Source organism: Diceros bicornis, chromosome 29, assembly GCF_020826845.1.
Source record: "Diceros bicornis minor isolate mBicDic1 chromosome 29, mDicBic1.mat.cur, whole genome shotgun sequence".
In the NCBI taxonomy this organism is placed as follows: Eukaryota; Metazoa; Chordata; class Mammalia; order Perissodactyla; family Rhinocerotidae; genus Diceros; species Diceros bicornis.
Window position 1 is genome coordinate 187605 of NC_080768.1, and position 143760 is coordinate 331364.

Sequence of the window (143760 nt, forward strand, 5' to 3'; positions counted from 1 at the left end):
CACTTACATGTGGCATCTAAAATAGTCAAATTCATAGAATCAAAGAGTGGAACGGTGGTTGTCAGGGGCTGGGGGAGGGGAAATGATGAGTCACATTAATTAAAGGGCATGAAGTTTCAGTTACACAAAATGAATAAGCTCTAGAGATTTGCTGTACGGTATCATGCCTACAGTCAACAATACTGTATCGTGCACTTAAAAATTTAACCCCAGCATTGACACTTGCCAGTTAAGGCTGGTCTTTCCCATCCAAGACCAGCTGCACTTAGTGGCCAGGCAAAGCAGTCTGTTTTGATTCTATTAAGAGATACAGTGGTTTCCTTACGTGGTATTAGCTGTGGAAGTCCATTTTTACCTTCCTCGTTCTGTTCGCACGGCTCTTGGGGTGCTTACTGCCATTACCTCCCTTTCTAGTTTGCAGTCTTCATTCTGTTATGCATGTAGATGTTCAGCAATGCAGCTGGCTTCCCCTTAAAAGACCTCATTAAATGGATGCACCCATCTCCCTTCACAGCCCTGCCCTCAGAGATTTTGTTTGTCAGGATGTTCAACTAATTGGCATGTTCTGTTTCCTCTGGGGGAGATGCACCATTTAGAAGGATTAAACAGCGTTTGTTTTAGGTCTCTTTTATAGACTGCTCAAATGCGCCTCTGTACTTGCTTTGGATCTCACAAGATCCTCTTGCTGTTTATACAGACAATAGTCTAATAGGCAGTTTCAGCTGCCAGCTGCTTCCTGCTTTTAAATCCCAGCCTCACAGAGTTTATTTATATAAGACATTTTCTCAACCTATGAAGCACAGTTCTGGATGCACAAAAGAAAAGTAACGTTCGCTCTCCACCTCCGGTTGTGTACAGCCAATTTATTCTCCACGAGCTGTGCTGCAGGAGGACATTTCCTACAGAGACCACTGCCGCTAGATCCATGGGGATTAATGTTGTCAATGGAAAAAATACTAGAAGCTTGAGAGAGAAAAAAGTGAGCTTTACTGTAACATTGTATGAAAGAGAAAGAAATGCCATAAATGAGAAAATACAAACCAATCTTGTCACCAATGGAGATATTGTGACCTTGGGACATAGGAGGTCGCAGAAGAGCCTCCTTGGGGATGTGCTGAGAGTACTATGACCTGGGACATTGTAACAGAGGCAGGAGAGGAATATAACATATTTTTAAAACATATTTTAAAAAACAATTATACGGAGAAAAACACAAATATCAGATATTTGATCTTTTCAACAAAGAATAGTGGAGAGAATCCAATAAAAGCTAGAATTGAGTTCTGGCTCTTTCTGATCAGCTGTGAATTGTTGGAAACATCAATTAAGCTACCTGGTCCAGTCTTGTCAGTAAATGAAAGATTAGGTCGAACCTCCTCTAGAGGTCCTTCCAGAGCTTTCAAACCGACTATGATCCAACGGAACCGGTGCAGACCCACAAGTCAGCTATTCGGGAAGCAAATTCTGCCTGACCCACTAAGTCAGCCACACTGAGTTGGTTCTCGTTTCCCCGCTGAGGAACCATGAGCAGCCTGCTCTCTTGTATGAGACCCCCAGCAGGCTGCGAGAGGCTCCTGCCCTCCAGGGCCTCCCCCAGGGCCCTCCCCAGAAGACGTTCTTGCCACCCTCCCCACCTCTGCGGCCCCTCACTTCAGACCTGGTCTTGAATCTCTACCAGATCTAAGTGCTTCAGAACATCCCTCCATTCTCAAGCCCAAAGCTCAGACCCTGCTTCTGTTTCCCATTTTCCTGGATCTGGTCCCCAACTCAGAGCTGCTGGATTGAGAGTGGTTTGTAGGTGTAGAGCCTGGTCTACGTGGAGACCAGGAAGAGTGAATCAAACACACATTTCTGCTCTAAGTCAGAAGGAGGAGGAGGAGGAGGAGGAGGAGGAAGGGTAAGGAGAAGAAAGACTATGATCAGCCATGATCCCTGGTGAAAAATATATTTGGGTTTATTGTGCCACTTCTCAAATAAAGGTAAATTGAAAAAAGAAAAAGTTACTCAAAGTAAAATAGATGTACACTAAGAACAAAAGAATGACTCAGGGAGGCTGTCTGAGAGAAAAATAAACTTTGTGTGAAAGACAGAAAATCATAAGCTTTTCTGCCATGGGTTGTACTCTGAACGAGGTGAGTACAGCAAGCACACGCTGCAGGCTGTTCTGGGCCGTGTCGTTTGGAGAGAGTGGAAGAGCCAGAAGGAGAGAACACACCTAAGCAGAAGCACAGACTCTGGACTAAAGTGAAATACTATTTTATGAAAATAAAGTTTAGCAGAGATCAATCTGTCATAAGTGTCCTTTGAGAAAGAAAAAGTATAGCGCGCACAGGAGGGAGATTAGGCTGGCCTCGGACCTCACCTCGAAACTCAGAGCTGGAAGACTGTAGAAAATGTCTGGACGTTTTGAGGAGAAGGAAGTGGGATCCCCTCTTAACTAGCCAAGTTCTCCTTCAAGTATAAGAGCAACAGGGCCGGCTCCGTGGCTTAGTGGTTAAGCGCTGGCGCTCCGCTTCTGGCGACCCGGGTTCAGATCCCAGGTGCATGCCGACGCACTGCTTCTCCAGCCATGCTGAGGCCGCATCCAACGTACAGCAACTAGGAGGATGTGCAACTATGACATACAACTATCTACTGGGGCTTTGAAGAAAAAAAAAAGGAGGAGGATTGGGAATTGCTGTTAGCTCAGAGCTGGTCTTCCTCAGCAAAAAGAGGAGGATTAGCATGGATGTTAGCTCAGGGCTGATCATCCTCACACAAAAAAAAGTATAAGAGCAACAGACAAACTTTCTCAAGCAATCAAAAACCCTGGGAAAATCCACCCAAACCAAAAAATATCAGTCAAAATAAAGGTACGAGGGATGAAAAGGCCAAGGTGGAACAATGGTGGTAAGACTAAAATTCACTTAAATGGAGCGAACTAAGGCCAAACCAATGTGGGCATCGCAGGAAAGAGAACGCACGGGATGTGAAGGTTGAAAGTCAGCCGTTGGAGGGTGACGGCAGAGAAAGCCCTGGGGGCCACACCTCCTCCTGCTCTTACGGATCTTTCTCTTTCTAGACGCCAGGCGTCTTTCTCTGTTCTTGAAGTTGAGTTACTTAATCAAGATATTTTGTGATGTTGATCTTTCTGTATCACCTTTTTTCCTGGAACAGAAGATCAACAGATAAAAATTTTTCATTTTTGAAAGATACTTTTATGCTCTCATATCTTTGATTTTTTTCCTTTTATTTCTCAGCTTTTCTTCTTCAAGAGCACCGGTTACACACACGTTATGTTCCATTGTCTCCACAGCTGTCGCCGGCACCCTGGTCACTGTTACTTGCCATTTTGCGTGTTAGCCTGTGGATTTCTACAGACGGCAGGTCTGCATCCCCATCACTCACGTCCTGCTCCTTAGGGCTTCTCGAGCGGTTTTCGTCTCCCCGACTCCTTCTCTCCCGGTGACTCCTCAGCCACAGGAGCCGGTTCTTCACCTCCTGGTTCTGATCTTGCCTGGGAACCTTGCATCTCTTCCTTCAGCTTTTTTTCCTGAGAGCTTATCTTGACTCTAATTTTGTTTAGTGATGTTGTTGTTTCTTCTGATGATTTCTTATTTACCTTTTTGCAATTTTGAAAAAATTTTAAAGACACAGGAAAATCACAAAGAATTTTTACGATACACAGTCATGTTCCCACAACCCAGATTTAGCTAAATATTTTGTCATATTGTTTCTAGTCCTTTTAAACGATTTCTTTTAAAATTTCTATATAGCATAGAAATCCTTTAAAAACAACACGTAGACTTTCCTCCCTCCCCCAGTGGTGCCCAGGTGGTGTGTTTGGTTTGTGTGTTTATATTCCTTTTTTTAAGAATTCCACATGCCTACATGTTTACGTGTCCATTATACAGGCCTGTCTTTGAGAATTACTCTACACAAATGGTACCACGCTGCTTTCCGATTCTGCTGCTTCCTCTTTTCACACCGTGATGTGTGATCATGGTGATCACAAAATCCTATATTGCCTATATTGTATTCTACAAGTTTTTATTGGTAGCATTTAGGCTTTTATTCATCTTATTCATAAAGCAGGAATCCTGATTCATGGGTTTTCTATATGGAAGTCCAGTACCCCCATGTTACACAGTGAATGTCCGTGTTTCCCCACTGACGTATGATGCCACCATCGTCGTGTCACCAAGTCCCATGTGTGGACAAGTCTGTTTCTGTTCTTTTCTGTTGGTCTATTTTTGTACTGCTGTGCTAACGTCACACTCTTCTTATTACTGTACTTTTGGAATATATTCGCTTTCTCGTAAGTTCTCCCAGTTCGGCTTTTTCTCAAAAAAAGTTTTAGCTATTTTTCCTTCTCAAACTTTTTTTAAACCTTATATTATAGAAAATTTTAAACCTACAAAAGTAGACCCAACAGGATGATGAGCTCCTGTGTGCCCATCCCCAGGGTCAGTGATTATCAATTCATGCCCAGTCTGGTTTCATCTATGCCCCCCTTAGTCCCCACCCCTGCCCCAGATTCTTTTGAAGCAAATTTCAGGGACTATATAATTCCAAGCATTTCTTAAGCTATTTCTTTACACATAGTCTTCCATATATTCTTTAGAATTGTTTTGTTAAGTTTCCCATATATTTCGATGGAATTTTGATTGAATTTAAAGATTTTGGAGAATTCATTTGTAGTGGTGAATCTTCCTATCCATGAAATTGGCATTTCTCCCCAGTTGTTCAATTCTTCCTTATTATCTTTCAATAGTATGTTTATAGTTTTCTCCATAAAGGTCTTGTACATTTTTGTTAGATTTTGCTGCAACTATGAATGTTATAGATTTTGCTGTAACTATTAATGACACAGTTTTAAATTATATTTCCCATTTGGTTATTGCTGTTGTAAAGAAATGCTATGAATTTTGCGCATGGCTCCTGTTCTCCACAAATCTGTCTGAACTTTTGTTCATCTCAGGAGTTTATTCGTAGATTCTCTTGGATTTTATATGTAGACAATCATATCATCTGCAAGAAAATGATAGTTTTGCTCTACTTTGTCATTCCCTGTAACTTATTCATATTTTTATGATTTATAATGGCTTGGAACACCAGTGCATTGTTAGGTAAGAGTAGCAAGAACTGGCAGCATGTTTTATTCCTAATTTTCATGGGTCGTGCGGGTTCTCCATCTGCCTGATGTCTATTTCCTGCCTAGCTGTGTGACATTTGTCCAGGGTCTCTACACAGCCCCATGCTGATGCCCACCTGATGATTACTCATCTCTGAAGGAGGCAGTTCCCCTGAGCCGGCCTCGTCCTGAGACCAGTGAGAGGAGGAATGGGGGAGCAAGCTGCAGAAAGACAACGACCTCCACCTGGGTTGGTGGTCATCCCTCAGGGCTCCGTGTCCTGAGCTCCCCTACATCAGACACATGGTGATGGCGGCCTCTTCCTCCCCCATACACCTCCCCTCAGGCAGACTCTCTTAGCTGAAAAACTGGATCACAGACAATAAAAATAGCATGGAGATTTGCCTTCAGTTTTACCTCCCACGTTTGAGATGGGTCCGTGTCTCAGCTCCTCCCTTCTCAATGGCCCAGCAGTCCGGGTGCCCACCTGCACCCCGACCACTGGTGTTACCGCACTAGGTCCATATTTGCCCACCGCCCAGAAAGCCAATCACTGAGACAATGAGATTGCAGAGAGAGGGTTTATTAATTACAAGGCAGCCAGGTGAGGAAATGGGAGAATGAATCTAAAATCTGCTTCTCCGAAAACAGGGACTCGGGGATATTTACAGGGTAGGGGGCAAGGTGGTCTGAAAAGATTGGAGGTGAGGAGATAAGGTAACTGAGGATCTGCACAAGCGTAGTCAGGCTTCTTTATAGGAGGGGTGTTCACAGAATGGCGCATCAGCATGCCCTGAGGGTGGAGTTCCAACCTCTTGAGTCAAAAGGTTGCTTATCAGACACATGTCTGCATGGGTCCCGTTGATGGGTTGGTGGTCTCAATCTGGCCTGAAGTGGACAAGGCTTCCAATTCTCGAAAAAAATAGCTCAAACACCCATTACCATGGTGACCCAGGCTCAGGGAGATGTCATCCATAGGAACCTAGTGGGAGTCAGCATATTGCCTAAACAGCACAGTTAACAATGGGCAAGTTTATCACGCAGATTTAAGGCCTCACCTCCCATTCTGATAAGTTTCCAGGTAAGGCCATCCCCCCTTCCTCCTGGAACAGGGAAGAAGATACCCTTACAAATGGAGATTTACTTTACGAATGTAAATGTCTCTTACAATGGGTAACCAGAACTAAGAATGAGCTTAGGAAGGACTCTCCCAGATACCTGGAGATGTCAGTGGTAATGGCCTGTTCCGGGGGCAGGCCTCCTATCCCAAACTCTTTTGGTGAGTTAGTGGGGGTGGGGGTCAAAGCGTCTTTCAGGCAGAGACATAATTCAGGGTAGCCAATTCTGATCCCCCATAGTTACTAGCTGCTTCATCATCAATGGCTGTTTGCTCGTTTCACTGGGGCAAGCCAGGCTCTGGACAAAGATAGCACTGCAGAGTGGTCGGTGGGTGAGGGGGCTTCCTAGCAGAGTGGCACATGGCTTTGCCCAACCGCCGTCTCCTCTCTGGTGCGTGAGGGGTCCCCAAGAACTGCAGCTCTTTCCCTCTCCTCCCCGCCCTTGCTCTTTGCCCTGGGTGTGCAGGGAAGCGAAGATGTAGCAGGGACAGAGGGCTCAGATGGGAGGGGCAGGCGACCCTGGGGCCTTGGAAACCCTGGACGATTCATGCTCTGTGAGCTCCTTCCGCTCCCCTGCACTGGCACGCAGCATTTCCTGGGACGAGGAGGCCACTCATTCCCAGGACTGCAAGATTCAGGCTCCACTCTCCAGCTGTCTATACAGTATGTTGAGAAGCCCCTCATCATCTGCTTCTCCATGTTGTCACCTCAGGACATTTAAACAATTAATTTAAACAATTAATAGCTTAGCAGCAGGGAAGTAAATCACCACATGAGCAGTAAGTTTCCCAGTTAGAAAACAATCAGAAAAAATCTATTTTTAAAAGAGAAGAAGAAATAGTGGGCGGGCTGAGTTTACATCCTTCACCTGGTAGATTAACGATGCTGTGTCGGCACAGCAGCAGGGTAACATTTTCAAATAGGGAGACATATGATTAAATCTCTGTTCCGATGTTATCTGCAAATTGTTTCTCTGAGCTCTGCTTCCAGAGGGCAGCTCTCCAATTAGAGTCGGAGCTCCTTGTTAGGGAGTTAGCAATCACCGTCTCTGCTCTGCCCTTGACGCACTCTTTAAAGCACTAATTAGCCCAATGTTCAGTGTCTGGTATCGTATGGGACCGTCAACGTTTTGTTCTTTTCTAATTAGAATCGTTCCTCCTCCTGCCTTTCCAATCAAATGGAGAAATTGTCTGGAGTTCTCGCCCCTCCTTCCAAGGCCCCTGTGATCTGCTCCAGGCACAGCCCCTCCTTCCAAGGCCCCTGTGATCTGCTCCAGGCACAGGAACCACAGCAGCTCCGCTCCCCGTCTCCACCAGCCCGTTCCTTCCCCGGGGCCGAAGTTCATTTCCCATCAGCAAATTTCCTACTGCTTCTCTTGAAGTAATAGATTGTTGGCTCTTGACAATTTGTTATTATCATTGAAATAGACCTCAGATCAGGATTAAGAATCCCCAAATTGATATCTCATGGTCACGAGTGAGCAAAACAAAGGTGTAAAAAGTGAGGACAGGACCTAGTGACCATTAGATATCAACGTAGGGATTCTTGACCCTAATTTTAGGTCTAGTTTTGAAGGTTTAATCAAATGACATTATTCAAAACACATTGACATACTGTTTCAAAAAACACAATTCCCCTGCCTCTCCTTTCCAAGTGGGTTCCAGTTCCGGGGCCAAGATCCTGGGGTGATATTTGTGCTGTGGCATAGGTGTGGATTTTCTGATAACTGTGGTGATAAGAATGTTTGACTTTCAGCCGAGGCTCCCCAGGCACCAGACCCGCCCTCAGTCGAAGGACAGCGATTATAGCTCCCTCAGTTGTCACGACATTGCTGTGGGGGAGTACTGCTCTTATCCCTGTTCTACAAAAGAGGAAACTGAGGCACGGGTGGCTAAGGAACTGGCCCGTGGGGGAGCTTCGACCTGATGTTAGGGCCTGCTCTCCTATCCACATGGTGAACAGTTTCCACTGATGAAAAGATAGACGCTGATTGATCCCGCATCCTGATGGCCAGTCGACTGTCCGTCATTCAGTTGGTGATGCTCTCACCCCACAGCTGCATCTCCTGCTGTACATCATCTTCTGTAAATCTCCACTGTGTCTGGCCTTCACTGAGTGGGTGGCTTGTTCATTCAGTTATTCATTCAATAAGTATTCATAGAACACCTTCTAAGTGCGGGTTTTTGGACTGTGTCGCACCTCCACAGGGGAACAAAACAGAGTTCCATTCCCCCATGGAGAGGACAGTCTAACAGGAGAGATGGACGCTAATCAAGTCACGTGGCTATTAAATAAAAGGTTATAACTGAGATAATTGCTAAAAGGGAACAGTACAGGAGCGAGAAGAGACGACGGTAAGCCTGCGCTGGAATGAGAGTTTCTATGACCTTCCTGTCTACCTCAAAACTTACATTTGTTTTGAAGGTTGAGAGGTACTAGCAGGAAACAGTTGCGCTTGCGGGAGTGGAGTAGACAGTAGAGAGGAGGCAGGGAACGCAGTGGTCTTTTTGGTAGAGCCGGACAGAACCAAGGGAACATGGATTCCCAGCAGCTGGTGAGAGTCGGCGGTCCTGCCTGCAGGCCAGAGGTGTTAGGTGGGTCATCAGCAATGCCTTCCGCCCTTCTCTGTGCTAGAAACAGGCACAGGATCCATTTGCCTGTGCAGAACTGTTGTTCTCATAGAGACCTGGACCCCATTTATGTTTGCAGAATAAGGGGCCAAAGAGATCAACCCCTAATCCCCAGACAGTGAACATGTTAGGTTAGTGGTAAAGGAAATTCAGGCTGTCCTGGTTGCTACTCAGCTGATGGTGAGGTGAGAGATTATCCGAGATTACCAGGGGGGGGCCTAGTGTAGCCACAGGGTCCTTATAAGTGGAAGGTACAGAGAAAAGCAGAGAGAGGGCAGGGAGGGAAAGACTTAACCAGCCACTGCTGGCTTTGAAGGGGGAAGGGTTCCAGGAGCCAAGGAATGAGTGCAGGCTCAGAAGCTAAAAAAGGCAAAAAAATGATTCTCCATAAAGGAACACAGCCTTGCCGACACCTTGATTTTAGCTCAGCGAGGCCCCTTTCAGTCTCTGAGCTCTGAACTATAAAATAATAAATTTGCACTGTTTTAAGCCATTACATTTGTGATAATTTGTTTCAGCAGCAATAGGAAACTGACACGTCATTCAATGGTATTTTCTTCCTGAATATTTCATTTGTCACCTTGATTTGTGTGTGAAACAAGAGATTTGACTATGAAAATGCGGCTAAGATTGACTTAATCCTCCAGCCAGTCAAGTCCAGGCACGTTTCTGAATGATGCCCAACTTGGTGTTTATACCCCTAAGTTTTAAAAAAGTGATTATTGTAGAAATATAAAAAAATGTATTGTTGCTTTTCTCTTGGGTTTTGGACAAAGACTTGCAGGATTTAGCTTCTCTTACTTTATGTTCCTCCTTTTTATCCAAGACGAAATATTCTCAAAACTGTCAAAACCACATAGACATGTTCGATGTTGCTGTTTTCAATTTATGAGGTGAGCAGAACTCCTGGCACCCGTGTTAATACAAAAACAGGAGAGACTTGGGACTAGCACCAGGGCCTCTAACTCCATCATTTGGGGGTCTGTACTGGTTTGGTCATTGTCAGATTTTATTATCTAAGAATGACAGTTTATAATCACTTCTTTACTATAGCTTTTTTTTTGCTATGATTTTTTTAAAAAATTATGCTATACAAATTATTTTTATAAACAGACAAACGTGCTTTCACCTAATTTCTGAAGAGTAACAAGATCAGCATTGTAGGGAATAGATCGTGGTTGTGTAAGAAAGGCTACGGACCACGCTTTATAGTCTAGCTCTCCAGCTTTTCAGGCCACGAGCTGCATTTTATCAACTCTAAGGTGCTCTTGATGGGAAGACACATCTTTATTTTTGTAAATCAAGAAAGAAAAACACTTCCGATTAAACTATTATCAACCATGTAACTGAAGATACATTCTGATTCCAGAAATAAAGTAGGAAAACCATGTGTGCCTCCGAATTCTTGAAATACGGCAGTCTTTTTTTTTTTTTTTGTGAGGAAGGTCAGCCCTGAGCTAACATCTGTGCTAATCCTCCTCTTTTTGCTGAGGAAGACCGGCTCTGAGCTAACATCTATTGCCAGTCCTCCTCCTTTTTTTTTTCCCCCAAAGCCCCAGTAGATAGTTGCATGTCATAGTTGCACATCCTTCTAGTTGCTGTATGTGGGACACGGCCTCAGCATGGCCGGAGAAGGGGTGCGTTGGTGCCGAACCAGGGTCGCCAGTATCGGAGCTCGAGCACTTAACCGCTAAGCCACGGGGCCGGCCCGAAATATGGCAGTCTTGAGCGGAGACACGTAGAGGAACCGAGAAGAGCGGGCTTGTGCCCTGGCACAATGGAAGGAGATGACCTGCTGGACAGGCTGGTGACACTTAGAGTACAGGCTTTCATGATGACAGGCCAGTCCCATGTCCGTCAAGTAAACAGAATTTTCTCAGCCAAATCTTAAGGCCCTATGGGAGAACACAGCTTACAGAAACCCTCCCGCACCCAGAAAAGGCCTATATCTCCTTCCCTGGGCTCAGTCTTCTCCCACTCCACCATTTGCTCTTTCTGGGAGATAGCTACCAAACCAGATTGGCCAACACTCCAGTTTGCCTGCCATCTCCCTGCTCAAAACCATCTGTGATGTGCCTTCCTATTGTTTTTGCTGTGGTTCCCAAATTTGATGGTATGAAAACCCATTTTACTCAAAATTTCTCATGAACACATACTTGATATTATTGCATTCATAATATTTATTGGAAAAGGGCATAATGACAAAAAGGTACTATTTGTTCAGTAACATTTAATAAATTTGTATTTTATCCATCACAAATACGTCTAAGTACAGTGGTAGACAAGAAGACGCACGTGAAAAACATTCAATTTTCAGACCATGCTTAGTAGAAGGGTCCCTATGATACAGGTTCCCAAGGTTCCCAGGACCACTGTCTGGGACCTTCTCCCTCCAAGATGAAGTTTATAGCCCTCTGCCTGATGTGCAAGGTCTTAACCTCTAGAGCATTCTCAAGAATGAGAACTTTAATTTAAAGTGAACTTTGAGCATTCCAACCTGAACGTCCCCCCAATCATTAGTCATTGTGCTGCTACATAAAATCACTTCTTGTTTTGTAAACTAGTGTTTGAATGCTTCACTGTCGTTTATTCTAGTCACGTATGTGTGCCTTTGCTTCCAATAATATTTAAAACTGTGCCTAATTATATTTAATTCCATTTTCGCTGAAGACTTAAGAATCCTTTGCAAGGTAAGTTATTACCCCAAATTCATGTTCTCTGTAAGCCTGGATTTGCCTTTATCAGCTTATTTTAAAGGGTGGAATGCCTACGTTGCATTTTTGCTTTTATTTCTCCCTCTTCCTGCTGTCAATTGGAAGGAAGATTAGTAGGAAAGAGTCTGTGGTAAAAGAAACGTTTTCCCTCCTCTCTATGCTGTCTTAACCTTATCTCATGGCCCCATGGTGAATTAATCAAAACAGGAAAAGCTGCCCCAGGAGTCAGGATTCTGATAATGCCCCTCAGGGTGATCCTCTTTCTTTTTAGAAAACCTGCTTTTGCTTTGTTTCCACTGGATTTGTTTTCTTCCCTAGGGGACATTGCGGTGATGACCCATAAGGGGATGAGTGGAGAGGCTGCCTTCACGAGGTGCTTGTAACACCTGCTACCTGGGATCCCCTGTGGGATGATCTGGAGGATGCGGAGGGCTGGAGCGGGGAAGGGTCTCTGCTGAGAGTCCCCTCCTCCAGAGAGAGGCCGACAGTACCACTGGAGCTCAGGAAGCCAGCGAGACCACGAGGGGCCACGAGTCTCGACGGCTTGCTCCTGAGCGGACAGAGCAGGTCAGAGCTGCCCGCTGGTGTCCCGCCCACAGCAGGAGCATTTGCCCTCCACCACACTGCCTCTCCCTCGATAATGCCCTGGCTCGCTTGCCTCTAACCCAGCAGCCTTCTCCTTTCCCACTGAGCCCTTGCAACTCACCACCCCGCAATCAACAACCCCCTCTCCACGCCTGACTTTACATATGAGAAAATGGAGACTCAGAGAAGTGAAGGGACCTGCCTAAAAGAGCTACTGACCAGATGGAGTCGTTATTTGCAGGTTTAGATCAGATTTCAGAATCCCAATCCAGAGCTTTTCTCAGCCAGGATGATGATTGGCACTTCCACTGTATTGGCATCAAGAGGAGAGTACTTTACTCCCCCAGCTTCTAAAGCAGAAACTTTGGGCTGACATTTAGATCGTATGTGTGTGTGCATATGTGTGTGGTACGTAAATGAGAGTGTGTGTATGTGCAATGTATGTGCATGTGTGTGTAAGTGTGTGTGTGGTGTGTGTGCCAGTGTATGTCTGTCTATTTAACCAAATTTGACATCAGAGTCAATTCTACGTGAAGCTTTAGTTAGCTGCAATGGATTTGCGAATTTCCGACAGAAAAAAATAGCAGCAGTGAAATTTGCATCATGTTTTGTCTCTGGGTAAATGGAATACCCAGGAGCTGCTGTTGTCCCATCCCACCGTCCTAGTTCTGCAGCGGCCCTGAAAAACTACCCTCGATCCAGCCCAGAGTTTGCCCCGTGATCTTCCCAGAACACAGCGTATCACCAGTGGGAGTGGAAGGAGCAGCCAGCTACACCTCCCCAGGGGGCCACCAAACTTCGTTCATTCAGTCAGTCAGCCACTGAGTCACTCAACACTTGTTGTTCAACACCTACTTTGGACCAGGCGTTGGGAATTCAGGGATGAACCAAACACAGCTCTACTAGCCCTTGGGGAGCTCATAGTAAGAACTGGAGGAACAGAGAATCACAACCCAATATGGTGAGGAAAATGGCAGAAAGGTGCCTAGGTTCAGGGGATACACGACCAGAGACCTCGATCCTAAAGGGTAAAAACCAGAAAGAAAATTATCAAGTATAGGGCGGGCATCCATCAAGGGTCAACATTGGCCCACAACCGGTTGTTGTTAGAATGTAAGATTTTCTCCTCCACAATGGCTTCTACCATGATTGAAAAGGGGAAAACCGACTCCCTCTGGTGATCCTGTTACCGCCCAGGAAGAATAATCCAAATCTGACATCAATGTGCTGCCCACACTGCCTTAGTTCACCTCTCATGCCATGCACAGAGTGTGCGCTGACGGACAGCTTTTCTTTCCAGCAGTGGCTTGCTATCAGGTGGGGTGGGTAGGAGGGAAATTTGCCTCTGCAAACATGTCTTCAGGGCCTAATTTCCTGGTGAGGGCCTCAGCTGGCCCGACCAGGTGCAGGGACAGGGTCAGGCCCCATGGCTGTGCAGGGTGACCGGAGGCCAGACTGAGGCCGAACTGTGCATTCTGGGACAAAAGCATGCAGCCCCCAGGCACTGAGATGCAGCTGAGCCCCCGGGCCTTCCCGCTTCCTGTCTGGCAGGTAAGGAGCGTGGATGTTGTCACTGCCTCCTTACAATAAGTAAAAAGCTGAGCAAATGGAAAACTAACAACTCTTCTTAGATCCACCAGAGAACTGAGACCAACTGGAGACACAGACAGGTAGGTAGAACCACAGTACGCGGAGCAGACGCTTCCGCGGGATTCAGCAGAGGGGTGGGGACACCCAAACCGTAACTGACAACTCCCTGGAGGCTCGAGGGACAAGTCTGAGAGTCAGAAACTCCAGGGGGCTGAGTCACCAGAGGGGCCCATAACTTTGTGAGTCTTACCTCTGGGAGCTCCGCCAGCTTCTCACAGTGAAGACTGGAAGGAAACCCCTCGTGCTTCTAGCAAGGGGCAGGGAAGATAGCAGAGCACTCTGCTCTTCCTGACAAGGCCTGCCCTCAGGGAAGCTAGTTGACTAGAGCCTGACCTGCTGGGTCAGCAGAGGCCAGCCCACCAGGGGGAGAAAAACACCAACTCCAGCCGCTCTGGCCACTCTTAGTCTAACCTAAGGCGGTGGAGAGAAAACAGAGCTGAGAGGCTCTGGTCAAGGTCACAGCCCTTGTCACAGGCTCACCAGACACCTGAGACCTGATGGTAGGACAACAGAACACTCCCCTCCTCCCACACCCATGACCACATCATTGGGCTCTGGTATGATCAGAGGGGATTACAATGCAAAACACGGCATGTCTCAGACCTTGTTTAAGGAGAACTGCCCTCCCCATGTCCAGGTTAGAGGTCTCACTTCTAAACACTAAATTACATTGTTTAGTTACACATTTAACAAACTACCCTTTGAGAGCCGTAAAAGGAACCAAAGTTTACAGACAAAGAAATGGTAAGCAAACTCATGGTGTCTGTCCTCATCGTCAGTAAGATGTTACTATTTTTCCGTAATATTCATAAGCCTGTTGTCCTCCCTCTCACAACTAATGACTGTGTAACTCAGACCGTCCCGTCTCCTGCTGATGTACCCCCGGCACTGATTCTGCCTTCCGAGTGCCAACACAGGACTCAGCTCTCGCTGCTGTCAGCCCCAGGGACCTCAGGGTCCCTCCTTGGCCTCCTGACCCTGCCCATACCGGTGTACACAGTCCCTTTATTAAACCCTCCTTAAATTACCCTGATTTGAATGTTCCATCGGTTTCCTATTGGGACTCTAATTGATATACCCGAAAAGGTAGAGAAAGACCAAATATGTGACATAGGCCTCTTTCCGTTCCCTTTGGCAAAATAAATGCATCATGTAGTTGCTCAGAGAAGCATGTGGTGTTCTATTTCTTAATCTGGATGGTGCAAATATGTGAAATTTCATTGTGCTTTCTCACCTCTTCTTGGGAGAAGACTGGAGGGCAGAAGGAATGTCAAAGCCACAGCTTATACCAGTTAGGACCCCAGAGGCTGGAAGACCACGGAAAACTCTGATTTGCCGCACTCTTGGCGTAGCTCTGCCATAGAATGCTCTTTTCTTTTTATTTTTGTGCTTTTCTTAACCAAAATGCTGTCTGAAACACTTTTATCATGTTCCTGTCGCCGCTGTGAAGGGTACTCTTTGGAAATTGACATTGGGTCAAGTGTACAGGGATGATTTTCTATTTAGTTCTGTCTCAGAAGTTGTGGTCATTGTGTTCTTGACACCATTTGCTGGGAAAGTCCTCGTTTGCTCTCGGAAACCAACCTTGTTAATAGGATGTCCAGCAAATGTTTTCCATGCACACAGAGTGTTCACAGAGCAGAGCCAATAGCACGTCAACCTTGTCCTTCTTGTGTACGTGTTTTGACACCCACACTGGGCCAAGCTCCAGACGTGGGGAACATCTGAGTGGACTGGGCTGTGCTCCTCTCGCACCTCATTTGCTCCGTGAATGTTTATGGCTTAATTACTATCTGCCGGGCTCTCTGCTCTGTCCCCTGTGGAGGTCAAGTAGATGAATAGGACCTGGTCCTGTCTTCAGAGAGGCTGTAGTTCAGACCGTCGAGGTGGATCAGGGCCTTGTCAGCCCCGGGAGTCCGTGTGACTTCACCCACCCAGGGCACCCTTTACACGGCAGTGACTTTAAGGCTGCACACTGGGAGACCCTCTGGGCAGAGAGGGAAGCACAAGCTTTGCCCAGATTTCTCTGATTCAAACAGAGCAACTGCTTTCATTTGTCTTGCATATTCACTGAAAGCTCAGTCATTGGGACAAAGAGTTTGAGGGCTTAAAAAATAGAAAACCACCGATCTGAAGCAGGGGTTTCCAAATCTGTCTGCACAGAATCAGTTGGACAGACTTCTGGTAACAGAAGTAAGCAGGTGTTCCCACACTCAAACTGAGCAGAATCTCGTGGGAGTGGCTGGGAGCTTTAACAAGGCTCTTTGCGTAATCATCATTTGTACCGCCTGGCAGGTGTGGGAACTGTTCATCTAGACTGGCGGTTGAAAAGGGTGTTGTGTGTTAGAATCCCCTGAGTAGCCTGTTTATAAGCAGGTGCCTAGACCTCACCTCTAGAAATTCTGGTCGAGTAGCCACCATGGTGCCTGGGAATCTGCATTTTTAATAAATGCTCCAGATGATTCTAACGCGAGTAGTGGGAGGGCCATATGTAAAGAAACACCGATGCAGGGGGTCCCCAAAATATGCCAACGCAGGTGCGGCGCCTGTGTGTGCCTAGTGCCTGGAGCTCCGCCGTTGATGGCTTCCCGCTTCCAAAGACGACTCTTTCCTTCCTAACTCTCTGAGGCTTAGACTACAGCTTCACTTAAAAACAACGGTGGTTGTTTCTGAGTGGCGGGATTATGGGTGGTTTGTAAATGTTCCTTCTTCATGCTGGTCTGCATTTTCTATTTTCATCCATTTATTGATTCAGCAAATATTTATTAAGCATATAGTATATCCCATCTACTATATTGTTTCAGTAGCAAAATGATAGTGACCATACTTTAAAAATATGATAATTAAATAGGAATACAACAGGAAAACCTGTCTCCTCTCTAAACAACAATTTTAGAATGGCATTCCTGCTCACTCTTTTACAGTTCAGTTCTTGCCCTCCTTCCTCACGGAACTCGTGTCACGTCTGTTGTATAGACTTCCCGACAGTCCGTCAAGGCCTGTGTCATCAACAGCAAGCTGACGTACATTTACGTGATCTTTTCCGATGAGCCGTTGGTTTTATAAACCCACCGGGTGTGGTTTCTGACACTTTGTCTCCTTCTTGTCTTTTTATTTTCTGCCACCTCTTTTTGTTCCTGCTCCTACCTGTCTTATTCCTCATCCTCTCCGCCTCCACACTGAATCCCTAGCTAATACAGGGAAAGCGTCACACAAAGTATAGACAATGGTAGCAAATTAATATCTTTTTTATATGATTAAAATGGTGTTTTATTTATTTAATTTTTAATTGAGGTACGATTGGCATATAACATTATATTGGTTTCAGGTGTACAACATAATGGTTCGATATTTGTATATATTGCAAAATGATCACCACAATAAGTCTAGTTAACATCCGTCACTATACACACACACGTTTTTTTCTTGTGATGAGAACTTTTAAGATCTACTCTCTCAGCAACCTTCAAATATACGATACAGTATTGTTAACTATAGTCACCATGCTGTACATTACATTCTCAGGACTTATTTATTTTATAACTGGAAGTTTGTACCTTTTGACCCCCTTCACCCATTTCCCCCACTGCGATCCCCCGCCTCTGGCAACTGCCAATCTGTTCTCTATTTCTGTGAGTTCATTTTGTTTCTTTGTTTGTTTTTGGTTTTGTTTTTTTTTAGATTCTGCTAATAAGTGAGGTCATACAGTATTGTCTTTCTCTGTCCAACTTATTTCACTTAGCATAATGCCCTCAAGGTCTGATGATTAGTGATGCTGAGCACCTTTTCCTGTACCTGTTGGCCATCTGAACGTCTTCTTTGGAAAAATGTCTATCTAGATCCTCTGCCCATTTTTCAATCAGATTGTTTGTTTTTTTGCTATTGAGTTGTATGAGTTCTTTATATATTTTGGATATTAACCCCTTATAAGATAGATGATTTGCAAATATTTGCTCTCATTTGGTAGGTTGCCTTTTCATTTTGTTGATGGTTTCCTTTGCTTTCCTTTCCAAAAAGTTGAAGCTTTTTAGTTTGGTGTAGTCTCACTTGTTTATTTTTACTTTTGATGCCTTCGCTTTCGGTGTCAAATCCAAAAAATCATTACCAAGACTGATGTCAAGGAGCTTACCACTTATGTTTTCTTCTGGCAGTTTTATGGTTTTAGGTCTTATGTTCAAGTCTTTAATCCATTTTGAGTTAATTTTTGTGTATGTGTAAGACAGTGGTTCAGTTTCATTCTTTTGCATGTGGCTGTCCAGTTTCCCCAACACCATTTATTGAAGACACCGTCCTTTCCCCTGAAATCACAGATAGTGCCGAACTCATATACTAGGTTTTTCCTATGCATACATACCTATGATAAAGTTTAATTTATAAATTAGGCATAGTAAGAGATTAGCCACAATGACTAATAATAAAATAGAACAATTATAACAATATACTGTAATTAAAGTTATGTGAATGTGGTCTCTCTCTCTCAAAATATCTTATTGTGCTGTATTCACCCTTCTTCTTGTGATGATGTGAGATGGTACCATGCCTATGAGATGAGATGAAGTGAGGTGAATGATGTAATGTTAGGCTATTATTGACTTTCTTTTTTTTTTTTTTGAGGAAGATTGGCCCTGCGCTAACATCTGTTGCTAATGTTCCTCTTTTTCTTTTTTTCTCCCCAAAGCCCCAGTACACAGCTGTGTATCATAGTTGTAGAGTTGTAGCTCTTCTATGTGGGACGCTGTCTCAGCATGGCTTGATAAACAGTGAGTAGGTCCGCGCTGGGATCCATACTGGGGAATCTCAGCCTGCCAAAGCAGAACACGCAAACTTAACCGCTACACCACCGGGCCAGCCCCTGCTATTGACCTTCTGATGATACGTCAGAAGGAGAATCATCTGCTTCCGGACCACAGTTGACCATGGGCACCTGAAACCGGGGAAAGCAAAACTGTGGGTAAGGGGGGGCTATTGTACACCTGGCTCCTTTGTCATAAACTACTTTGTCATATGTGTGTGGGTTTATTTCTGGGCTCTCTGCTCTGTTCCATTGATCTGTGTGTCTGTTTTTATGCCAGCACCACACTGTTTTGATGACTATAGCTTTGCAATACAGTTTGAAATCAGGAAGTGTGATGCCTCAGCTTCGTTCTTCCCTCTCAGGCCTGCTGTGGCAAATTAATATTTACTATTCTAAAGCTTATACAAGAAGGAAGGAAAACATGGTCTTAGTCCAATCAAGCTGCTTTAACAAAATGCCACAGGGTAGGTGGCTTACAAACAGCAGAAATTTATTTCCACAGTTCTAGAGGCTGGAAGTCCAAGACCAAAGTGCCAGCGTGGTCAGGTGAAGGTCCTCTCCCTAGTTCATAGCTGGTGCCTGCTCTCTGCCCAGGACACTTGCAGGTCCCCCCTCCAATAAGAGAGGGCAAGGCACTTGACACCCGGTGAATACAGAGATTTGGAAGGTAAGTGTCCCCACCAGGGCTTGGGTGGGGCTAGAAAATGGTGAAGCTCGCTGATGACACAGTAGAGAAGACCCATCTGGAGATCAAGTGAAGACAAACTCTGATTTTGGTTCAAAAATTTCTCTGCCTTTTAAAACCACCACAGGCAAGTTCATTGATGATTCTATGAGGTTCCTGTTGAGACATTCACACTTTAATTGTCCTTCATCCTCCTTTAAGGTGGTGTTTAGAAGGCCCTAAATTATGTTTTAAGTGCTCTGCTTGGTTCCCTCCCAGAATTTTAGAGAATCAACTTACGCACACTGGATGCAACATCAGCCCTCTGGGCAGAACCAACTTTGGTGCTTCCTTTCCTCAAACAGGTTTCCTAAATATGAATTAATATGATTTAAGAGGAGTAAAAGCAGGACTGAAACATCTCATAGCTACACTGCCAATAGCCAGGCAGGTGAACTCGCGTCCATGTGGCCGGGGGAATCCCTCCTCTCATTAACTGAGAATGGAGCACAGGTAATCACCCAAAAAACAGCAACTACCGTCATCACCATCATTGTTCTCCTGCCCTGGAGAAATGCATCTAACCGTGTGTTTGGCCAGGGTCCTTCTGATCATTTCACAACTGGAGAGAAAAGAGTTGTAACCAAAACATACTTTTGCACGGTCTTCCATACTTAGCTACATGGTTGCCTTTACTAGTTCCCTTTATTTCCTCACGTGCATTCCAGTTACTATCTCGTAGCTTTTCTCTGCAGCCTGAAGGACTCTCGTTCATGCTTTTTGTAGGGCAGATTTCCTTGTTATGAATTCTCTCAGTTTTTGTTTATTTGGGAATGTCTTAACTTCTCCTTCATTTTTGGAGAGTAATTTTACTGGAAATAGAATTCTTGGTGGACAGTCTTACTTTATGCACTTGAATCTGTCACCCGCTGCCTCTGGCCTCTGGTTTCTGATGAGAAATCAGCTCTGGGTCTTGCTGAGCAGCCCTTGAACAGCTTCTGTCTTGCTGCTTTCAAAGTTCTCTCCGTTTTCAGCTTTTGACAGTTCAATTATAATGTGTCTAGGTGTGGATATCTTTGAGTTTATCCCACTTGGGGATAAAACTTGGATATGTTGAGCTTCTTGGATGTGTAGATTAATGTTTTCCATCAAATTTGGGAAATTTATACTTCCCACATATTGTTGTTTCTTCAAATATTCTTTCTGCCCCGTTCTCTTTCTCCTCTCCTTCTAGGACTCTCATTATGCACATATTGGTACACTTCCTGCTATCCACAGGTCCCTGAGGCCTTATTGATTTTTCTTCTTATCCCTTTCCTCTTTGCAGCTACGAGTGGGCACATGATTGAGATGTAAGTGGAAGTGTTGTGTGGGAATTTCAGAAAATCTCTTTAAGAAGGAGGAAATATGCCCCCTTCTCCCCTTCTTTCTTCCTGCTGCCTGGAATGTGGATATAATGGCTGGAGCTCCAGCAACTATCTTGGGCAATGGGCTTACCTTATATACACACCAGAGATAGGGGACCCTGATGAGTTTATGGAGCTGCCTTGTTTTTGGACTGCTAATCTCCAAGCTTTCTGTTTCTGGACTTCTTTTATGTGAGAGAGAAATAAACTTGTATCTGGTTTAAGCTATGCTTATTCTGGGTTTAGAGAGACAGGCTCATGCCACTTACATTGCCTAGGTTTTATGTTGGAGCAAAAAGAAAGAGCATTTGTAGAAAGTTTGAGCAAAATTGTCGGTATTTTTGCTATTCTTGCTTCACCTATCCTTGGAGGTGGAGAAAGACCCCTGGAATGTGGCCTCTGTGGGTCAGCAGATAGAGAAAAGGTGAGGCTGTCACCAGGCCAGGAGGGGCCTCCCTGTTTAGTTAACCAGCGTGCACTGGACGTGGCCGTCCCTGTGAGCATGGGTCCCGGTGTATACAGAAGTAAGTTCTGGCTCTTATCCAAACCTCTTCTCCAGGCCATTGTTGGCTTTCAACAACTTGCTCCTAAAGATCCAGCCCCCCGATTGCCCGAATCCCTTCTCCTCTCTGTCTTGCCATCTTCAGCACTTTAGATGAAGCTGATGTTTTCATCTGAACATAAAAGCTAAATTTCTGTGTTCTGATTTTATCGTTTCCGTGTATGCATTAGACATTTTTCTTCAAAAGATAAGAACCACTTCTGATGACATTTCTGCCCACTCAATTCCACTTTCTTTTCTAGATTAGTTGGATTTGTTTTAACTTCATTTTCTCCCAGATGTTATTGGAAGAATGATTAATGCAGCCCATTAGCCATTTCATCATATTATTGCTCATCACCAAACCAGAAGTAATTTTCCAAAATTATGTGGCATATTACCATAGTGATTTACTAAAACCCAGATGCATTAAACATGCTGTCTTCTTATTGTTCCTGTTTTTTTCAGTTCAATCAGAAAAGCAGTAAACTTCTACTGACAAAATTGCTTTGAAAAACCCATGCTGTTTAACATGCAATTTTGCTATCTTCAATTTATTAGGTTTTTATTGTAGCCCTGGCGACTGGGCACCTGTGGCAGGTTGTCATCATTTGTACAACTAGTGACCTAACCAGAAGCTTGAAGAATTCTCATGACTGAGCAATCTGGCACTTATAAACACTCTTATCAAAATGTGTTAGGATGAGGTCTCATTAAGAAATGGGAATACCGATAGCTATCGCAGTTTTTCAAGGCGTAGACCAGTGGTGTGCTGGAGCTGCCTCACACTGGCTTGTGAGAGCTGATTAAGTGCGTCTCTTCCCAGCTCCTCATTCAGTGACATCATGTTGTTTCTTGAAATTGGCCGTGGTGGGAGTATTTACAGCACGGAAATTGGCAGACGCTACAAATCAGGGCTTCCCTCCCCACTCCTCTGAAGAGCTGATTTACCAGCACACCACTGGACATCTCCCAGTTGGCTACCTGGGCCATGATTTTTCAGAACTCCCTAATGCCTCACAACCTGTGCCTTCTCATAGGGACAACTTCTCCCACTTCATTTGTGATGGTCCTGAGAGCTCATCTCCACATAGGGCTAATGAGTTCACTGACGTTATCCCATGTAGTAGAGTTTTCTCTCCTAAGCCACACCACTTCCAGTGTCTAACCAGTAGCATAGTTTCCTCACCTACCTTCTGTTCAAATAGCCAGTAATCCTCAGCTCCTCTCTGTTGACAGTTGATCTCCCATTCCTCCTAGCTTCCCACTTGGCCTCCCAGAGCCCCTCTGCTCTCCTCATGCATCTCCCCCAAAGAATGTTCCCCTTCATAGACTTTGCTCATCCATCACCCAGAGGCTGTGCCTTTGTGTTCCCTCCCAGGAGGATATGGTCAGTTGTCCCCCCAAGAAACAGAGGGACAGAGTCATGATGGGCAAGAGACCAGGGTGACCTAAGGTGACTGGAAGTCTGGGGCAGTCAGAGGGCCAGCCGCGCGAGCACCCAGAGGTGCTATTGATAAAAGGCTGCAGACACCTTAGCCACTAGGCCCAACTCATGGTGGTCTAGCATTCGATGCACAGAGGGAGAGGGATCTAGGAATTCCAGGCTTAGATGACAACAGACACAGAAACTTATCTATTGTGTTAGGGAAAGAAAACCAAGTTTGCAGTAGGAGGCTTGGTTCCAGTACCAGTTCTGCTATCCTACAGTTGTGTGAGTTGTAAAGGTGGGGCCTTATCTGCAAGGAGGGATTAGCCTCCGAAGCAAAGGTCTCTCTCGCTTCTAACAATCTATTGCTAGTTCCTTTCATTGCTTGGATCTCACATAAAGCAATATAGAAACAAAACGAGCACATGTCACCATGGAAGTAGTCACACAGATGACGAGCTAACATCAACACCATATTGGAAGCAACTTTGAAGGCTGGACTTGCTCCCAGCATTTCAGCAATGGTTGTGTTGTCTAGGTCCAATAATTCCAGCTAGGATGGGCAGCCAGTCTGTTGCACCTCCCTCCCACCCTTCTCCACAGGGAGTTCAACTTGCAGGGCTGGCAAGTGTAAGACTTGAGTCCCTACCTTCAGAGAGGCTACCGTTCTTCACGTCAAGGGCCAGGCCGGGCTGGGATTTAAATAACAAAGAAGTTACAAGATGCTATGGTTTTCTAGTGAATGGTAAGGATAGCAAGTGTCCAGAGGGCTGGGAGATAGGGGACACTTAAACAGGCCTGCTCAGTGAGGCTTCCTAGGGACGCATAAGCAGTGATCAGGTCGATCCACTTCTGCCTACTCGTAGGGTCCTAGCAAGGTTACTTAGCTTTCTGGAAGCCCTAGGGGCCTCGTCTTCAAGACATGATAATAATAGGATCAACCTTTTAGGGTTCCCTTGAGCATAAGTCAAACAGAGCATTAGGCATAGAGCCTAGGTGTGTAGTGAGCACTAAGTAAATGCTAGCCACTGACATCATTGTTGTTCTTTTCCATGCTATTCTTATAATTACAAAAAGAGGTGGGAGCTGATCTGAGTCTTGAGGAGCAAGTAATGTGGACAGGCCAAGAGCAACTTGGGACCCTGTGGAGACGCTCCCTTGAAGTTGTGGATAGAATTTCAAGACACTAGAGCTGGGAGACCCTTGGAGATTTACCATTCTTATTTCTAGACCGGAGTGTCTGCCCCCTAGGACTAACCACTAGAGGAGAGTGAGTGTGGCTCCAGGAGATGCTACCAGAAACACCTGCCCTGTTAGAGTCCATACTAAGTTATGAAGCTATGCTTTTTTCTCTCACCTGCCAAAGTGAATTTTAGTATCTTCTTACGACTACCCCAGGCTAAAGTGATTTCTTTGCACCTATGACGCCCTGTAAAAATTATTAGCCATTTGTGCAACTGATTTGGCTCTTCCTTGGGTTCTTTTGAATTGTTGTCTAAATCTTTGATTGCTTGTTAACATTCTTATATAGATTTCCTGCCTCATTAATCACAGGGCACAAGCTCCTGGAGGTCATGGAAGGTTCTACATTTCTGTGCATTTCCCACAACTCTTCATAGGTCTGTGTGTGGGGTAAGCACTCAACGTATGCTGGTTGTTTGATTTTTTATTCAATATGTTGCATAAAATTTGACTAGGAATATGTCAGATAGAAAAATGTTCCTCCCAAAGGAAAAAATACATATTGGTTTATTGAGGTATAACATATTTGCAGTGAAATGTTATGTCAGATTTAACACATTCATACTCTCATCCCAAACAACACCAAATATTTCCATTATCCCAGAAAGTTGCCTCTGTCCCTTCCCCTTGCCCCTCAAAGCCACCATTGATGTGATTTCTACCACCACATGTTAGTTTTGCCTGTTCTAGATTTCATATGAATGGAATCACACACTATATGCTTTTTTGTGTCTGCATTCTTTCACTAAGATATTATTCTTGGGCCGGCCCCGTGGCTTAGCGGTTAAGTGCACACGCTCTGCTGCCGGTGGCCCGGGTTCGGATCCCGGGTGCGCACCGATGCACTGCTCCTCCGGCCATGCTGAGGCCGCGGCCCACATACAGCAACTAGAAGGATGTGCAGCTATGACAGACAACTATCTACTGGGGCTTTGGGGGAATAAATAAATAAATAAAATCTTTAAAAAAAAAAAAGATATTATTCTTTATTTTATTTTATTTTACTTTTGTGAGGGAGATCAGCCCTGAGCTAACATCCATGCCAATCCTCCTCTTTTTGCTGAGGAAGACCGGCCCTGAGCTAACATCTATTGCTGATCCTCCTCCTTTTTTTTTTCCCTTTTTCTCACCAAAGCCCCGGTAGACAATTGTATGTCATAGTTGCACATCCTTCTAGTTGCTGTATGTGGGATGCCGCCTCAGCATGGCTGGACAAGCAGTGCATCAGTGTGTGCCCGGGATCCGAACCCAGGGTGCCAGCAGCGGAGCGCACGCACTTAACCGCTACACCACGGGGCCGGCCCCTAAGATATTATTCTTGATAATCATCTGTATTGTTGTGTGTATCAGTAGTTCATTCCTTTATAGTGGGGAGTAGCATTCCATTGTTTGAACATACCGCAGGTTTTTTTTTTTTTTTTTTGGTGAGGAAGATTAGTCCTGAGCTAACATCTGTTGCCAATCCTCCTCTTTTTGCTGAGAAAGACTGGCCCTGGGCTAACATCCGTGCCCATCCGTGCCCATCTTCTTCCACTTTATCTGGGACACCACCACAGCATGGCTTGACAAGCAGTGCGTTGGTGCGTGCCTGGGATCCGAACCCTGCGGCACCACAGTGGAGCGCACGCACTTAACTGCTACGCCACTGGGCCGGCCCCCCCCAGTTTGTTAATCACTTTCTTTCTTTTTTTTTTTTTTTTTGTGAGGAGGACTAGCCCTGAGCTAACATCCGATGCCAATCCTCCCCTTTCTTCTTGAGGAAGATTGGCCCTGGGCTAACATCCGTGCCCATCTTCCTCTACTTTATATGGGACGCCGCCACAGCATGGCTGGATGAGTGGTGCATTGGTGTGCGCCAGGGATCCTAACCTGCGAACCCCGGGCCGCTGCAGCTGAGTGTGCACACTTAACTGCTTGCACCACCGGGCTGGCCCTGTTAATCACTTTCCTGTAGATAGATATCTAAGTTGTTCCAATGACTAAAACTGCTATGAGTATTATTGTGTGTGCTTTCTGTGGACACGTTTTAATTTATCTTTGATACACACCTAGAAGTGGAATGTGCTGGGTCATACGTATTAATGTAAATATATCTACAAGTAGGGTTACATAGAGGTAGACACCACTACCTTCACTTTGAGTTGAGAAACCAAGGCTCGGGAGGTTAAGTTACTTACCCAAAGCTGCTATCTAGACATTAGGCGATGGTCCCAAGTCTGTACTCTAGTTCTAGTACAATGAACCACCTCTTCATCAGGAGGGAGGGTCAGCCTGGCTGTGGCATGGTGCCAGGCTGAGCAGAGAGGGTTTCAGAGCTGGATAAAGAGTTGTGGGCTTGCAAACTGGCTACTATTAGGATGAATCCTGTTGAAGAAAAGTTCTGTTTGGCAAGTACAGAGTTTCAAATTTGGGGGTTGAGATGCCTGTAGGTGGCTGTGCCTTCACGTTAGCCTTCCCATTCTGACATCACACACTCACCATGTGCTCCTGGCCACCAACTTAGTTTACAACCCTAAAATTCTATTCTAATCCCTATTTGAAAGATTAAGAGACTCAAGACCAAGAGGAGATTTGAAACAAATAAGCAAACAACATGCTTGCCCAACCCGGTCTCCTGCCTCTGGCCTCACCACAGCTACCTGTTGGCTTCTGATGCTCACAGCTCACTCGACCTTCCAGTGCTCTCCTGGAGGCATCTCTGTTGCACTTGCCCCTGGGTTCCCTCCACATTGTGGACGTCCTTACAGCCCTCATCACCTCGTTTTATCACTGTGTTTGCCATCCTTTATCTGCATTGAATGAATCTCTCACAGTGCCCAGCGTGTAGTCTGCATGGTACATTCACTTTGGAGACACGAATTTACATATTACTCTGCCAGTTCTATACCAAGGTCATAAGGTTTTGTTTTGGTGGTTTGGTTTGGTTTTTATTTCTTATCTCAATATTATCACTATATGGAAAGCAGAATTATTCTTCATGTGTTGCATAAAGACTCCATTAGATATATTTTGATAAGTGTTCCAGAGGGGATGGAACAAGGAGAAAGAGACAACTTCCTGATCCTGGAGGGGACAAAGTTGAGATTATCCCAGGAGGATCAGGGACACACAGCCTGATCTATGCAGCATTTGGGAAGGTGAGGGAGATGGCTGTGTAGTGTACTTCAGGGAGCATGGGGGGCCCTATGCTGGCCATCACCCCAGGCCCCCAGTGAGGCCTGGAGGCACCCAGGGCTGCCTGTGACCACGGACTGCCCCAGCTTACTGCTGCGAGAGACCCCAAGTTTGGGGAGGGGCTGCAACAATGAGTTTAAATGTCCCCAAATCCTTGGATCTTATCAGAATTGGATTATTTTAAAGAAAATAAAGAAATCTGATATTTTCCTTAGAGTAGATAAACATGTTAGATGAATTGAATGCCTGTATGATCTTTGGTAAGAAGGTACCTCTTTTCAGTTCTTGTTTCCCCACACTGAGCCTTCCACCTGGGTGACTCCTCCACAGCCCCCAGCCACACCTCACCTCTACAGAGGCATTCCTCCTGCCCCTCTCCTGTTTTCTCCTCCTCCACTGGTGGAGATTCCAGAGGGCAGGGATCATGTTCGTCTTTACAAGCGTAGAGTACAATGACTAGAGCAAAGTACACTCTCAGAGATGCTTGTTGACCGGAATTGACCTGAACCCCTTTCTGGGCTCCTGCTTTTACTGTGGGGCCTCCCGCTGTTACTCTCTGGGCTCCTGCTGTTACTGTGTGGATATCTACTGTTACTGTGTGCTCCTGCTCTTATTCTGTATTCCTGTTACTTTGCCTCCTCTCAATCCAGCCAGTAGAATCCCTTCACAAGGAGCTATGTGGATGTCGGCAAATTAGGCTAAATTTAATAGTCTTCTTGCGGCACCATGGTGATAGTGGGGTCTTGGCTTGGCACCATCTACCAAAATTCCGTATGCAGTTATCCTTGACCCAACAATTCCAATTATAGCAATTTACTTGCAAATATACTGCCATAAATTAAAAACAAACAAACAAACAAAACCATACATACACAGTTATTCATGCGGCATTATTTTTAATGGCAAAATAATGGAAAGAATCTAATGCCCATCCATGGAGAATATCTAAATAAACTACGATATATCCACATAATGGAATAAAATGGAATAATCTGCAACTGTGAAAGAAATAAAGAAAGGAAGGAAGGGAGGGAGGGAGAAGGAAAGAAAAGAAGGGGGCAATTTTTAAATTGGGGATATGCAAGCAACATTACCAACTTCAGTCCAGAACCCCTTTTTACATTATTTTAAAAGCATGCGGTCAAAGAACACTATTGTAATAAGCACAGCATAATTTATAAAAATATTTTTCCAAAGTATGAATACCTGCTATATGCTTCCTGCAATGTGTTCCAAATATAAAAACATGCATTTTATAATGAAAAATATTAAGATCAAATACTTATATACTGTTCAGTATACACCAGGCACTGTTTTAAATATTTTTCCTATGTTAACTCATTTAATTCTTACAAACATCCTGCGAGGTAAGTACCACTCCTATCTCCATTGGACTCGTGGGGGAAAAGGCACAGAGAGGTTAAGGCTTTACTGAGTCCACACACTCGCCAGCAGCCCATCCCGGATCCCAACCCCAGCAGTCGGGTTTAGAGCTGGGGATCTTATCAGCGTGATCCGAACTCTGCCGCCTGATTCAGCGACCTTGCTCCTCATCCCTCCCACTGTCCCCCACATTCTTTTTCCTAATTGGGAAAAAAACCCACATGCTGAAGCAGGGCCTCCAGAACACTGCCAACCCTCTAGAAAGATCTAAACAGTATTCTAAATTGTTTATAAATAGAAAGCACTTGAGCCTTAAAGGTAAGTATACAAGATAATGAGGTGCACAGGAGGTTTGGGGGCAAATCTAAGCCGCATTCCCGAAACTCAGATTGCGTCTGGGGCCGTGGTTGGGTTGGACAATTGAGCAGGTTGGGATCCGAGAGTCTGCGCATCTGAGCAGCCCAGACGGCCAGCGGGGGCCAGGCCCTCGCCCGCTCCTCTGGTAGGAACACACGGTGCATGGGGCCGCTTCCGGCTTCTCCGCGCCCCGCTCACTGAGCACGCGCTGGCAGGGGCGGGGAGCGGGGGGCGGTGGCGCCCAATGTGCATGCGCGCGCCGCCGGCCTCGGGAAACACGGTAGCAACAAGGGCCCGAGGAGCCCCGCCGACCAATCAGCGCGGCCGGAGGCGGGACTTCGCCGCCGCGCTCCTGGGACCGGGGAGGGCGACTTCCGGCAATAAACCCTGCGGCGCCGGCGTCAGGTGGGGACCGAGGTGTCCGCGCTCCAGGTGGGGACCGAGGTTGTCCGCCCTCGAGGTGGGGCCGGGGGCGTCGGCGCTCCTGGTAGGGACGGGCTCGAGGTGGGCGTCCGCGCCCCAGGTGGGGACTGAGGTGGCAGCGCTCCAGGTGGGATGGGCACCATCGGCCCCAGGTGGGCGCGCGGGCTGTCGGCGCTCCAGGTGGGGACTGAGGTTGTCTGCGCTCAGGTGGGCGGGGGGGGGGGGGCGTCGGCGCCGCAGGTGGGGACCGAGGTTGTCCTCGCCCCAGGTGGGCAGGGGGGCCGTCGGCGCTCCAGGTGGGGACGGAGGCGGTCTGCCGGCAGCACGGCTCGGCCTCTGGTGGGGCGCCCCCGCGCGCCCTTCCCGCCCACCCCCGCAGTGTGGGCCTCGCTCTCGGCCTCCCTCTCGACCGTTCGGGGCTCCTCCCTTGCCTCGATCTGCCCCTCGGCCCCGGCCCCTTGTCCTCGCTCTGGGGGGACCCCTGGCTCGGTACGACCGCTCTTCTGCAGTCCACTTTGTGCCTCGTCTACGGCCTCCCCTCCCTTTCTCTGCTCCTCGTTGGCGGCTCCCGTCTCCTTTTCAATGCCTTCCTGACTTATTTCTCTTGCAGCTGACGCTCCTGAATTTTGCATTCTTCACTTCACAGTAAGCTTAGTTTTCGCCTGTTTTCCAACCGAATTTCATCTTTCTCTTAGGCCTATTCAAACTCATTTTGAAAACTCAGGAATTTAGAGAATCATCTCTTTCCCTGTGAAGCCCTTTTTTCTTGCCTCCTCCAAATCCTTACCATCCAGCCCGTATCAGAAAAGACACATTTTTTCTTATTCTTTCATATTACATTTCTCTCTCTCTTTTTTTTGCATGTTCTCTATTTCCATGAAGCATTTGTGATTATCTTGCACGCCTTCTTACGGTAAATCTCATTTCTCATTCTCAGCCCTCAATTTGCCATTTCTTGATGGTGGTCTCGGTCAGATTCTTCCACACTTGTAAGTGTATTCATCGTTTGTCTCTAAATTATTTGGAATTTTCTTGTAAGGGAAAGAAAGCAATAAAAAAGATCAAATGCCTATCAAATTGAGGACCATTCTTTGTTATCTCAGAACAATGAAAATTATTTTATCAAAATTTATGATGATGGGCCAGCCGGGTGGAGTAACAGTTAAGTTTTCGCCCTCTGCTTTGGCAGTCCCGGTTCGCCAGTTCAGATCCTGAGTGCAGACCTACTCACCGCTCACCAAGCCATGCTAAAGCAGTGTCCCCCATAGAAGAACTACAAGGACATACAAATAGGATATACAACTATGTATTGGGGCTTTGGGGAGAAAAAAAAGAAAAAGAGGAAAATTGGCAACAGATGTTAGCTCAGGGCCCATCTTCCTCAAAAAAATTTATGATGAAAAATAAGAAATAAAGGGAAAAGAAGCCCCTTTGCCAGTCTTTTTCTCTGAACGTGAAACTGCCTGACTTATTTTCGTTGTGATTTGTCTGTTTCTTGTGTACAGTATGTATAGCACCAGCTCTTGCTCTGCCCTTATAGTTTTTATTGAAGATCAACTTAATAACTGCTGTAAGTACTGGTTATTCCATCTCTTTTTCAACTAACTTAAACACAAAGAACAAAATTCATGTAGCCTCTTACAATTTATTAGTTACATTTCTTGTCCTGTTTTCCTTGTCTTAGCGTTTTTATGTTTAAGTCAGTCATTACTTTAAGTCGTGTCTGGTGATATACATAATATAAAGGAAAAAGTGTAAAAAAAAAACCTGGCAATGTTATGACATCTAGTTTCATAGTGTGTTCAGGAATTGCTACTATAAAAATAGAGTGATGGAGCGAGGACCCTGGAGTGAGATTCCGTGAGCATCAATCCAGGCTCCACCAAACTTTTGGCAGCTGTTTCTTCATCTATAAAATAGAGACAAACCTGTAACATGGGTTAACATTTCTACCTTGTAGGGTAGGTTAAGGACTAAATGAGGTAATACAGGTAAATTGTTTAAGGTAATGCTTAACCCATACCAAGATCTAATAAAAGTTTGCTGTTATTATTATCGTTAGTTAACGAAAGTATGCTTGTTGAAGGAAAGACATTTCTTGGTTAGTTCTGACTCGCTCATGTCAGGAGTTTCCACTGGCAAATGAACTTCATGAAGCCCTGTTCTGCAGTGCTCCACCCCCCTGTCTTCCCTGTGCTCCACCCCCCTGTCTTCCCTGTGCTCCACCCCCTTGTGCTCCCTGTGCTCCACCTTCTGTCCTCCCTGTGCTCCACCCCCTGTCCTCCCTGTGCTTCACTCCCATGTCCTGCCTGTGCTCCACACCATGTCCTGCCTGTGCTCCACCCCCATGTCCTCCCTGTGCTCCACCCCATGTCCTCCCTGTGCTCCACCCCCATGTCCTCCCTGTGCTCCAGCCCCATGTCCTCCCGTGCTCCACCCCATGTCCTCCCTGTGCTCCACCCCCATGTCCTCCCCGTGCTCCACCCCCATGTCCTCCCTGTGCTCCACCCTCATGTCCTGCTGTGCTCCACCACCATGTCCTGCTGAACTCCAAGGTCATGTCCTGCCGTGCTCCAGCCCCATCTCCTGCCGTGCTCCACCCCATATTCTACGAGTGCTCCACCCCCGTGTCCTGCTGTGCTCCAACCTCATGTCTTGCCATGCTCCACCCCCATGTCCTGCCCGTGCTCCACCCCCATGTCCTGCCGTGCTCCACCCCATGTCCTGCCGTGTTCCACCCCCACATTCTACAAGTGCTCCACCCCGTGTCCTGGCCGTGCTCCACCCCCGTGTCCTGCCGTGTTCCACCCCCGTGTCCTGTTCGTGCTCCACTCTCGTGTCCTGCTGTGCTCCACCCCCATGTCCTGTCCGTGCTCCATCTCCATGTCTTGCCAGAGCTACATCCCATGTGCTGCAGTCCTCCACCTTCATGTCCTAACAGTGTTCCACCCCGTGTCCTGTAGTGCTCCACCCCATGACCTGCGGTGTTCCACCCGTGTCCTGCCATGTTCCACCCCCATATTCCACAAGTGCTCCACCCCCGTGTCCTACCGTGCTCTGCCTCCATATTCTATGAGTGCTCCACTCCCGTGTCCTGCCATGCTCCACCTCCATATTCCACGAGTGCTCCACTCCCGTGTCCTACCGTGCTTCGCCCCCATATTCTACGAGTGCTCCACCCCCGTGTCCTACCGTGCTCTGCCCCCATATTCTACGAGTGCTCCACTCCCGTGTCCTCCCATGCTCCACCCCCATATTCCACGAGTGCTCCACCCCCGTGTCCTACCGTGCTTCGCCCTCATATTCTACGAGTGCTCCACTCCCGTGTCCTGCCGTGCTCCACCCCCATATTCTACGAGTGCTCCACCTCCATATTCTACGAGTGCTCCACCTCCATGTCCTGTTGTGCTCCAAGTTCATGTCTTGCCTTATAAAACAGAAATTAAGGGAAGATTTACAACAGTTTGGCCTCTGATGTTCTGTGATATCAGTTGGCATAAAATGTGTTCCAACTGTTTCCCTACTGAGTAGCCACACTTTGAGTAATTGTTCTTAGACATTTAATAATTTTCAACAGTAATTTCTATTTTTTGTTTTTTATTTGGAAATTGTCACAAGAAAGGTAATTTTAATTAAAATAAATTTATAAAACCCCAGCAGTTCAGGTCTCTTAGCAGAACAGATAAGTAAATTCTCATAGAAAGTGATGGGTCCTGATCATTCCAAAAGTTTAGTAGTACTGTTTTCCAGTTTGCAAACTTAGGTGCTTTAGATTGGGAATGTTTTTGAAAATTTGAGACTCAGGCCTTTCAAATTGCAACTTGTGTTTTTTTTTCACTTTTTGCTTTCCCCCACGACGTCTTTTTTGTTATTGTTTAATAACTCTACTACCAGAGTCTGTGCCTTAGTTCATGAACTGTATAAGATTATACTTTAAAATAAATGTGATTGTAATCCAAAGAGCATGACATGACAATCTATGGAATCAATCTACAGTGAAACAAATCTTTTCCTCTGTGTTGGAAAGAAAAACCTTGGAAATGTACTATTTTTTATTTCCATGATCCATTTAGTTGCATTTCACTCCTTCCAGCCCATGGAAATACGGACACTTAGCAGCTGAAAAATTCAGGCCAACTATATTCATTTCTCACAGAGTTGTTAAAGTCAAAATGAATTATCTGTAGAGTTTAGTGATTGCCGAAGAATTGATTATCTCCCTGGAAACACCAAGCCGAGTCCTAACTTTACGGTGGAAACTGAGTAAGTGTCACAGGGGTTGTTGGTGAGGCCTGACTATAAGTGTGTTATATAGTGTCTGAATAGATGGTACAATGTTTGTGTGTCATTAAGCTTTAAAATATTTTGTCAGCTGAGGTGTCAGTAAGAAGTTTCTGTTGCCTAATGAGTTGTACTTTCTGCCTCCGTTCTCCCATTCAGTCTGTCCTGCAGGCCCTGGCCAATTATGTTCAAAACTACACTGCTCATGTCGCTACATTGCTCGAAACCTTTTAATTATTTAGAGAATAAAGTTCAAACGCCTTTTATTTTCAACGTTCTCTGTGATCTGGCTTCTAATCACCTTTCTTGGCTTCTACCTACCAACCTTCCCGTCGATTTCTCTGTTTCAGCCAACCCATTCTGCTTATTATTCTCAAATGTGTCACCTGTGTTCCATCTTCTTGTTTTTTCCCCACCACTTCTGTGGTTGGTACTTTTTCATTTTCATTGTTTCTCCGTTCACTTAAGGTCTAACCATGCATTAAGGCCAAGCTCATGTCCTAGTTCTCTTCAGAGGTTTCCCAGATGGTTTACTTTTTGCTCTGAGTTTCTTTAAGTTATTCTCTCTTTATAGTCGTTCCATACTCACATTACAGAGTGCACATATGTATGTATTTACATATATTTACATACGTTATTGTGTGTGGGTTTTGCTGTTGTTTTTAGTCCCTCAGCTACAGGGCACACCCTAGGGCAGGGACACAGCACAGTAACACATTTAGTCTGTGCTTAAATCTTTGTCATAGAAGTGATCCTGTATTTGGTCTACTTAGCAATATTCTGCACAGTTGCCACTTTTTTTTTTTTAACACAGACCTCTGAATTTTTAATCAGTTTAATCAAATTAAGACAGTTTTAATCTGATATTGAGAGATACTTTGGCAGTTGTCAGAGATGGTTCTAACAGACATTTTTCCCTTGTATGTGTTTTACGAGACGGTATTTGCCACCTAAGCATCATCTGCCACATCACAGTGCTTGCCTTCCTTTGTAGGGGTTTCTCTGGCCTGTATGTGGAGCTTCATGAGTCAGAAAATCAGATGCATCTGTTAGAGGCCATCTTAGATAGTTCTGTGGGTTGACTGAATGTGATGGTGGCTTTTGCATTTCAAGGTGAGCAGCTGTTGTGAGATGAGTCTGTAAGACGAGGCTTATCAAAATAGTCCTGAGATTTAAGGAATGATTTTTATCTTCTGAAGCAAGAGTTTAAGTGAATTCAATATGTGACTGAAAAAGATGTTCTAATTATAAGTTAGTTTACAAGGTGTTGAGATCCTCGTGCGTACAAATGCAAATGACTTCACACGTTTCATAAACCAGTTCAGGAACTGAGCACTTGTGGTTGACTCAGGAATGTTGTTGGAGACTTATAGTTTCCTTCTGAACTTGTTTTTGTCTCTTCTAAGCCAATACAAATGCCTACTTAATAGCCTGTTCTTTGTTAGTTATAGTAAATGTCGTTGGGAGATGGTATTTGAACACTTTCATCTCTCATGTACTCTATGATGTAAATATTCCACATTAGTGAAGTACCCAAAGTCTGTTTTGGACATGAGATTAATATAACCCACTACTCTATTAAACTATCTTTGACTGAATTATCAGCTACTTTTTTTTGTAGCTAAATTCAATGTATACTTTTCAGTTCTTACCATACTGGCTTCTTTATAACGTTTTCCTTTCTGTTGATCATGTGTTTCTTAAAGTACATTCTTCTCTTGACTTCTACTTTCCTCCCTACCTCTCTGGCTCTCCCTTTTCTGTTTGCTTTCTTGGCTCATCTCCATGTGCCTGTCCCTTAAATGTCAGTGTCCCTCGGCTCTCGTCTTTTCTCATGCTGTATACGCTCTGTCTGTGATATCAATCTCATGGCTTTGATTACTCTCTAGTGCTGATGATTTTCCTGTCTCTGCAGCCTTACTCTCTCCTGAGCCGTGGATCTGTAGATGCATGCGTTCATTGTTTATTGAGCTTCTTTTGCCTGCCTGGTATTGTTCAAGGTAATTGGGATACAGAGTTGAACAAGATGTTGCATTTCTTGGAGGAAGACAGACAGTAAACATACAGTAATTTCAGACGGCACTTGTTGCTGTGAAGACACTAGGTAATGGCAGAGAGACTGACGGGAGTGGCTGGAGAGGGAGGGAGAGAGAGCTGTTTGGATCAAGTGGTCAGGGGAGCCTTTCTGGGCGGTGACATTTTGCATCAGCAGCGTGAGCATCCAAGCCAGTTCTTAGACCTCACTGTGCATGAGAATGACTGGTGGACCTTTGAAAAAATACTTAACTTAGCAGTCACCACAAACATTCATATTTAGTTGGTCTGGGATGGGGCTAAGCACTTGTGCTTTTTAAAAGCTTCCAGGACTGTAGCGTTAATGCACAGCAGGGGTCAAGAACCACTGATCAGGAGGAAGGCAGTTCCAGGCAATGGAGGAGCTAGTATTCAAGGTCTTGCTCTCACCAGATTGTAAGCTTTATGAAGGTAACAGTGTCTGTTTCATCATTTTTAAGTCATAATTTTTGTACCTGGAATCTAGTGTAGTGCCTGTCACACAGGCATAGCAAACCCAAGAGGCATGTCCGAGACTGAAATCGTCTCTTGTGTCTGTATTCCTTTTCTCAGAGCCAGGAGCCAGAAATCAAACTCTGGATGCCTTTGGCCCCACTTCCAGCCTGCCTGGCTTTGTTGCGTGCCCCTTGGCCTTCCCCTGGGATAGCTCAGAACATTGCAGCTGGCTCCCCCGGAGTCAGTGAAGGAGAGAGCAAGAGGGAGAACGCACCAGACGGAAGCCCCGGATTGCTGTTTCCCTCGACCTCCTAGGTATTTCTAGAGTCTCTTCTGCCTCTTCCTATGCAGCCACTCTCTCACCCTCTAGAGGCCGGTATTGAGTAGCCTCCAGTCCTAGCTCTGGTCTCCTCCAGGTGCCCTGGAAGAGTGGACAGTCCATTCTCCGCAGTGTAGCCCTCAGTTCTCTGTGAAGCTCAAATCTAATGGAATCACTTACCTGCTGAAGTCTGTCTCTTTCTTGGCTCCTCGTTGACCTGAGTAAAGTCCACTCCTTTGACTTGATCTCTCCGTTAGTCACTTCTCTGTTCTTTCTTTCTTTTTTTTTTTTTTTGTGAGGAAGATCAGCCCTGAGCTAACATCCATGCTAATCCTCCTCTTTTTGCTGAGGAAGACCGGCTCTGAGCTAACATCTATTGCCAGTCCTCCTCCTTTTCTTTCCCCAAAGCCCCAGTAGATAGTTGTATGTCATAGTTGCACATCCTTCTAGTTGCTGTATGTGGGACGCGGCCTCAACGTGGCCGGAGAAGCAGTGCGTCGGTGCGCGCCCAGGCTCCAAACCCGGGCCGCCAGTAGCGGAGTGCGTGCACTTAAGCGCTAAGCCACGGGGCCGGCCCCTCCATTCTTCTAGCTGCTCCCCACTCCCTCTCTTACATGGTCACGCCTAACGACGGGGACACATTCTGAGAAATGTGTCGTTAGGCGATGTCGTTGTGTGAGCTTCGTAGAGTATACTCGCACAACCCTAGATGGTACAGCCTCCTACACACCTAGGCTCTATGTACTAATCCTGTGGGACCACCATCATACGTGCGGTCCGTTGTTGACCAAAGCGTTTTTATGTGACATGTGACTGTAGTGTAAGCTGAACGTGAATATGTTTCACGTTAAGTTGCTTCTAATCTAGAGCGAAGGGAGTTTTCTCTGGTATAATACTCCCTATTCTTCCTCACTCCCTGACTCCTACTTGTTCCTCAGGTATGAGATGTCACCTCTGGTAACCCTTTTGTGACATATGCAGTATTGGGCTAGTAAATCTACCAGTACTTATCCTGTCTTATCATTTTAGTACAACTGAGGTACTATGTTTTCTTCACCATTTTATCTCCAATGTCTAGCCAGCATTTAAAGCATATGCAGACATTTAAATATTAGGTAAGAACTTTATTCATTAAAAGTAATGAATAAATGTTCTAAATGAAAAGAAACTTTGGTTAATTACACATACATTTTTAACATAAACTAACTTCTTTTATAGGATAACTATGCCATTTTTGGGTCAGGACTGGAGATCTCCTGGATGGAGTTGGATTAAAACAGAAGACGGCTGGAAAAGATATGAATCTTGGAGTCAGGAACTTGAGAGAGAGAATAACCAGTGTAACATCAATCACAGCATGTAAGTTGTAGTTAAGCAGAGCCATGTCGTTTGACTGCTTAACGTCTAGGGCTTTGTCTATTTTTCAGATCACTGCAAAGCTCTATCACTTGTAATATGGCTGAGAAATGCCGACACCCAAGACTGGCCTGAGAAAACAAGTTATGTAGCTGCAGACTGAGCCTAGTACTCACACAGATGCTGCTTTCTTCTTTTTATTTAAAACATTTAATCCTTACAGTATGAGAGATAGGTGTTGTTATTAACCCCACATTATAGCTAAGGAACTTGAGGAAAAAGAGATACAGTTTTGGCAGTGTTATGTCAGAGACCACGATAGTAGTTGGCTTACACAAGACAGAAATATAGTTTTCTCTGTCGAAAACCTGAGTTGGTGTAGTGACTTTGCTGAGGGATGGAATGACGTTCTGTTTTGTTGCTGTGCTCTCCCAAGAGTAGCCTTGTCTGCACGGCCCAAGGTGCAGTGTTGCCCACCACATCTGCATTCCAGTCGGTGGGGTAGAAGAGGAGGAGGGCGTACATGTCATGTCTGCTCACTCCTCATTGGCTAGAGCACTGGCCGAGGGGAGGCTGGTAGGGGGTTGTGGTCGTTCGCCTACATAGCCATGTGTCCAGATCAGAGTCAGAGGTGGCGTGAACACACAGCGGGGTAGAGGGCCATGGAGTGGTAGCCAGTCCTCTCCATCGGATCAGAGTCAGAGGTGGTGTGGACACACAGCGGGGTAGAGGCTGTGGACTGGTAGCCAGCCGTCTCCATCAGATCCGAGTCAGAGGTGGCGTGGACACACAGCGGGGTAGAGGCTGTGGACTGGTAGCCAGCAGTCTCCATCAGATCCGAGTCAGAGGTGGCGTGGACACACAGCAGGGTAGAGGCTGTGGACTGGTAGCCAGCAGTCTCCATCAGATCCGAGTCAGAGGTGGCGTGGACACGCAGCAGGGTAGAGGGTGTGGAGTGGTAGCCAGCAGTCTCCATCAGATCCGAGTCAGAGGTGGCGTGGACACACAGCAGGGTAGAGGCTGTGGACTGGTAGCCAGCAGTCTCCATCAGATCCGAGTCAGAGGTGGCGTGGACACGCAGCGGGGTAGAGGCTGTGGACTGGTAGCCAGCAGTCTCCATCAGATCCGAGTCAGAGGTGGCGTGGACACGCAGCAGGGTAGAGGGTGTGGAGTGGTAGCCAGCCGTCTCCGTCACCAGTGGTGTGTGAGCATTTGGGAGGATTAGGAAGGTCTCAGGGCTTCTTCCTCAAAGTGTCTTCCTCCTAGTCATTGATTTTTCTGTATATTTTTATTTGGTATTTGCATAATTATTAGTTGTGTATTTTAAACTGATGGGTCTGTTTTTCTGACAGAAATTTAGTAGCTTTAGACTAGAGACTGATTTTTGCAGTATTTGAAGCAGAAATTCATTTTACATTTCAGGTTATAGGAAAGAGCACACGTAATACTTGTTGAACTTATGTTGTGGCATTTTTGCCATTCTGAATTTTGTTTGCTGTTGATGGCTCTAAAATACATATAAGGTTGGTATTACATATGCTATTAGTATTAGATAATTAATGCTGCATAGTTATGAATTTTCAAGGTTGTTTTTTATCTTACACTTTTTATAGCTAATTATTTAAAGTTGGTTGAGGGCCGGCCCCGTGGCTTAGAGGTTAAGTGCGCGTGCTCCGCTGCTGGCAGCCCAGGATTGGATCCCGGGCGCGCACCGACGCACCGCTTCTCCAGCCATGCTGAGGCCGCGTCCCACATACAGCAACTAGAAGGATGTGCAGCTATGACATACAACTGTCTACTGGGGCTTTGCGGGAAAAAAAATAAAATAAAATTATAAAAAAATAAAAATAAAAAATAAAGTTGGTTGAATATATTTGGAAATATTAGGTGTTTACATTTACACCAAATGTCCTATTAAATGCAGCGAGTCCTAAAAGTCACCATTTTAGGATGGATAAATAAGTTACAGAATGTCAGTTTAAAAGAACTGTAATGCATGAAATGCCATCTTACTGCTACTTCTGCACTAAGCAATTTGCCTGGATTTCTGTTTTGCCTCATGTATTCTTTTTCCTCTCATCCCAAACACGTTTAAGTGCCAAAGAGTTCATGTCCCTGTGCCACACAGACCCAGGGAATGCAGCCAGGACATGCTCTCCCTGCAGGTGACCCCCACGGCCTCTATTTCCTTCCCCTCCCACAGATGCTCCCCCTCACCCCTCCTGTTCAAACTTCAGGAAAGTCCTTTGAAATAGTAAGAGTTGCTCACTGAAGCCTGTCTGCGTCAGGTGAAGAGGTCCAAAGTCCCTCCTAAGACGGATGGCTGTTAACAGCCACTGTGAGCCCTCCCCCACTGGTGACGCTGGAGAATTAGCCCTCCCTCCTGCATCCTACCCAGTGGCCTCTCGAATCCAGGCACCCTCTCTCTCCCACTGCCTCCTTCTTTGTTCCTCCTCTTGCCTGTTCCCACCAAAATGCACATCCAGGCCTGTGGGAGAGGCCGTGATGACCCGGAGCTGCAGCCAACCTCTGATATTTCCTTCTTTCCATGGAAGAAAAAGCAGTTTACCTGTCAACCTAAAATTTGATAAAGACGATAAAACCACATATAACCATCGTTTTAAATCACCGTATAAAATTGCCTTATCTTCCTCCAGATGTCTTTGAGAAAAGAGCACTCCTAATCTTTGATTTAGAATGGGCTTTCTAACATTAGAAAAATTATTGTATTAAAAGTCACTTAAGCAATCCATATTCTAACTAACTTGGTTAATTTTCTTTTTTGTAAATGGGCCTGAAAATAGAAGACCTTTAACTATCCCCTGCTTACTTTTCACTTCACTTCATTTTAGAATTAAATGTTTGGAGGAAATAGGAAGTTATGCAGTTCAACATGGTCATTTCAGGGGCAGACAACCAGCTCATACTCTGAATCCTGATTAAGCTGCTCTTTCAAGCAATTCGTGATATTGTGGAAGTTGATGATAGAGCAGGTATTAATCCCTATTTTGAATACTTACGTCTCCATTTAAAAGATGTCTGGAACTTATAAAGTATTTTACTACAGAGCACAGTTTGATATACAGAGGATTCATCTTTCACCTCTTCTAAGGAAGTTTATTTAATAAGCTGTAGGTGCAAAAAAGAAGGTAGATTGGCTGTACCACGGATTGGTGGGAGGACAACCAATTCAGGATTCTAGTAGACCAGTAGGCCAGGCGAGGAATGATGAGTACTTACCCACGGCACTGTCTGTGCAGTTGGATGGGCTTAGGGGCAGAATCAGCAAGAGAGCAGGTGACACACTGGACAAGGAGAAAGGGGAGCCCTCAATCTCTCCGTTACAGTGTTGTTGCCACAAATTGTATGATTTTTGTAAGGGAAGGGCATTGAAGAAGAATGTCTACACGCTATATATCTTTAAGAATTCGTAGCATTTCCCATCAGACTTCAATGTTACTAGTACCTGTAGGCTCTGTGGAGGATGTACAAAGTTGCTCTTTGTCTTTTGTGAAATTTAATGAAGGAGTGTATGGTCAAATATATCATGTTTAGCTCTGTCTTAACAGTGACATTTCTAGGGATTTCTCCCTTTGCATTTAATTTATTAAATCTTTTCATCACATTTTTATTTACATCTCATTAAACATTTTGTTTCCTATCCAGATTTTGAATATTTTAAGGTTTGTTTTGGTTGTTTGGATCTCAGTGGGCATGGCAATGGAGGTCATTGTAAATTTGGGGCTTCATGAAAGTTATCTTCAACTCTAGTAGTTCCTAAGATATTCCCAAATAGTGGAATTCTATAAAAAGCATTTTTAAATTGTGGGTTCCCCCAAAGAAAAAGAAAAGAAGCTGCATTTTTGATTCCCTTATGAGAATGCAAAAATGGTCTCTGATCTCCATGACAGAGAATTCAAGGATCCTCTGGCCCTTCAAGTAAGAACTGTGCTCGCTAATTAATAGTACCTAGATGAGGAGACTTGCTTGTACCCATTTATTTAGTTAAATAAATACCCCATTGTCATTTTGGTGTTTTTCCCTTCAGATATTTAGAGTATTGTTACAGGTTTCAGTAAAAACCCAGATGACCTTTCTTTTTTTTTTTTTTTTAATAATTTTATTTATTTATTTATTCCCCTCTCCCAAAGCCCCAGTAGATAGTTGTATGTCATAGCTGCACATCCTTATAGTTGCTGTGTGTGGGACGCGGCCTCAGCACAGCCGGAGAAGCGGTGCGTCAGTGCGTGCCCGGGATCCGAACCCGGGCCGCCAGTAGCAGAGCACAAGCACTTAACCACTAAGCCATGGGGCCGGCCCTTTATATTTTTTCTTTAGTGACTAGAAAGAAAAGTGACTTAGAAAGTTAGCTTCAAAGTAAGACTCAGCTCTGTTTCAGGCAGTATTTGTTCTTACTGCCTTTTTAATTAATGATTTTGCTTGATTTGCAAATGCTTGTCTCTTTGTTTTAATATTGCATTTTTTGTCAATGATAAGCCAACAAAAAATCATAGAGCCCTGAAGTGTATAATATGAAAAGCGAACGTTCTTTCCTAGCTCAGACTGTAGTCTGCACAGGTAACCCAATGTGTGGTCGCTCTGTCTTATCCAGCTCTCAGAGTCTGCAAAGCATCAGTCTTTTCTCCAGCCCAAGCCCTCTCAGTGCCCAGAATGATTCCAGTGTCCAGTGTCAGCGGTCACAACACCCTGGCCTCTCACTACTTGACCTCCTCATTCCTAGGATTTCCTTCTCTTTTCCAGCCCAGCCACCTTTTGGTGGTCCAGAACCGTGAATTGAGGCATCCTGATCTTTAAACATAATCTCTCTCCTTCCGCCACCTGTCTACTGACCTGTTGTTTTCCCATCATACCAGCCCTCTCTTTTTCACGTCCCTTTTTGTCCAGCTCATATTCCATGATCCATTGTTTCAGTAATACTCTTGCCAGTACCCTAAACTTCCATTCCAATGTTTTTTTTAAGTATACCCACAGCAAATCTCAACCTTAAATGAACCGACGCATGAGCAGCTAGGAAATGCAAGGAAGAAAAATCTCACCAGAGAGCACAATGGGACCATTATAAATTCTCTCGTTAACTCGTCCATTCATCTGCTCGCTCTCCCCTGGTATTCACGGGCTCTTTCCCGTGCTCACTCATTCTTCACTCATTCAGTGGACCAGCACTGATGGACTGTCTGCTCAGTGCCAGATGGACCCTCAGTGCCGTCCAGCAGCTCAACTCGATGTGTTTGGTCAGCTTGTGCTCCCCCTCTTCATAAGCACTCTTTCAAACCTCCTTCGTTCTCCTCTAACTTCAGAGTCCCTTTGCGCCTCCACCGTCTCTTAGAAGACAGCCTCAGCTCCTGCTGCACCAAAGAATCTGAAGACGTCAGGCTTGTCATCAGAACCTTGGATTTTTAGTTTTCATCTTCATCGACTGTATCCTGAATCTTTATGAATTTTATCCAGAACACATGAGATATATGGATCAGACTTTTTTATTAATTACCTCATGGTGCACAGAGAGTGTGTTGGTCCTCCTTGCCCCAGTGCTTACCCCTGGGGGATGAGAGCCTATGGCAGACACTTCACATTGAGGGGCCAGAAAAAGATGACTTTTCTCTGCTGGTAGACAGGAAGGACGCAGCTGTCCCTTCCCTTCCAGCAAGGGCTCCTTGGAAACGGAACGGCCTGAGTCCCACCTCTGCCCTGTTGGTGTGTAGATAAATCCCTCTGAGCCAGACCTGAGATGCTTCTGGCTTTATTATTCCCGTGATGTTGTACCCGCTGAGTCTACACTGTATGTTAAGCATTTACTGTGTGTGTTCAGTGCTGGGATACGGCAGTAAATGACAGCAGACAGAAACCCATGCCCTGATGGAGCTGGCATTCTAATGGGACAGACAGCGGACTGACTGAGGTCCATGTGTGGTTTGTTGCGTGTAGGAAGTGCTGTGAGGGAAAAAAGCTGGTGCGGGAGGTGAGAATGTTGAGGGGTGGGTGGTGGTGTATGGCAGTGGCCTCCCTGAGCAGGCTTCTGTTGAGTGACACATTGGACACTGAGAGGGCTGGCCCGATGGACATCTGAGGGAGGAAGAGCAGAGACGCTGAGGGAGGGTGTGTCGCGCTCTCGGGGAGCAGCAGGGACTCCAGGATGGGGGGAATGAGGAGGCAGCTGGAGAGCAGACGCCAGTGTGAGCCAGGGCCAGACATGAAGGGCCTTGTTGGGTGTAGTGAGGACTTGGGCTTTTCTCAGAGCGAGATGGGGAGTCAGAGGTTGTGAGCAGAGGGGGTTTGTTCAGGCTTGTGTTTTACCAGGCTCGTTCTGGCTGTTGTGTTAGAATAGACTGCAGAGGCAAGGGCAGAGCAGACTACTTCTGAAGAGACTGCTATAATGACCCAAGTGACAGATGGTTGTAGCTTGGAGAGGGTGGGGTGATGGGCTGATGAAATCAGATCCTGTGTATATTCTCCAAGTAGAGCTGACAAGGTTTGCTGAGAGAGTGCATGAGTGGCGTGTAGGGAAAGAGGAGTCTAGGAAGATGGCCGGAAGGATGGAGTTCCATTAACTCCAGTAACGTCTGAATGTACATCTTGTACATGTGTGCACCGGGTTTTCAGGGGTCTCTGCCTAGGAGTGGAATTGCCAGGTAACAGGGCAGGCATATCTTTCATTTTCCAGTGAGGTGGTATCGATTTATGCTCCTGTTACCAATGTATGTTCATCTGACTACACAGTTCTTCCTTTTCTCCCTGCTTTTTATTTCTTGGAAGTAGTTCCATGTGTGTACATGTTGATTTACCTTATTTTTTTATAATGCTGTATTTCATTATATGGATATATCGTAACTTACTTACCAGAACTCCCAATGATAGTATTTTCTTTATTTCTCATTTTTTTAGTTGAGGTATAATTGACATATAACATTATGTTAGTTTCAGGTGTACAACATAATGACTCGATATTCATATATATTGTGAAATGATCACTACAAGAAGTCTAGTTAATGTCCATCACCATACATAGTTACAAAATTTTTTTCTTGTGGTAAGAAGTTTTAAGATTTATTCTCTTAGCAACCTTCAAATATGCAATACAGTATTATTAACCATAGTCACCATGCTGTACATTACATCCCTATGACTGACTTATTCTATAATTGGAAGTTTGTACCTTTTGACCCCCTTCACCCATTTTGACCATCCTCCACCCACCATCTTTGACAGCCACCAATCTATAGTCTGTTCTCTGTATCTACGAGCTTGGTTTTTGTTTTCTAGATTCCACATATAAGTGAGGTCATAAGGTATTTGCCTTTCTCTGTCTGACTTATTTCACTTAGCATAATGCCCTCAAGGTCCCTCCATGTTGTTGCAAATGGCAACTTTTCCTCCTTTTTTGACTGAATAATATTACATTGTATCTATATACACCATATTTTCTTTATCCATTCATCCATTGGTGGACACTTAGGTTGTTTCCATATCTTGGCTATTGTAAATAATGCTGCAGTGAATGGAGGGGGGGGGGACATATATCTTTTCAAGTTAGTATTTTTGTATTTTTTGGATAAATACCCAGAAGTGGACTTGCTGGATTATACGGTAGTTCTGTTTTTAGTTTTTTGAGGAACCTCCATACTGTTTTCCATAGTGGCTGCACCAATTTACATTCCCACCAACATGCACGAGGGATCCCTTTATTTACTCCACATCCTCGCCAACACTTGTTATGGCTTGTCTTTTTGATGATAGCCATTCTAGCAGCTGTGAGGTCATAGCTCACTGTGGTTTAGATTGACATTTCCCTGGTGATTAGTGATGCTGAGCACCTTTTCCTGTGCCTGTCGGTCGTCTGCATGTCTTCTGTGGAGAAGTGTCTCTTCAGATCCTCTGCCCATTTTTTAATTGGATTGTTTTTTTGCTGTTGAATTGTATGAGTTCTTTTTATATCTTGGATAGTAACCCCTTATCAGATATATAATTTGCAGATAATTTCTCTCTTTCGGTAGGGTGCCTTTTCATTTTGTTAATGGTTTCCTTGCTGTGCAGAAGCTTTTTAGTTTGGTGTAGTCTCACTTGTCTGTTTTTGCTTTTGTTGCCAGATCCCAAAATTCATCACCACAACCAATGTCAAGGAGCTTACTGCTTGTGTTTTCTTCTAGGAGTTTTATGGTTTCTGGTCTTATAGTCAAGTCTTTAATCCATTTTGAGTTAATTTTTGTCAGTGGTGTAAGATAGTGGTTCAGTGTCATTCTTTTACCTGTGGCTGTTCAGTTTTCCCAGCACCATTTATTGAAAAGACTGTCCTTTCTTCGTGGCTCCTTTGTTGTAAATTAATTAACCACGTATGTGTGAGTTTATTTCTGGGCTTTCTATTCTGTTCCATTGATCTATGTGTATTTTTTTATGCCAATACCATGCAGTTTTGATAACTATATCTAAAAATGAGGAAGTGGTTTCATAGTTTGAAATCAGGGAGGATGATGCCTCCAGCCTTGTTGTTCTTTCTCAGAATTGCTTTGGCTCTTCAGGGTCTTTTGTGGTTCCATATAAATTTTAGGATTATTTCTTCTATTTCTGTGACAAATGCCATTGGAATTTTCATAGGAATGGCATTGAATCAGTAGATTGCTTTGGGAAGTATGGACATTTTAACAATGTTAATTCTTCCAATTCGTGAGCACAGAATAGCTTTCCATTTATCTGTGTCTTCAATTTCTTTCATCAATGTGTTATGGTTTTCAGTGTACAAGTCTTTCACCTCCTTGATTAAATTTATTCCTAGATATTTTATTCTTTTTGATGCACTTGTAAATGGGATTGTTTTCTTAATTTCCCTTTCTGATGGTTCATTATTACTGTATAGAAATGCAACAGATTTTTATATATTGATTTTGTATTCTGCAACTTTACTGAATTTATTAGTTCTAACAGTTATTTGATGGAGTCTTTAGAGTTTTCTGTATATAATATCATGTCATCTGTAAATAGAGACAGTTGTACTTCTTCCTTTCCAATTTGGATATTTTTTATTTCTTTTTCTTGCCTAATTGCTCTGGCTAGGACTTCCAGTACTAAGTTGAATAAAAGTGATGAGAGTGGGCGTCCTTGTCTTGTTCCTGATCTTAGAGGAAAAGCTTTCAGCTTTTCACCATTGAGTGTGATGATAGCTCTGAGCTTGTCATTTATGGCCTTTATTGTGTTGAGGTACATTCCCTCTATACTCAACTTTGTTGAGAGTTTTTATCATAAACAAATGTTGAATTTTGTCAAATGCTTTCTCTGTGTCTATTGAGATGATGATATCATTTTGTCCTTCATTTTGTTAACGTTGTGTATCACATTGATTGATTTGCAGGTGTTGAACCATCCTTGCATCCTTGCAATAAATCCCACTTGATTATGGTGTGTGATCCTTTTAATGTATTGTTGAATTTGGTTTGCTGATATTTTGTTGAGGATTTTTGTATCTATGTTCATCAGGAATATTGACCTGTAATTTTCTTTTAGTGGTGTCCTTGTCTGGTTTTGGCGTCAGGGTAATGCTGGCCTCATAAAATGAGTTTGGAAGTGTTCCCTCCTCTTCTATTTTTTGGAAGTTTGAGAAGAATTGGTATTAATTTTTCTTTGAATGTTTGGTAGGATTCACAAGTGAAGCCATCTGGTCCTGGGCTTTTGTTTGTTGAGAGATTTTTGGTACTGATTCAATCTCCTTACTAGGAATCGGTCTGTTCAGATTTTCTGTTTTTTCGTGATTCAGTCTTGGTAGGTTGTCTGTTTCTGGGAACTTACCCATTTCTTCTCGGTTGCCCAGTTTGCTGGTGTATAATTGTTCATAGTCATCTCTTGTATTCCTTTGCATTTCTGTGGTGTTCTAATGTTTCTCTTTCATTTCTGATTTTATTTACTTGAGTCCTCTCTTTTCTTCATAAATCTAGCTAAATGCTTGTCAATTTTGTTTATTTAAAAAACCAGCTCTTAGTTTTCTTTGATCTTTTCTGTGGTCTTTTTAGTCTTTATTTCATTTATTTCCACTCTGATCTTTATTATTTTCTTTCTTCTACTAACTTTGGGCTTCGTTTGTTCTTCTTTTTCTAGTTCCTTGAGGCATAACATTAGGTTTTTTATTTGAGATCTTTCTTGTTTCTTGATGTAGACATTTAGAGCTATAAACTTTCCTCTTAGAACTGCTTCTGATGCATTCCTTAAGTTTTGGTATGTTATAGTTCTATTTTCATTTGTCTCAATTTTTTGTTTCTCTTTTGATTTCTTCTTTGACTCATTGGTTGTTCAGTAGTATATTGTTTAATCCCCACATATTTGTGAATTTTCTAGTTTTCCTCTTGTAATTGATTTCTACTTTTATACCATTGTGGTCAGAAAAGATGCTTGATATATCAATCTTCTTTTATTTATTAAGACTTGTTTTGTGGCCTAACATATGATCTATCCTGGAGGATGTTCCATGTGCGCTTGAGAAGAATGTATATTTTCTCGCTTCTGGATGGAATGTTCTGTATGTGTCCATTAAGTCCATCTGATCTAACACATTGTGTAAGGCCACTGTTTCCTTATTGATTTTCTGTATGGATGACCTATTCATTGATGAAAGTAGGCTATTAAAGTCTCTACTATTATTGTATTGCTGTCTGTTTCTCCCTCTAGGTCTATTAATATTTGCTTTATTTGTTTAGGTGCTCCTGTGTTGGGTGCATAAATAGTTATAAATATTACATCCTCCTGTTGGATTGACCCCTTTATCATTATGTAATGACCTTCTTTGTCTCTTATTACAGTCCTTGTCTTAAAGTCTATTTCTAATGTAGGCACCTTAGCTTTCTTTTGATTTCTATTTGCTTGAAATATCTTTTCCCCTCCCTTCACTTTCAGCCTGTGTGTGTCCTTACCTGTGAAGTGAGTCTCTTGTAGGCAGCATATAGATTGGTCTTGGTTTCTTAACCACTCAGCCACTCTACGTTTTTCGATTGGAGAATTAAGTCCTACATTTAAAAGTAATTATTGATGTGTGTGTAATTATTGTCATTTTGTTAATTGATTTGTGGCTTTTTTGTAATTTTGTTGTTCCTTTCGTCTTCTCTTGCTCTCTTTGTGATTTGATGGTTTTCTGTAGTGGTGTGCTTAGATTCCTTTCTCTTTATTTTTTGAATTTCTACTATAGGTTTTTGGTTTGTGGTTTCTACCCAGCTTACATGTAACAATTTATATCTATAGCAGTCTGTTATAAATGGATAACAACTTAAGTTTGGACACATTCTAAAGCTCTACATTTTTACTCTCCCCTCCTCGTTTTAGGTTTTGATATCACAATTTACATCTTTTTATCTTGTGTATTCATTAACAAATTATTCTAATTATAGTTATTTTTTACTACTTTTGTCTTTTAACCTTCATACTGGCTTTATGAGTGATTAACCTACCACCGTTACAACATTAGATTATTCTGAATTTTACTGCTTATTTACCTTTACCAGTGAGATTTATAGTTGCAAATGTTTTCCTGTTAGTAATAAGTGCCCTTTTATTTATTTATTTATTTTTTTAATTTTTTGTTTATTGCAGTAACATTGGTTTATAACATTGTAAAAATTTCAGGTGTACATCATTGTACTTCTATTTCTTCATGGACTACATCATGTTCACCACCAAAATACAATTACAACCCATCACCACACACATGTGCCGAATTATCCCTTTCACCCTCCTCCCTCCCCCCTTCCCCTCTGGTAACCACCAATCCACTCTCTGTCCCTATGTGTTTGTTTATTGTTGTTATTATCTACTACTTAATGAAGGAAATCATACGGTATTTGACCTTCTCCCTCTGACTTATTTCACTTTGCATTATTCCCTCAATGTCCATCCATGTTGTCACAAATGGCTGGATTTCATCGTTTCTTATGGCTGAGTAGTATTCCATTGTGTATATATACCACAGCTTCTTTATCCATTCGTCCCTTGATGGGCACTTAGGTTGCTTCCAAGTCTTGGCTATTGTGAATAACGCTACAATGAACAGAGGGGTGCATGTACCTTTGCAAATTGGTGTTTTCAAGTTCTTTGGATAAATACCCAGCAGTGGAATAGCTGGATCATATGGTAGTTCTATCCTTGATTTTTTGAGGAATCTCCATACTGTTTTCCATAGTGGCTGCACCAGTTTGCACTCCCACCAGCAGTGTATGAGAGTTCCCTTTTCTCCACATCCTCTCCAACACATATTGTTTCCTGTCTTGTTAATTATAGCCATTCTGACGGGCGTGAGGTGATATCTCATTGTAGTTTTGATTTGCATTTCCCTGATAGTTAGTGATTTTGAACATCTTTTCATGTGTCTGTTGGCCATCTGTATATCTTCTTTGGAGAAATGTCTGTTCAGGTCTTTTGCCCATTTTTTAATTGGGTTGTTAGTTTTTTTGTTGTTGAGATGCATGAGTTCTTTATATATTTTGGAGATTAAGCCCTTATCAGATGTATGGTTTGCAAATATCTTCTCCCAATTGTTAGGTTGTCTTTTCGTTTTGTTGATGGTTTCCTTTGCTGTGCAGAAGCTTTTTAGTTTGATGTAGTCCCATTTGTTTATTTTTTCTATTGTTTCTCTTGCCCGGTCAGATGTGGTGTTTGAAAAGATGTTGCTAAGACCGATGTGGAAGAGCGAACTGCCTATGTTTTCTTCTAGAAGTTTCATAGTTTCAGGTCTTACATTCAAGTCTTTAATCCATTTGGAGTTAATTTTTGTGCATGGTGTAAGGTAAGGGTCTACTTTCATTTTTTTGCATGTGGCTATCCAGTTTTCCCAACGCCCTTTGTTGAAGAGACTTTCGTTTCCCCATTGCATGTTCTTGGCTCCTTTGTCAAAGATTAGCTGTCCATAGATGTGTGGGTTTATTTCTGGGCTTTCGATTCTATTCCATTGATCTGTGTGTCTGTTTTTGTGCCAGTACCATGCTGTTTTGGTTACTATAGCTTTGTAGTATATTTTGAAATCAGGGAGTGTGATACCTCCAGCTTTGTTCTTTTTTCTCAGGATTCCTTTAGCTATTCGGGGTCTTTTGTTGTTCCATATAAATTTTAGGATTCTTTGTTCTATTTCTGTGAAAAATGTTGTTGGAACTTTGATAGGGATTGCATTGAATCTATAGATGGCTTTAGGAAGTATGGACATCTTAACTATGTTAATTCTTCCAATCCAAGAGCACGGAATATCTTTCCATTTCTTTGTGTCTTCTTCAATTTCTTTCAGAAATGTTTTATAGTTTTCCAGGTACAGCTCTTTCACCTCTTTGGTTAAGTTTATTCCTAGGTATTTTATTCTTTTTGTTGCAATTGTAAATGGGATGGTATTCTTAATTTCTCTTTCTGCTACTTCATTGTTAGTGTACAGAAATGCAACTGATTTTTGTATGTTGATTTTGTATCCTGCAACTTTACCATATTCGTTTATTACTTCTAAAAGTTTTCTGGTGGATTCTTTAGGGTTTTCTATATATAAAATCATGTCATCTGCAAATAGTGACAGTTTCACTTCTTCCTTTCCAATTTGGATCCCTTTTATTTCTTTCTCTTGCCTGATTGCTCTGGCTAGGACTTCCAATACTATGTTAAATAGGAGTGGTGACAGTGGACATCCTTGTCTGGTTCCTGTTCTTAGAGGGATAGCTTTCAGTTTTTCACCATTGAGGATGATATTAGCTGTGGGTTTCTCATATATGGTCTTTATTATGTTGAGGTACTTTCCTTCTATACCCATTTTATTCAGAGTTTTTATCATAAATGGATGCTGTATCTTGTCAAATGCTTTCTCTGCATCTATTGAGATGATCATGTGATTTTTGTTCTTCATTTTATTAACGTGGTGTATTACGTTGATTGATTTGCTAATGTTAAACCATCCCTGCATACCTGGAATAAATCCCACTTGATCATGGTGTATAATCTTTTTAACGTATTGTTGTATGCGATTTGCTAGTATTTTGTTGAGGATTTTCGCATCGATGTTCATCAGTGATATTGGCCTGTAATTTTCTTTTTTTTGTGTTGTCCTTGTCTGCTTTTGGTATCAGGGTAATGTCAGCTTCGTAGAATGAGTTAGGGAGCTTCCCCCCCTCCTCAATTTTTTGGAAGAGTTTGAGAAGGATAGGTATTAAGTCTTCTTTGAATGTTTGGTAGAATTCACCAGGGAAGCCGTCTGGTCCTGGACTTTTATTTTTGGGGAGGTTTTTGATTACTGTTTCGATCTCCTTACTGGTGATTGGTCTATTCAAATTCTCTACTTCTTCTTGATCCAGTTTTGGAAGGTTGTATGATTCTAAGAATTTATCCATTTCTTCCAGATTGTCGAATTGGTTGGCATATAGCTTTTCATAGTATTCTCTTATAATCTTTTGTATTTCTGAGGTGTCTGTTGTAACCTCTCCTCTTTCATTTCTGATTTTACTTATTTGTGCCTTCTCTCTTTTTTTCTTGGTGAGTCTAGCTAAAGGTTTGTCTATTTTGTTGATCTTTTCAAAGAACCAGCTCTTGGTTTTATTAATTTTTTCTATTGTGTTTTTGGTCTCTATTTCATTTATTTCTGCTCTGATTTTTATTATTTCCCTTCTTCTACTGATTTTGGGCTTTGTTTGTTCTTCTTTTTCTAGTTCCTTTAGGTGCATTGTTAGATTGTTTATTTGAGATTTTTCTTGTTTGTTGAGATAGGCCTGTATCGCTATAAACTTCCCTCTTAGAACCGCTTTTGCTGTATCCCATAAATTCTGGCATGTCGTATTTTCATTTTCATTTGTCTCCAGGTATTTTTTGATTTCTTCTTTGATTTCTTCGTTAACCCAGTCGTTGTTCAGTAGCATTTTGTTTAATCTCCATGTATTTGTGGCTTTTCTGATTTTCTTCCTATAGTTGATTTCTAGTTTCATACCGTTGTGGTCAGAAAAGATGCTTGGTATTATTTCAATCTTCTTAAATTTATGGAGACTTGTTTTGTGGCCTAATATGTGATCAATCCTGGAGAATGTTCCATGTGCATTTGAAAAGAACGTGTATTCTTTGGTTTTTGGATGGAATGCTCTGTATATATCTACTAGGTCCATCTGTTGTAGTGTGTCGTTTAAGGCCAATGTTTCCTTATTGATCTTCTGTTTGGATGATCTATCCATTGGTGTAAGTGGAGTGTTAAAGTCCCCTACTATTATTGTGTTACTGTCTATTTCTCTTTTTATGTCTGTTAATAATTGCTTTATATATTTAGGTGCACCTACATTGGGTGCGTAGATATTTACAAGTGTTATATCCTCTTGTTGGATTGTTCCCTTGATCATTATGTAATGCCCTTCTTTGTCTCTTTTTACAGTTTTTGTTTTAAAGTCTATTTTGTCTGATATGAGTACTGCTACCCCAGCTTTCTTTTCATTGCCATTTGCGTGGAGTATCTTTTTCCATCCCTTCACTTTCAGTTTGTGAGTGTCTTTAGGTCTGAAGTGTGTCTCTTGTACGCAACATATATATGGGTCTTGTTTTTTTATCCAGTCAGCCACCCTATGCCTTTTAATTGGAGCATTTAGTCCATTGACGTTTAAAGTAACTATTGATAAGTATGTACTTACTGCCATTTTTTAACTTTTTTTTTTTTTCTCAGTGTTTTAGTAGTCCTTCTCCGTTCCTTACTTCTTCTATACAGAATTGATGGTCACTTTAGTTTGACCTCTGTCTGAAAGCTGTACTCTTTAACTCCCCCCCCCTCCTTTTATGTTTTTGATATCATATCTAACCTCTTTTTTGTGCATTTGTATCCATTTCCCTCTTATCATGGAAATAGATAATTTTTCCTATTTGTGGTCTTCTCTTTTCCCCTTAAATCAGTCCCTTTAACATTTCTTGTAGCACTGGTTTTTTGGTGACAAACTCCTTTAATTTTTGCTTATCTGGGAAAATTTTGATCTCTCCTTCCATTTTGAATGATAACCTTGCTGGGTAGAGTATTCTTGGCTGTAAGTTTTTTCCTTTTAGCACTTTAAATATATCGTGCCATTCTCTTCTAGCCTGTAAGGTTTCTGCTGAGAAGTCAGCTGATAGCCTTATGGGGTTTCCTTTGTATGTAACTTGACATTCTCTTGCGGCTTTTAGGATTCTCTCTTTATCTTTAATTCTGGACATTTTGATTATGATGTGTCTTGGTGTGGGCCTCTTTGGGTTTATCTTGTTTGGGGCTCTCTGTGCTTCCTGTACCTGGATGTCTGTTTCCTTCCTTAGGTTAGGGAAGTTTTCATCTATTATTTCTTGAAATAAATTCTCTGCCCCCTTGTCTCGCTCTTCTCCTTCCGGGACACCTATAACACGGATGTTAGTGCACTTGATGTTTCCCAGAGGTCCCTTAGACTGTCCTCACTCTTTTTAATTCTTTTCTCTTTTACCTGTTCACCTTGGGTAATTTCTTCTAGTCTTTCTTCCAGCTCACAGATCCGTTCTTCTGTATCCTCTACTCTGCTTTTGAGTCCCTCTAATGAATTTTTCATTTCCAGTATTGTATTTGTCATTTCTGATAGGTTCTTTTTTATATCTTCCATTTCTTTGTTGACATTCTCACTGAGTTCATCTATTCTTCTCCCCAGATCAGTGAGCATCCTTAACACTCTTAGTTTGAACTCTCTGTTGGGTAGGTTGCTCATTTCTGTTTCACTTAGTTCCTTTTCTGGGGTTTTGTCCTGTTCCCTTACTTGGAATGTATTCTTTTGCCTCCTCATTTTGCCTCTTTCCCTGTGCTTGTGTCTACGTATTAGGTAGGTCAGCTATGTCTCCTGCTCTTGGATAGGTGACCTTATGTAAGTGATGCCTTAGGAGGCTTCCAGTGTGCTTCCCTCAGTTCTCAATGTTCCAGGGGTGACCCCTGTGTGGGCTACGTGTGTCCTTCTATTGTGGCCTGTTTGCTCTCCCTGTAGGCACCCAGGGAGGCTGAGTTATGCTCCTGGCCAGCTGTTGTAATGCTCAGCTGCTTGTAGTTGTTGTGGGCCCTTCAGTCTCTTTATCAGGTGTGAGTAGCCCCAGCACAGTTGGCTGCAAGTTCTAATACCACATTTGTGTTGCAGTATTTCTTTTAAGTGAGTAGGCCCCCAGCGTGGCAGGTTGTTAGGCTCAGGGCCTTACAATTGCTGTAAGCCTCTAGCCTATTAGGTCTCTTGTCAGCTCTCTGAGGATTGCAGCTGGGTGGGGCTGGCCTCAGGCACAGGAGCACCCAATTGTTTCAGGCTTTGAAAGGTGGGGCAAACCTCCTATGTGGGTCTTTGAGAAGCACAAGTCTTCTGCAGCTGACAAGCCCTGTTGCCCACAGGTCCACACACACAGTCAACACAGTCCTGCCCCGTGTGAGTGCCCCGACCTCCCCAAGCAGACCCAGTCTCTCCACGGCGGGAGCCCCACACACTCCGCCACCGCCCCACACTCTCCACCCGCTCCTTGTGCACACCCTGCCCCGCTCAAGTCGGCTCAGTTGCCAGGCTGCAGAGAATCCAGTCACCAATCTAGGCAGGCCCACAAGTTGCCTGAGGGCTTGTTGTTGGGTGGGGCCAGTGTCTAGGGTGGGCTGCCTGCCCTGGCTGAGCTGGATTAAATCGGTGCTCTAGCGGGTGGAGCAGACCCTGGGCTAGCAGGCCTCAGGGAGAACTCCAATGGCGTCTGTGTCAGCACGCTCACACCAGGCCACAACAATGGCCGCCGCCAATGTCCCAGTCCCTGGAGAGGTCTCACCCCTCACCGAGATGCACTCAGGGCCTATTAGGTGAGTCTCTTGTCACCGAAGCACTGTGCACCTTTCTTTCTGGTGATTTTAGGATGCTTTCTGGAACGGGTGAGTTTGTGCACGGGCCCTTTAAGAGCCAGTTTTAGTTTCTTTGTGAACCGGGTTTTCTGGGGGTGCTCCCCAATGCTTTAGTAGCAGGCAAAGTCAGATATTATGCCCCTGGTCTCGATTGTGCTGGGTCCACAAAATGCCGACAGCGGGGGCACTCCCCGGCTCAGGACCCCGCGCCTCCAGGGAGGCTGCGCACCTGTGAGCTGCTCCCGGCGGCCGTGAAGCTGGCGGCTTGTGGAGGTGGCGTTTTTCCTCTCCGGAAGGGAGTCTCTGCCTCTTCTACCCCAGTTAGGATTGTCCGTTGTTGCAGGAGTTCCTCTTACCCAGTTTTCAGTTCTGTCTCAGGGGTAATTTTTCCACCAGTAGTTGTAAATTGGCTGTGTCCACGGGAGGAGGTGAGTTCAGAGTCTGCCTGTGCCGCCATCTTGACTCCGCCCCTGCATCTCTAAGTGCCCTTTTATTTCAGCTCAAAGACGTCCCTTTAACATTTCTTGTGAGCCTGCTCTAGTGGTGATGAACTCCTCTAGCTTTTCCTTTTCTGGAAAACTCTTTATCACTGCTTCAATTCTGAAGGACAACTTTGCCAGGTAGAGAATTCTTGGTTGGAAGTTTTTTCTTTCAGCACTTTGAATATATCATTGCTGGTCCCTTCTGGCCTGTGAAGTTTCTGCTGAAATATCTGCTCATAGTCTTATGGGGGTTTCCTTGTGCATAACAAGTTGTTTTTCTTATGCTACTTTTAAGACTCTTTCCTTGTCATTACCTTTGACACTTTAATTATAATGTGTCTGGGTATGAGTCTCTTTGGGTTCATCTTATTTGGAACTTTCTGCTTCCTGGATCTGGATGTCTGTTTCCTTCCCTGGGTTTGGGAAGTCTTTTGCCCCTTTCTCTCTTCTCTTTCTGGGACCACTATAATGTGAATGTTGGTCTGCTTGATGTTGTCCCCTAATCCCTTGAGCTATCTTCATTTTTTCTTATTCTTTTTTCTTTTTGTTGCTCTGACAAGTTCCACTGCCTTGTCTTTGAGTTCACTGATCCTTTCTTCTTAATCTAGTCTGCTTTGAACCCCTCCCTTGTATTTTTCAGTTCAGTTATTGTATTCTTCAGCTGTGTCTTCTATTTGGTACTTTCTTATGTTTTATATCTCTTTGTTGAAGTTCTCACTTTGTTTATCTGTTCTTCTCCAGAGCTTTGTCAGTTTCCTTATGACTGTTATTTTGAACTGTTTATCAGGTAAATCACTTATCTCTGTTTCAGTAAAGTCTTTTTCTGAGGTTTTGTCTTGTTCTCTCATTTGGAACATATATATTCCTCTATTTCTTAATTTTCCTTGACTCTCTGTGTTGGTTTCTATACGGTAGATGAAACATGCACCTCTTCCAGTCTCGGAGGAGTGGGCTCATGTGGGAGATGAACCTTGTGTTCAATCCTGCCCTAGCTCTTGGTTGTCTCTCAAACCTTTGTGATGGTCCAAGCAGCCTTCGTTGTTTTAGAGGCAGGCAGCGGTAGAGGGTGTGCCTGCCCTTGTCCCAAAGGGAGGCTCTTGGTCAGCACCTGGATTCAGGCTGCTTGGAAGCCAGACCCTCAGGCAGCAGCTTTTAGAGGATGCATGTTTACCTCTTTCAGGGGAAGACTGGGAGAAGGGCGTTTCCGTCTCCTCTCTCTGAGTTAAGCCCTGGGGTGATAGCTGGTTAAGAAGGGTTTCTTTCTTTGCTGTGGTCCCGCTGAACCCCATTAACATAAGCCCTGCTGGCCACTGGAGCCAGGCTACCAAATGATGTGTCCTCTGGGCAGCAGCCACAAAAGTGGGGGTGCCAGACGTGTACAGAGCTCCTTTCTCAGAGACACTAAGGACCTGGGGCAGGGCAGAGGGAGAGGGAAGATGGTATCTGCGGGCCTCCCCATTCTCTGGAGAGGATTGCAGTCAGCCCTTGGTTGTGTGTTTAATCAGAAGCCCACGTCTCAGGCTGCAGCTATGACGATGAGCTAATAGACCTCTTTCACAGAGACTGTGGCCTCTTGCTGTGCCCCGAGGGTGGTAGCTGGTTAGGAACTCTTCCTCCGTTGGTTACAGTCTTGTGGGACCTGTGAGCATAAGCACTGCAGACCAGCAGAGCCAGGCGAGGTAGAGGCGTCGCCTGGCAGCAGCCACAAAAATTGGGGCACCAGATGAAGGTACAGGCTCTTTTCCAGGAGATACTGACAAGTTGGAGTAAGGCCATAGGAGCGCACCAAGGTGGCGTCCATCAGCCTGGTCCCTGGAGAGTATTTCAGTAGGGCCCTAGATGTGTGTTCAATTAGGTGCCTGCCCCACAGGCTGATGCTTTAAGATAATAAGCAAATGAGCCTCTTTTACAGAAAGTGTGGGTACTTTTCAGCCAGCTGCCTCCTACCAGGGTCCTAGGGTGGGTGAGTCCACACACCACAGGCGAGCCCTTTAAGAGCCTTTTCTCAATTCACTATAGCCTTGTGGGTCTCCTAGATGTGAGCCCCGTTTGGCTTTCAAAGCCAGATGTTTTGGGGGCTTGTCTCTCAGGTACAGATCTTAAAAGTTGGGGTGCCTAAGTGGGGTTCAAACCCTTTGCTCCTCAGGAAGAAGTTCCAGGTTTTGAGTTCCCTCCCAATTGTGGGTTGCCATGTCTCAGCCTCTCCTACCCACTTCAATGTGGTTTTTTTCTCGTTTGCTTGATGTATAGGGCTCGCTGCACTAGTTTCTGAGTTTTTTTTCAGAAGAAATTGTTCTGTATGTAGCTGTCAATTTGGTGTGCCATGGGAGGAGGTAAATTCAGGATCCGCCTATGTCACCATCTTGAACGGGACCAGAAACAATTTTCGGGAGGCTTTAATAGTGTATTTTAATATCAGGTAGCGCTAGACTCCTCCCCTAGTTATTATTGTTCAGAATTGTCTCCTTATTCTTGCTTGCTTGTTCTTCTTACGTGAATTTTATAATTAACTTGTCTAGCTCTGAGAAGAAAACCTGATATGTTTTATTAGAATAGCATTAAATTTATATTTTTGAAAAACTTATCAGTTTCATCTCTTCTTACTTATTTACAAAGAGTTTTACAAAGTAGTGTTTTACGAGTTTTAAAATTTCCTCTGCGTTTAATTTTCCTCCTGTCGTTGTTGATTTTATATATTTGTACTTTCTCTTTTGTTTTTCTGTTGAGCTATCTAGTGGTTTATCTTGCTGATTTTGTTTTCTCCAGAGAACCAACTTCTAGGTTTATTTTTTAATTCTACTCTTTTTATACGTGTTAATAGCTGCTTTTATTTTTCACAATTCTTTTTGTTTATTCTTTTTCTAGCTTTTCAAGGTGTATGTTTAAATTATTTACTTTTATTATTTAAATTTTTATTAATGTTGTATTTAATGCCATAAGGTTTCCTGTTGATACCAGCTCAACACAAGGTTAACATAAGGGAAGCCATATTGTAGAAAAGAAACCCTATTGCAACTTTGAATGACCTCTGACTGACTAACCCAGTTGGATATGCACCCTCCCGGAGATCTACCTGCTCAGTAGATTTTATGGCCTCTGCTTGTGGACCTCCCAACTGCGAGAGTTTGATAGGTCGATAACATCGTTCTTTTGAGTTCCTTAGGAATGTGATGACCCTTGGAGACAGAGTCTGTGCTGATAGCCATCATCGATGACAGCTGAAAGATCTGGTGTGGTGACTCCCAGTCTGTAACACCCGAGGGTCAACGTTCCTAACCCCTCCCCTATAGCCCACTGGCCTATATAAGTGCTTCAAGATTCTGTGCCCCCTTAAGATGGTTCGTTAGGACACTAGTCCCTCCATCTTCCGATTTGCTACCTTATCACTTAATAAATGCCCTTTCTCTGCCACCATCATGCCTCTTGACAATTGGCTTTTGTCTGGTGGTGAGCAGGTTGTGCCCTTTGCACGGTAACACTGTGACAGTTGTTCTTCTTGGTCCTGTAAGTTCTGATGTGCGTCTCCCCATCCTTTATAGGTGTGTATCTTATAGTCAGCATGGCATTTGATTTTACTTTGTAAGCCAAGCCAGAACTCATTTCTTTCTACTGGTGAGTCACGCCCATCCATGCTTACTGCTCTGTTTGGCTTGGTTCTCTCAAATTAATGTTCTGGACGTACACTGAATTTACACCTGTGTCTGTGTGCGAATTTCACACACTCACGACAGAGCCTCTCACCTTGTGTTTTATTTTGTTTGCTTTTATACCTTGGTATATGGGAGGTTTTCCCTCTTATTCTCACCTATGCTAATACCTGTATATTGTACCCTCGTTCCTTGTCTGAATACTGGCGGTTGGCTCCCTCCGGCATACAGTACTGCACACAGCTCCTGATCTCTCCCCTGCTCTCCCTGTCCCCATTCCCTCCTCCACGATGGTGGTGGTTCTCTGTTTATGTTGTCGTATTACCATTACATGCTGTGCTGTGTCCCTTCCACCGTCATGTACCCATTGTCCTACAAATAAATACATGTTATTTGCTCAACACCAGCCTTTTTGCCTCTGCCTCTCTAGGGCCGTTGGTTCCCGAACTCATTCTGTGGTGGATTCCTCATGAAGCTCCTGGTCACAGTACTTCCTGTGTTCGTGCACGTTCATAACATTTGTTGTGGCCTTTACCCTTAAAAGTCAGTTTATCTAGGGGTCGGCCCGGTGGCGCAAGCGGTTAAGTGCGCGCACTCCACTCCGGCAGCCCGGGGTTTGCAGGTTCAGATCTCGGGCGTGCACCGACGCACCGCTTGGCAAACCATGCTGTGGCGGCATCCCATATAAAGTGGAGGAAGATAGGTACGGATGTTAGCCCAGGGCCAGTCTTCCTCAGCAAACAGAGGAGGATTGGCAGATGTTAGCTCAGGGCCGATCTTCCTCACAAAAAAAAAAAGGAAAAAAAAGTCACTTTATCTAGATGATGAATCTTTGGTTCACTTGAATATGTTGAATATGTCACCTGGACCTCTTCCATCCCTGGTCTGCGATCCCTGCTCCAAATTGCTGTCTGGTTGTTTCTTCATTCTCATTTTGTGGACAGACTTTCTTAAATCAAGTGGGGAGAAGTTGATAGGGTTGGTAGCCACGTGAATATTGTGACCAGGCACTGGGTGAGTGTCGATCAGGTGGATAGCAGGCAGGAGGGTAGTGTGGTCAGAGCCGTGCTCTCAGGAAGTCAGGGAGTGCTGGGGTGGTGGCTCTGCGCCCCTGTGTGTGCTGTAGTTGTCCTTCACAGTTTGGCACCGCTGTAGTTGGACTTTCTGACATGGCCCTTCTCTAGGAGAGCTCAAGTTTGAACCTCTCAGACAGTGTTTCCTTCATGAAATTGTGTGGTGTGTGTGGTCCAATTGCTTCTCCTTGCTGGCTGAGCTGTGGGGCTGCGTGGGCCGCCATTCGCCTCGGCCGGCAGGACTCTGTCCTGCCATCTGCACAGTGCTCCCTTGATGTCACGTGTTTGCGTCAGATTCCTTAAGTGTGTCGTGAGATATTTAGGAAAGGAGTGTTAATCCTAAAAATAGGTTTTGCATCATTTTTCTTAAACTTAAATGAAATTGGACTTTTTCTTTTAGCTATTTGTTTGCAAGAGACACTAATAATACACTGGTGCAAAAGTAACTTTATGTCAAGAAAATGAATAAATGTGAACATTTGTCCAGCAGGAGAGAATACTATAACCCCTGATCCTTTTTGGAAAAGGTGTGGATGAAAAGCTAGATGGTTAACAGGTAACCGTTGTTGAATCGACATGTAACCTAGAACAGCCCAGGGGTGTTAGAGCAGAGATGGTGCCAGCTGAGGGGAGGAGCTGAATCCATCCAGCACCTGCTAGAGAGGACGTGCAGCCCCATGATTCTGGGAGAAATGCCGGGGAGATCAGCTTAGGATCATTGATCAGTGACTGTTGGAGGATTTCTGTATGTTTGTTTTTGGTAAAGTGATGACACTTTATGTCATATTTACTGCGCTGTACAAAAAATTTCAGAGAAGTCATCACATTTTGCTGGGTTTTCTTTCCCAAAGTCTCCTATATTTGAGTGGTAGAATTGATAGCATGTGTGTTCTTTCAAGATCAGTATCAAATGGAAGTAATTTAAAAAGATAGACAATTGTGTTAGTTTTCTAGGGTTACCGTAACCGTAAACTCGGTGGCATGAGACAACAGAAGTTTTTTCCCTCACAGCTCTGGAGGCCAGAAGTCTGAAATGCAGGTGTGGGCAAGGCTGGTTCCTCCAGAGGCTCTGCAGGAGTCCCAGCTTCTGGTGTTGGCCAGCGATGCTTGATGTCCCTTGGCTTGTGGATGCATCACTCCAGTCTCTGCCCCCATCATCACACAACTTGCTCCCTGTGTCTGTCTTATTGTGGCCTCTCCTCTTATAAGGATGCCAGCCATTGAATTTAGAGCCTACTTGGTTAATTCAGGATGACTTTTTTTTTTTTTTTTTTGCTGAGGAAGATTGGCCCTGAGCTAATTTCTGTGCTAGTCTTCCTCTATTTTGTATGTGGGTCGCCGCCATGGCATGGCTAGTGAGTGGAGCAGGTCCGCGCCTGGGATCCAGACCCACAAACCTGGGCCGCCAAAGCGGAGCTCATGGAACTTTAACCTTGGCCACGGGGCCAGGCCCAATTCAGGATGATTTTAGCATGAGATCCTTCACTTAATTATATCTGCAAAGACTCTGTTTCCAAATAAGGTCCTATTCATAGGTACCACAGATTAGGACTTACACATCTTTTTTTTTGTGTGTGTGTGAGGAAGATCAGCCCTGAGCTAATATCCATGCTAATCCTCCTCTTTTTGCTGAGGAAGACCAGCTCTGAGCTAACATCCATTGCCAATCCTCCTCCTTTTTTTATCCCCCAAAGCCTCAGTAGGTAGTTGTATGTCACAGTTGCACATCCTCCTAGTTGCTGTATGTGGGATGCGGCCTCAGCATGGCCAGAGAAGCGGTGCGTCGGTGCACGCCCGGGATCCGAACCCAGGCCGCCAGTAGTGGAGCGCACGCACTTAACTGCTAAGCCACGGGGCTGGCCCCAGGACTTACACATCTTTTGAGGGGCCACTATTCGATGGGAATGAATATATTCCAATTATTTATTGTACAGTAATTAATATATCTGGCTTCATATAGTTTATAACATTCTGATTTCAAGAAGTTGAATGGGGATGGATGCTACAGTTTCCCCTCCCATGCAAAATCTTAGAAATGATACAAGGTAATATATTATCTTAAATACTGTATATATTGTACTCTAGAAAAAAATGGGGGAGGCAACTCTCAGTGTCTCGGTGGAGATGAAAGGATAAGGAGTCGATGAGACACAAATTGCACAGTATTTGATGGAAGGCCTTGCTGGTGGGGAGAGTGTCCTGTGGAATCACCCAGAAGGTGGGAGCAGGGGGCTCGGGCATTCAGGGACAACCTCAGGGTAACCATCTGAGAGAGGCAGTAGGAGCCACCAGCGGAATAGGTGTGCACATCCCTGCATTCCCCAGCCCTGGAGGTCATCTGATCCAGGCACGGAGCAGCTGATGGTCAGGGCAGCGCAGGTGCCTGGGGTTGCCCCCAAGTCCAGACCTGGTACACTCACGGTCTGACAGCACATTCTGCACTCCCCACTTCGTACTAAGACCAGGCAGGGGACATCCGGGCAGGAGGCGTCCGGACAGCAGGGCCTGCCCATCCCCAAGCCGGGCTCAGCGCCCAAAGGTAGGGGCTAGTCCAGCGAGAATCCCACCTGCTTTCCTTGCACCTTTAAGAGACGTCGGACGCTGCAGAGAGCACACTGCTTGGCTGGGAGCCAGACAGCTCAGCCTCGGAAGAACTCATCCATGAAGAAACACTACACCAATCACAGCAAGATGAGTATCATCCTGAGACAGTTGAGCCTGAAATGATATCGCAGCTGGGCTTTACATCAGAATAGTCGCAGTCGGTAAGGGGGCCCAGAAATGGGTGGAGAGAGAGGAGTAAGATGGGCCGCGGGCAGGTCATGGTCGAATGATGAGCTGCCGACTTGGATGGAACAGAGGGCGGTGATGATGCGGGTAACTCCTTGTCTTGTGTAGACAACTCGAGACGTAGAGGAGTGTGCCTGTTTTCTGAATTATAAAATTAGTGAGCAGAGCAGTGAAAACAGAGATAACACTTTAGCCAATTCAGATGTGAGATTGGCAAGGGAGACTTTTCGTTTTATCCTCCCGTTTGATTTTTTTAATCATGTGTAGTGTATTTTATAATTATTAAAACTTAAATAATTGACAAATTTTGGTAATTTTTCTTGCTAGAAACAAAACTTTGGTGACCTGTCTTACACCACTATAGCTTAGAACTACCATCCTTGATTAACCATTTTCAAAACTGGAGGCTTGCCCTCGCTTGCCTTATTTTCTCAGAATTGTGTGTGAGTGAGTGGAGGATGATAGCCCGTAACAGCACGGTCCATTACAGGCCGCACTGACCCCTGAGAGTTCTGGGAAAGGACGCATAAGGCCGTGTTATCTGACTCTTCAGGAAGATGTCAGTTTTCTGACAGGTCACCACTGGGATGAGGTGTAACCCTTATGGAGGGAGATGTCAGGCCAACGTGGACAGTGTTCAAGCTGCTGGCTGACTTCGGGAGGTGAATTACAAGAAGAATTTCTGTGCTTGGCCCTAGGTTGCTTCTGTTAGGAGTTGTGTGGATGGTTCTTCTCTGCATTCTTCCTTTTCTTGATTGGAAATGAACACCAGGTGTGGGGAAAGCCGTGCACCCTCAGTGGGTTTATGAGAAAACCCCCAGGTTTTGTGGCCTTGTAGGCATGTCCCCTGGAAGGAGGGCGCTGGTGGGGTGCATAGCTGTGGGTGTGGAGTCAACCCGCCGGCTTTATCAGTCAGACGCGTTTACGTGTGTAGGCGTCCTGTGCTGCCTGCGGGTCCACCTGTCCCCTCTTTGTTCACCTTGTCATGCTGTGTGAGGGTCTGTCATTGCTCTGTTTTCTAACGCTTCCTTCTTCCCTCTGTCTGCCCAGCACACACTCCAGACACCCTGGATGAGACATGACGAGCATGCTTCCTCTCTCCCTCTCTCTCTTCTTAATTGTGGTAAAATACACCTAACATAATATTTACCATCTTAACCATTGTTAAGTGCACAGTTCAGTAGTGTTAAGTACGGTCACATGGTTTTGCAACCATCACCACCATCCATCCTCATAACTCTTTTCATCTTGCGAAACTGATGGTCTCTCCCCATTAAACGCTAACTCCCCTTTCCTTCTCCTCTAGCACCTGGCACCCACCGTTCCACTTTCTGTCTCTATGAATTTGACTACTCTTAAGTAACTCATGTAAGTGGAATCATACAGTATTTGTCCTTTTGTGTCTGGCTTGTTTCACTTAGCATAATATTCTCAAGATTGATCGGTGTCGTAGCATGTGTCAGAATTTCCTTCCTCTTTAAGGTTGAATAATATTCCATTGTATGGATGGACCACATTTTGTTTATGCATTCATCCATCAGTGGACGCTTGAATTGCTTCCACCTTTTTGCTACTGTAAATCATGCTGCTATGGACATGGGCGTACAAACGTCTCTTGGAGACCTTGCTCTCAGCTCTTCTGGGTATATACCCAGAAGTGGAATTGCTGGATCATGTGGTAATTCTGTTTCATTTTTTGAGGCATCATCATACTGCTTTCCACAGAGGCTGCACCATTTTATCTTCACACCAACAGTGCACAAGGGTTCCAATGTTCCCACATCCTTGTCAACACTAGTTGTTTCGTGGTTGTTTGATAGTAGCCATCCTAACAGGTGTGAAGTGGTATCTCATTGTGGCTCTGATCTGCCTTTCCCTGATGACTAGCGATGCTGGCCATCTGTTCACGTGCTTATTGGCCGTCTGCCTGTCTTCTTTGGAGAAGTGTCTGTTCAAGTCCTCTGCTCATTTTTTAACCAGGTCGTTTTGTTCCTGAGGGTTCCACTGATTTTTAAATCAGGGTGGGTGATGTTTCTCTTGCTCGTGAAACCAAAGGTAATAAAAAGAAGTGAAATAGAGCTTTGAAATATGATTGATCAATAGTTCATACACATGTGAAATGGAAAGATTTGCACAACATTAAACACTGCTTAATTGACGTTTTTAGATGTTGCATTTTAATTTTGGAAGCATTTTGTTTTTTTCCTCCACTTTTACTTTTGTTTTTTACTTGACAGTATAACCACCACCACCACCAAAATGTGGCTTTTTCCCCTGCTTAAAATACTTTATAAAGTCAGCAACTAAGTTTCCTTAAAGTAGCCATTTCCCTTGATTATCCCTGTGGACCCAGGCGTGGTGCTGTGTCTGAGAAGGGCCCCGGGGCCTCACTCTGAGGCCGCTGAGCTGCTTCACTGCCCCACCAGGTTGCCTCTACCTTCGGTGTCCACTAGCCTGCAGAGCTCCGAGGGAGCCACAGTCCATAGGCATCTGTGATCATTTTTGCGAGAAGGAAGTGGTTTCTGCAGCCAGCCCTGCCCATGTGTCAGTCAGGGATAAAATGGGACTGTCTCCTCCCTTCAGACGTGGGCGTAGTGGGGTGGATCAGACGTGTCCGGGCATTTCCCAGGTTCGCCTTCCTCTGCTGCAGGCTCTCCTGCGCCCAGCTGAGGCACACAGCGTCGTCCTCCCCTCCCCTGATGAGGTCGTCGTAGCTCTCTCCTCGCCTGTAGCCTGGTTTCATTTCTGTGACACTACTTCTGGAGAACAGTGTGTTTCTGCTTTTCTTGATGTGTTTCTGATTGTAGTTAGAAAAGCTGTTCAGATTTAAAAGCTTCTGCATTCAGTATTTGAATTTGACAACAAACCCGTGTAAGATTAAATATGAGATACAACCAGGGTCAGCCAATTTTCATGAATTGGTGTTATTTAATGCCTGCTGCTGAATGTTAAATTGTTTGTTTTTCTAAATGCACTTTTGCTTGTCTCCATGATTTACAACTATTGCCAAAGCCGTTTAAGTCTGTTCTGACAGTGATAAATAGATTCATTTGGCAACTTCAGCTGTTTTTTATTAAAAGTGAATACTGGTTGGTGGAAGGAACTTATGTACGATTTTCTTGTCAAAGAGCAATGATGGGTAAATAAACAAGGTTACTTCCTTGGTTTGAGCATCAGTCCCCGGACCTCAGCCAGCCAGCTCATCTTCACAGAGCCCCCTCCCTGCTTTCAGAGTGAAAACAGCTCAGTTATCAGTGTGTTGAAAATAAAAATTGTACGCACCTTTAGTTTTGACAGGTGGACTGCTGTTTATTTACATAGTTATTTTTTTACTACAAGGAAGAAAATTTTTTTAAAAGAAAATGTGTTCAAGTTGTTTAGTTATTGCCTTATGATTTTATTTCCTTATTTCATCAAAAAAGAAGAAGTGGGAAAGCTTTTAATTAGATGTATTTAAATAGGAAAAATGAATGTTCTCCTTCTTGTGGCTTTGGTTAAGTGCCTTAACAGTTAGGATTATTTGGTCGAGGCTTCGTAAGAAGCTGTTACCGTGCAGTAACAGTGCAGTGGACTCTGAAAATGTAGGAGAAACAGACATGTTGAGTGTTCACTCAGCATTGGATCAGGGACACGGCAAATCACTAGGCAGCATCCCGTGTCAGGTTGCCCCTTGAACTTGTTTCCAGAGTGTGTGTAGTTTTCTGTCTGATCTCTGTTTTGATAAAGCACTTTGAAGTTGGAAACCGCCTTGGGTTGACCATGTCCGAGTCCGGGGGAGGTTGTAAAGCATGCCCAGCACTGCCTGGTGTAACACTCTCAAAAGAACCAGACTAAATCTCAGATTTCTCACAACGAAAACAGTGTGTTAGACATTAGCCTTGTAATTTCAAACTGTGCCGTCACTTTGAAAAGTAACTGGTTGCTTCCAGAATTTAATGTGATTTTTGTTTTGGTCTCCTGAATTGCACACCAAATATTTATTAGCTTTTTTTTAACAAAAGAAAAACCAAATGAAGATCTCCCTGTAAAAATATTCTTAATAAAATTTATCTTTATTTCAGTATCTTAAATAGTGAAGATGAAGAAATATTCAATAATGAAGAGCATGAATATGCATCTAAAAAAAGGAAAAAGGATCATTTTAGAAATGATGCAAATACTCCATGTAAGATATTTTCATTAATAATTTTATATTTCACTCGTTGAATATGTTGATATACTAAATTGCTTTGACAGTGTCGTCTTATGAAATAAAAGCTGATACAGATACACAGGCAACAGCACTGCTCCAGTGTTGCACACTGACGTGATGAGCAGACTTTTTGCAGCTCAACCATTTTCGTTGGTAAGATTTGCCGAAACAGAACAGAAGATAGCAAAACCCACAAAACAGCTCTCGCATCTGAATGACTGCATAGTGGTCATGAGCTCAGGTCATCCGTTCACTCCCACGCAGTGAGGCCAGACGGTGAGGGGTCTGGACTCGGGGCTTTCTTGCAGGGGATGCTGCTGGTTCAGAGCAGGAGGTAGACATGGTGAGAGCCGGATCAGAAACACTAGGAGGGTGTAGGCTGGATGTAGTCGGGGGGCCTGGAGGTGACTCACCTGTGAAAGGGCCCCTCCCTGCATTATGGCACAACCACGAGTCATTGAAAACAGTTTTAGTGTGTTCAGTCTCCTGAAAAAGGTGGGATCCTGTGGAGAATAGTCATCCTGCTCCTTGAAGCTTTGGGATTTTAGTTACGTGAAAAATTTATTTCAATAGAATGCTATTATATAAGGGCAGTAAAAGAACAGGATTTTTTATTAATAGAATTTATTAATAATTGCATTTATATAGCATTTATGTTTTGATATTACAGTCATTATAACACTAATTTTCTTCTAAGCTACTAGGACTTGGTTACATGTAAATATGGTTCAGGACCTCTTAAACTGATGTTAGAAAACAAAGCAAGTCTGTGTACATTTAACCAAGTAAAACCATTCCTTCTCTCTATGATGTCAGATAATTTTGTTAGTGTGTGCAACTATTGAAGTTTCTTAAAACCTTAATTTTTAAATGTCACCAGATTTTAAAAACAAAGTTAATTTCTATTCTAGGTTTTTATCGTGAAAAATGGATCTATGTCCATAAAGAAAGCACAAGAGAAGTAAGTATTCTATTATAAATGAGTATATTTTATATTGTTTTTATTGAATATGTAATGTCACATTAAATAAAGTCTTTTGCAATATCAAATCTAGAGTTTACATTCTAACAGATAAAAGCATATGAGGATCTTTGAAACAGTGATTCTCAAGTGTGTGTGCGTGCGTGTGTGTGTGTGTGTGTACGTATGTGTGTGCGCAGTGTGTGGTTAGTGCCCCGGTACGAATCTGAATGGACAGCAGGCCTGTTTCGGAACGAGTGTGGACCCCTAGATCCGCCTCTCCCCAGAAGCTGTTGGTAGTGAGCCTCTGGTGCTCACAGGTATGTGTCCTCACTCTCCTGTGTTCTGGGAAGGTGAGAACATTTGTGACCCTTGTGTGATGTGTAGAGTAGCTAATAAGACGTTAGTAATTAAGGATGAATCTGCAAAGAGCAGGTTGAACCCTTGCCCTTCTTTCCTTTGCCCAGTTGGCTGAAGCATTTTTATGAGCCTTAAAGCTGTCAGTTCATGTCAAGCTTTGTCTGTTTCCTTATTCTCTACTTAGTATCCGGGAAGCTTACTTTCTTTTGCAGTCTGAGAAACTCTACATTTGCCTTCTTTTGAGGAAGTTGGGGGAAATAATTTAGGGAGCATTAGTTTAGCATATATTATGTTAGCATAAGTTAAATGTTCCAGAAGTGTTAATTATGAATGTTGTGAAACTAACTCAGCCTCCTGGAAGCTTAAGGGTTAGATTCTGAGAGAGAAAACTTGTTTGACCTATTTGGTGGTGGTGAATGTTGTTAAGTGGGTAGGAAACTACTCTGATCCTTACCATGCACTCTGACACACTGTAAGAAGAGTGTTGGGCAGAATCTAACCTAGTTTGAGCTTATGAAAGACTGTGAAATACTGCATTTGCTCTGTGTTAGCATGCTGATTACGGAACAGAGAATCTGATGTAGGCGAGCATAAGCAGCCGACGGGGGATTTATCATGGGTCTTCACGGATGTCACGTGGACCCTAGGAACAGGGATGTAAGCAGGCTCAGGACGGGGTCAGAGCCCGGAACTGAGAGCCGGCAGTCTCTCTCCAGCTCTTCTCTGCGTCTCAGCATGCGTCTGTAGTCTTCCCACCAGATGCAAGCCCCGGGGTCTCTGCTGCTTTGTCTACATGGCCGACTGTGGCTACCCCACAGCCTCTGAGGCTCCACTGTGGTTCCAGGCCCCCAGAAAGGTGGGTGTGCTCATGTGGTTCAGACATGCTATTTGCAGTCTGCTCTGTGAATCAGATTTAATTCCCCCAAAAAAGGAGAGGCCATTGTGAGATGGGTGGCTACTTGGAAAGGGATCTGCCACACCAGCATTTAGAATTCTGTTCATTGAGAAGAGAAAGAAATTAAAGTAGAAATATCGGCTGTGATTGATTTCGGATTATCATTTACATCTAATTAACCTTTGCTTCCCCCATAGCTCCCAGGAAAATATTTTGCACATAGTAGATATCAGTAAAAGTATTGAATGTTTTAAATAAATATGTTTCGTTGATTTATGAGACTGGGATATTTCTACTCCAGCTGCCCTCTCCAGACCTTCTCCTACCATCTGTTTGAAATGTGAGGAATAATCTGTCCTCTTGTGTTTTCTATGATTATCCCCAATTTATCCATCCCCACAGCTCTGAATCGAAAACCTCTTTATATATTCTAAGTATTTCAAATACAGAAGATTGTGTCTTAAATGACTCCTGAAACCTAACGTACATACAGAATATAGGGTCATTAAGGAAAAACATCTGAAATAGAATCGCACTGTTTTCAGTACTAAAAAAGTCTCTTTGACTCTTGGACCTCTGGGTCTGATTACCAGCTTCCTGGGTTTTGGGTGCCAGGCATCCCCTGCTCCCAGCCTGGGAACTCCCCATCGTCACATCCCACCACCTCCGGCCCTCTCTACCTGGACCTGGTGTTTCGGAGGTCCCCCTCCCAGGTGCTTCTCGGCCTTGACCATGTGTGGTGGGGCAGGCGTCCAGACCTCCGGGGTACGCAGGTCCCTGCAGAGGAACTCAGTGTTTCAACTTGTATGTTTATAACAGGGACATCTTCCTGGTAGCCAAGCAGATCATTTCTTTATCTGTAGCTGCAGAGACTAGAATACATCCAGTTAGTTTATGATTTTAGGCTTAATTTTGTCTTCCCCAAACATGTCCCCAACAAAAGAAATCGATGATATTTAATCACTATTTGTCATTATATCAACAGTGTTGTAAAAATGTCAATGCACAGTGTCTTGATTATACATAAATGGCTTAAATTTAGCATTTCTGTAATTTTACTCTCATTTAAATATGTAATAAACCTTCAGAATAAAAACAAATGCCCTTTGCCAAAATTTTAAAAATTTTTGTACAGACTAATTGGCATTAATTGTTAGTCCATTTCAATTAACTGACTAATTTGGCAGATTTTCACTGTTTTGTGTTGTTTTTCCAGAGGCACAGCTACTGTACTTTGGGAGAGGCCTTTAACCGCTTAGACTTCTCCAGTGCAATTCAGGATATCCGGAGGTTCAATTACGTGGTCAGGGTGAGTATTTGATTTCAGAACCACTTTGATGATGCTTTGGGTTGACTGTGTTTTGAAGATTGTAAGTGTGAAATATGTAAGATGCTTTTGGCAACTGCATGAAGTTGTGTTTGCTGTGTAGGAAAAAACGTAAGGAATGAGTTTAGGAGAGAGACGGTAATAATGAGGGGTTTCTCTGACGTGGCTGTCCCTCGGTTGAAGGGCCTCAGCAGGCTCCGGTGGGACCTGGCGACTGCTTTCTCTAGGAGCTGCCTTACCTGCAGCTGCCACTCCTGTCTCGTAGAGATGTCACCAGAGCACACGTGCCGTGATTTGGGATCCGCCATGGACCTTACACCATCGGGGATACAAAGAGAAGAGCAGAGCCTCCCTGTGGGATTTTTCACCCAATCATTTCCTGTGCATTTTCTCCTGCATGTTTTTCACAGAGCCTGGGTCTGCTTAATAGAGGAAGAGTGACTAATAGAAAAAAGGAAATTTATACAAAACAGAACTCCACAAAAGCCTTCCTCTGTTAATGTGGTATTTTTAGAAGAGATTTTTATCTTGGCCTACATTTAAAGAGCAAGCAAGGATCTTAGCCATATATTCCATTTGGTTTTTGCTTTTATTTGTTTAAAGATTAATTACTCTGTGTTTATTACCCTTCCTTCTATTATAGGAAAAGTGTTAAGTGATGATTCATGAAGCTGTTAATTTTGGGTTTTTAATGGTACTTTGAGACTTGGGAAAGATTTTCCTTGTAATGGCTTTTAGGCATTTAAAAGTGTTACTGACAGGACAGGAAAAGGGGGGATTAAATAACGTTGAGCCTGAGGCCGTCTCACCTGCTGGGTTTGGTCCTAGGCAGCTTGGGGGCCGTGTGTGACCAGGACATGGAGCTTCCTCGGGCCCACATGCTTCCCGGGAGCCTCGCTGTGCCGGCGCCGCACGGAGGCCGGTCCCTCCACGGTGTTCTCAGTTCTCATTTGGGTGCGTGCACACCGGCCAGAACTGCGTCAGTTCTCTCTTCTCAGGTGGTGGAACTGAGATTTGACTCAGCCTTGTCAAAACGGTCAAGAATTGAGGAGGCAGGAAAAACATATGTCCGCAGAGAGTTCTGTTTTACAATAAATATTTCTCCGTGTCGCTCATTCATGGTTCCGATTGTACTTAGTTGTTTTATATGAGCAATTCTTGACCACTCGGCCACGTAGAGGGATTTCATCCCTGCGGTGGGTGGAAGTCTGGAGTAGGGCAGAGACTCGGGAGGAGAAAACCATTCCGCCTGGTTCCAGTGTCGGACTGTGCGTGCTGCTGGTCCAGGCTCTGTGTTGGCTGGCCTCTGGAGGCTCTGAGCCTTGCATGCTCCGTGGGAGGGCGAGTCTGTAGACCAGGGCCCGTGTCTGAATGATTTCAGTCACCTGAACCACCTCAGGACTTTTTGTTTTGTCTGCATGCCGCACTATTATTTACGGAATGGCCTTTCTTCAGATGTCTTTTTAGAAGTGAGGTACTTAGGGCCGGCCCCGTGGCTTGGCGGTGAAGTGTGCGCGCTCCACTGCTGGCGGCCTGGGTTCGGATCCCGGGTGCGCACTGGCGCACCGCTTGTCCAGCTATGCTGAGGCCGCGTCCCACATACAGCAACTAGAAGGATGTGCAGCTATGACATACAACTATCTACTGGGGCTTTGGGGGAAAAAATAAATAATAAAATAAAATTATTAAAAAAAAAAAAAAGAAGTGAGGTACCTACCTTAGCTTCACCCTGAACAAGAATCCCTGCGAAGTTGTAGATTCTCTGCGCTGTTTCCAATGCACATACGTAACTATGAAAATTAAAATGTGTCGTGTGTCCATGTACCCACCGGGAGGGTCTTGCGCTGTATTTCTCTGCGTCCCGTCCCCGAGGTGGCTCGGAGGGAACTGGTAGGTTCAGGAAGCGTGCTGGCGTGCGCGGTAGGCTCCCGGCGTCGCTGGGCCTCCGCGAGGTCGGCCTTGCCTGAGTCCCGCGTGCGGCTCCTCCGTCGTCGCTCTTGCTCCTGCCGGGCGGGGGTCCTCCCTCCTCCTGCTCCTTCAGACCCCTGGACAAGGCCGGCAGAATTACCTGCCAAAAACAGGTGCTTTTGTCCACCTTCCGATAGAAACAGACACCAGCCCCCAGCGATGCTCTGGACTAAGGTCCGCCTGCCGTGGCCACGCCGTGCGGCCCAGGCTCCCTCCCCACCGCCTCTTATTCCCTTCCGCAGCCTCGCCCGGTGCCCTCCCTCGTTTGCTCTTTTGGTGTGTTCTGTCTCTTCGCCTCTGTGGAGTTGCTCCCTCCACCTGCTGCTGCCTCCTCCGTGGAGACGCGGGGCCTCCGGGTGTGGACGTGACGCACAGGCCCCGCTGCTCTCCCCGGCACCGAGCCGCCTCTCATTACCCACTAGGTCCTCAAGCCACCATAGTCTGGGCCCGCGTGCTCCCGACAGGGGTTTGCCAGCATGGACGTCACAGTCAGTGCTCCCTGAACTGACCCGACTGTGAGCTGCCTGTGCAGGAGGAGCCGTGTGTTTGGTGTTTCTTTCCTGCCTTAAGTGCCTATAGCAGCACTGACAGCCACAGCTGAGACGATCCTCCTACAGTTCTGCTCAGTAAGACGGCTTCCCATAATTACTGCTGAGTCGTCTGTAAAGTCACTCAGTGTTAGAACAACTGTAAACAAGAAATGGAGAAGCATCTTTTTGAAATGCCTGGTAAAAAATTTCCTAATGTTTCTAGTGGCATTCAGTAATATTTTCCCTAAGAATTTATGTGAAAAAAATTAATAGTATGTATTTTTCAATTAACATTTTATATGAAATCCTTTTCTTCATCTAAAATTAGCAGTTAGACTGAGACTAATCAATAATTACCACATAGTTTCTGAATAAAAATTAGTGTTAGAGTTTAGTGTTCAATGATAAATTGTTTCAGTTGTCAAAATAAAGAAGTTTGGAGTGGAAGTTTAGTCTTGAATTTATCAGGACTTGCTAGCAGTATTGGTAAGCCTGCCATCTGTAACATATTTAAGTCCCTACTGGTATGGGGTCATGGCGAAGGAATTTATTAATCCCTTAGTCACAATAGATTAGGAAATATTAATAAATAAATGGATATGCTTACATATGGTTAACAAATGGATTTATTAGGCTGTTTAATGAGAAGTGAGTGTGGAAGAGTCATGTTTAGACAAGATGGGATCATACAGAATAGTATTTCTCCATTCAGAAACATTTCACTAAAGGGGTAGGATTTTCCCAAAGCCTCTACAGTGTTCTGAAAGGGCATTTCAACGACTTTATGACTTAGAAGAAAGCTTAGCAGTGGAAACCGGATTTCTCAAAGGGGTTGTTGAGTCATTTGACCAGGAGGATACACAGGTTGGGATGTCGTGGTTGTGAGCTGTGGCTCTGGAGTAAGATGCGGGTGTGAATGGCGGCGGAGACTGACCGGCTGACTTGGAAGCCATGCGGACACCACGGGAGCTCTGAATGGCCCACAGTGCACACAACAGCCACCTCTGCTGGACGGCCCAGCTCCGGGCTGAGTGCTCACACACTGTGCGGACCACTGGCTGCCTAGTATCTCGTCTCTGACTTCTCCATGCGCTGGGCACTCCCCACCAGTGGTCAGGAGGGCTGAGTGGTCAGGAGCCAAGGACGGAGGGTATAGGGAGTGAGCAGGAAGAGGACAAGTACAGAGGTGGAAACAGTCATCTGAGTGCTTCTGGTGATAGAAGGGCATGTGGGTGACGAGGACAGATAGGGTTTTATCTCTCTCTCACAGTGGATAGACCCTAGGTTCCTGGCTGTCCTTCTAAATGGCACACCTTTCTATCACTTTCACTGCATTTTTGTCCTATGTGTCAGCATTAACCTGCTGGGGAAACCGTGGTGACAAAATGAGGCTCAGCTCTCCTGTCGTGGAGTGAGTCTAGTGGTGGAGACAGAGTTTAACTGGGGAGTCATGCAGCTAGAGGGTGGACTAGGGTGGGCCGTCCAGGAAAGGTGCCCAGGATGAGTGGTGCAGGTCTGCATCTGGGATCTAAAACCTCAGATCCGGGCTGCCAAAGCAGAGCGTGCCGAATTTAACCACTAGGCCGCTGGGCCTGGCCCAATATTTGTACTTTTAACAAATTTTCATTAAATTTCCAACAGATTTTGCTTCATATATCTAGCTAAATAGAGGCTGCCTGGTTGTATTTTCTTTGTAAATTATATCTTTTGCCTTTTCCTCTTCATTACCATTTTAACCTAAAATTTCACTTTGTCACCTGTTAAACACTGCCACTCATGTTTTCTCGGTGTTTGCATATAACAGTTGATGGTCCTTCTGGTGGGTGTCCGTCCTTTGTCCAGTCCTCTGTGGATAACTACCTAAGCAGCCGTGCTAACCCCGAGCCTTCTGCCAGGGATGTGCAAGTCTTGTTGTAAAGGATTTTTTACATGGTATCAGAAAACTGTAGTGTATGTTGGTGATGGGAGGGGTGGTTAGGAAGACTTGTTCCCTGGGACACTCATTCCCCATGGGTGAAGGAAGTCCGTTAAAGCAGAGTCCTCAAACTTGGTCTCAGGGACCTTTTCACTCTGGAATTACTGAGGACCCCAAAGAGACTTCGAGTATGTGAGTCACATGTATTAACATTTACCACATGGAAATTTAAACATACAGAGTGGCGTTGTCTCACACCCTTCAAATCCTCTTAGTGTCTGCTGTAATAGACGACGGCTGAGTTCTCAGTCTGCCCCTGAGTTCAGTGTGCTGCGGCACCGCACGTCGTGCAGCCTCTGGAACACTTCCCTGCACACTTAGGAGAGAGTGAGACTGGAAGGGAGAGTGACGTCTGAGTGGTGCTGCAGAAGGGCCCCTGGACAGCACTCTGAGAACCACCGCATTGGCGTAACACTGCAGCCTCTGCCCTCACTCCTGGTGGTGAGAGGAGGGCTGGGTAACTCTCCTCTTTCTTCTCTCGTTTTTCTTTGAGGAATAGAAGAAAAATTCATTTGCATATTCTGGTCTGTTTCTCTCATGTCCTAAGTGTTACAGGAGCAAGAAGCCCGTCTGGAAGGTTTTGGTGATTAAATGATGCCCCTGGCTGGGCGCCCGAGCCTCTCTCAGGTCAGGACCAGGAAGCCCATTGTGGCTGCAAATCCAAGTCACATCCCAGTCCAGCTTTTGTTAGGGGTCAAGCTGATCTCACAGCTCAGTCGGCCTGAATTCTTTGTCTCCAGCTGGGTTCTAAACTCAGGCAGGAGAAGGGGATGTTCTTCAGCACAAACTGGTGCTGATGGTGAGGAGGGTCAGATAGGGAGACATCTGATGATGATACTGAGCTCACTTGAAAAGATGAAGAAGCAGGATGGACACTGCAGCCTGGCTTCTCGGGCGTGTTTGTTGTGATCTCTGGCCAAGGCTGTGAAGTGCCGTGTTTCTGTAATCACTGCAATATGAGACACTTTTATTTATTTATTTATTTATTTTCCCCCCAAAGCCCCAATAGATAGTTGTATGTCACAGCTGCACATCCTTCCAGTTGCTGTATGTGGGACACGGCCTCAGCATGGCCGGAGAAGCGGTGCGTTGGTGTGCGCCCAGGATCCGAACCCAGGCTGCCAGCAGCGGAGCGCGCGCACTTAACCACTAAGCCACAGGGCCAGCCCTAGGACACTTTTTCTGTAATATATTAGAAGTTGCAGAATGATTTTTTTCCTGAAGATTATCATGTGACTGTTGTATTTATAATGTTATTTTTGGACTTCTACAGTCAACATGGCTGTGTGAGTATGTGAGTTAGCGTTTTTGTTTCTCCCTCTGGAAGTCATCAAAGGCAGCAAGGAGAATTGGAAGGAGCAGATGAAAAATTCCTTTTTCAGAGAAATAGGAGGCAGATGTAATTCACAGATTCTAAATATATTTAAGGCTTACCAAAAGCAGCTATGATTGGGCAGAACCAGTACAAGAAGAGGTGAGTAGATGTGTTCAGGTTGGCAAAAACACCCAGCAGGGGCAGATCTGGGAAGAGGCCTGGCCTGCACGGCAGAGCTGACGGATGCTAAGTTACTTGCTTACAGCAAGTGAGGAGATTACAGGGAAGAGGGCTGACCACAAAAGACTTCTGAGACCCAGTTAGACGGAGAGGTGGGCTGTGGGGCTACCCAGGAATCATACAGACGAGCCATATGTGTGAAAACCAGCTTTCCTGCAGCGGCGGAGAGAGGGGACAGCATTCAGGCTGAGGAAGCTCCCCTGCCTTCCCCCGGGAGCCTCCTGCAGAGTAAGTGATCTGGGAAGTCGGCCCTCACTCAGGAACGAGTACTGACAGAGAGGGTGCTGACACAGCATCACGTTTACTAAGGAAGAGGTGGGAAAGAGCAGCCAGCCTGACAGGTGTGGAGCACCAGGAAACGCGTCAGGGAGGCGGGGTGCGGGGGCCACGCCCTGACGGTCCATTGGGAGTGAGGACAGAAACCGCACTGTGGAGGCAGACCCCAGTGCAGAAACGCTGGGAACCAAGCGAGATGTGTTAGTGCGCGCCCTCGAGCAGCAGGAGACAGCTGTGAGAGGCATCCTAGAGAGGCGAGGGGCCTGGAAGGGCCCAGGAGAAGGCGGACACTGTGGGGACACAGGATGGGACAGAGGCCACAGAAATGAGACAACTCATCAAAACCCAACAGTAAGAGTGAGTGTAAAGAAAATCACAGCTGCAGACGACAGTAAGAGGAGATCCGGCATATTGACGACTGCAATCTTCAGAGAGGAAAGTAAAACAATGGGACAACCAAATATCTAAAGATAACGTCCAAGAAAACTCTCCTGAGGTGGAAAGAGCCTTGAACCTGCATTTGAAAGAGCAGCCTGTGTGCTAGGCAAACTGACCCAGAATGATAAGTGTGTCACGTCCTGGGAGAATCCTTACATGCCAGAGAGGAAGTGACAAACGTGCAGTCTTACAGGGAGAGCAAGTCAGGGGGCCCGCTCTTGCCCGTCAGCAGGTCCTCACGCTGTGTGGGTCTAGTCACTGTGGTTGTGTGTCCAGACCTGTGCTGAGCCTGTTTCCTCTTTCTTTTAAGCTCTTGCAGCTAATTGCAAAATCCCAGTTAACTTCATTGAGTGGTGTTGCACAGAAGAATTACTTCAACATTTTGGATAAAATCGTTCGAAAGGGTAAGACGATGGCTGATATTTTTAATAACCTAAATCTTAATTAGAAATTTAGTGCAAGGAGATGGGATTTCTTAAAAATGTTTCCCCAGTATGTATGTTGTCAAAAACAATAATGTCAAAGAACTCGATAGTATTGAGACAAGAATAGGGGTTGGTCCCTCCACTTCTTAATGTTCTGTTACTGTTGTTTACATTTTTTAAAGTTGCTTTTGCATACAAAGGAATGTGTTATAATAAGAAAGATAATTAATCCCTGAGTTTTAAAAAGATATTTTACCTTTTCATGGTTAATCAATCACAGTCACTTCAGCTGTACAATGTTTCCATAATTAGCAAGGCTGTGACTTAGTCAGTTAGGCATCAAATAAGACTGTAATTTTCTTTTTAATTTAATGTTTGTCTTGGTTAATTAGTGGCTAATACTAAGTGGAACTTTAAATTTCACACCATGAGTTTATGCATATATATGAATTGGACTGTATGCATAAGCCATTTTTAAATATCAGTTCTCTTTATGATAAGTATAAAAGAAAATAGATACTGATGCATTTAGAGGCAAAATTGTAGACTTAACTGAAAATACAGTAACAGGCAATATTTTAGGTTTTTTTAATCTCACCATACTTGTGATATCTCAAAAATGATGCCACTTTGGGGTTGCAGTGAAATTAGATCATTGTTTTTTATTGTGTTAAAATATACATAACAAAATTTACCATTTTAACCATTTTTAAGTGTACAGTTCAGTGGCATTAAATACATTCACACTGTTGTACAACCATCCCCACCGTCCATCTCCAGAACTTTCCCATCTTCCCAAACTGAAACTCTGTCCCCGTTAAACACTCCCTCCCTGTCCCCTCCCCCAGCCCCTGGCACCACCACCTACTTCCTGTCTCTGGATTTGACTCCTCTAGGGACCTCATGTAAGTGGAATCCACAGTGTCTGTCCTTTTGTGATGGCTTATTTCACTTACTATAATGTCCTCAGGCTTCATCCCTGTTGTGGCATGTTTCAGAATTTCCTTCCCATTTAAGGCTGAATAGTACTCCATCATGTGTGCCGTACACGCCACATTTTGTTGACTTGTGCTGTTTGTCGAGGGACTCGGGATCATTTTTAACAGTGGCGGTGAACTGTATCAATCCGTGGTTTTGTTTGTTGATCCCAGTTCTCGATGACCACCAAAATCCTCGCCTCATCAAGGATCTCCTCCAAGACCTGAGCTCCACCCTTTGCATTCTGATCAGAGGGGAAGGGAAGTCCGTGTTGGTGGGAAATATAAATATCTGGCTCTGCCGACTGGAAACCATTCTCACCTGGCAGCAGCAGCTGCAGAATCTTCAGATGACTAAGGTATGAATTTCTTGGCCTAAAAACGATTACTCTGTTTTTATGTGAGAAAAGTCATCGTGTCTTCTAAGTGTACGTGAAAGAGTGTTACAGTGTTTTGAAAGATTCTTTTTCTTTACCTTTTCGTAAGTATTCGTTAAATTTTTTTAAGATATATTGGGACCAAAAGACTCTGTAATGGCTTATAGTTGTTGGAAAGACAGTGAAGACAGTAATCATTAAAAAGAGCTGATCCTATGGGTGATGGAGTGGTAAATTAATTTGCGTTTAAAGGAACTTAGGTGTTGCAGGCTAAAATAACATTCAATAAATTAAGGCTAAATTGTACTGCCAATAATTCTCTGTTATCTAGTTGTTGCTTCTCCTCTTGCTTGCTGTCTTCTTCTTCTTGTTGTGTGTTGTGTACACCTGTGTGTTTGTAGTTCTTTGCCAAAGTGAACCTGGGGAAAAGAAGGTGTAAATCATGTCAGTTGTTTTCTTGTTTTTTGTTTATTCTGATAACTAGTTTCAACCAGAAAAATATTAACACCGTGGACTAAAGTAGGTGTCTAGGGTGTGTTTTATTTCTCTCTCATACTCTGTAAGAGAAAGAATAACGGAATGTACATCTCAGGCCTGAAGGATAAACTACTCTCCTGGTTGAGCTTATCCCTGTGCTGGGGCTCCATGTTGAGGTTGTTGTTTCGGAAGTGACCCTGGAATACCTTAAATTTGGGCCATTTATTTGCCATCTAAACATGAGACTTACAAAAAGAGGAGTGGGTCTGAAGTTAAAATGAGGAGGCCAGCGTTCAGTGTTAGTAAGCGCTGCACGGACTCGATGTGAGCGCATCTGGGACGTGCCCCACGGTGGTCTGGAGCTCTCTGTGGTCCGGCTCTGCCCGCTCTCACCGAAGCCTCACAGGGGAGGGTTCGTGTTGTCCACGTCCATCTGTGAGACACTCGGGCATGGTTTGCTGTGGGAGCCTGGACGTCACTGCCCCGGGCCCCGCTGGTCCTCGTGTAGCCGACTCGAGTGGCGATGCCACCTCAGCTGGGGAGCTCTGGGGCGGGCAGTCTGTGCTTGTCAGTGGTGGAGTGTGAGGGTCACGATCCCTGAGGAAGGGGCGCTTGGCTGGGACGTTCTGGAGGGCCAGCTGCTGTGCGTCGTCAGAGGGAAGCGGGGCATGACAGCCTCAGCCCGGTTGGGAGGGCCCTCGAAGGGAGGAAGCCAGGCAACTCCTTCGTCCTCGCCCTGGTGGGCAGGGGGAGCAGACACGGGCATCAGCGTGTCATCAGCTTCCTGTCGGATCTTCCCTCCCACCCACACCAATGTGGAGGAGGGGCAGGGAGAGGTGTGAGGGGAACGGTGTGACCCAGCTGCCCCACCAGGGCGGCTGAGAGCCACGCGAGGGGACAGGGACTGGGAGGAGGGCACCCCCCACCTTGGTGCTCCGAGGTCACTGCCCTGCCCAGGCTGGAGAGCCTGGTGTCACCATGCTGGCGTGCTGATCATGTGGGAGGAGCAAGGTGCAGAAAGGAAAGTAAGGATGTCCTGGAGCAGGTAAAGAAAGCTGAGGACAGCGCAGAGCACGGTTGTGTCCTGTCCAGACTTGGAGACAGCCCTGCACTCGGTGGACGGGTGCTGGTGTCTTGGTCGCATCCCTCAGCTCCTTGGGCCCCGTCGATGGTGCTCCACATGGGGGCAGGCTGTGGCTCTGTGGTGAGCTGGGCGTTGGACCCGAGCTGGGTCAGCACTGGTGGTGTGGTCGGTCAGAGTCACCCTCCTGCGTCCAGTAACTTGGCTGCACTCGCGGGTGTCAGACCTGTTGGCCACACTGGTCGGAGGTGCTTCGTGGAGGGTGCTGGCTGGGGGTGAACTGCTGCCTCGTGTCGATTCATAGCCAGTTTTAAGGGGACACGAGCGATGGAGGGCAGGGAGGCACAGCCCAGAACTCCCAGCTCACGGACAGTAGAAGCCAAGAGACTGCGTGCAGTTGAGATCAGCTCAGCCTCCCGGGATGCAGTCGCCAGTTTGCTCCATGAGCCGGCGTGCGTCTTTTCTTCTACATTCTTCTAACAAGAGACAGCTTGATAACCCTTAAATCAAAGTTCTCATAGCCCCAAGAAGTAAGTAGAAGCCTCGCGTGGCGTCGAAAGGTTTCTAAGAACATCAGAAAGGCTTCTCCTCGTCTTACTCCAGCAGTTGATCCACTCTGCGAGTTTATGGATCCACTCATCTGGGAGTGACGTTTGTATATGCGTCTGGGCAATAAAATCTGTCACTGCTCATTAAGCAGTCCCCACCACCCGACATTGTGACCAGGAAACAGCAGACAGAAGCCATGTCTGTCGTGTCAAGCCTCTACTTTCTCTTTTTAAACAATTTCTTCTGGGAAAAAATGACAATTTTCCTTTAATTGCTTGGTGGCTTATTAGAAATAAAATTAAGATTTACTGTGTGCCATCAGACTACCGAGTTTAAAGTACCTTTAAACTTTTCATGAAAGTTGTACTGAGCTCATCTTTGGCGTGAGGGGTGTGTTGGCTGCGCGAGGAGGCCACACAGCTTTCTCCTGTGACCGTCCGGCGTCCCCTGTAAGTCTGGTGGTTCCTGAACTTGCAGGTCGTCAGTGTTCTAGTCAGAATCTCCACAGTGAAAAAGACGAAGAACCACCCCATATCCAGGCAGAAGTATGTGGGGTGTAGCCATAGGGAGACGGAGCAGAGTGCGCAGAAAGGAGAAGCAAATAATTTTGTGTTAACATTTCCAAGGATCTTGGTAGTGTCTTCAGGCTGCATTGAGTGGATTCATTTTTATGACTTAATCTTATAAAAAGGCTGGTTTTTAATCCTCCATAACAAGTGCTGATGCTTTACTGAGCATTGGCGGCCCCGGCACACGGGTGCCACTCGGCGGGTTCAGGAACAGCCCAGGCGCTGCCCGCGTCGGAGGTGACGTGGTGAAGTCTCTCCCGCTGGAGATGCGTGCCTGCTCCTGTCTCCTTGAGACGTTGGCTTGTGAGCAGCGTGCGAATGAAAAGGAAACCCCAGACTCTCCTTCTGCTCCTCAAACAAGTGTGCTGTGCTTTTAAGCTGCGTGTGAAGGTGTGGTGGTGCTGATAAAGCTGACGTGCTATCGTGTCTATATCTTCTTGTATCTTCTCGGTGACCCCACGTAGGACCTCACTCAGTAAGCACTTATTAGACAACTGCTGTATGCCAGGACCATCGTGAGGTGGGGGCACGTTGGTCAGTAGGCATGGCTTTACCCAGGGCCTCAGAGTGCCCAGGGGAGATGGTCATGGACCACGCCCTGGGGCTCGGGCTGGGGCAGTGTCCAGCAGAGATGCCCACGCAGAACATCATGAGTAGAAGCTACGCAGGGGGTGGTGGGCTGGTCAGTGCTCCACACCTGACTCTTGGGGGCTTTTAAAAGCCCTGGTTTGTAGCGTTTGTCAGTTTCCCACCTGCCTGATTTCAAGCACCAAGTCAGCTGGCTCGCAGAATTGGTTTTCGGGAGCCAGTAGGGGCCAGCTCCAGCCCGCCACTGCAAAACCAGGGGACATCAGGCCTTCGGGCAGAGAGAACTGCGTGGCCTGAGGCATGGGGACCTGCGTGGAGGGGGAGGCACAGGTGCGCTGGGTGCCCAGGGTGCCTGGAAGAGGGTGTGAGAGGTGAGGCCCGGCCAGGACTCAAGGCTAGACTGCAAGGTGAGGCTGTAGCCGCTGGGTGCGAGGAGCCCCGGCTGTTTCCAGTGCAAGGGTCATGGAGACATCCGCGTTTGAGAGGAGCACCCCAGGTGCCACGAAGGAATGAGCCTGGGGGAGGCAGATCCCCGTGACCACCATTTGAGAGGAGCCCCCCAGATGCCTCGAGGGGATGAGTCTGAGGGAGGCAGACCCCCGTGACCACCGTTTGAGAAGAGAGCCCCGGTGCCGGGAGGAGATGAGCTTGGGGGAGGCAGACCCCCGTGACCACCGTTTGAGAGGAGCCCCCCAGATGCCTCGAGGGGATGAGTCTGAGGGAGGCAGACCCCCGTGACCACCGTTTGAGAGGAGAGCCCCGGTGCTGGGAGGGGATGAGCTTGGGGGAGGCAGACCCCATGACCACCATTTGAGAGGAGCCCCTCAGTGCTGCAAGGGGATGAGCCTGGGGGAAGCAGGCCAGACCCCATCACCGTCATGCAGCTGACAGGTGGGGAGCACTCCCTGAGGGACTGAAGGTGGGGGGCCAGGATGCTTGGGAGATGCTTCGGGGAGAGATAGGGCAGTGCTGGGTGACTTCCTCCATGTGGTCAGGAGGGGAGAGCAGGGTGGGCTCCACACTGGGGAGGGTGCCGTGGGGAAGGCCAGGGCGGAGGGGCAGCAGCAGACTGGGCACTCCACTCACCGTCCCTCAGTTCTCCTCTAACGAGGAGCAGGGACCGCGGCTCGTGGGGTTGGAATGGACATGAGTCAGGTTTCTGTTGGCCAGAGAGCTTCGTTGGTGGGGGGGTGGGGCAGTGCTGTCTGGATGCAGGAGCCGAGACGGCCCTGGAGGGAGAGAGGAGGAGCCTCTGTCCCTGTACGTTTCCTCGTGGTCACGAGAGACCATGACGGTGACACCAGTTAGCTCATCGGGGAGCGGTTTCTGACAGACTGTCTGGGAGCCACTCACGTTTGAATGCAAGATACCGTTTAGGTGGAAAATATCGGCATTTCTGCTGTCCTCTCTTGTTTACAGTCATAATAGGGCTGTAAACCTGGACCCTTCCAGAAAACCAGATGCTGCATGGTCCCGCTGGAATCTGTCACTCCTCACTCACACAGGACTTTTCCCACCACTTCATACCCCCGAGCCCTGCGACGTTAGCCGCAGATATTTACGGACTCCTGTCTGATACAGAGCTTTCTCTCAGAAGGAAGAGTGAAGCCTCCATTCAGAACAGACTTACTTCTTGTCCTCATGTTGAGACTGGTGGTTGGGGATAGATGTACACCATGATCTTTATATGTGCTCTGCCTGTGTGGACAGCAGGGGGAGGATTGCTGTGTCTCCACTCAGCCGTGCTCAGTCCCTGGTGACCTGTCACCTGCTCATGACCAGAGGACGTCTGCTGGTGCCTGCGGGCGCCGTGTGGTCCTGCGGCTCAGGGGCCGCCCCTACAAGGCTCCCGTCCTGGTGGTGGCAGAGGAGTGAAGTGAAGTGACACTTGTGACAGACACCATGCGGTTACGTCCAGGTGTTGGGCCCATGGTGTCCAGCAGCACACCTGATGCGCTCGCACAAGGTGGGGGTGTGACTCAGAAATGTCCACCTCGAGTTGCCCATGTGGACGCACAGGAGGCCTCCGGCAGTTCGTGTTTCTGAAGGGCTAGGAGAGCATTTCCACAGCTGGAAGAGGGAGACGGGGAGTGGAAGGAGACGTCAGGCGATTCCTGGGACCAGACTCGAGGAGTTAATTCCTCCGTGAATGTCCACTATGCACAGGGCGCTAGGGTCCTAGAAGGCAGCCAGTCATCCTCGGGGCTGACCAGCTACGGACAAGGAAACCATTCACCCTTCTCATTGGAAGCAGGTGTGCGGCCCAGCAGGGGTCTGTGTGCAGAGCTGGCCAGGCCCCTGCAGGGGGTCAGACCCCCCTCCCTCCTGCCGAAACTTTACACCCCCGTCCGTCTGTACGTCAGTCGGAGACTCTTCTGGTGAGAGCTGGGGATGTGCCATGGCGACACAAGGCTCAGAGGGCGTGAGCCCAAAGCAGGTCGGGCTGAGACCCCTCCTGGCACAGGCAGCCTTTGCCCTCCACGTGTGCGTATTCGTGTGACCTTCACTCTGGCAGCCTTTCTGGGGTGAACACGTCACGTCCACACAGGCCTGTGTGAGGGAGGACAGGGCTCGTGAATTTGAAACCAGAGATTCAAAGCCAGGAGGGACCTTGACGAGGTTAGTCTCCCTCCCTGGACACTGAGTTGAAAAGACTGTGCCCATTAACACTCACGCGTTGTCCCGGCCCCAGGCCGTGGCCGAGGTGCGGACCCAGAGCGCAGTGTGCTGACTGAGGCCGGGCCCCTCTGCCCGGGCCCCAGATGCTGTCTGTTGCTCTGTTTCTTCAATCCCATGTGCTCAGAATCTGCCATTTTCCAGGTGTGTCTTTTTAAGTGTCATCGTCTAGTAAATAATTCTCGAACACGTGGAGGGGTCGTAGAGGAGCCATCTGTTCTGCTTCTGGTGTCTCCACACTCCACTGGTCACTGTGGCAGCCCCGCGTCCGGCTGCCTCGCACACGCTGCCAAGAGGAGGATGTGGGCACTGACCCTTGGAAGTGTGGGTACAGTAGGGGCTCAGGTGTCTCTCCTGTTGCCATGTTTGGAAGTGTTTATTCTCGCTGGCCGTCAGGGTTCAGTGTCACTGAAGCCGATGTGTGTCGTGCTCAGTGAAATGCCTCCGATGTGTTCCTTCCAGCACGTGAACCACGGCCTCACGCTCAGTGACCTTCCTCTGCACGTGCTGAGCAACATCCTGTACAGACTCTCGGATGGCTGGGACATCGTCACCCTGGGCCAGGTGACGCCGGCGCTGTCCGTGCTCAGTGAAGACAGGCAGCTGTGGAAGAAGCTGTGCCAGTACCACTTCGCCGACAAGCAGGTGAGTGAGTGCAGAGACCACCCATGAGCCGCGCTCTCGCCTGCAGTGCCTGACTAGCGGGCCTCTCGTACGTGCCACTGCAGGAGTGTTGTTTTTCAGGTATGTTTTTAAAGAATTACTAATAATCAGGATTTATTAAAATCACTCATGGTTTCTCTTCTGTAGCTTGTGAAGTTTATTTTTCATATTGAAAAAGAACAATGATTCTGAAAACAACCCAAAACAACACAAGAGAACAAGAGCTGAGTTCTCTTTTACCTCTGTCGCAGTCAAGGTGTTTCACAGTTACTGGTTTATCATCTTTCCTCCTTAATTTGATGACTCGAATTCCAGTTCTGCCCTTTACCACGTCGCGTACCTTTTCACAGTTACGACACCGTTAGTTTCTGTTACCAGTGGGTAGCACACCGCTCCTCCGTGTCCACGGGACACTCGTCCCCTCCTGCGTCCTGTCCTTGGAGAACCCGTCGTGGGAACCGGTGTGGAACAGTTTGTGTGCACTTGCTGGGGGTCTCTTCCCAAGCAGTTTGCTCATCCGCTGTCCAGGGTTCTGTCCTGCTGTGCTGTGTCTGGACCACAGCTGACTCATGTACTTGCTCCTGCGTCACACAGGTGTGTGGGGTGCCTGCGGGGTCGGGCAGGTGTGGTCCTGCTCCCACGGAGGCTCTGTCGAGAGGGGAGACAGACATGACACATCTCACTCGCTTCAGGTTTGGTGGAAACTGACAGATGCGGTGAGGCACCACACAGGCGAACGTTCTCCACTCTTGGAGGACGGAGCAGGGCAGGGGAATTCCTTGAGGGCGTCAAGGTTCCGTGGGCGATAAGCAGGTTCTAGGCAGAGGGAGCTCTGCGTGTCAGGGTCCTGAGTGGAGAAGGAAGGGCGTTGTGTGCCTGAGGAGGTGCGGGCAAGTGGAAAGAGCCAGTGGAGCAGTAGCCAGGAGGCCTGAGTGGCCACGTCAGATCCAAGTCTGTACCCAGCGGGCCTAGAAGAGCCACTGAAGCATTTGGAACAACGTGCAGATTTAAAAGATCCTTCTTGTTTTTGTTTGAGGGATAGATGGGACTGGGGTGCAGGGAGACCCACTGAGAGACGTGCTGAGAAAGAGAGGGTGGTGGCTGGGAGGGACTGGCGTGGCAGAGAGATGAAGCCAATGGACGGATGACAGATCGGCTGGAGGGGCGGGTGGGCGGCAGTGCATGCCCTGAGGAGGGGCGGCCAGGCTGGCGGGAGGAGTGACAGCTGGAGGCAGGTGGGGTTTGGGGTGCCCTCCAGATATCTGAGGGAAACAAGTCAAGAGGGCAGTGGGTGTCCTGAGGAAAGGTCTGAGCTGGACACACAGATTGAGAGGGACCAGCACAGAAATGGTGGTCGACGGGCTCGACGGGTCCCTCGATGGGCTCGCCTGGAGAGGAGGACCAGAAGGAGATGAGGCAGGCTGGAGAGCCGTGAGGAGCAGCTCTAGCAGCCGAGTCAAGGAGCATAACCTGCAAGGATGCAGCGTCCCCGAGAGCCCAAGAGAGGGGCTCAGCTAAGGAGAACCCTAGGAAGAGCCCGTCGATTCAGTCCTGCAGAGGCTGTGGGGACCCTGGGAGACACTCCGTCAGGTGGGCGTGCTGGGGAGAAGCAGTGAAGTCAGGGTTAATTGGAAGAGGGAAGAAAGCAGGTTGAATTCTAGTCAGCATAGGCAGTGGGGCTGTTGAGCGTTTTGGAGGGAAGGGGGATGAAGGTATGTCTAGGATGGAGACGGCCGTTCTGTGGACTGGGAGCCAGGAGGCCCCGGGTGTGCTGGGTCACACATGGCATAGCTGCCTACTGCTCCTGCGTGTGCTCTCACCTCCCTCGCCAAGTTCAGGCCCCAGCTGTTTACGTAGGTGTTAATCAGAGGGCCTGTCGGGCATTTCAGAGAGTATCTGTTGACCGTTTGTGAGACCCTTGCTTTTCCTTAAAGAAACCACGTTAGAGCACTTGTGTCTTCTGTACCTGTGTTTAATGTCATACAGTTGTCATTAGCAGTTAGCACTCACAGTGCATTTTGTGCACGTTTTCTTGACCCAATATCAAAACACAGCGTCCAGAAAAAATTATCTGTTTTTCGGGGCTCAGTAGCCAATGGTAAACGACACTAAAATGACATGTATATGAGACACAGCTTCATGGAAATGGTGAGGTGGGGCAGCTCCCAACACGTGAGGCTGAGTGGGCGTGCAAGGTGGACTGGCGGTCCATCTGAGGTGGCGCTGGAAGGAGAAGGTGGCCAGATGCTTGACTGGAGTGTCTGGTGCAGATGTCGGGTTTGAGTTCAGAAGAATCGAGGTTGGTTGTTGAGGAGAAAACAACTGGGCTCTCCCAGATGAATGCCCGTGTGGCCCAGGGTCATGAGAAGTAGAAGTGAGACACAAGTGGTTTTTCTCTCTAGGAACTGAGGTTTAGCACTGCTTGAAGGATACAGAAGTTAATATAACCAGGCCGTTAACTGCTTTTCTTTATTTTCCAAGCTGTCCTCTGCAAATGCTGTTAGAAACAAGAATTTTCTTATTGACTCCATCATAATTTCAAAACAAAGTCCTCAGAAGTCATGACAAGTGTGTGTATATTATCCACGTGGTTGTTTTCATTATAAAAAGTAGAACATGCTCATTGCAACTGCAGTCATCAAGACTAGCAGTGTCCAGAGAGCGCAAGGCCTCCTCCCCCAGGGCAGCCTCTGCTGATCCTTCAGTGTGTGCATGGGTGCTCGGGTTTTCCACCGACACAGACATAACGTGTATCTAGCTGTGCACTGATATTTTCCTGTAACTGAAATCATGCCACTCTGTAACATTCTTCTACACCTTTATTGAGATATCATACACACAACAGTCAATCTTAGGACATTTTCATCAGCTCAGAAAGAAACCCCACAGCTCTTGGCCCAGCCCTAAGCCATCCTGGGTCTACCTCAGTCTCCCTGGATGTCCCCACGTGGATGTTTGCTGTGAGTGGATGTCATCTCTGGGCCTCATGTGACTGGCCTCTTCCCCTGGGCACATGGTCCTCAAGGCTCACCCACGTTGAAAGAGTGTTAGTGCCCCAGGCCTTTCCATGGCTCCTTAATGCTCCGTTCCACGCACAGATCACATCCTGTTTCTCTCTTCATCAGTTGACGGACACGTGGGTTGTTTCCCCCTGTGGCTGTCACAAATCATACTGCTCTGAGCATGGGTGTACACCATTTTGTGTGGACATTTGTCCTAGGAGTGGAAATTCTAGGTCAAATGGTAACTGTAGATTTAAATTTTTGAGGAGCTGCTAAACTGTTTCCAGCATAGCTGCACCATTTTCTGTTCCCACCAGCAGTGTATGTGGTTCAATTTCTCCGGGTCCTTGTCCACACTTGCTATCTGATGTTTTGATTATAGCTACCCTAGTGCGTGTGAAGTGGTATCTCATTCCATTTCCCTGATGACTGAGATGGTGAGCATCTTTTCATGTGTTTATGGGCCATTTGTATGTCTTTGGAGAAATGTCTTTTCCAATCCTTTGTCCATTTTTTAATTGGGTTGTCTTTTTATTACTGAGTCTTAAGTGTTCTTTGTCTATTCTCGATACAAGTCCCTCATCAGATATATAATGTGTGTAACTTATTTTTAACTTAATAATATATCATGGACATCAGATCAGAACATGTAAATCTGTTTAACAGCTGCATGGTATTCCATGATTTATTTGATCAAATAATTGAATGTTTCATGCACTTCCTTTTAAAATCGCTTTGTACCTAGTACTATGCTATGAAGACCATCTGCTGGTTCTGAACAGAACTTGTTTTGTCCAGTTTTGTAGACATTTGGTCCTCTCAGAAGAAGGTCATGTTGAATGGAAGCGCACGTATTTTGCCCTTCAGAAGTATTACCCAACCCGAGAGCAGTATGGGGACACTTTACATTTCTGTCGGCACTGCAGCATCCTCTTTTGGAAGGTAATAATTTCAAATACACCCTTGGAATTTGGGGATTAAAATTTGGTGAAACCAGGGGCCGGCCCGGTGGCGCAAGCGGTTAAGTGCGCGCGCTCCGCTGCGGCGGCCCGGGGTTCGCTGGTTCGGATCCCGGGCGCGCACCGACGCACTGCTTGGTAAGCCATGCTGTGGCGGCGTCCCATATAAAGTGGAGGAAGATGGGCACAGGTGTTAGCCCAGGGCTGTCTTCCTCAGCAAAAAAAGAGGAGGATTGGCGGATGTTAGCTCAGGGCTGATCTCCTCACAAAAAAAAAAAAAAAAAAAAAAAAAAAAAAAATTTGGTGAAACCAATTATTCACATTTATTTTAATTGTAATAGTAAAAACAATGGGAAGTTCTATTTGTGATAAGAAGGATAATAATGAGATATATATTTCACCAAATATTGGGTAGGGGAATAGGTTCATAAAAGTAAAACGTACAACTTGTGGTTTGAATCAGAAATGTTGAAAGACACCTCTTTTCCCCTCAGATGACTCGGTTTCTCCCTTCCGTGGACATTGGCATGTGGGAGGCACGTCTCAGAGGGCACCTGAGGCAGGAGTGTCTCTGGGCTGAGTCCGGGGCAGGCCCCGTGGCTGGCGGCCTTTCCTGGCAGCGGCTTTGGAACGCCCTGGGTTAAGATCCCCCCCTTTATAAACGTGGGGAGGAGCCCTCCTGCTGCCTCCCCCACTGGCCTTCAGCCTGGAGCTGTTCTCGGGGACCCCCACACCGTCACAGCAGCGCCTCCAGGAGGCTCTCCCCAGAGCCGGTTCTTAGAGCAGGGTCTGCAGAGGTCACAGACTGTGAAGTAAACCTGCGGTTTCCTGGTTCACGAGGTCAGAACTGACCAAGCTTACGGTTCCTGACCTGCGAGCCTGGCCCTGGGGTGAGAGGCGTGCGCTGGGAGCTTCGTCGCCAGCAGTGTCAGCGTCAGGGTGAATCGGGAATCCCCACCCCTGCCCTTCCCGTTATTAGCTGTACATCTCACTGTCCAGACTGCGTCTGATACAGGCAGCTTTTCCACAGGAGAGGTCTGTGCGCCTCCTCTTGGGTGAAGTTTTATTTTCTTACCATGCTGGTACTGTTTTACCCAGGATGCTTGTCCGTGGTTTACCTTGAGTTTGACTATGTTTAATGTTGTGAGATTTCACAAGGGGAAGAAAAGTGGCCAAAAGTGGTGGGCCGGCCGCGAGCATGACTGTCCCGTCCTACACGCACCGCGGCCCTGCCTCTCGGGACCTTGCTCAGAGCGTGGCCCCGGGGCCTCCCGCCACCTTTGGGGTGAGGGCCATCAGGCTTCTGCCTGGTAGACACCACACTGATCACTTCTGTTGCTTTACATTTATCTGTAATTTGTTAGATGCATAACACAGCAAACTAGATTGTTGGAAAACAGACAGCCACTTTAAATTTTTTTCATTTCACATTACATTTATGATAGTGTAGCTTCTTTTTTTTTAATTATAATCCACAGTTGAGCAGTGAATGTAGAGATGTTGTGAACGCTTCCCGTGTTACTGTGATAGAGCCTTATTTACTGGGTCAGAGGTGAGCATTCGTGAGTAATTTCTGGTGCCTCCATACATGAATAGCATGAGACTCTGTTACTTCTAACTGATTGTCCTATATTTTAGTATGACTTCTTTCTTGAAATTGAAAAGAGAAAACGTACTGTGTTTGCAGTAGTTCAACTGTTCCTAGAGCACTGTTCCCCAGGAGCAGGGAGTACCTTGTTCAAGCTTTTTCTCACATCTGCGCTCAGCACACACCGTGAGGCACTTGGTCAGTGCCTGGGGAGTGGATGAGTCAGTAAGTCAGTCTGTCAGCCCATCAGCGGAGTCAGACACACAGGAGAGAGCCCTCTTTTGTCCCTTGTCCCAGCCACAGGGCACAAACACACAGCGTGGTGGTGTGTTGTCTGCAGCAAGCACACAGGCAGGTGCTGGTGGGTGGAGAAGGCGACTGAGTGCGTGGGGCTCGGGGTTGCGCCCCGGATGGGACCTGCATCCCTGGAAATCGCCAGCCCTGGCTGGAAGCGCATGAGGACGTGTCTTCAGTGGTACAGTAGGAGCGGATGAGACGCTCTGGGTTTCTCCTTTGAATCGATTCTCCCAGGAGTTCTTTGCTTTTCTCCTGAGCAAACTGTTTTATTCTAAAGAAATATTGCAAGCAGTGATGTTTTTCTGGGGAAAACAACTATTCATGGGATATATAAGTCTTTCAGTCTTGCCTGTGACACACATTTTTCTAAGAACACTATTTGAGAATACTGGCACCCTCCCTGTCTCTTAAGTAATTAACAAAGAAACAGGTACTGTCCCTCAGCGTCTGTGCCATCAGGCAGTGTGAGAATGTGCTGCCCTGTCCTGAAGAATACAAGTTCTGATTGTTTTTGTAAATTGAGAGGCAATTTTTAGCTTCCAGAAGAATTTGCCTGAGAATTCTTATTTTTAGTGAGTCTTCCTATCACACTTAATCAAGTTATGAAAATAGAACAAGCTTCCTAATAAAGACGCTGCTTCTTCCAGTTCTTTAATATTCTTGATCTCGCTCCTGAAGGCTGTGTGAACCACACTTTACGCAGCAGCCGCTCTGAGGATCGGCCTCAGCTCACAGGGCCACGTCGCAGCCTTTTCTGCCGTATGTCATTCGGGAAGACGCGGGTTACACTCCTGAATCTGCGTGAGAGTGTAAAGAAGAAGATCCGTCTTTGGAATTGCTGGCGGAACCTGTTTCCTGAGTTAGCTCCTGAGGAAGCAGAGTCTTCCTGCTTGGCCTCCATCTGCTCTGCCATATTGGCCGGCTCCGCAGTCCAGAGACGGAGCCGGACCCGCCTCCCGGCTCGGCCCCAACTGTGCTGTGGCCACACGAAGTGTCCAGTCTCATGGAGTCTCGTTTTCATGATGCAGCCTGCCACATAGAGTGTGGTAGGGACGGAGCAGTACTGTGCCTTGCACACGGTTGGTGCCCAGAGAACAGTCCCTACGGCAGTGCTCATCTTCTCCAGCAGCCCAGTGAGTGTTTGTGCTGACTGAGAACTGAAGTGACGTGAAACCCTCAAGAGAACGGAGCTGGGCGGGGGCACTGATGACTGAGTCACAGCTGCCCTTGGACTCCAGTGTGAGCCGGGCCCTCTCTGTCTCATATCAGATATTTTATCATTCTCCATATGAATTTGGAGCTCTCTGACAGGCATCTGCCATGCAGCCTCCTCCTCTGCTGCCAAGCTGGTTTTCCATCCGTTAAACCCTGGGTTAACCATACTGGGGCTAGGTATTTAATTTTTCCACCTACCTCGATGAGAAACCTCCAAAGTGACAGGAGGGGAGAAATAGTATTTCTGTCTTTTAAAAACTATACAGCATGGTCTCTGTGGTCACCCAGCTGAGTTAAAGACTGCCCAGCCTGGGGTCTGATTTCAGTGGCCCTCAGAAGGCTCCACTGAGATGACCCCCGCCCTGGGGTCACTGAGGTCGAGGGTGGGAAGACAGTCACTACGTGGTTTAGCAAGGCTGTTGTGTTCCCTACTCCTGCCTGTTCTCCAGCTGGATTTCTGTACTTCTCAGCTTTACAAAACTTCAGTTAAAACAGGGTGTCGGGTGGTTGGGAAGCAGAAGGAGTCCAGTTAAAGGCAGAGCCGGAGTGAGAGTCTGTCCCCTGCCGCAGCACGCGCAGAGCCCAGTGTTCACACTGCAGGTCCGCTGGCATGGTCAGGAAGAGTCTTGGCTGGAATCGGAGGCCAGGGAGTGACTCCCGGGTGGAAACCCGGCTAGTCTGGGCTGAGCTGCGGCACGCTACCCCTTGACTGGCACTGACCGGCCAGTCCCAGCTCTGGCGAGGATGAGGGCCAGGGCGCGGCAGGGAGGTGGCGAGGAGTGCTGGCTCTCGCGCATTCTGAGCGGGGACGGGCGGCCGGCCGGGACGGCGTGGGTGAGGGCAGCAGGCTGGTGCCGACCTTGCGTTGACAAACCGCGAACAAGCAGAAAGGAGTGTGGGAGGTGGAGCCTGTGTGCTGGCTCCTGGGTGTCCCCGGCGTCGGCTTAACACACGACTCAGCACAGAGCAGACTCGTGGGCTTTAGAAAGGAATAAGTGACTGTCCAAGAAATCTGTGACACGTTTGTTCAATGTAAACCAAACACGGAAACACCAGCTTCACGTCTTTTCAGGGCGCGGTTTTGAAGGTTATTGAGCCTGCAGCTTCATCAGTTGTCAGTCTGAGCCTCACAAGGGGGTGGGAACATGTATCACTGTCTCCTGTCTTCGGGTTGTATGGATCTCTGGGGTATCTGAAGGTGCCTTGTATGCTTCCTTTAATATTTTTATTGCCCACATTTAGATGATTTCAGTTGTTTTCATAAATAACAGGCGTCAGACCTAAGTACCTGAACACAGCCTGGCTCTTTCTAATCTTGATTTTGCCTCTTTTTCCTCCCTTCACTGCTTTCCTTCCTGACTCTTCCTTCACCATCTCAAAGGACTGCCGCCTCGCTCTGTTATTCAAGGTACCTCGTGCTGCCCCACGCATGCGCGTGGCATGGTGGTGTGTCTGCAGTGTTCACGCGGCCCCCTCGACTACCCCCAGACCAGCTCCGTTAGCCCGCAGCCCTCGCCGCCCCAGACACAGCATGCGTGTCTGACCCGCGGCCAGAACTACAACTCTGTTCTTGCTTATTTCAGCCGCCACCAAAGGATTTGCATGAACTGTCTTGTAGAGCAACGCTTGAGTCATAGAGGCCCAGCCCTAAGGGGGTTGTTGGCTTGTGCGTAAGAATTTCACTCAGGTGAAAGGCACCGCACAGCCCCTTAGGGTGGTCACTCGCCAGCTGGTGGACACTGAGTGCACACGCTGGCCTAACGTGGCCTCGAATGCCCTCTGGCCTGTATTCTGTAGGGTCTTTGTTCTCTTAAGAGCTTGTCAGTCTTCATACACAAAACCTATTTTTTTCTGTCATTTTTCCTATTAAACACAATTCTGGGTCTTCCATTGAGTGTGAGCTCCCAGCTCCCTTGCGCTCCACTGCAGCAGATGGGGCCACGGGTGCTGCTTCCAGAGGGTGGGGGCGCCCTCCACGCGGTACCAAGGGGTGGCTGATGGGTAGCCGGGAACCTGAACCCCAGCGTAGACCAGGACGGGAGGAGCATTGAAAGCGGATATTAAAGAGTGCAGTGTCAGAATATTCCCAGTGGGAAGCGACCACGCCAGGACAAGGGAGGCAGAAAAGCCCAGGGTTTCCGTTCCTCTAACCCAGGGCCGGACACAGCTTCCCGGGACCGGCTCTGGGCCATCTGCCTCTCCGTCTCCTTGAGCAGAAATTCTGACAAAAATCTCCTGAAAAACTGCTGTGCTGCCTTGTTTTCATGATCTTCGTCTGTTATTTTGCACTTTGCAGTGGGGTCCGGGGCCCGTTAAAACAAACAGTCTGTTTAAACAGTGGCTGATCTGTGACAGTGCCTCTCCCTCCTCACAGGACTCGGGACACCCCTGCACGGCCGCCGACCCCGACAGCTGCTTCACGCCCGTGTCTCCGCAGCACTTCATCGATCTCTTCAAGTTTTAAAGGCTCCCTCACCCCCTGCATCGCTGCCAAAGGTGGTACCGTGTGTGTGTGCAATAGCTGGGAGGAGGTGTTCTTGGTGACTGACAGTGATGATGGGACGGTGACTGGAGGCCTCCTGCGGGCCCTGTGCTCACTGGAAAGAACAAGAAAGGACGTGAAAAACTGTTCCTTGGTGGAGGAATGCATTGTTGGGTATTTTCATTTTTGAAAGGGGTCAGGGAACCCAAGCAAAATCATTTCTACTCCTTCTTTAAAAAAATTCTTTTCTTCTTAACAGATTAAAAGTTGCAACTTTGCATATTTATAAATACAGTTCAGAAAAGATTTTGGATTTTCAGCACCACCTTCTGTGCTGAACTGACACTAACGGCCAATAATATGCTTCTTAATTGTCAAATGATAGTTTCTTGATTTTGTAGTAATTGGGGTGAGGGACAGAACCGTTGATCCTTGTAAATACATTGCACAGAATATTTATTTTTCTTAAGATGTATTTTAACGGCATTGGTTGTGTCCAGATGAATCCTCTTTGAATGCAAAATGAACCTAGGGAAATATTTGTGTATCCATTCTGGTGTTTAGCGATTGCGTTGTGAATTGTGCAAAATGATTGTAACCCACAAACGTGTTAGTGGTGTGGCTGTGGTCCTGGGGCTCCGGGACAGACACTGGCGGGCAGGGAGCTCTGCTTTGCGGGACCTGTTCTCAGCTGGCCTGTGGGGGGACCAGACAGCCCCTGAGCATTTGCCACGACCGAGTCAGGGACAGCCCAGTGCAGCCTGAGCTCGACTGTGCTGAGACTGCTTTCATAGACAAAGGAGTAAATCACGTTTATCTACTGATGTCACTTCGTCAGTTTTGCATCTTACTGAAAAAACTAGTGTCAGTGATTCTGATCTTTATTTAAACCTTTAAAAGATTGTTTTATTTTTAAAATAATGCATGTGCATTTTAGAAAATTTTGAAAATAAAGGTTTATAAAAGAAAATAGACATCACCCATAACCCGCCCCCCAAAGATGACTGTGCCAGAAAGGGAACACTTGCCCCTAGCAGCTACAGGGGAGAGATGTGTTGTGTTTATTTTCAGGTTTTTTTTTTTTTTTTTTTTTTTTTTTTTTTTTTTTTTTTTTTTTTGGTGAGGAAGATCAGCCCTGAGCTAACATCTGCCAATCCTCCTCTTTTTGCTGAGGAAGACTGACCCTAGGCTAACATCCATGCCCATCTTCCTCCACTTTATATGGGACGCCGCCACAGCGTGGCTTGGCAAACAGTGTGTCGGTGCGTGTCCAGGATCCGAACCGGCGAACCCTGGGCCGCTGCAGTGGAGTGTGCACACTTAACCACTTGCGCCACTAGGCCGACCCCTGTATTTTCAGTTTTGAATGGGATCAGAGGACCAAGAAAAATCATTTCTACTTCCTTCTTCAATTTTTTTTCTTCTAAGCATATTAAAATTTGTAGTTTTGCATATTTGTAAATAAAGATTCTGGATTTTTCAGCACCACATTCTGTGCTAAACTGATACTAACGGCCAAGAATATGCTTCTTAATTGTCAAATGATAGTTTCCCTCCAGATACGGTGTAGAGACCCAGTGCCTCTGTGTGTGTGTTGGAGTAAATGCTTTCATAAAACCATAAGCATCCTATATACCACTTTCATTTTATAACCAGCGTTTTTTTAAAAGCATGGGTGGAAACCTGGTTTTTATTGGCTACATAGTATCAGCAAATGGAACAGTCTTATAATCTGGACATCAGGTTGTTTCTGATTTTTGCTATTAACGTAAGTAAGTAACTCTCTGCGTCTGAGTATGTCCAGATAGAGGAGAAGTAGGACAGGGAACGAGTTGGGTATTAGAGGCTCTTTCCAGACGCCCCGTGAGGACGGAGCTGTTGGGGTCTTCCTAAGAGGTGGAGTCTGCTGAGGCCCGTACTCCCTGAGGACAGGCGCTGTCGTTTCTTTTCTGCTGGTGCTGTTTTAATAAGTAAAGAATGGGATGTGAGGTTGGACATTTCCTGTGTATATTTACTGGCTGTTGGTTTCTGTTTTTGTTTTGTTTTTGGTAAATTACCTAATGTATGTTCTTTGCCAGTTTTACTTTTGCGGTGTTGGTCTCTTTTGTATTAATTTTTTCTCTTGTTGCAGCTCTTTTCCCCAAATAACAACATGAACAGTGTAGGGAGAGGGTCCCGCAGTCCCTCCACTCTGTCAGCACATTTCCACAGGCAGCAGGGGCGCTCAGACCCAAACCCGCTGCAGTTGCGTGAGGCCCGGAGTGCGAGGAGGAGACGGGAGAACCGAAGGGGTCACAGACAGAGGGAGGATGGTTTCGAGACACTGATCAGCGATTTACAGATCAGACGACACCAAACAGGCAGAGATGAGAAGTGGGGTCGTCATTAATTCACACAGTTGACAGTATTTTGAATCCAGGCTCTGTTGGGGGCCGTCCCGGGTGGGGATGCCACTGCTCCCTGGATGCACAGATCCTCTGCGTTGTGGACTGGCAGTGAAGCCAGAGCCCTCACACCACGAGCCAGAGACCGGGCGGTGAGTCTCACGCGCCCTTTGTTCCCTAACAAAGGCAAGGCCGCCTCTTAGGATGGAGTCCCCGGGCATTCACGTGGGACACGTGCCCAGTCAGCACTGCCACACAGGGCCTGGGGAGCAGGCCACGGAGTCTGCCCAGAGCCACCCCAGCCGAGCCCACGGGAGCTGCTGTGCCCAGAAGCCAGTGTTGTGTGGATGAAAAGACGTTTTGTCACCTACTTGTGAATACATCTGAGTCAGAAAGAGCTGCTTGGTAGCATTTCCCCAGCGGATTAAGGTGCGCCTCTGTCGTAGTTCATCATGTGACCCTGTATCTGCATGGACATCATGCATGTTCACTGTACAGGCTTGTATGTGGACAACTGTGTCTGCTTTACAGACAATATTTAGGGATCTATGTACAATTTTTGCCAAAATACTTTTAGAATCATATGCAAACAAAATACCTACAAGATGTTTGTATATTGACTTTTTATCCTGCAGCTTTGCTGAAATCATTTATTAAATCTAGTAGTGTTTTTGTAGAGAATGAGTTGCTACACACAAGATCACGTCGTCTGCAAATAGAGGTAGTTGTGCTTCTTCCTTTCCGGCTGGGTGCCCTTTCTTTTCTGGCCTGATTTTCCTGGCTAGAGCCTCCCATGCAGTGTTGTAGACAGAGCACAGACTTCCTCGTCCTGTTCCAGATCTGAGCGGAAGCTTTCAGTCTGTCACCCTCCAGTGTGATGTTAGCTGTGTGTTTTTGTAGACGCCCTTATCGGGTGAGGGTGTTCCCTCTCAGTCCTGCTTTGTTGTTGTCACGAGGGGGTATTGGTTTTGTCAGATGCTTTTTCTGCATCTATTGAGATGAGCATGTGGTTTTGTCCTTCATTCTCCTAATGTGGCGTGTCACGTTATTGATTTTTGTGTGTTGAACCAACTCTGCGTTCCCGGGCTTCAGTCCCGCTTGGTTGTGGTGTTTATCCTTTTTTGTTATCTTTTTTATAATAGTTGTTGGATTTGGTTTGCTGGTGTTGTACTGAGGGTTTTTCATAAGAGAGATTAGTCTGTGCCTTTCTTGTGATGGCTTTGTCTGGTTTTGGTATCAGGGTGAAAACGGCCTCCTGGAATGAGCTTGCCTTGGAAGTGTTCCCTCTGCTGTTTTTTGGGAAGAGCTTGTGAAGGATTGGTGTTAATTCTCCTTTTTTAAACATTTGGTGGAACTCCACATGAGACTTGCAGTTACTGAGGATGAAGCTTCAGTTTTCAGTTCAGTCACATCTTCCCTCTTGGAGGGTCCTCTGCCTATTGCCTTTAACAGGATGAGGCTATTTTGTTGTGGCATGTCTTTTTAAAGCTTTTCCTTTTCGTTGTGGAGGCCTAACCTAGCAGATAAATGGGCTGTGAAGCTTAATCTCTGATGCTTATCTCCATAATTACCAAAAGTGAGGGGTGCTGCCCTCTGAAAAATCACAGTTTTAAAAGGTAGAAGATAAGTGGCTCATGAAATGTCATTTTATTCCTTCATTAACTGTGTGTGCAAATGGATACGTGACTCCACTCACCTCCATTCCCTACCAAACACACATCAGTCACTCACCAGTGAAATGCCAGACCTCTGCCAGTGTGAAGGGAAGCTGGAGGACCTGACAGCCCTGGGGCCCAGCGTCAGCCGCTCAGTGACCTCTGGCTGCCAGCGCCCTCTTGGCCGGGAGTCCCGAGTTCCACACTGTTCTCAACTTAACCTCACCTGCTTCTGTCTGAGTACAGTTGTCTCTTACGTCTTCACCCAACACAGGCCACTGCTCGTCCCTCTCTGGTGTTCCTGCCAGAGGGAGCAGACTCTCAGCCTCTGGAGAGCAGTGTCCCCATGGCCCAGGTGCCGAACACCAGAGCCACGTGACTTAGCTGAGCTCAGCTGCTCACGGACGTGATCTCCGTCTCCCGAACCCGCACAGGGAACTGTGCAGAAGTGTGTGTGGAGAGAGGCGCCAGCCCCCTTCCTGGGACGGTGCTGGTGGCCGTGTGGCCCTGGGTCCCACACTCAGCACGCTCTTCCTCGCCGTCACCCTTCTTCCGTTCTCACATCTGGTTCTTCCACAGACCACCTCCGTCATTGCCACCTTTGCAGGTCACCTGTCCCGCAAGGTGAGTTCCTAGGAAAGGCTGTTAGCCGTCCAGTTGTCCTTGTCTCTGCAGTCCTCTCCTTCCCACTGTCCCTGCCTCGAACCCACAGCGAGTGACGGAGAGTCGAGAACAGCAGAGGTGCCTAGAGCACAGCCAAAGAGGAGGGCCAGGGAGAGGCTGTCCATAAGCTGCCCAGTCTCTCTGCCTCTTGCTCAGCCCCCGCACCTCACCAGGGGTCAGAGTTCAGGATGGTGGGTTCCTCACACAAATACAGTTGTTCAAGACAAGACTTTCCATGTCAGACAGGAGGGAAACCTCACCTGTGTTGTCTCGTTTTTTGGATAAAAATTTCACTTTTATTTGATAGTCATTTGAGAAATTTGCACAGATAAATGCTAGAGTAGCATAAAAAATTCTAATGTCACTTAAAAATTTTTTAATTATGGTAAAATACACTAAAGTTTACCACATTAACCATGTTTAAGTGTACAGTTCAGTGGCATTAAGTGCATTCACATTGTTGCAAACATCACCACCATCCATCTCCGGGACACTTATCTTCCTGAACTGAAACTCGGTCCCCATTGAACACTAACTTTCCATCCCCCGCCCGTCCCCTGGCAGCCAGCAGTCTACTTTCTGTCTCTCTGAATGTGCCTACTCTAGATACGTCATATAACTAGAGCCATACAGTCTTTGTCTTTTTGTGACTGCCTTGTTTCATTGAGCATAGTGTCCTCAAGGTTTATCCATGTTAAAGCATTTGACAAGCTTTCCTTCCTTTTTGAGGCTGAATAATATTCCTTTTTATGGATAATACCATTTTGTTGACCCATTCATCTGTGGATAGACACTTGGGTTGCTTCCCACCCTTTGGGTGCTGTGGATAATGCTGCTTTGAACGTGGGCGTACAAATATCTCTTTCAGGGTCCCACTTTTCAGTTCTTCTGGATCTGTCCCCTGGGGTGGAATTGTTAGATCAGATGGGGAGTCTATGTTTAATAAAAATTTTGAGGAACTACTATACTATTTTCCAGAGCGTCTGCACCATTTTACATTTCCACCATCAGTTCACAAGGGTTCCAGTTTCTCCACATCCTCACCAACACCTATTATTTTCTGGGGTTGTTTTTTTTGTTGTTTTTGTATAGTAGCCATCCTAATGAGTGTGAGGTGGTATCTTATTGTGGTTTTTGATTTGCATTTCCCTGATGATTAGTGATGGTGGGCATCTTTTCATGTGCTTATTGGCCATCTGTATGTCTTCTTTGGGTAAATGTCTATTAACGTCCTTTGCCCATTTTTTAATTGAGTTATGTGTTTTTGTTGTTCAGTTGTAGGAGTTCTTTATATATTCTGGATATTAACTCCTCATTAGATATAAGATTTGAAAATACTGTCTCCCGTTGTGTAGGCTGCCTTTTCACACTGTTGATTGTGTCCTTTGATACACAGAGGTCTTTAATTTTGATATAGTCCAATTTCTCTATTTTTTCTTTTGTTGGCTGTGCTTTTTGTGTCATATTCAAGAAATCATTGCCAAATCCAGTGTCATGAAGCTTTCTCCCTATGGTTTCTTCTAAGAGTTTTATAGTTTTAGCTCTTAGGTTTAGGTCTTTGATCCATTCTGAGTTAGTTTTTGTATGTGGTATAAGGTAAGGGTCCAACTTCATTCTTTTGCATGTGGATATGCAGTGTTCCCAGCACCATTTGTTGGGAACAAATGACTCTGTTGACTCTTTTTTTCCCCATTGCGTGATCTCAGCACCCTTGTTGAAATCATTGGACCAGAATGTAGGAGTTCACAGGCACACCTCAGAGATACTGAGGGTTTGGTTCCAGACCCCACAGTGAAGTGAATATCACAGTAAAGTGAGTCACACGAAGTTTCTGGTTTCTCAGTGGATATAGGTTATGTTTACACTGCACTGGAGTCTGTTCAGTGTGCAGTAAGAGCATTATGTCTCAAAACACAATGTAAGACCTTCATTAAAAAATACTTTATTGTTAAAATTGCTAACCATCCTCTGAGCCTCCAGCAAGTCATAATCTTTGCTGGTGGAGGGTCTTGTAAAAATCACAGTATCTGCAAAGTGCAGTAAAGCAGGGCAGAATAAAACGAGGTATGCCTGTATTTCTGGGCTCTCTGTTCTGTTCGTTGGTGTAATGTCTGTCTGTATGCGTCTACCACACTGTTTTGATTACAGTAGCTTTGTAATAAGTTTTGAAGTCAGGAATGTGAGACCTCCAATTTTGTTCTTCTTTTTCAAGATTGTTTTGGCTATTTGGGGTCCCATGAGATTACATATGAATTTTAGGATGGATTTTTCTATTTCTGCAAAAAAATGCCATTGTGATTTTGATAGGGATTGCACTGAATCTGTAGATCTTTGAGTGGTATCGACATCTTAATAATACGAAGTCTTCTGTGAGGACTACATCGTGTTCGCCACCCGAAATCTAATTGCACAGAAATTGAAATATAATGATGTATACCTGAAATTTATATAATGTTACAAACCAATGTTACCTCAATTAAAAAAAAATGTCTTCTAGTCCATGAACACAAGATGTTTTTCCATTTATTTGTGTCTGCTTTAATTTCTTTAAGCAACATTTTGTAGTTTTCAGTGTAGAAATATTTAGCCTCCTTGGTTAAGTTTATTTCTAAATATTTTATTCTTTTTGTTGCTGGTTATAAATGGAACTTTCTTAATTTCCTTTTCCTCACTGTTAGTGCATAGAAAAGCAACTGATGTTTGTATGTTGATTATATATACTGCAACTTTCCTGAGTTTATTAGTTCCACTTTTTTTTTTTATAGAATCTTTAGGGTTTTCTACATATAAAATCATGCCACCTGCAAACAGATAATTTTACTACTTCGTTTCCAATTTGGATGCTTTTTCTTTCTTTTTCTTGCCTAAATGCTCAGGTTATCTTAGAGGAAAAGCTTCCGGTGTTTCATCCTTGAGAGTGATGTTCGCTGTGGGCTTTTTGTATGGGCTTTATTGTGTTGAGGCAGCTTTCTTCCGTTCCAAGTATTTCTATCATGAAAGGGTGTTGAATTTTGTTAAGTGCTTTTTCTGCATCAATTGAAATGATTGTGTGTTTTTTCCTTCATTCTCTTAGTGTGGTGTATTAAATTGATTTATCAAGCAATGGATATTCTGCCTTACTGACAGTGGGGTATTGAAGTCTCTTACTATTATAATAGAGCTGTTGCTTCCTTCAATGATTGGTTCATATACGTTTATATCTTCCTGATAAATTCTCAACTTTTAAAAATTTAAACAACACGAAGACGATGAAATTATAGGATGTCTGTGATTTACTTTAAGGTAGTTCACTTGGTTGGGGTGGGGGGTAACTGTAGGTAGAGGAAGAATGGCAGGAGTTGGTAATGACTGCGGCTGGAAGGACGGGGCACACAGGTGTTCACACCGGCGTTCTGCAGCTGCGTCTGTCAGGAGGCAGGTGTTGCATGTTTCTGGCTTTGCAGGGCACGTGCTCTCTCTTGCAGTCACTCAGCTCCATCATCACAGTGCAAAGCCACCACAGACAGGGCATACGTGAGTGAGTATGGTTGGGTTTCAGTCAAACTCTATAGACACAGACATTTGAATTTCATGTACTTTTCATGTGTCATGATATATTATTCTTTTACATTTTTTCACCATTTAGAAATGTAACAACCATTCCTAACTTGTGGGTCATGAAATACAGGGGTGGCCAAACTCAGCCAGTAGGCTGTAGTTTGCCAACCCATTATTTATACTTTTGTCTCTTCTTTTATATGTTTGACGTTTTCCATTTAAAAAGTTAGATAATTTTACTTTTTTATCCTTGTTACCCTGTTTTTGATTGCAAAAGCAATGTAGATTCATTGTAAAATGTTTTCTTAAAAAGCCAATACACAAAAAATTTAAAATTATTCGAGATAATTATTCATATTTTGATGTCTTTCTAGTATTTTACCTCATGTTACTTTTTGAAGACACATAAGCTCGCAAATACAAAGTGAGAGACACGGGTAACTGTGAGGACACAGCGCCCTCCTCTCCCTTCCTGCAGCTGTGTCCCGGGGAGGGCGACTCCGCAGGAGCCCCTGGTCCCCGGGGACGGGTCCCCTGTGCCTCTGCTGCTGAGCTTCGAGGAGTTCTCACAGAACAAGAATTCCTGGCATCTCCTGCTGGTGTCTGCGCCAGCTCAGAAGCCTCCAGAGAGAAGAGAATTTGGAAACCCGTCTCTAAAGAAAAGAAAAATCACCTCTCAAAAAGAAAACTCCAAGTGAAGGTATTTCCCATCACCTCCCTTGTCCAGATTGTGCAGCATTCTTGAAAAGTTACATGATTTTTAAAACTGCAAAGTTTACATAATTTAAATATTTCCTTAAAACTCCAATACTAATTTTGACTTAGTAAGAAAAGTACATTAAACAGAAGTAATTCCAAAGGGATCAATTAAAAGCTAAAGTTCTATCCAACCTTTATCACTAAGTGAAAATCTCTCATCTGCAATTCTGAAAAACCATGCTGAGACATTCATTTCTGGTGACATAAATTTTTCTATCCAGATTGATAGCCTTGTCCAAAGCCTCTGTTACTGAGCTGGACATGCCTGAAAGAGATGAAACCCTTCACAGACCTGGTGAGAGAATGGCGGCTGGAGGACAAAGATTACAGTGACCTCACACCATAATCAGAAACTTAGTGGACACTGACATATTGGAGACACAATGGCCACACCCGGAGAATGGACTTTGTGTACTGGAACCCTGTATGGAGCAGTGGGTGGGGAGCAGCGGGTGCGATTCCTCTTGAAGATGGTGCCCACTGCGTGGTTGTGAACGCTGCGCTGGGCGCACGCACGCACTGGGAGGAGACAGTCCACCAGCAGGGCAGGCCCGGCAGCACCTCACCCTCAGATGTGGGGGAGAGGAATGAGGCTGCAGACTTAGCCCGACTTGCCATATTAAACATTTATTCAGTATTGACTGATGCCCTACAGCACGCCAGGCACGCAACTCACATGCCATATCCTGGTTTGGGGGAAAAATTAAAAGCAGCTAAAAAGATATTTTCTAGACAATTGCGAAAACTTGAATGTGTATATGGGTATTAGATGCTATCAGAGAATAATTTTGTTAGGGTCCTCATTGATAGAGTAGTTATGCAGGGGAACATCCTTGTTTTTAGAAATGCATGTTGAAAGCATTTAGGGGTTAAATGTCATGATGTCTGTAATTTACTTTTAAATGGTTAATTAAATATCTGTAAACTTTGAAACACTTCATCAGACAGGCGCACACACACGTTAAGCAGTGTGACAGACACATGCAGCAGTTTTGGAATCTCAGTGGCTGAGTTTACAGGTGTCCACTGCATTATTTTCTACTTTGGCAGAGATCTTTTTCCATAAGAAAAAGTTTTAAAAAATGAACACTTGTCACCTTCACAAGTAAGCCAAATTGAAATGTGCCAGATTAATTATGAAAATCAGCACCATGCAGAGCTTTAGGTGTAGGGTCCTCTCCGTCCGACACTCCGTGCTCCTGCTCTTCTCTCTTCCAGTCGCCTCACCTGCTGCTTCGCTCAGGAGTGGAGTGCGCTGTGGAGCAGGAAGCGCAGAACTGCCAGCGCGCCTGCTGCGTGGTTCTGAGGCTCCAGACCACCCAGGGCAGGGTGACCGTGGAGTCCTCACAGATGCCTGAGGTGCAGTGCCTGTTGGGGGCTGAGCCCGGCCTCTCCTGTCTTGGCATCAGTGGCTGCTGGGGGCTGAGCCCGGCCTCTCCGGTATTAGCATCAGTGCCTGTTTACTCAGCATGCGTCTTCTTGGGATGAGGCTGACAGCAAGTTCCGGGGCCAGGAACCGTTGCGCTGCTTTCCCAGACTTCTCGGAGGAAGAGCGCACAGAATCGGGGCACGTGTGTGTGTCACTCCCTCAGGCTCCGACAGCCTGGCCTTGCGCTCCTCTAAGGACCCCGCCGAGCAGGGTGCCCTCGGCTCCTCTGAGGACAGTGTCCCTGTGATGCACTCATGACCTGGCAGATGTGAAAGGCGAGTCCAGATACAGGCATTTTTCTTTCATCTGCACTAAGGCTGGCTAACTTAATGGAGGGTGTCATCCAGTTACATTTTACTGTTATTACTTAGCTTTCTGCTCATTTCACAGAGGCATAGACTGAGTTCCTGGAGCTGCCACGGCTGCCATAGAAATGTCTCCGAAACTATAATCCACTCAGTTTCCTACTCAGCCCACAGATCAGCCCCCACCTCTGCTGGTACATGACCTTCTCCCTCCCTCCAGTCCACGTTCCACACGAAGAACAAAATGATGCCAGCTTCTGTTTTATGAAGACACCTGTGGACAGGACAGAGCCCTGCACACCCTGTCCCCGCGGTGTGCACAGCGGGGTGGGGTTGTGCCTCCACTCGGGCCGGCTGCCTGGGGAGCCAGGCTCAGACGCCCGTAACCTCCCCTCACAAGTGAGAGAGAAGATGCACCCGCTTCACGGGCAGGCTGCACCCTCTCTCTGTGACAGTGGACAAATGACTCACCCTCTCTGGGCTTCTGAACCAGTGTTTAGACCTCATCCATGTGATTCTTAAACCACGAGCCTGCGCCCCCGATCTGTCCAGTCTCAGCATCCGTCAGAATGCCCGCCTTGAGCGCAGAGGAGCCGGCTCCATGCGGAGGCTGCCCACGAGGAGCCCGGCGGTGAGGGCAGCGGGTGGGAGAGGCGAGAATGGACACGAGGTTCGGGAAGGGGCTGCTTCAGAGGAGAGCAGAGGGAGGGGCCGGCGGGCAGAGAGCTGGGGCAGAGGTTACGGCACCCGGTGGCCTCGTGCACGGTGTGGCCCGCGCCCCGGGGCCTGAAGAGGGCCGGGCGGTGGAACTCCCTGAGCCAGCCCAGCCCCTCCACGCCTCTGCCCCGTCCCCACCTTGGGGTTGGGCCCTTCCCCTGCAGCACCTTCCTGCCATCACCGCCAGCTTCCTCCGTCATGGATGCAGAGCGCGCCAGTGTCAGGCCCTCAGCTGCCAGATCACAGGAAACTTGAGGACCGACGCTGTGACGCATAGACCAAAGGGCACTCCCAGAATTCACGGACGTGCACGTGAGTCTGAGCAGAGAAGACTGTGGGGAGATGCCACTGGGACACGAGCCACCTCTTCTTTTTCTAGAGCCTTCCGCTCACTTTGGGGCAGGTTGCTCGGCCTTGGTTTCTGACTAAAACCATCCGTGCCTACAAAGCCGGGGTCTGTGTGGTCACGTGAAGCTGCGCAGGGGACAGGGTGGTTGGGCAGGGAGGGAGGGAGCCAAGGATTTGGTCCTGACTCTCTGGAGGGGACAGCGATTCGCTGGGAGCGTGGGGCTCAGGCCTCCCCACCACGCGGTCCCCAGGGGTTGCTGACACCTGTCACTTGACATCACCTGGGTCCTGTGTCCCTGGAGGAAGGGGTAAGGTGTCCCCTGAAGGACACAGGCCTGCCTGCAGTCCGGCACCTGGGTCAAGGTCGAGAAAGCAGAGGTTTCTGGAAGGAGCCTTAGTCTGGGTGAGGGCGCAGCCCATGGACCCCGAGAACACGCTGCCTGCACTGATGGCCTCAGCCAGTGGCCAGGACCCGACGCTGGAGGAGGAGGCAGAGGGACGGGCTCACTTGTGACCCGCTCTTCAGTGACCTCGGCAGGGAGGGGAGGACGCACTCCTTTGAATCCCTCGTATTTTGGGTCTTTAAAATACGACAGCGAGGCCTCGGGAAGGTCCAGGCTGGGCACATGAAGGGATCCTGCTTCAACCCATGTCCGGGACCAGCGAGGGAGAGCCCAGAGCAGGGACCCGCCGAGGACAGGCTCGTGCCTGAGCAGCCCTGGGGGGTCACAGCGCGACAGCGGCCACCAGGGAGGAGAGGCCTTGGCCTGACACCAGACACAGAACGACAAGGCCCGACTGTGGGATGCACAGGCGACCCCCTCCACAGTCCGGGCCAGCCAACCCACAGGACCCCAAACCCACACGCGGGCAGGGACCCTCAGAGAGAATGCTGGGGCTCACGGAGCAGCCGCTGCAGTCAGGCCCAGAGCCGTGGCTCTGACGGCCCTCCCCCCTCTAATCGCAGGGAACTGGGGCCCACGACAGCTCCTCCGGCCCTGGGGACGCATCCGACCACGCTGGAAACAAACGGCAGACGCCGCCTCTGCTTCCCCCCGAGCCCAGCCTGGATTTCGGCTCACGTTCGCTGTCGTCACTGTCATGGCGTGTTCCAGTACAAACTCACCGAGAGTCGAGAGCTGACCCCTCTGAGCCTCGCTCTGATCGTTCGTAAAACAGGCAGCACCAGCTTCACAGGAGTCGCCCAGGATCCCACGGCGGCCGGAACAGGTGGGGCGCCACACGCCGGGAGGCCCTAGGCAGGGGCATCAGGGCCAAGGACCGCATCCCCGCCCTCGGGACACGGCGGGCAGCTCCCTGGAGGACCAGCGGGCAGGAGCGCGGCCCTACCACCTGTGCTGTCGCCAAGCAGAGAGTGACGCCGAGGCTGGTGACAAGGGAGCGTGACAGGCCCTCCGTGAGGCCCGGCCAATGGGTCTCCCGTTTCCTGCCAATTCTTCCCTCTCTGAGGAAGACAGATGTGCCACGGCCACAGGTCAAGCTGGCCATGTCACCTGTCATTTCGTTTAAACGTTAATCTATTTTTAAAGGGTTTTACTCAACTTAAATAACAAGTACTTAAAGTTTTTGTTTTGTTTTGCTCGTTTCTCGTTTTGCTCAGATTTTCTGCAAAGTCTGGTTGAATCCTCAACCAGAGCCGGCTGTTCCGCTGGAGTTTCCACTGGAGGGAACTGAGACGGGAACTCGGTCAAGACGGAGCCGATCTCCTCACACTGGGGCCATGTGGGACTCGCTCCTGTATTTAAGATGCAGGTCGCCAAGACCCGAGTTGGCTTTCTTACAGATGCACTGGAAACCTCGTGTTCTAAGGAGTCATTTTGGCGCTCAGCTCCCGAGATGTCTTCCCTGGGGATTCTGATCCAGGACGAGGTCTAGAGCTCAGATTTGACCCACGCCAGCTCTGCTGCGTGTGGCTCTGGGCGCTGTCACCACCCCGCCCCGTCTCCTGTCACTGGTGCCTGCACACCGCTCGTCGCCCGTCCTACGGCCGTCAGCAGCCTTGTTTCCCCTCCTCTGGTGACCCACCGCTCTGATGCCCAGAAGACACACTGAAAAGTCGGACCTTCTCAAAGCTCCTCTCACGACCAGATAACGAATGACCAGCTCAACTTCCGACCTCAGCCAGTGGAGGAAATCTCCAGCAGCTCAGGCTGCCGAGAAGTTACCTCCGACTGAGCTCGAGTCGCTGTGCTAAGGTGCTGCCAGTGCCACGCGGTGCACGTTTCTTGTACGTGTACAACCTCGAGGAAAGAACACCGGGATCCAGCCTCGTTGGGAGGGCATTCTGGCAGATTCGCAGTCATCGCTCGTCAGTAATCTGTTTCTGCCTTTCCTGTAGTCCTGGAAAAAGGCTGACAGGCTCGTAACCCTGAGGAGTGGGCGAGCACGTGAGTCCATCCTCAGTCGTTAAAACCTAAAACGTCCCAGTGAGACCCGAGGAGACACATCGCTGAGCAGTCTTTGGAGGAAGTTGGGGGGAAAAACAACTTCTCCTGTGGGCTGACACTGAATTGTGACCTTAGTAAAACAGTCTTTCCGCTGCCGAGCGTGTCCTCGTCACCTGTGTCTCGTGTTTCTGTCCCAGTCGGGCAGAGACACCCAAGAGCAAGTCTCGGAGAAGCTCCACGTCCACCTGCTTCCTTCTTCCCTTAGCGGACAGCTGGCTGTTGTCAGGAAGCGGCCGCCCGGGACAGGGGTCCGCCGGGGAGGGGGCTGCCCAGCCAGGACAGAAGCGCTGACGGCAGCGAGTGAACTGGGCTCCAACGACGAGCTGTCAGCCTCCACATGCCAAGCAGAGGGCAGCCAGAGCTTTCCCTTGCTGACCTACTCCCAGTACAAGGAATGAAATGAGAAAAAAAATTGGATAAAAAGCAACTGCTATTGAAAGCAAGTCTCTCCTCCAGAAAAACACCGTTACCTGTGGTGCTTCTGCACGAGGAAAGCAAGTGTGCGCTGCCATCACCCTCACACCCGCTCCCGCTCCTGTGGGGGTCTGGTCAGCTGTGAAGACCACGACCTGCAGACAGGAGAGGAGACTGCAGCCCCGTCCCAACCATGGACACTTAGACTCCTCAGTCCAGCCCACGGATTAGGCATTCACGTTCCTGCCCGCCATGGGGCCAGCGGCGCCCAGGCCTGCTGTCAGGAAGCGGCGCCGGTCTGTGTGTTGCTGCAGTCCCGGGAGGTGAGTGCTCTCCTCCCCACTCTGCATGAAGAAACTGGGTCTGCGAAGGTGACAGGCCACATGGTGTTAAGCGTGGAACTGGGCCTCAGACCCAGGGGAGCGACTCTGCGGCCTGTGACCCCAACCTGTGACCTCCTGCTGCTGCAAACTGTATGCTCGTGACCCCAGGATTCACGTGTCGAAGCCCTAACCCCATGGGATGGTGTTAGCAGCTGGGGCCTGTGGGAGGTGATTATGGCCAGATGAGGTTGTGAGGGCGGGCCCCCACGATGGGACTAGGGCTCTTCCAAGACGAGGAGACCAGAGCTTCCTCTGTCCACCACGTGAGGACGAACACAGCGAGAAGGCTGCTGTCAGAGCCAAAAAGCAGGCCCTCACTGGGAACCGAATCTTCTGGCCTCCAGACGTGAGAAATAAACGTCTGTATAAGCCCCCATCTGTGGTATTTGTTACGCCAGCTGGAGGTAACACCGGGCCCAGGACAGGCAGGAGGAGCAGTTCTCAGGCTCTGCAGGTTGAGGGCACTGCAGAGACTCCTCGGAGTCGCCTGCCCTCCCGTCCCCAGAGCTCGACTCTCTTTCAGCTAGAGAGCCTTCATTCCGTGGTCACGCCTCTGAGCACAGGCTCCTGCGGGCCCGCCCCAGGGGGCACGTGTGCTGGGGGCAGGACACAGCAGGGAAGCAAAGACGTCTGTGTTCAAACGTTAGAGGCATAATGAAGAGAACACAAGTTATTGTGGGAGCATATTGCGAAAGTCTAGATTGTAAGGGAGAACTCCAAGGGAGGGATGTTAAGTTGACCCCTGAGACATGAGAGGAAGGGTTACAGGGTTAGTGATGAGGTGATGAGATCAACTACCCTCCTGCAGAACATTCCAGGGCCCAGTGACTGTTTCTCAGCACCAGATTCTCTAGCTTTAGAGATGGGTCCCTGGTGGGTCATCACACGGCCAAGGACGCAGGAGGGGCAACTGTGAGCACGGGGCCATCTAGAAGACCCGTGCACCATGGCACACAGGACATCCGTCCCCCAGTCCCAGAGGCTCCCCTGAAGACAGCTGGGCCTGGGAGGGCAGTGACCTGACCCCAGCCGGGAATGCCAGCAGCTCCTGCACTGTCCTCAGGACCAGGCACACCTGCCACTCCCCCTTCCCTGCAGCTCATGGGGCACTTTCACGTTGTCCCCTAAAGGAACTCAGCTAGGTTAATCCTTAACGCCAAGGAAAGGCTGGCAAGCACCGGCCCTGCGCACTCGGCCCCGGCACCCCCCAACCCCCGCCCCCCGGCGGTGCCTTCCTTTGGCTCCTTGCACTCAAGTGTCTCACATGTGCAGGAGTCACTCAGTCTTCTCTCCATCTGCCTTTTGGTTACGGTCACTGAAGACGAATTGCAGATGAGGAAAAACCAGGAGTGTTCAGTATTTCCCAGCTCCAACTCCTCCGCAAGGCCGCGGTGCCGGCCGCCCCAGCCTGGCTGCCTCTGCCAGCTTCCTCGCCTGCACGTCGGGGCCTTTCCCGCGAGGCCAGCCAAGCAGAGGACGCAGCGGCCACCCCTCCCTCTTGTCCCTGGGCCCCAGGTCTGCTCTGTTCACCAAATAGCACAGCTGAGATGTTTTCAAAACAGAGACGTCTTTCAGGAGAAGTTTTACAGTTTTTCAACACTAGCAAAAGCTGGTTCATCACTTTTCTCTTAGCTAAAATTATAATTTTTTATTTCAATATGATTCTTACCAGAATGTGAATTGAAAGGCATTTAGGTTACAAAGTAGTGCTTTTTCTTTAAATAGGTGCATTCAGCTGGCCTTGCGTGCAGCTTCTCAGTAAGGAGCCGGCACTGGAGTGAGAGAAGGCTTGGGGGGGGGCAGCCAGGGCCCCCACCCCCTGCCCGGCCGGGAGTGACCCGCAGTCCAGGCGTGCTCTGCAGACGGGAAAGGGCACGACTGAGCGACAGCGCCTGCCCCGGGAGCAGGCTGCACGGCCACGGGACGGTCAGCTCCCAGGTGAGCTGTAAGGTTCTGAAAATGGCAGTGGACGATCACTTCAGCTGAGTTGAGCGTGACGTGTGGGATTCAGCCCTCACTGTGCTCTCACGTCCACGCTTACACAGTTACAGAATTTCACAACACCATGAGGAAAACCACACCAGCACAGCTTACACCTGCTGGATCGACACACTCACGTCACAATCATGCCCGTCAGAAACCCTGCGCTGAAGGAAGGGCAGGCTCTGGGTCCCCTCGGCCCACGACGGAGCTGGGAGGAGCTACTGGGGTGCCTTACTCCCTCACGTCCCTCACGCTGAAACTATTTTCCTACCAGAAAGAAAACAGCAGCAGCAAGCTCCCTGGTTGTTTGTTTGTAGTCATTTAGCACTATCTGAACCACTTGTGGACTATTTTGAACATTAAAAAACACAAGTGTGGGGCCAGCCCGGTGGCGCAAGCGGTTAGGTGCGCGCGCTCCGCTGCGGCGGCCCGGGGTTCGCTGGTTCGGATCCTGGGCGCGCACCGACGCACTGCTTGGTAAGCCATGCTGTGGCGGCGTCCCATATAAAGTGGAGGAAGATGGGCACCGATGTTAGCCCAGGGCCGTCTTCCTCAGCGAAGAAAAAGAGGAGGATTGGCGGATGTTAGCTCAGGGCTGATCTCCTCACAAAAAAAAAAAAAAAAAAAAACACAAGTGTATCACAAAGTGAAAAAATCGCCTCAGCCAATATCTCTTGAAAGCTCACTAGATGGGGTCCTGCCTGCTGGTCTTCTGGTCAGTCAATCAAACATCAATTGAGGAATAACCACAAAAACCAGAAAGTGGTAAATGGCTAAAAGAAGTCAACTGTGAGAGGGAGACTGTGCTGCCTACGACAACAGCCAGAAAATAACTATGGACGTGAATGACACAGGCCCAGGAGTGAGAAGCTAAGACCGGGGTCTAACCGTCATGCAGAACCCCCCCACACCCCCGAGGCCGGTTTAGGGTAGGTCACGAGAGGGACAGTGGGGGGGCGGGGCGACAGGTCACCGGAGGAGGAGAGGCCTCTATTACCAGGAGGGAAAGGGAGCCTGGGGGTGGGTGGGGAGCAGGGAGGGCGGGGTCCCCAGGCCTCCTTGGTGACAGGCTATGGATGAGCTTTCCAGTGAGACCAGCGAGTAAAAAGCCAGAGGCAGAAACAGCTCCTCAGGACACGTGGGTCCAGGAAAGGAGAGCGGTGCCTCCTTCCGAAAACACCCGCACTCCAGATGCACAGCCAGCTCCCAGTTCTTAAGGGAGGTTAATACTCTCTGTAACAAACAAACAGGCCACTGTCTGCAAAACAGAGAGGGTATGTAAAAGATGAAGATAATTAAATAAGCAAGGTACTCCTAGTGCTGTGTTGGTGGTTTCTCAGCTGGGTGCTGAAGGGGAAAGCTGGCTGAAGGCTCCCACCCTACTGACAGTAAAATCAAAGACAGGAACCAGGTGTGTTCCCCAGGGCGCCCCACGGCACACTCGCCCCGACCAGCGCGCAGTATTGATTATACAGCATCAGAAGGTGGTTCAAATATGCAAAAGATACATCTTGGAAACGTAGGTTGAAATCGGTCATTTATTTATGAAAAATTCTACATGTATTGTTTGTTTGCATTTTAAAATGAGGTTTAAAGTGTCGAGAAAAGTGCCATTAGCTGTAAGTGGTTAAAGTCATCGTAAGCTTTTACCTCTAAGTAGATGCCAGTAATCGTGCAAACTAACAATGAAAGACGACGTAAATGATACTTTTATTTTTTACAAACAGCATTAAGGATGAATTCTACCTTCTTTGAAGCCAATCACTTTCCTGTTGAAAAATAATAAAACAGTAGAAGGAGCACAGGCAACTTGCTTTTCACACAGTGAAGTTGTGTGTTTACAGAATTCAAACAAAAACCCCAAAATCAACCACATTCTCTCATTAACCTGTGATCAAAACAAAGTTGCTTTGGTAAATTCTATCAAGAAAAAATATTTTTCTCCCAAAGCACATCAATAAATATTTATATTAAAAACCACAAACATTTATTTTCATTTAATCAGATACAACAGAAGAAAAATTCATTTTTACATTAATCTTTGTAGATAAGAAAAATGTGATTTACAGTGCATATTCCAATCCCAGTCTGGCTTTGTCTTCAGATTCTGAGGAACAATATTATGAAGGACTACGTGCCCCCTGAGCATCACGGATACATCACCCGGGTGAGTTACAGGCACTTAGCGTTACAGCATCCCGGCACAGCAACTGCAGCTGGTCCCAGGCCCCCCCAGAGCGCGGGGTGGCGCTCCCCGCTCCCCACACCGGACAGACTCCAGAGTCTCACACGCAGTGTCGACTCTCCTGCACCTCCAGACAGGACTAGCCAAAGACAAACCTCCCTGCCTCCTGCTTTACAATGCCTGCCTGAATCACGGCACAGTCGCAGCAAGCGCTTCTTCAGGGAGCTGGAGGGTTACAGTCTACATGCTCAACTGTTTACCTGAGGAACCAAGATGTTTCAATTGGCTATTACACTAAAAATTATAAACTTTCCTCTGCATTACGAAACAAAATCTCCACCATTGGGCTCTGAACACAAACTGGATTTTTATTTTAACACCCCTTAAAACATGTCTCCCTTTCAAGGCTCAGTCAAGTAAATTTCTTGTTCTATTAAAAAAAGATATTTGGATAGATGGTAGGGACGTGGATGACTGACAGACGACAGACAGACACACTGTCACCCATCAGGTGTCCTGCCATCAGGCATGCTACATGTTCCACAGGAATGTTAAATGGAACACCCACTCACACGGGTCAGCACGGAAGTGCACGCTGAACAGTTCGAGGACGGTGTTTTTAAGGAAAAGAATGCACATGTAACTGGCGGTTTTTGTCTTTAATCAAAAAAAAACCCTACACCTTTCCTTTCAAACCATGTTACCTAGGACATAAGCACCGCCCGCAGGTAAGAGCTGTCCTGCTAAGGAGACTCAGGCCAGGCGCACCTGACACGGGGTCGCTTTGTCAAGGACAAAAAGTCCAGAAAGTGGGCGAGACGACTCGGTGATGCTCTCAAATTGGCCACAACACAGCTGCTCAGGCTCTCACCGCAGGCACAGTAAGTCTCTCACCGTGAAAAACAAAAACCTGGGGTTTATAGAAAAAAGGCACTTCCAGTACTTTATATAGTTTTCACTCTATAATGAGCAAATTAATAGTTTCCAAACCAAATTAAAAGTATCAAAGTTACTAAAATTGATCCACATTTATAGCATTCTTTGATCTGCAATCAAAAAACGAGAACAAATTTTTAGATGAAGATCAATATTGAAAAATTCGGAGAAGTAAAAGTAAAACCTCCAACTAAGCACCACCGCCACCACCCTCCCTCGGCAGGAGAGGAGATGCGTCTGCAGGGAGTGGTATTCCACGCTTGATCACATATGACTTTGCTTTTCAAGTGTTTAATTTGTTTACATATTTTTAAATTTAATACGGAAAAAAGTTTAATTTGCCAGGTTAAACACAATTCAGCACTACCTTTGGAAGATTCTTTTACACCTGGATTGGAAGTTTCTGGCAACAGAGGAGACCTGCACAGCTGCTACATTCTTGTGTGTCACAGACTTTACGTATATGCTGCATGCAAGAGGAGGCTGTCAGGAAACAGAACCGCAGCCAACGATGGCATGAAAAGCTTTGTGGTAAACTGCAAGTCAGCACTGGCACCTCGTGGGACAGCATCACAGATTCCCGTCTCCAGCTGCAGCCCCACAGGGACTGCAGGAAGTGGACGTGTGTACAGTACGGCCATCATGTGCAGTCCCTGCACACGTCCACCGAGGAGTCACGGCATGTGGGGAGTGCCCTAATTCGACATACAAAGATCAAAGTCCAAACATGAAATATAGGCACAGAGTAGATTCTCCACTCTTTTTTATAAGGGAAAGACTAAACAACTTGATATACTAATAAAACATGATATGGCAAACTCTAAGAATCTGAATGAAATGAGACACAAAGGTGCAATTATCAGGCAAATTTTGGTTTGAAAATACTTGGGAACTGTGGACTTGTCACCATGTCTCCTCTGCCGTGTCACTCCAGCTCCTCCCAGTGGTCTGTCAGGTGGCCTCTGCTCTGCCGTCTGATGCTGACGAGCTTCCCGGCCGACTTGAGGCTCCAGCGGGAGCTGCCTCCTGAGCTGGCCAGGTTGCTGTACTTGGTGGAGGCCTTGCCGTCCTCCTCCCAGCCTGGCCGAGGCACACGGTCATTCAAGGTGTCACCTGAATCAGCTGCCACATCTTCAAGAGCAAGTTTTGGAGGCTCCCAACCTTCAATCTCATCTGGTTTCTTAGACTGTATATTCTGTTTTAAAACCAAATTGTCCCAAAATCCAGATTTCTTCTCTGTCTTCAACTCTTCCTTTAATCGCAGGTTAGTTCTATAGGAGATGAAAGAGTTAAGTGTTGGTGATCCAGTGATCTTAGGGCCTCAAATTGTGTCCATTTTATAAATACAAGGTTCTTTTTTAAAAAAGTTTAAATTGTTTAGGCAGCTAACCCAAATCTATGTGTAAAATTTTAAATATTAAAATTAATAAGGAAAAATTAGTCACTACATGTTATTAATGAAACTTGTGAAAGCCATGTTTGAAGATAGCACACTAGGCAAGACACAAGCCAAGAACTCGTTCTCAGACAAGAAGATACAAACGAGAACGCCCTCCAGGCAACGTGAAAGGTGGTGCTCAAGTGTCTGAGCAAGCCAGATGAGAGCCAGCCCAGGGTCCAGACTAAGAGATATGGGGGAGTCCTCCATTTACCAAATCGGGTTTCAACAGGGTTATTCACATAGCAGCCTAGTCTCAAGCATTTAGTGGTAATTTGCTGAACAAAAACCAAGACTTTAGAACATTGTCGCGTCAGGAAAGGACGGCCGACTGGTGGGGGAGACAGATCATCACGCATGACCACAAAGCACTAGGGGCCACTGGTCCTGCAGCCTGACAGCCGGAGCACCCAGGACAGTGTTACAAGCACCAGTGTCCAGGCTGCACCCCCAGAGTCTCATTTAATTGGACTGGGGGCCAGGACACAGGTGTTTCTTCAAGGCCCCCCAGGAGATGCTGATGTATTAGCCACCACCCTGACAGTCAAGAGGACCAACTCGCATGGTCCTCACAGAAAAGAAGGCAGTGCAGTCAGGGCCACAGGGCCAGAGGAGGCCACGCACGGCTGGTGGGTGCAGAGGAGCCACCGAGGCACCCATGGTCCTCAGACCAGCACACTTTTACTTTCAGACCCACCAAGATTCACCTTCCAATCAAAAAACATGCCGTTGGCAACATCATTAGGTAGTCACCGAATTTATATTTTCATCTTTAAGCACACTTTTTAAAATTTCAAAGTATTTATAATAAATGAGCACCAATATGTCAGCTTAAATATATTCATTTTTCTAAAGTCTTTTACAGTTTACCAATCCTTTGCATTTCTAACCTTTTGTCTTGATTTTCTTTTCTTCCTTTTTTTTTTTTGGTGAGGAAGATTGGCCCTGAGTCTTTTTTTTTTTTTTTTTTTTGGTGAGGAAGATTGTCCCTGAGCTAACATCTGTGCCCATCTTCCTCTATTTTATAAGCCCCCACAGCGTGGCTTGATGAGCAGTGTAGGTCCATGCCTGGGATCTGAACCTGTGAACCCTGGGCCACCGAAGTGGAGTGCATGCACTTAACCACTACGCGACCAGGCCGGCCCCTTTTTTCTTGGTTTTCTGAAACTACTAAACATCTTAAGCATGCTACAGGCTGCTTTAAGGCTAATAAGTTCAATTTACAATTCTAAGCTCGAGAGCTGGTCTGAGAAACTTGTTTTTTCACTTTTCCATAACCTTTCAAAGTGCTTATACTTAACCTCATGACTTTCCACCTAAAGTACATTTTATTTTCTTTCATCTCCAGAACATCAAGATTTGTACAACTCATTTCTCTTTACTCATGAGGGGAAGGAAACCCTAACTGTCACATCACACTGCCCTGCTATCTATCTGCCACTCAAGGGAGGGACAGACAGAGGGACAGAGTGGTTCAGCCAGCACGGCAGTAGGGTTAGGTTGAGCGTCCCTCACAGCTCAGTCGCCTTCCCTGGACAGAGCACGTCTCTGCAGACCACGACTCACCCTTTAGACTTGGGGGATGTGCGTCTCTCCAGCAGGTGCTGCTCGTCGTCTCTATGGAACAGAGAAGTCACCTCTTTCCAGCCTCGGAAACTTGCTCCCTGAACCTGAAGAAGGTTAAGAGAAAGATCAGATCTGACATAGTAAGTAAACAGGTGGCAGTGTGGTGGCCTGATACGCGTGGAGCTGAATTGCAGGACACGGGCACAGACTCCCTTACCTGGTGTCTGCACACGTTCATTCTTCCCGTCAGCTCCAGTGATCTCAGGAGGCAAGGGACCATAGTCCCATCAGCTTGTCCATGCTGCTCGGGACAGTCACCCACGTTTGGTAACAGACTGACCAATAATCACATTTTACCCAAACCAGGTTGGCATGACGAAGCTTCCGACACGAGTAGGACAGCTCTCTAGAAGCTTCAGGGCCTGCGAGGGTGATGGGACCTGCACTCCCTCCACAGCTAGACTTTGAAGAAGAAATGACGCATTTTTGTTGAATCTAAGACAAATGATTTTGTCTTAGCTTTTTCATTTCTGAAATAAGGATGCATCTTCTAATTAATGCCTGGCATCTTAGAGTCAAAGAGAAAAAGGAACTAATATTTCCTGAAAGTCCTGTGTGTCAAGTGCCTTTCACATGAGCTGCAACACGGCTAGGGTTGTTTTGTTTTCTTCTTTGTGGGGAGGGAAGGGAATGGAGGAGGGTATCTCACATGGGTCAGACCTAGCTTTAAAATACTTTGAAATGTTAAAAACGTAATATAAAAATGAAGTGACACTGAGAACTGACCTGCCTAACAGCACTGGAGTGAGACACCCTATTACAACAGAAAATAAATGCACGTCCTTGACCCGCCGAGGTCACCCGATGACCAAGGTGACCCTGTGACCAAGGACCTACTACTGTGGGCAACCCAGTGCCAGGGAGAGGGTCCTGGAAGACTAACCAGGACACTTGGTAGTTCTGCCTCTGACTTCCGTCAGGCCCAGCTCACAGAATCCCACTCTGGGCAGAGGTCCGAGTCCTTAGACAGAGCAGGACGCAGACAGCTCCCAGTTGGAGATGCGCGTGGTCATGAATGAGGGCTTGAGATATGAGAGCAGCTGTTGTGCCCACTCCAACAGAAGGCGTGATGTCAGAAAGAACGAGGGATGAGGGATGGGTCTACCACGTCCCATGCTGTACAAAAATCTACAATCACGAGAGTTACGTAATGGCTGTGGAATGCTCCTGTGCTTGCTGGGTAAAGGACTGGACACTTCGTCCTCCCCGGGGCTCCAGGATATGATGGTGCTGCTGCAGGAAGCAATGGTCAACAACAGAGATCCTGTCCAGAAGCCCACACTCAATGAGAACACAATTCTAGATTTGACCTGCAGACCTGGAAGGAGTCGGCGGAAGGAGTGTGAGCAAGTCCTCTGTGCCAAGTGCCCTGCCAGGATCCCCACCCAGCGCGCACTCAACCTGAACAACCACGGGATGGATGCTATGCTGTTACAAGGGAGGAGCCTCAAGTTGAAGACCTTGAGGAACCTGACCAAAGCAAACAGAAAGAAGTAAAGCCAGGCTGAAGACACGTCTCAGTCGGGAGTTCTAATGTTGACCCCTCTACTTACGCTGACCTTTCTACCGGACCTAGACCCGCCCTCATCCACACCAGTGGGTACAAACCTGTCCTACACCTGGTCACCTAACTCCCCAAATCCTCCCAGCCTCTCCTCTGCCTTTCTCCTGCTGCAATGGTGGCACCACCTTCCAACATCATTCACTCCACACTCCCCTCAGTGCACTAAAGGCAGTCCCTAGGATTCCATTTCTGATATCATAATGAAAGTTCATAGGAAAGAAGAATTACCTAAATTTAAATCATTACCCAGTGTTTCCACGGAAATTATCAGGAAGAAGATACAAAGAATAGTCTCTAGTTAACACACTTTAAACAGGTGTCCCAGAAGAGGAAAAACTAACAAATAAAAGCAAAGTAAATTGAGAGAGAAAACTTCCTAGGAATGTAGTAACAGTGAAGGTGGATGTCGAAAGGGGTAAATCGTCTCACTTAGACCCAGAAATTCAAATGTAAAGTCACAATATGGGGGGAATGAAACTTGATTCAGCTGCAGAATACAACAAACAAAAACGATGGGGTTAAAATCAACAGGTCAGCAAGGACTGACGGGAAGCCCCGAGGGGCAGTCTGCAGCCCTGGAGGAGTCGACAGCAAATTCAAGGCTGATTCGTTTCTAATCACTAACTAGTGTCTAGTTTTTTATGAGATGGAAAGTAGCAGATTACTTATTTGGGATGCTCTCTCTTGACTAATCAGCACTTCTGCACACACCTACATACACACAGGCGTTTGGGGGTCGAGCAGATCAACCTGTTAACAGAATGTTCTCCGAGGGTAGGACTGCTGTTGGTTTTATTTTAGAGAACGCAGCACACTCATGAACACAGGCTGTGTTAGCAGCAACATGCCCCCTCGTGCAGCCCCATCTTCACAGAAAGGGCGCTGACCGTGGACAGACCTCCTCCTGGGGAGCCAGCCAAGTGGGGACAGGAGGGGCTTGTGGAGAACGGACCTCAGAGGAAGCAGGAAAGACAAGACTGCCAGGCCGCCCCGGGGCTCCAGGCAGGAGCAGCGCTCGCGACGGTCAGGCCCTACGTGAGCAGATCCAGCCCCAGTTCGTGAGTTTAAACGTGCGTCACTGGGTTAGGACTGCCCGTCCACAAGGAGCCCTCAGAAGCCTGGGGTTCAGCCTTCCTCGCTCACAGCTCAAACACCATGGTGCTCCGCGGCCTGTGGGTCAGCCAGGCCTGGGGCTGCTGGAAGCACAAGTCAAGATGGACACCTGAAAACGGGGCGTCCCTGAGAGGGTGACAGGACTTGAGAGAACGTCACCGAGGAAACGAGCAGAGCGGAGGCTCATTCATCGTCACCTCACACAGACAGACACTGTACTCTAGGCCGGACGCTGCTTCTCAGCATTCAGGAGCCTCAGCCACCCAGAGCAGTCTGGAGAGGCGTGGATGGATCAAGGTTCCCTGCATCCAGCACTTTCCAGAAAGAATCGACCACCTGCCTCCAGAGTCCTGCAAGGATCCCAGGCTCCGATGGAAACCTCTCCTCACACCACCAGGGCACTCACTCTGGCCTGGTACTACAGCTCACCAGGCAGGCATCTGACGTTTTCAATAGAACTGAGTACGTCAGGTGTCATGCTGGAGCATACGCCGTGTAGAATCGCAGATGGAGTAAACTCGGGCCACGTAAAGTGTTTCTGGAGAGCAGTCAGTTCTGAGGCTGTAAGCCATGTAGATCCTCTCAACTCCACTCATACACTGAAGATGATGCCAACTCGTTCAGACTCCTTGAGCTTTCCATGCACTGAGACACCGCGAGAGTGCTGGGCAGCGAGACTGCTCAGATGGAAACAGTCACGCACGTTCCAGTTAGGGGTAAGCACACGGCCTCTGTCCCTGCCCCACCCAACCCCCAGTGAGATTTGGATGTATTCATTCACTCAGTAAATGTTACCTAATGTGGCAGACAAGAATTTATTCAAAGCTAAGAAAGTACTTCTGCATTATTCACAATAGCCAGGACATGGAAACAACCTAAGTGTCCATTGATGGATGAATGAATAAAGAAAATATAGTGTGTATATATATATATACACACACACACAATGGAATATTACTGAGCCATAAAAAATAGGGAAACTCTACCATTTGTGACAACATGGATGGACCCTGAAGGTACTATGCTAAGTGAAATAAGTCAGACAGCGAAAGACAAATACTGTACGGTCTCCCTTATATGTGGAATCTAAACAAAACACACAAAAAACACCAAACTCGTAGAAAAAGAGATGAGATCTGTGGTTACAGACATGGGGAGTGGGGGAGGGTAAGTGGAGGAAGGTGGTCAAGAGTTCCTCTCGGATAAATAAGTCCTCGGTACTTAACGCACAGCATGGTGACCGCAGTTAATGGTGCTGCAGGATACACGTGGGTCCTAAGAGTTCTCATCCCAAGGAGAAATGTTTTTCTTTTCTTTCTATTGTATCTAAATGAGATGATGGATGCTAATGGAACCCACTGTGGTAATCATTTCACAACGTATGTCAATCAAACCATCATGCTGTACCCTAAAATTGACACAGTAATGTATGTCAATTATTTCTCATAAAACCAGGGTGCACAGGAAGCCCTAGTGCAACCACTCCCTAGCCTACAGGCTAGAAACGTACCACGGATCACCGAGATGACCCACGTGGTGCGATAGGTCTGAGATTCAGGCCACAGAGCTGAGGGCAAATCTCTGACTTAGTATTATACAACTAGCAAATAAAACCACCACCAAAAGAAGCATCCTGCAACATTATTTTAAATAATAAAAACCTCAACACAAACCACACGAGCCCTTCCCCGAGTTCAGTGCCTGAGGCCTAACTCTGCATGGAAATACCCCTGGTGTTTATAGGAACCGGGGACTAGCTTACAGCATTCTCCCCGCTCCCCTCTCCCCTGCCCTCAGCTTCCCCTACTTCCTGTGGATTCTCACGTGCAGGTGAGATACAGAAATGCACTTACCCTCTGGGTGGGCGCAGAGATGTGCGTGAGGCGCACAGCTCCTTCTCCCTCTGGGTTTCACCCCCCACCTTTACGTGGAGGAGTTTCAGGACCCGTCTCAGACTCTGAACTCTAACAAACCTCAGACCCAAATCTCCCATTGGACACTACCCACTGGACACTTCCATTTACATGTCCAGTCGATACCTCCACCTCACTGCCCCTTGACAAGGGCAGCTTTCTTCCTGCCTCTCCTGCCCACCAGCTTGCCTCAGCTCCCCCGTTTCAGCCAGGCTCTGAATCTGTAGGTAGTCCCACCCCTTGGACACCACATCCGTGCCTGACGTGAATCTACACTTCCGGTTGTGTGAACTCAACACCAGTGCCACTGCCACACATCTTGCAAGAGTGCTGGAAATAGCTGCCAGGTGACCTCAGAGCAAGACTCCATGCCCCCAACAAGCAGGCGTCCCGGGTCATAGCTGTGACAGTGCCCTGGAGACACCCCGAAGAAGTCAAAGAGAGAGCAAGTGAGAAAATCTTTCTTTCTCTGCTGGCAGATGAGTAATTAGAAGAGGCTGACGTCACATCAAGTTACATCAACAAATGATAAATGATGGCATGTACACAGACAAAAACAGGAAGGAGTTTCCAGAGGTAAATGTTCATATACCACACGGTACAAATAGGAACCACGTGATGCCTGGAGGAGATGGGACCATTTCAGCGATGGTACTTGTCCCCACTTCAGGTCAGGTACTGACCTACTAGAGCTGTAGTCCTCACAGGGGACTTAACAATCCCGAAAGAATATATCAAAGTGACACACAGTTCCCTGAAGACACATAATCTCCCACATTTACATCTGAGCCTCACCCCAAGAGGGACATAAGGGAGTGTCACTGAGATATGACTGGACCTACCTAACAGGTCCCAACAAACCCAGTCTACAGGCTCTGTTCCTGACATCAGGGAAGCCACCCTTCACAAATGCCTTTTGGAAGGGGACCAATGCATGATGTGCTCACAAGGAAATGAAAATTCTCCTGAGTTGGATTAGAATTGTAGGCTGTGTTAAATGGAAGCATTGTTCACAGTGTGGGGGATAAAGCAAGTTTTCATCTTCAGAGAGCAGAGCACCTATAGGATACACTCTAAGAAAGGCCAGACATGCCCAAATGCCTCCTGGAGACAGAAGCATCAGAGGCAAAAAGTACTTTATAACTAAGTATATAGTTATACTATATACTTTAGACAGCCAAAAAAAATGAAGAAAAACATGATGTGTTATATAACTCCGAGTGGTACCCAAGAAATTGGGCTAAAGAAATGAGAAAATGAATTTCAGCACAGAACAAGGAAGAATTATTTTTCCCTTTTGGCCATACCTCAGTTGCAAAAAGTACTTTATGCCCCAAGGAGAAAAATCTATGAAATCCTAGAAAGAAAATTAATATCATCCATAATTTACCAAAATTCTTTCTGTTGGAGTGATTTAGTGGAAGTGTCTTGTCATGAAACGTGTTTTTGAGAGAGAGGCCAGATGACCCTTTGGTGGCCAGCACAAATCCAAGGTGGGCACTCTCGAGCCCATCTGCAGGCCCTGCCAGCCCTGTGAGTCTAAGATTCCCAGCTCTAAGTGCAAAACACAAGAGATATGACATCCTGGAAAGTTTTTTAAAAACAATTGAACCTGGGAGAGTTCCTCCAGTGGGAAAAGAGCCCAGGAGGGACATCCATCTCTCCCAGCATCGTGAATCGCTTCTCAGGAGGCCCACTCAAGTCTTGCAGGGTAATCTGTGGGGCTTGACCACTGAGAACTTCACTGTGACACAGAAGGGGGGAGGGGCTTGCAACAAACAGCACTGAGATCTTGGCAGACCACGTTCATACCTGCAGAGCCCAAGTGGTAGTCCCATCCAGCGGCTCTGCTCATCTGCAGAGCCAAGACAGTGGTGCAGTCTGACCAGGGAACTCAGCAGGGTGCAGGTCTGCCTGATTCGGGTCCTCAAACAAAGAGCCTTGCCAGCCCTGCAGCCTGGTCTGCCCCCACCCACGCAAGGGAGCTGAGTCATAGCACTGCCCACTGCTGAGTATAGCTCCTGGCCCTGACCGACCAGAAAGCCTGGAAGCTGTAAAGCCCAGCAATGCTTGAGCAGAGAATCTGGCAGACAGAGCTGACTGTCCTCAGAGAGTGGCACCATTAAACAGGGAACTTAGGGATCAGGCCAGCCTGACTCAAGACCACACACAGCCTTGCCATCCTAGGAGCCACTTCTCCAGCTCTGCCCAGGCAAGGAAACTAATCTATAGCCACGGCCATTACTGAATACAGCCTCCAGCCCACCTGACCAGGGAACCTAACCAGAGCACACAGGAAGCATTGTAGCCCTGCTTACAATGGCACTTAAGCAGAGAGCACAGTTTGAGGCTTTCCCCATCTGCAGAGCAAAACCGGTTGGCCCCATCTGACTCGGGAATTCAGCACACAGTCTTGCCTTATTTGGGTCCCCAAACAATAAGCTGTGCAGGCTGTGGAGCCCATTCGGGTGTCCTGCCAGGGCCGGGAAGCTAATTCAGAGCCCCGCCTACTGCTGAGTACAGTACCCAGTCCTGACCAGCTCAGAAGCACAACCAGAGAACCCAAGCAACCACAGAGCCCATCCTACAGCTTTGCTTGGGCAGGGAACCAAGCCAGCAGTCCTATCCAACTGTTCTCAGTCAGTGGCACCCCCCACACACACACATCAGGGCTCAGGCAGTGGCCTCGCCCAAAAAGCAGAGCCTGATAACAAGCCCCAACGTGCCCAAGGACATGACCAGCTGACATATCCGGAAACCCAGACTGAGCTGACTGGTAAAGAAACTGTCTCTAACAAAGCAAACCTACAGAGTCTGGAAGAGGAAAACACCTACTCAAATGCGCAGATACCAACGTAAGGAATCAAGCATCGCAAAAAAGCAGATAAACACACCACCACCAAAGGAAACTAATAAAGCTCCAATAACTGACCCTAAAGAAATGGTTATCTATGAACTATCAGACAAGAATTCAGAATAATCCCCTTAAACAAGTTTAGTGAACCACAAGAACACACACACACCTAAACAAAATTAGGAAAATAATACATGGACAAAATGCTAAGTTCAACAAGAAATAAAAACTGTATTTTAAAAAAACCTCAAACAGCAATCCCAGAACTGAAAAGTACAATCACTCAACTGAAAAAGGCAACAGAGATCTTCAAAAACAGACTTGACCATGAAGAAAAAGAATCAGCGACCTGGAAGACAGGGCATTTGAAATTACACAGTCAGAGGAGCAAAAAGAAAAAAAAAAAAGAAAGAAGAAGAAGAATGAAAAAAAGTGAAGAAGCCAAAAGGATTCTGAGGACAAAAATCAAAAGAAACAATATCTGCAGTATGGGAATTCCAGGAGAAGAGAAAGAGAAAGGGATGCAAGTACATTTAAAGCAATGGCTGAAATAATGTCTGGAAACTTTCCAAACCTGGGGAGACAAATGGACATCTAGATCTATGAGGTCCAAAGGACCCCAAACAGGTTGAACCCAAATAGGCCTACAACAAAACACATTACATTGTCAAAAATCAAAGACAAAGAATTTTGAAAGCAGCAAGAGAAAGTAGACAAGTTACATACAAGAGAACCACCCATAAGACTATGGGGGTATTTCTCAACAGAAATTTTTCAGGCCAGAAGAGAATGGGATAATATATTCCAAATATTGAAAGGAAAAAACTGTCAACCAAGAATTCTATACCCAGCAAATTGGCCTTCAGAAATGAGGAGAAAATAAAGACTTTCCCAAACAAACAAAAGCTGAGAGAGTTCATCACCACTGGACTAGCCTTACAAGAAATACTGAAGGGAGTTCTTTGAGTGGAATTAAAATGATGCTAATTAACATCATAAAAACATAAGGTAGTGTAAAAACGCACTGGTAAAGGTAAATTTATAGTCAGAGGCAGATTCTGTTATATGGTAATGGTGGTTATGTAATTCATTTACAACTCTAGTTTAAAAGTTAAAAAACATTAAAATAACCATAACTACAATAATCTGTTACTGGATACACGTTATAAAAAATATATAAACTATAACATCAATAACCTAAAACGTGAGAGGGAAGAGAAGTAAAAGTGTAAAGTTTAGGAATGCTATTAAAGTTAAGTTTAAAACACAGTGTTATAATTTTAAGATATTTTATGTAATCCTCATGGTAACCACAAAGGAAAAACCTGTAGTAATTACATAAAAGAACATGATAAAGAAGTCGAAGCATACTGATACTGAAAGACATCAAAACACCAAAAAAGAGAGCAGGATAAAAAGGAACAAATGGATCTACAAAACAGCCAGAAAACAATTAACAACACGGCAGTAATAAGTCCTTATCTACCAATAATTAAACATAAATGGATTAAATTCCCCAATCAAATTAAACAGAATGACTGACTACATAAAAAAAAAAAAAAAAAAAAAAAGATCCACAGATATGTTGCCTACAAGAGACTCACTTTAGCCTTAAGGACACACACAGACTAAAAGTGTGGAAAAAGATATTTCAAGCAAATGGTAAACAAAAAAAGTAGAGGGAGCTATACTTATATCAGACAAAATAGACTTTAAACTAAAAATGGTAAAAAGAGACAAAGAAGGATCCTTATAGAATGATAAACAGGTCAATCCATCAAGAAGATATAACAATTGTAAATATTTATGCACCCAACATCAGAGCACCTAAAATTATACAGCAAAAACTAACAGCTAAAAGGAGAAATAAACAGCAATACAATAATAGCTGGGGAATTTAATGCCTCGCTCTCAACAAAGGACAGATCATCCAGACAATCAATAGGGAAAGAGCAGATCTAACAACACTCTAGACCCAAGGGACCTAACAGACATATACAGAACATTCTATCACACAACAGCAGAATACACATTGTTCTCAATCGCACATGGAACATTTTCTAGGACAGACCACGTGTTAGGCCTATCAAAACAAGTCTGAGCGGGGCCGGCCCCGTGGCTTAGCGGTTAAGTGCTCGCGCTCCGCTACTGGCAGCCCGGGTTCAGATCCCGGGCGCGCACCGAGGCACCGCTTCTCCGGCCATGCTGAGGCTGTGTCCCACATACAGCAACTAGAAGGACGTGCAACTATGACGTACAACTATCTACTGGGGCTTTGGGGGTGGGGGGGAAAGGAGGAGGATTGGCAATGGATGTTAGCTCAGAGCCCGTCTTCCTCAGCAAAAGAGGAGGATTAGCATGGATGTTAGCTCAGGGCTGATCTTCCTCATGAAAAAAAAAAAAGTCTGAGCAACTTCAAGAAGACTGAAATCATGCCCAGTATCTTTTCTGACCACAGTGGCATAAAACTAGAAATCAGTAAGAGGAGGAAAACTAGAAACTCATGAATACATGGAAATTGAACAACACTCCCTGAACAACCAGTGAATCAAAGAAGATATTAAATGGGAAATAAAAAAGTATCTTGAGACAGATGGAAATGGAAATTCAACATACCAAAACTTATGGGATACAGCAAAAGCAGTTCTAAGAGGGAAGTTCACAGAGAAACAAGAAAGAGCTCAAATAAATAATCTAACTCTGCCTCAAGGAACTAGAAAAAGAACAAAATGAGCCCAAAGTTAGCAGAATGAAGGAAATAATAAAATTAGTGGAGAAATAAATGAAATAGAGAAAAAGGAAAGAACAGAAAATATTTACAAAAACTAAGAGTTGGCTCTTTGAAAACATAAAAATTGACAGACCATTAGCTAGACTCACCAAGGCAAAAAGAGATAGGACAGATCAACAAAATTATAAATGAAACAGGAGACAAACAAATGATATCACATAAATACAAAAAGGATCATAAGAAGCTACCATGAACAACTATACACCAACAAACTGGACAACCTAGAAGAAATGGAAAAATTCTTAGTTAGAAACGTACAATCTACCAAGACTGAATCAAGAAGAAATAGGAAATCTGAACAGACCGTTTGCTAGTAAGTAGACTGATTCAACAATAAAACAGTCTCCCAACAAGAACAGCATAGGACCAGAAGCTTCACTGGTAAATTGTACCCAACATTTAAAGAAGAATTAGTGCCAATCCTTCTGAAAAACTCCCCCAAAAAACTGAAGAGGAAGGAACACTCCCAAACTCATTTTACAAGGTCAGCATTACCCAGACACCAAAACCAGAAAAGGACACCACAAGAAAAGAAAATTACTGGCTAATATCCCTGAGGAAAACAGATGCAAAAATTTCCAATAAAATACTAGCAAACCAAATTCACCAGTACATTAAAAGGATCATTCACCATGATCAAGTGGGATTTATCCCTGGGATGCAAGGATGGTTCAAATACACAAATCAATAAATGTGATACATCACATTAATAGAATGAAAGAAAAAAATCATAATATCATCTCAGCAGACACAGAAAAAGCATTTGACAAAATTCAACATCCATTAAGGATAAAAATTATTAATAAATTAAGTATATACCTCAACATAATAAAGGTCATAAATGACAAGCCCATAGCTAATATCATACTCAATGGTGAAAGGCTGAAAGCTTTTCCTCTAAGATCAGGAACAAAATAAGGATGCCTACTCTCACCACTCCTATCAACATAGTACTGGAAGGCCTAGCCAGAGCAATCAGGCAAGAAAAAGAAATCAAGGGCCGGCCCCACGGCTTAGCGGTTAAGTGCACGCGCTCTGCTACTGGCAGCCCAGGTTCAGATCCTGGGCGCGCACCTACGTGCCGCTTCTCCGGCCATGCTGAGGCTGCGTCCCACATACAGCAGCTAGAAGTATGTGCAACTATGACATACAACTATCTACTGGGCCTTTGAGGAAAAAAAGGAGGAGGATTGGCAATAGATGTTAGCTCAGGCCTGATCTTCCCCACAAAGAAAAAAAAAGAAAAAGAAAAAGAAATCAAGAGCATCAGAATTGCAAAGGAAGAAGTAAAATTGTCTCTACTTACAGAAAACATGATTTTCTATACAGGAAATCCCAAAAACTCCACCAAAAAATGGTTAGATCTAATCAACAAATTCAGTAAAGTTGCAAGTTACAAAATTAACATTCAAAAATCAATAGCATTTCTACACACTAACAATGAATTATCTGAAAAAGAAATAAAGAAAGCAATCCCATTTACAATAGCATCAAAAACAATAAAATACTTAGGAATAAATTTAACACACAAGATGAAAGATCTCTACGCTGAAAACTACAAGACATTGATGAAAGAAATTCAAGACGACACAAATAAATGGAAAGGTATCACATGTTCGTGGATTGGAAGAATTAATATTGTTAAAATGTCCATACTACCCAAAGCCATCTATAGATTCAATGCAATCCCTTTCAAGATTTCAATGGCATTTTCTATAGAAGTAGAAAAAAACAATCCTAAAATTTGTATAAAACCACAAAAGACCTTGAACAGCCAAATCAATCCTGAGAAAGAACAACAAAGCTGGAGGCATAACATTCCCTGATTTCAAGCTATATTATAAAGCTAGAGTAATCAAAACAGCATGGTACTAGCATAAAAACAGACACACAGATCAATGGAACAGAATAGAGAGCCCAGAAAAACACTGATGCATATATCATCAACTAATATTTGACAAGGGAGCCAAGAATATTCCATGGGGAAAAGATAGTCTCTTCAATAAATGGTGTTGTGAAAACTGGACAGCAACATGCAAAAGAATGAAACTGGACCACCATCTTACACCACTCACAAAAATTAACTCAAAATGGATGAAAGATTTAAATATAAGACTGGAAACCATAAAATTCCTAGAAGAAAACATAGGAAAAAAGCTCCTTGACATGGTTCTTGGCAATGATTTTTTGGATATGACACCTAAAGCATAAGCAACAAAATAAAAAATTAACAAGTCAGACTACATCAAACTAAAAAGCATCTACATAGCAAAAGAAATGATCAACAAAATGAAAAAAACTTATGAAATGGGAAAAAAGATTTGCAAATCAAATATCGGATAAGGGATTACTATCCAAAATATATAAAGAACTTATACAACTGAATAACAAAAAAACAATAATCCAATTTAAAAATGGGCAAAGGACCTGAATAGACATTTTTCCAAAGAAGATAATTTGAATGGCCAACAGGTACAGGAAAAGGTGCTCAACATCACTAATCATCAGGGAAATGCCAATCAAAACCACAATGAGACATCACCTCACACTTGTTAGAATGGCTATCATCAAAAAGACAAGAGATAACAAGTGTTGGCGAGGATGTGGAGAAAGGGAATTCTTGTGCACTGTTGGGGGGATTGTAAATTGGTGCAGCCACTATGGAAAACAGTATGGAGCCTCCTCAGAAAAAAAAAAAAAATAGAACTACCATATGATCCAGCAATTTCACTTCTGAGAATATATCCAAAGGAAACACTAACTTGCAAAGATACCTGCACCCCCATGTTCACTGCAGCATTATTCACAATAGCCAAGACATGGAAACAACTTAAGTCCATCGATGGATTAATGGATAAAGAAAATATGGTACATATGTACATACACAAAATGGAATATTATTCAGCCATTAAAAAAGGACATCTTGCCATTTGCAACAACATGGATGGATCTTGAGGGCATTATGCTAAGTGAAATAAGTCAGACAGAGAAAGACAAATGCTGTATGATCTCATTAGCAGAATCTAAAACAAAAAACAAAAAAAACCCAAACTCATAGAAAAAGAGATCAGATTTGTGGTTACCAGAGGTGGGGGATGATGGATGAGGGAAGTGGAGGAAGGTAGTGAAAAGGTACAAACTTCCAGTCACAAGATAAATAAGTCCTGGGGATGTTATGTAGGCATGGTGACCATAGGTAATACTGTAACCATGGGCCCACTAGGACCAGTTCAAACTGACCCCATCTTATCAACAGTGATTACAAGTTGTTTTTCAGAGGCAGAAAACTGCAAAGTCACATAGCCAGAGCATGTGCAGAGGAGAAAATCTGGACCTGAAATGACACCAAAACCAAAGGACCTGGACATGGCCAGAATTTGAAAGTCGGACTCTTGTCAGAAGCGAGGGATCCATTGTCTAGGAAGATCTGTGTTAAAGCCCCTTCCACACCTTACCATAAAAATTTAAAACCTTACAGTAAATGTTTAAAGCCCTCCAATCAAAACCTGCCCCGCCAGCATTTCTGCGTACCAGCCTGTTCTCCCTAACCTCTTAAATTTTGCCCTAAACCCTGAATCAGGCAGACAGATTTGAGAGCTTTGCCTCCTGACTCCTTGCTGGCCAACCCTGTAATAAAGCCTTTTCTTTTCTCAAAGGCTGATGCTGTAATAATTGGCTTTTTATGCACATCAGGCAGAAGACCCCATCTTTGTGTGGTAACAACACCACTGTATGATATACAGCAAAGTTGTTAAAAGAGTAGATTCTAGGAGTTCTCATCACAAGGAGAAAAACATGCTTCTGTTTTTCTGTATCTATATGAGATGATGGATATTAACTAAACTTACTGCTCTCCTTATTTCACTATATGTATGAATCAGGTCACTATGCTGCAGACCTGAAACTTCTACAGTGCTACATGTCAGTTATATCTCAATAAAACTGGGGAAAAAATAAAACAATTAAACCTGCAAAGGTCACCTCTTTGGACCTGGAGATAGATCTTTATCTAACCAAGTTAAACTCTCTAAGAGCCATCCTTCAAACTTAGTCTCATAATTTGTAACCTTAAAATTTTGGACAAAATGTCCTAAAGCTACTCAAAGACCAAAATATAGTGTCATTTGCATTTTCTATTTTTCTCAAATATATAACTCTAGCTTTAAGTGTTTTAATAATCCAAATGCAACAGATGCAAATCTCTCATGTCAAATTTTCCCAGCATCATATGTAACCCACATGTGAGAAAGTAATAGCTACCTGTCCCCCAGGCTGCCTGATGCAACCCTTGGTCTAAAAGATGATCAAAACACAAATTTTACCAGAGCATAAAAACTTACATCAAAACTGAATGGTGATAAATAGGATGCACCATTTCGATGATGGGAACAAAGGAAATATTATACCAAAATATCTTTGAAAAAACAGAAATTGGGGCTGGCCTGGTAGCATAGTGGTTAAGTTTGCACGCTCTGCTTCGGCGGCCTGGGGTTTGCAGGTTCAGATCCCAGGCATAGACCTACACACCACTTATGAAGCCATGCCGTGGCAGGCATCCCACATATAAAGTAGAGGAAGATGGGCATGGATGTTAGCTCAGGGCCAATCTTCCTCAGCAAAAAGAGGAGGATTAGCAACAGATGTTAGCTCAGGGCTAATCTTCCTCACCAAAAAAAACAAACAGAAACTAATTCAAGGAATGATTAATAAGAAGACTACAATACAATGTTCTGGCCGGGTTCCATGTATGCCATATAACCCACAGGCACCAGTCTAGTCCAGACCCTAAGCAATGTTGATGCTTTAATGAAAGCAATTTAATGTGTGTACTTCTTAAAGGTACTTAAGTTCATGGATCAGGGAAAAAAATTAAAAATCTTTGTTAGGCCATATATCCCAATATTTTTTTAGGAAAACACTGTTACCATTCTGCAGTGATAGAGAGTACAACTTCAGAGTCACAGTTTATCTCCGTCAGGTGTGAGATGTGTGACCCAGCGTGTGATTTGATACAAGTGATTTCCTTACATTGGCTAAAAAGTGCTACCATCCCTACAGTCATTTGCACGTTAATGAACTTCTCAGGTGAATGAAAGAGAGGCGAATGTGCAAAGAGCCAGTACATAAAACCTGAGGCCCACACTCTCTGTTACAGCGGATCCGTAACTCCAGAATTCTTCTGTAGAAAGGGTTTAGGGCTGGCACTCTGCCCACAAGGAAGGGTTAAGATATGTCTTGAACCTTCTCCAGGCAGAAAGCACTCAGGTAGTGCAGTGTGGGGGAACTGGTGACAGAGGGTTATGGGAGCCTGCCCAGAGCCTCTCCTTGGCCTCCCCATCCTTTCTCTGCTGAAGACTATGAAGATGGCAGCTACCGTAGGGCCTTACTTCCAAGCCGAAGAGGGGAGACACAGGCACTCCCACTGGAGCGTCCCACACGAGAACAGGCTCAGTCTGGTGTAGAGCCACGGCTAGGCTAAGGTTTCAATTATGATGTAATAAAAAAGCCTACTTTTTTTCCTAACTATTCTAAGTTTTAGAACTCACTATAATATTATGTTTAAACGCTCTAAAGTTATTAAGAAACTGGTAATCCTGGAGAAAAGTGATTTCATAACCCAGTTCGGGCCTCTAGGTCAAACTGTGAAACAAAATCCTAGGCCCTCTTATCAGACTAAAGCTATCAGGCTACAAGGGAAAATTCTGATGGGACATTCACCAGCTCACCAGAATGTGTGAGTTGATAAGGCCTTAGAGGAAAGTGGTCTCTAGACTTCTGATCTCACAGACAAGAAAATAAGAAACTCCAAGGAGGGCGAGAGAGGTGTGGCCAGCCTTCCCAGCATAAAGGAGGAACTGGGCCAGCACAAAGCCAAGAGGGATGCCCCTCTTCCTGAGCCGTGCCTGTTCCCACTGTCTTACTCAACACACCATCCAGACAGTACAGATGCACTTCAGACACGTGCAGATACAAAGACAAGATAAAGATGAGCAGCCCAACACCATGCCGAGACCACGTGGGTAACGAGGCACCAGGGCTGTCCAGCCCTCAGGGCTGGTAAGAGGGAAGCAGATGGCGCTGGCTTGACCGTGTTCCTGTGATTTTCCCTCTGCCCATCACAAGGGACAAGCATCAGTTACTCTACCAGAAAATAAAGCCTTGCTGAAACGCCAGGAGCACAGAGGGCCTTCAGCATTTTCCAGACTAACCCCAGAACGCAGGCAGTACTGGACACCAGGCAGGACTCCCCGGGCTGGGTGGGGCTTGTATCCATCTAGCTGACAGTTTTAATTTTTTAAGGCTGGCACACAGCAATAAACTCTACAAAAACTCCTTAGATTAAGTGGAGAAACAGTTAATGCTTCACATGGTTTGCCTTAAATAACATTCTGTGGAAATGTTCCTCGGCGGGGAACCTACAAGTCAAAGTAACAGAACCCACAGAACAAAGGAAGAGCAATGATGGGTGTGGCCCCTCATTCTGAAGTGCACGATACGATGACTGCATTTGCTGAGAGTAATAAACACATTCAGTAGTTCCTAAAATGTGAAAAAATATTTATCAACCGCCAATTAAACTTTGGTTATGTGGGTTATTTGGTCACTTGTTCCACAATGTTTATATCTTTTCTTGGGCCGGCCCCGTGCCTTAGCGGTTAAGTGCGCGTGCTCCGCTGCTGGCAACCCCGGTTCGGATCCCGGACGTGCACCGACACACCGCTTCTCCGGCCATGCTGAGGCTGCATCCCACATACAGCAACTAGAAGGACGTGAAACTATGACATACAACTGTCTACTGGGGTTTTGGGGGAAAAAATAAATAAATAAATATATCTTTTCTTTTAAATATCCCCATCATTTGACAGTCAACTCTAAATTATTCATGCTAATGGAAGAGAAGAGAGATGTCCATGACTCAGAGCAAAGTGCATCTTTGTGCCGACAGCCCGTACGCAGATAATGCACTGTGCAGTCCCAGAGGGCAGCAACACCGAACGTCCGTCAGCATGGGGCTCAGAACGTGGTACATCCATGGCTGGGCGTGAGGAGGCCAGGCTAGAAAGGGCCAGAGTGACCAACACAAAACCACCAGCAAACCAAGACCACAAGGTGCCGACAGTCTATGTATCATGTGCCACACCCACATGTACAGAGATGTAGACTCACAGACATATCCATTTTATATATTGATTACACTTACATATTTATGTGTATACATTTGTGTATATTTATATTTTTATGTATTTGCATATATATTCTATATGTATACGTTTTATATGCATACAGTATCTCCAGAAGGATGAATAAAACTGTCAATTAACAGAAGAGAACTAGGTGGTTGGCAGAGAGAAATAAAGAGAGACTTACTGTTTACCCTCTTGTACACCGTAAATTTTATACCATGTGTCGAGTCAGTTTGGGCTGTTATAACACACATACCACAGACTGGGCAGCTTAAACAACATTTATTTCTCACATTTCTGGAGGCAGGAAGTCTGAGACCAAGGTGCCAGCAGATCTGGTTTCCAGTGAGAGTCCACTTCCTGGTACTTAGATGGCCATCTTCTCTGTGTCCTCGTGGGGAGAGCAGAGACTGGGAGCAAGCTTTCTTGTGTCTCTTCTTCTAAGGGTGCTAATCCCATCATGGGGGCTCCACCTTGTCACCTAGTTCCTCCCACAGGCCCCACCTCCAAACACCGTCACACTAGGGGTTAGGGCTTCAACACCAGAATCCAGAGGGGACACAAACCTTCAGTCTACAGCACTAGGTGCATGTATTACTTATCAAAAATGTATGTCTTGAGCTGTCACCTTACATCATGGTTTTCTCGACCTGCATTCCTCATCTGAGCCACAAAGATAGAAATGATTTGAGTGACTATTTTATCAATTCTCTCAGGGGGATACAAACTGTTACCATTCCAGATGCACAGAACAGAAGTGAATTCACTTCATATATGTCTGAACTTTAAAAAGCAACCATGTGTGGAAGGAACTCACCAGGTGAGGAGACTTGAGCAGGCTTCTCATCCTCAGCAGCCCCTCCCAGGCCCAGTGATCTCAGGCTCTCCTCACAGAGAAGCCAGTACTTGTGGGAAAGGGCAGGAGAGAGGGCACAGGACACCTCCAGGAGAGGGACACTCAGAAGGCCCTAGGAAGTAAAGCCAGTGGCTAGCCCCTCGATGTTGTCTGTCCTCCTCATCCTCCAGGAAAACACCACCTCAGACAGAGAAAGCAGGGAAGATGGTACTCTTGTAGGGCTGTCTGACGGGGGCAGAGGAAGAGACAGGAGGCCTGGGGAAATTAAAATGCAGATGATGGACACAAAAAGGAGATTAGATGTTACTAAGTAGATAATAAGTGAATTGGGAGAAGACTTAAATATAAAACAGAAATGCCACTGGATGGAAAAAACGAAAGCATGATTAAGAGACAGAGCAGATTTCAAGACAGAGTCAAGATATTATTAATACATCTAATACAAGTTTCACAAGGAAAAGCAAGAGAATGGTTGAGAATTTTCCAGAATTAGAGACAGACATGGAGTGGTCACATGAAGCTGTACCGCTACTTGAGAACAAAAACTCTTTTAAGCCCACACCTACATAGAGTGATGAAACAAGAGGAAGTGCAAATGCTAGAAGCTACTAGAGAAAAACAGATTTCTAGCAATACAAAACAGATTGTCAACATCTGATCAATTACAAAGGCCAGAATGAAATATATCTTCAAAGTGCTAAGGGAAAATAACTGTTTATCCAGAATTCTATGCTGTAGGGAAGATGTAAAATCAAAAAGCCACGATGAAAAGCTAGAGCCACATTTGTAACCTGTGGAAAGCATCTCTCATGCTACAGAAAAGCACTCGTCCCAAAGGTGCTCACCTATGAAACTGCAGAGACAAAGAGAAGTGTACACACACACACAGCGTGTCAGTCTCCATAGAGATGAACTTCTACAGAAGTCTTCTCTATACAATGTGAAATAAGCACCAAACTTGGAAACATGAAGTCAAATATCTTGAGAAATTGCTTACAAGTTAAGTGATAACTTCTGGGGAGAACTCATGGTGGGGAGGGGAGATGTGTGGATCTGTGTTTAATTATAAACTTTATGGTTCTGTTTTTATTTGAAAAACAAAAAACAAGCAAAATACTAGGAAAAACTGCAATATGTAAGGATAAAAATCCAATGTCCTCAATATAAAAAGAGTTCTATAAAACAATAAAAAAAATAAAAACTGCCCAGTAGAAAAATGGGCAAAATAAAAGAAAACACAAGACTCTTCTGAACACAGACAGCATCTTCTTGTTTATAGGAGAAAATGGTTACCTGACACTTAGACCGGGTCTCAGGAGTTAGCCTTGATCAGCTTCCCGCCCATCTCTGCAATTTTGACGTGTCAGGCAGAGGTATAAAGACAGGACTCCAATCAGGCAGAGCTCTCAAGATCTAGTCTTCTGTTCCAGTGCTGCACAGAGAGAAGGACTTGTGGTCTTAGAAGCACAAAGGAATCTTTGTTGACTCCTGATCTTCTGTCATTTAAATAGCTTCCCGGTAGCAAAACCATTTGGCCCAGGGTTCTGATGAGGGCTCCATGACCACCTAGTTGGATAATCCCCTCACCCACCAGAAGCGCCACTACGGTGCCCCAGGAGTTGTTTTTCCTCCTGTCATTTCTGTACAAGGTATCTGAAATACAGAGGGACTGGCCTGGAAAGGCCCACAGGCCCGAACAGCCTCCTCAGGTTTCCTCTGACATGCTTGAGACATTGTGTTTTAGGTAACGTGTTCCTTTTTTTTCTTTAGTTTTCTTTCTCTTATTCAACTTTGGGGTGCAACACTGAAGTCTTTTATTAAAAGAGTCCTGAAGCCGGAAACAAGTCAGAGAGGGCAGAGTCTCTAACAAATTTATTTATTGGATGATGTGAGAATTGAGATTTCTTCAATGAGCATGAGGGATCTAGTCTACACAGTGTTCTGAGATGTGGATTCAGGGCTCTGCCATACACCCTGAATCAACATACACTCTTAAATCCACCACCTTAAAACCACCTGTGCTTAATATCCAAGTAGTTTCAGGAGTAAAGTCACCTCTTTAGCCACACATGACCTGTCAATTCCTGTTAGGTATCACCAGTTTACAATCGGAGTTAACCGATTTCTTCATATTCTACCATTTATTTCAGAACAGTCAACATAAAGATCTTAGTAATGTTTAAATTCTAAAACATCAAAAACTGGCACTCAAAGATAGTGACAAGACAATCATTGAGACAAATGAACCTGTGTTCTTTGTTTATGCACATTTCACAACCCAACCTTAATAAATTCATTCGAGCTTTTAAGCTGCAGTTTTAATCATTTCCCATTCTGAAAAACTTCTATCTTATGTCCTTTTAAAATATCTATTTGAAAACCAAATGGCTAATTGTATATTAATAGTGGTAATTACTCAGAGCAGGATTTGGAGAGTGGGGAAAAGGAAATATTTACTTCCTACACCAAATTTTTTAACACAGTATTTCATTAAGATAAAAATTAACCTTCTTAAGTGACAACTTAATATTCAATTTATGTAACCAATATAAATTATAACTTTCATATAATCTTGTATGCCTGATGAAAACAAACCTATTAGTTAATAATGTGGAGTAGTTCGGTAATCTAAAATCAAAAAACCTCAACATGGCCCACTTAGCAAACTGATCTCCAGGTGGAAAGCGCCTGGCTGCAGCCTTCCTAGGTACAAACGCTCTTTTGTTTCACAGGTTTGCAAAGTACGAAAGGACTAATCCAATTAAGTGCATTAACTGTTCTGTACAAATCCACGCACACCTGTTGTTCAGTACTAATCAGCTTTAATAGCAGGTTCATTATGCCAGCCCTCCTGTAAAACGCTGGGGAGGGAGGGTCTCTCAGGAGGAGGAATACAATCTTCACCATATTGAAGTTCACTATGGTCTGAATGTCTGTGTCCCCCACAATTCACATGTTGTAACCTAACCCCCAAGGTGATGGTGTTAGGAGGGGGGGCCTTTGGGAGGAGATTAAGTCATGACGGTGGAGTCCCCATGGTGGGATGAGTGCCCTTATAAAAGGCTCCCAGAGAGCTCCCTCGTCTCTTCCCCTGTGTGAGGACACAGCCACAGTCTGCAGCCTGGAAGAGGGCCCTCACCAGAACTGTGAGAAATGAATTTCTGTTGTTTAATCCACCCAGTCTGTGATATTTTGTTAGAGCAGCCAGAATGGACTAAGACAAAGATGCTTAAAATTTCTCCTCTGTCTCTAAGAAACTGGAAAAAGCAATCTCAAAGAAGAAACACAATCCATTACTTTGCCAACCAAAATCCAAAATTCGGGGATTCTTTTACTAGAAATACTTCAGATAGGTGAACTTAACCTGTTGCCAGAAGCCAATGGAAAATTCCATCTACTCCTACCCACTTCCTATAAAGTCTTTGAATATCCTCTTCAATCAAAGCAATGGGAATATAAAAGCTGATAAAAATCAATGTTATCAGATAATTAACACTTCAGTGAGGCTTAGGTTGAGAATAAAAGAAATAAATGATTATTCTCAAAGTCCAGACTTGTGCATAACTGTAGAGAAATCATGAAAGAAGTGTAGACACCTTCCAATGAATAACCCTGAAAGGATTAGGCCTTACCAGGGAGTCCGTGGGGCCCTGGGGTGAGCTAGTAGCTATGCTGGAGACTGTCCCCTGAAACCTGAAACCACACCTGAAGTCCACACACAGACCTCAGCTTGCAGACTGCTGGTGCCAGCCAGGCCAGCTGCTGGCCACTCAGCCTCCTTGTCAGGGATCTCCTCTGTTCCTCCTGCTCCCTGTCCATCTTGTCTTCCTTCCCAACACAGACTTCACTATCATGCTCTTTTCCACTGTCCTGCGAGGCAGGAGGAGCCGGGTCAGATGAATACTATTTTTTTCAAGAATCTAGTGCTCCAGGTTTCCCTGGTATGGTCTGGGACTGGCGTTTTTCCCTCAGCACAGTGTCTGCGGGATCCCTCCCTGTGGCAAAGAGCAGTAGTTCACACACCTCACTGTCTGGCCTTCTACAGATAGGCACTGGGTTGTTTCCACTTCCTTCCTGCCCCTGACAGCACCACTACCCCCAGAGCAAGTATGAGGAGCACAACACACCACTCCAGCTACGGGGCCTGCCTTCTCTCTGTTCTGTGAAAAGCAAGCTCCGCCCCACTCCTGGAGGCAGCAGGGCTCTCACAGCAAAGAGAAGGGCGGCAGTGAGCCTGCAGCAGCATGCAGAGCTATGGAAGAAGGAATGCGGAAGGCTAAGAAAAAGCAAGATGGTAAAATGAAACACACAGTATTCTCCTTTTTTCAATGGGCTTTCTTATCCATTGTACAGGTGAGTACAGGGACGGAAGTAATAAAACAGTCCATAATCTGCCAAAAATTTTAGATTATATTCTTCACTCCCACAGCTAGATGAGAAGCTCACCATCATTAATCATATAATCATATCATTAATGATACTAAAATTTTAAGTATTTGCAATCATACTACTAAAAATAGTAATAAGAACCTAACTGTACTAAATTTCAAACTGGAAGAATTTCAAACTGTATAAAGATGCCAAAAGAAACAAATGAAACTCAGACCAAAGGTAGCTAGTGTTTATACATCACAGCAGTATTCTAAGTTACTATGGCAAAAATGAACTTAAAAGTTATATGCACATACTTAAGAGGCAGAAATGAGAAAGAACCATTAGATAAAGAAAAAAACTCATGTCTTAACTCAATCCATCATTTCTTTTAAAAATTATTAGAGATATATAAACACACTAAGTGGCACCATCCTAAACACTCATTTTAGACAAATGGTTTCAGACGTGGTAGTGAATGAGGGGTACCAGGCTCAGATCAGAGCTGCACTTGCAGTCTCCACGCTGCTATAAAGAGTGGCTGCGGCCACATCCCCTCAGCTGACAGCCAGGCCCCCGAGTCCACCTCTGACCCCTGCCTTTTCCCTCTACATCTGCTCTCCACACATGCTGGGGGAATACCACAGAAAGCAAAATTAACACCAGGCTTTCTATATCTTATACTCCCACCCCTACACCATGCCCCCCTCTCCATTTACCATTCCTCTTGAAAAAACTTACTTGTGTATTAAATACTTCCTATCAGAAGGAGGAGGAGGAGGAGGGGAATTTGACTTACACCAAGAAATGAGCAAAATGAGTAATGCAGAAAGTTATTAGTCAGTCACTCTGACCTCACAAACACACATACAATCCCTAAATCTGCTAAGCTACTTAAACGGGGCTTTAAAAAGTAAAGCAAGAATCAACTTCCACCATGACAGATGAGGGGCTCCAAGGACCCACTCCCCAGGGAAACTGCTGAAAAATGTCGAAAAAATAAAACCACCACAACTATCGAAAGCCTCTGCAAATGCTCCTAAGGGTGAACAGTAAATGAAATATGTTCTCAAGAAAATCTACAAATATTTGAAAATTTGGAAATTCAAAAAATCTACAAAAGGCGAGCATCTGTGGTATCTGAACCACAGCCGCTGCCTCCTGCCACCTCCCAGCTCAGCAGCTGAAGACTGCACTCAGGGCACCTGCAGCCAGCAACACGGCTCCCTCTCGCCCAGCCCCTGGGCGCAGGGCTGTTCTCCCCTCTCCCCCAGCCCCTGGGCGCAGGGCTGTTCTCCCCTCTCCCCCAGCCCCTGGGAGCAGGGCTGTTCTCCCTTCTCATCCAGCCCCTAGGCGAAGGGATGTTCTCCCCTCTCTCCCAGCCCCTGGGCACAAGGCTGTTCTCCCCTCTCTCCCAGCCCCTGGGCAGAAGGCTGTTATGTTCTCTCTCCCAGGCCCTAGGTGGAGGGCTGTTTTTCGTCTCTCCCAGCCCCTAGGTGCAGGGCTGTTCTCCCTTCTCATCGAGCCCCTAGGCGCAGGGCTGTTCTCCCCTCTCTCCCAGCCCCTAAGTGGAGGGCTGTTATCTTCTCTCTCCCAGCCCCTAGGTGGAGGACTGTTATCTTTTCTCTCCCAGGCCCTAGGTGGAGGGCTGTTTTTCGTCTCTCCCAGCCCCTAGGCACAGGGCTGTTCTCCCCTCCCAGTCCCTGGGCGCAGGGCTGTTCTCCCCTCTCTCCCAGCCAGCCCCTAGGAACAGGGCTGTTCAGCGTGTCTCATCCTGAGGCTCTCTCCCTAGTGAATGGGGCCAAGGGGGTGGTGTTCCCTTCTTCCATCCAGCCCCCACTCATGGGACAGAAGCTTACCGTGGTCGTGAAACACTGGGAATCCTGGCAGTTACATAGCAGGAGACGCAAACCTAGAGCACCCCAGTCTGCTGCCTACCCCCCACCAAGCGCTCAGCTCCTAGAGTGGGGGTGCC

General features: G+C 46.0%; 2 protein-coding genes across 5 annotated transcripts; one reads left to right on the forward strand and one right to left on the reverse strand.

The window, feature by feature from the left end:
* Window positions 1–29164: 29164 nt before the first annotated feature.
* FBXO25 (F-box protein 25) lies at window positions 29165–97992 on the forward strand. Of its 4 annotated transcripts, XM_058524870.1 has the most exons (11): window positions 30110–30213; window positions 30730–30794; window positions 37551–37691; window positions 67569–67672; window positions 68611–68660; window positions 71132–71224; window positions 78295–78388; window positions 79561–79745; window positions 86166–86348; window positions 90167–90310; window positions 95802–97992. In XM_058524870.1, exons 3-11 carry the CDS (start codon window positions 37558–37560, stop codon window positions 95889–95891), a joined length of 1077 nt encoding a protein of 358 aa, XP_058380853.1. In that variant the 5' UTR covers window positions 30110–30213; window positions 30730–30794; window positions 37551–37557; the 3' UTR covers window positions 95892–97992. The 4 variants fall into 4 exon arrangements, with proteins under 4 accessions (XP_058380854.1, XP_058380858.1, XP_058380853.1 ...); XM_058524871.1 differs by lacking the exons at window positions 30110–30213; window positions 30730–30794 and adding an exon at window positions 29165–29233; XM_058524875.1 differs by lacking the exon at window positions 86166–86348 and having other exon boundaries at window positions 30107–30213.
* A 16486-nt stretch (window positions 97993–114478) lies between these two features.
* TDRP (testis development related protein) lies at window positions 114479–120662 on the reverse strand. The gene is made up of 3 exons (XM_058524876.1): window positions 119297–120662; window positions 119080–119183; window positions 114479–117346 (listed from the first exon to the last, which is right to left on the reverse strand). Exons 1-3 carry the CDS (start codon window positions 119357–119359, stop codon window positions 117001–117003), a joined length of 513 nt encoding a protein of 170 aa, XP_058380859.1. The 5' UTR covers window positions 119360–120662; the 3' UTR covers window positions 114479–117000.
* Window positions 120663–143760: the final 23098 nt, after the last annotated feature.

Coding starts and splice junctions, on each gene's coding strand:
- FBXO25 (XM_058524871.1), top strand. CDS start 37,558: ATGCCATTTTTGGGTCAGGACTGGAGATCTCCTGGATGGAGTTGGATT. Junction 71,225..78,294: donor GGTTCAATTACGTGGTCAGG/GTGAGTATTTGA, acceptor CTTTCTTTTAAG/CTCTTGCAGCTAATTGCAAA. Junction 86,349..90,166: donor ACCACTTCGCCGACAAGCAG/GTGAGTGAGTGC, acceptor TGTTTTGTCCAG/TTTTGTAGACATTTGGTCCT.
- TDRP (XM_058524876.1), bottom strand. CDS start 119,359: ATGGTCCCTTGCCTCCTGAGATCACTGGAGCTGACGGGAAGAATGAAC. Junction 119,184..119,296: donor TGAACGTGTGCAGACACCAG/GTAAGGGAGTCT, acceptor AACCTTCTTCAG/GTTCAGGGAGCAAGTTTCCG. Junction 117,347..119,079: donor ACATCCCCCAAGTCTAAAGG/GTGAGTCGTGGT, acceptor CATCTCCTATAG/AACTAACCTGCGATTAAAGG.